The following is a 144,179-nucleotide window of genomic DNA, read 5'->3' as shown; positions in this document are numbered from 1 at the left end:
ATCTGAAGGCCAATATTCCATTGGGTGTGGCAAAATGGCTCGATAGCGCCACCTATACACTTTCAACTGAGTGCATATACAGTTTCAACGGAGTGCACCTCGAGCTATGTTTCACGTACATGTACAAAAATCGGTACACACATGTACCACACCAATATCTACAAAAAAGTCTCTTGGTACAAAATCCGAATCCCAACAGGAAGTCGGTTATTTAGAATTTTCTCTGCAAAATTGGCGTTGTTTTTGTCATTTTCAGGGGTTGCTGAAAGTGCATGTCCATGGCGGCCTGACAAATTTCGATGTTTCGCCATGAAAAAGGAAGTTGTTGTAACTTAGACATACAAAGTCCAATCTGCCCCAAACTTCACATGTTGGATAAGACTTTTGACCTGAACAGATCTAAATGCAAATATTCAGTTATAGCCATAGCGCCACCTGCTGGCAACAGGAAGTGCATGTTTTACGTTGTAACAAACTACTCCTAGAAATTTAATGACATCAACATTTTATTTTGGTCAGTCTAATCTAAAGGTCTTTGCAATGTTAAATTGTGGAGATCTTCATTATTTGTTTAAGGGCGTGTCCATGGCGCTGTGACAAAATTTGATGTCTCGCCACAGCAAGAGAAGTTGTTGTAACTCAGGCATAAAATGTTCAATCTTCCCCAAACTTCACATGATTGATAAGAGTCCTGGCCTGAACACATCTGAAGGCCAATATTCCATTATAATGATAGCGCCACCTGCTGGCAATATGAAGATTGGCACATTTTAATGACTTTGACATATTGCAATTATGTTTATGACATGAAATGCATATTTCTCACCGTCATCTTTTTACTAAATCAACACGCTGGTGGTGAGCCCGGGTGCGAGGGCCAGTTCATCGCTGCTTGCAGCTTTAATTATTATTATTATTCTTCTTCTCTAAGATGAATCGCATTTTTGAGAGCCTAAAAATGCTTGAAAAGTCATGAAACTTTGCACACACCTCAGAACTGGCGAAAATTTACATCTGATATGGGTTTCAGAAGTGGGTGTGGCAAAATGGCTCGACAGCGCCACCTATACACGTTCAACGGAGTGCACCTCGAGCTACGTTTCACGTACATGTATGAAAATTGGTATACACATGTATCTCTCCAATACCTACAAAATCCGAAACCCAACATGAAGTCGGTTATTTTTAATTTTATGAGCAAATTTTGTATCATTTTTGTCATTTCCATGCGTTGTATTTTAACGAACTCCTCCTAGAGATTAATTCAGATCAACACCAAAGTTGGTATGCCTAATCTAAAGGCCTTTGCGATGTTAAATTGCGAATATTTTGAGTTTTCGTTAAAGGGCGTGTCCGTGGCAGCCTGGCGAATTTCGATGATTCGCCATGAAAAATGAAGTTGCTATAACTAAGACATACAATGTCCAATCTGCCCAAAACTTCACATGTTTAATAAGACTCCTGACCTGAACATATTTACATGCCCATATTCAGTAATAGTCATAGCGCCACCTATAGGCAACAGGAAGTGACATATTTTACACTTCGACAGACTACTCCTAGAAATTTTTTGACATCAATGTTTTTTTTATGGTCAGTCTAATCTTAAGGCCTGTGCAATGTTAAATTGTGAAGATCTTGAGTTTTCGTTAAGGGGCGTGTTAATGGCGCCGTGACAAAATTCAAAGTCTCGCCATGGGAATAAAAGATGTTATAACTCAGGCATAAAATGTCCGATCTTTCCCAAACTTCACATGTGTGATAAAACCTGAACAGATCTGAAGGCCAATATTCCATCAGGTGTGGCAAAATTGCTCGATAGCGCCACCTATACACTTTCAACGGAGTGCGCCTCGAGCTATGTTTCATGTACATGTACAAAAATTGGTACACACATGTAACACACCAATATCTACGAAAAAGTCTCTTGGTACGAAATCCGAATCCAAACAGGAAGTCAGTTATTTAGAATGTTCTCTGCAAAATTGGTGTTGTTTTTGGCATTTTCAGGGGTTGTACTTTAACGAACTCCTCCTAGAGATTTATTCAGATCAACATCAAACTTGGTCAGTTAAATCTAATGGCCTTTGCGAAGTTAAATTGGGAAGATCTTGAGATTTCGTTAAAGGGAGTGTCCATGGCGGCCTGACAAATTTCGATGTTTCGCCATCAAAAAAGAAGTTGCTGTAACTCAGACATACAATGTCCAATCTGCCCCAAACTTCGCATGTTAGATAAGACTTCTGCCCTTAACAGATCTACATGCCCATATTCAATTATAGTCATAGCGCCACCTGTTGGCAACAGGAAGTGACATATTTTACGCTGAGACAAACTACTCCTAGAGATTTTTTGACATTAATGTATTTTTGTGGTCAGTCTAATCTAAAGGCCTGTGTAATGTTAAATTGTGGCAATCTTGAGTTTTTGTTAAAGAGCGTGTCCATGGCAAAAATGGGGAAGTCGTGGCCTGGTGGTTAGAGAATCGGACTCCCAATCGAAGGGTTGTGGGTTCGAGTCCCGGGCCGGCAGGAATTGTGGGTGGGGGGAGTGCATGTACAGTTCTCTCTCCACCTTCAATACCACGACTTAGGTGCCCTTGAGCAAGGCATTGAACCCCCAACTGCTCCCCGGGCGCCGCAGCATAAATGGCTGCCCACTGCTCCGGGTGTGTGCTCACAGTGTGTGTGTGTGTTCACTGCTCTGTGTGTGTGCACTTCGGATGGGTTAAATGCAGAGCACAAATTCTGAGTATGGGTCACCATACTTGGCCGAATGTCACTTCACCTTCACCTTCACCACCTTCACCTTCAAAATGACAAAATTTGATGTCTCGCCACAGCAAGAGAAGTTGTTGTAACTCAGGCATAAAATGTTTGATCTTCCCCAAGCTTCACATGTTCGATAAGAGTGCAGCCCTGAACACATCTGAAGGCCAATATTTCATTATAATGATACCGCCACCTGCTGGCAACAGGAAGATTGGCACATATGTGGAATAAACATTGATATATTCTACTTATATTTATGAGTTTAAACGCATATTTCTCACCATTCACCTATTTGCTAAAGCCACACGATGGCGTTGAGCCCGGGTGCGAGGGCCCGTTCATCGCTGCTTGCAGCTTTAATTATTATTATTATTATTATTATTATTATTATTATTATTATTCTCTAAGATGAATCGCATTTTTGAGAGCCTAAACATGCTCGAAAAGTCATGAAACTTTGCACACACCTCAGAACTGGCGAAAATTTACGTCTGATATGGGTTTCAGAAGTGGGTGTGGCAAAATGGCTCGACAGCGCCACCTATACACGTTCAACGATGTGCGCCTCGAGCTACGTTTCACGTACATGTATGAAAATTGGTATACCCATGTATCTCTCCAATACCTACAAAAAAGTCTCTTGGAGCAAAATCCGAAACCCAACAGGAAGTCGGTTATTTTTAATTTTATGAGCAAATTTTGTGTCATTTTTGTCATTTCCATGCGTTGTATTTTAACGAACTCCTCCTAGAGATTAATTCAGATCAACACCAAAGTTGGTATGCCTAATCTAAAGGCCTTTGCGATGTTAAATTGCGAAGATTTTGAGTTTTTGTTGAAGGGCGTGTCCGTGGCGGCCTGGCGAATTTCGATGATTCACCATAAAAAATGAAGTTGCTATAACTCAGACATACAATGTCCAATCTGCCCCAAACTTCACATGTTTGATGAGACTCCGAACCTGAACAGATTGACATGCCCATATTCAGTTATAGTCATAGCGCCACCTATTGGCAACAGGAAGTGACATATTTTACACTGCGACTAACTACTCCTAGAAATTTTATGACATCAATGTTTTTTTTGTGGTCAGTCTAATCTAAAGGCCTGTGCGATGTTAAGTTGTGAAGATCTTGAGTTTTCTTTAAGGGGCGTGTCCATGGCGCCGTGACAAAATTCAAAGTCTCGCCATGGGAATAAAAGATGTTATAACTCAGGCATAAAATGTCCGATCTTCCCCAAACTTCACATGTGTGATAAAAGTCCTGGCCTGAACAGATCTGAAGGCCAATATTCCATCGGGTGTTGCAAAATTGCTCGATAGCGCCACCTATACACTTTTAACGGAGTGCACCTCGAGCTATGTTTCACGTACATGTACAAAAATTGGTACACACATGTAACACACCAATACCTACAAAAAAGTCTCTTGGTACGAAATCCTAATCCCAACAGGAAGTCGGTTATTTTGAATTTTCCCTGCAAAATTGGTGTTGTTTTTGCCATTTTCAGGGGTTGTACTTTAACGAACTCCTCCTAGAGATTTATTCAGATGAACACCAAACTTGGTCAGTGTAATCTAAAGCCATTTGCGATGTTAAATTGCGAAGGACTTGAGGTTTCGTTAAAGGGCGTGTCCATGGTGGCCTGACAAATTTCGATGTTTCGCCATGAAAAAGGAAGTTGCTGTAACTCAGACATACAATGTCCAATCTGCCCCAAACTTCACATGTTGGATAAGACTCTTGACCTGAACAGATCTACATGCCAATATTCAGTTATAGTCATAGCGCCACCTATTGGCAACAGGAAGTGAAATATTTTACACTGCGACAAACTCCTCCTAGAAATTTTATGACATCAATGTTATTTTTGTGGTCAGTCTAATCTAAAGACCTGTGTGATGTTTAGTTGTGAAGATCTTGAGTTTTCGTTAAAAGGCGTGTCCATGGCGCAGTGACGAAATTTGATGTGTCGCCATGGGAATAAAAGATGTTATAAGTCAAGCATAAAATGTCCGATCTTGCCCAAACTTCACATGTGTGATAAGGGTCCTGGCCTAAACAGATCTGAAGAACAATATTCCATTGGGTGTGGCAAAATGGCTCGATAGCGCCACCTATACACTTTCAATGGAGTGCGCCTCAAGCTGACCAAGAAACATCCAGCTGCGAAATGTCTAATTGCCTTTGGTCTTCTATAATGGGAGACAGCATGTATTCATATATATAGTTAATGGTTATAGAGGTAAATGCATTCACATTTAAGCTGGCAGTTCTTTACATTCAAAGTGCCTTAGCCATCATGGGTTTTAATTAGCAAAACACTGATAGAAGTTACAATATTACATTTTGCATATATTACAAATGTTGTTAATGTATGGCTTAGGAAGTTGAAACGTTTCCCAGAGAGGATACAGGCAGCATTCATTACGATCTTATGGTAATTGTAAGTAAACAAGTATAATTAAAGACGTGTTGAAATGCCTGGTACAGTTAAATTGTAATTGGTTTTAATTAAAGCTTCTGAATTTTCAGTAGAAGGTGCTTGCCTTAATTCTAGTTTGGTCTCTGGAGTTTTAAATCAAGTTATTGTGGTATTTATCTAACAGTGCTACTGATACTTTCTGCTCCACTCTTACATCTTGTTTAAACACTGTTTGCCCCTTGTCTTCCAGGCCAGCCCGTACCACCCCTTCAGCCTCTTGGTTATCTGATGTTCTACGCAAACACTGTTATAAGCTTAGTGCTGCTGAAATGGTGTGGCGCAAATCCAAAAATACTACTGACCTAAATGTGTATCAGTCACTCCTCTCTTCCATCTCTGCTAATGTCTCCACTGCTAAAATGACATACTACCATAACAAAATTAATTCATTTAACTCTCGCATGCTTTTTAAAACATTTTCCTCGCTCCTTTGTCCTCCTCCTTTCCCTCCTTCTTCATCTCTTATAGCTGACGACTTTGCCACGTTTTTCATTAATAAAATGAAAAACATCAGTGCACAATTTTCCAAACCAAAATCCGTCAAGCTCATATCGCCAGCAAACTTACACTCATTCACATCTTTCTCTTCACTCTCTGAGGCAGAAGTCTCCAAACTCATCCTTTCTAATCATCCTACTACTTGTCTGCTTGATCCTATTCCATCTCATCTCCTTCAAGCCATTTCTCCTGCATTTGTACCTGCACTCACTCACGTCATCAACACATCCTCCACACTGGTGTTTTTACCTCATCATTTAGACAGGCACGTATAACTCCACTACTTAAGAAACTCAACCTCAACCCATCTCTTTTAGAGAACTACAGACCAGTTTCCCTTCTTCCTTTCATTGCAAAAACACTTAAACGAGCTGTGTTCAACCAAATCTCTGCATTTCTCACACAGAAAAACCTCCTTGACAGCAACCAATCTGGCTTCAGAAGTGAACATTCAACTGAGACTGCCTTGCTCTCAGTTGTTGAAGCCCTAAGACAGGCAAGAGCAGAATCCAAATCTTCAGTACTTCTCCTGCTTGATCTGTCCTCTGCTTTTGACACTGTTAACCACCAGATCCTCCAATCAACCCTACTGGCAAAGGGCATCTCAGGAACCGCACTTCAGTGGTTTCAGTCTTACCTATCAGATAGGTCCTTCAAAGTATCTAGGAGAAGTGAGGGGTCCAAGTCACACCATCTTACTACTGGGGTGCCTCAGGGCTCAGTTCTTGGACCTCTTCTCTGTCTGCATGGCATCAATAGGTTCTGTCATTCAGAAACATTACTTTTCATACCACTGCTATGCTGATGACACTCAACTCTACCTCTCATTCCATCCTGATGATCTGACGGTAGCTACTCGCATGTCAGCTTGTCTAACAGACATTTCTTGCTAGATGAAGGACCATCACCTTCAACTCAACCTTGCCAAGACAGAACTGCTTGTGGTTCCAGCAAACCCATCGTTTCATCACAATTTCACCATTAAGTTAGGCACATCAACCATAACTCCTTCAAAAACAGCCAGAAACCTTGGAATTATGATTGATGATCAGCTTACTTTCTCAGACCACATTGCTAAAACTGTCCAGTCCTGCAGATTTGCTTTATTCAACATCAAGAAAATCAGGCCCTTTCTTTCGGAACATGCTGCACAATTCCTTATTCAAGCTCTTGTTCTGTCCAAGCTGGACTATTGCAATGCTCTCTTGGCAGGTCTTCCAGCCAGTTCTATCAAACCTTTACAATTAATCAAGAACGCAGCAGCATGATTAATTTTTAATGAGCCAAAAAAGAATACAGGTCACACCTCTTTTTATCAATCTGGACTGGCTACCAATAGCTGCTCGCATAAAATTCAAGGCATTGATGTTTGCCTACAAAACCACCACTGGCTCTGATACATTTACCTAAATTCATTACTTCAGACGTATGTGCCCTCTAGAAGCTTGCTTTCTGCAAGTGAACATCGCTTGATTGTGCCTTCCCAAAGAGGCACAAAGTCACTTTTACGGACTTAGCCATCTTCAGCTTAAAACCCATATCTTCCATCTTAATTTGGCCCTATAACTTTAGCACTCACTATTCTAATTCTATTCTTTAAAAAAAAAAAAAAAAATAACCACCTTTCTAATCTTTTTGTATTCTATTTTCTTTTCATGTATTATACACTTATAAAAAAGACCTCTATCACTAGCTTGCTCTTTTCTTTTTCTGTTGTGTTTTTTTTTATTATATTATATTATATTACTGCTATGCTGATGACACTCAACTTTACCTCTCATTCCATCCTGATGATCCGACAGTAGCTACTCGCATCGCAGCTTGTCTAACAGACATTTCTTGCTGGATGAAGGACCATCACCTTCAACCCCACCTTGCCAAGCCCTTGCTTCGTGTACTGCGTTTAATCAAACTGAGACTTGTTATAAAGTAGCACTTATATATTATTGCTCTCTTGTTGTTTTTGATTGCTTCCATTGTTCTCATTTGTAAGTCACTTTGGATAAACTTTTTTTCTGCTAAATAACTAAATGTAAATTATTAAATTTAAAGAAAACACAGGCAGTTTTTAATATCACTATTCATTCTAGCTTGTGTAAGAAAAATCTTCATTTAGTTATCTCACAAAATCACTTAATTTTCACGGGATGTTCTGTAAAGCTTGACTAAATGAGAAACATAGAGGGTTGAGAGCTTAGCAAAGGGGCCATTGAGGTTATTATTGTGAACTGTAATTTTTCTGTTTATGCTGTTGTCATAAAATATGTTTTCAGATTTTTGACTTTACTAGACAGTCCCTTCTTGTCAAAATGGATAGTATGTTCCAAACAGAGTATGTGAGTAGAGTGAAGCAGCAACAATTTTCCCCTCTGTGCTCCAAGCATTCAATAATCACTCCACTCCAGCCCCGCTCTGGGTTCACCATTTCCCATTCCTCACTCCACTCCTCACTCCACTGATCAGAAACACCGCTCCGCCTTCTTTCCATGGCTAAATTATTTCACTATGCTTAAGAAATCTAAGTTCTGCTCAGAAATAATATTAAACGAAAAATAAATGCATAATACTAGAAGAATAGTTTTAACATGGTTTATTGGAACACTACAATTAGCCCATGTCCATATTAAATGACTTCTTAACTAGCTTAGCTTACTTGTCTGTGCAACGTCTCTCTCTACTATGGTGAAGCTGAGGGCAGTTACTTCAGAAACAGAAAGAATATGTTGTAACTTTTCAGTTTTTCTTCATTCCTGAGTGTATGTGCATGATCTGTACATTAAGTGCAAGCTTGCGTGCTCTGTCCGTGTGCAGCAATGTAGCAGCACATTAGTTTTGAGCGGAGATTAAAGGTGCAATAGGAGATCTTGGAAAATGCTAACTTTAGCCTGATAGCACTGAAACTGAACATCGCACCTTCCCTTTGATCGCCGTCCAAAGCCATGTGTAACGGATGTGAACAAACACACTCACACGTGGGTTTCCTTGTGCTTGCCTTTATCTTTTGGAAATAAAATGGCACAAATCACTTTGGCTGAAGATAAACTACTGTAGACATTCAAGACCACAGCAGCGACACTCAAATCTGCTGGAGTACGGCCAAACTTGTATGATTCATATTAAACATATACTATAACAGTATACATGAAAACTGAAACAATATCCCTGTAATTAATAATACAGTGTACTCATACAGGACAATAATTCGATAACAGGAAAACACCAATTGTTAACATTTATAACTAAAACACGGAAGCAACATACATTTTGGAAATAAAATGGCACAAATCACTTTGGCTGAAGATAAACTACTGCAGACATTCAAGACTAGAAAAATAGAAATTACACATTCACTCAACTCATAATACAAATAATTGTCAATGTTGAGACAGACAATAACCGCTTTAATTGAACTCGTTCACACTGGTGTGACACATGTGGAAATTCAGTACATATTATAACAACCTCAACAATCGTGTTAAAGCGTTAAATGGATTCAATATACGTTCAAATACATGTATGAAAGATATTGCATCGAAAAGATCCACTTTAAACATATCATTATTACAATTAATCTGTTAATGAGTTAGAGCGTGAAAAATCATACATACCCACAGCGGCGACACTCAAATCTGCTGGAGTACGGCAAGAGAAGAGCGACAAAATACACTGTCTGCAGTACCATTAATAACCACAGGAGGGGAGGCTTTGAACACCAATGAATTTAACCAAATGCTTATTTTATGAAATTCACACATCAAAACTCTTAAATTAAGAACTCTTTTTAACCTTGTTACATCCACCCCCACTGAATTACATAAAATAATTGCATGACTCTTGCATGATTCGAAGGTACCCCAAGTAATCAGGTATGTGCTTTCTGAACTATTGTTTTCTATATATGGAACACACTAACAAAACACATCTTAAATAAGTCAAGAGACATGAAACCAAATGACTTCTAAGCAGAGAAAGCCCTCAGCACAAACTTATAAACAGCCTGAACATTGCACTTTGTGTCCTGAACCACAGCCTGTGCTGACATTACATGTATTAATCTGTCAACGGGTCTAATGATGCGACCAAAACGTGACCTGACCTGAGTGACTGAGCTAGAACTTTGTGGTACATTCACAGTGTCAGCTACATGTGTGTTGGCAGGCGCCTGTGATTGCGGCTGATCAGAAAGGATTATCTCAGAATCTGAATCATGCGAATCTGAACTGCCACTTGCTTTGTCATCCAAACCAGACATTCTTGTATCTCTTGACAATGCAGGTATGTGACTTTCTGATGCAGCAGGAATGATCTTAGTCGATGGATCTGTCAGAATTCCACTTAGAGATTGATCAGACTTATCTAGAATGCCTCTTTCAGGCAGCTCCAAAACCCAAGTATTGTTCTGCTCTTATCATCAGATTCCTGAACTGACATAGAATCATTCTCACAGTCAACGCCAGCATCGTCTCATGTGGATAAAGCCTTGTCTCCCATCACCTCTGATCCATCCATCACAACACTGCTATAGCTGTCCTCCTTGTGCTCTGATGCTCTGCATCTCTTCTTAAAGACTCATCTTCCACCACACCCAATGACAGAACTGGAGACAGACTCTGACAAGAGTTAGATACATCAGAAAGGAGATCAGACAGGGGGTTCTGTACATTCACTGGTAGGAAATTCACCAACATCAACAGGTTTCGATGAACCACTTTTTCCTGATCAGTGGTCGGATTACGGATCCTGTAAGTATGAGTGTCTGGTTTACGGTCTACAACGGTGTAAACTGTCGACTCCCACCTGTCTGCGACTTTCCTCTTACCCCTTTCAGTTTTGTTTGCCAGGAGCACCTGATCACCAATTTCAATGTCCAGTCCTTTTACCCTTTGGTTGTACAACTCAGCATGCCTTTTCTGCTCTTTTGTTGCATGTTCTCGTGCTATCAGAAATGCCTCCTTCAGATCTTTGACCAGAGTGGCTACGAACTTATCACAGCAGGTCAGAGCTGAGTCATTCAAGACTGAACGAAAAAGAATATCGATTGGCAAACGGGGCACACGCCCAAACATCAAATAAAAAGGGGCATAACCCGTTGTTTCATGGGTTGTGCAATTATACAGAAATGTCAGTGTCTGCAACCGTCTTGGACAATAATAACTCAGGCAAGCAATGTCCGATCTTCCCCAAACTTCACACGTGAAGTTTTTTTTCTAGAGATTTATTCAGATCAACACCAAATTTGGTATGCCTAATCTAAAGGCCTTTGCGATGTTAATTTGCTAAGATCTTGAGGTTTTGTTAAAGGGCGTGTCCATGGGGGCCTGACAAATATCGATGCTTCGCCATGAAAAAGGAAGTTGCTGTAACTTAGACATACAATATCCAATCTGCCCCAAATGTCACATGTTAGATAAGACTTCTGCCCTGAACAGATCTATATGCCCATATTCAGTTTTAGTCATAGCGCCACCTGCTGGCAACAGGAAGTGTCATGTTTTACGCTGTAACAAACTACTCCAAGAAATTTAATGACATCAACATTTTATTTTGGTCAATCTAATCTAAAGGTCTTTGCAATGTTAAATTGTGGAGATCTTGAATTTTTGTTAAAGGGCGTGTCCATGGCGCCGTGACAAAATTTGATGTCTCGCCATAGGAAGAGAAGTTGTTGTAACTCAGGCATAAAATGTTCGATCTTCCCCAAACTTCACATGTTCGATAAGAGTCCTGGCCTGAACACATCTGAAGGCCAATATTTCATTATAATGATAGCGCCACCTGTTGGCAACAGGAAGACTGGCATATAGAAATGACTTTGACATATTCCGATTATATTTTACGACTTTAAATGCATATATCTCACCGTTCATCTTTTTTACTAAAGCCACTCGGTGGTGGTGTGCCTGGGTAAGAGGGCCCGTTCATCACTGCTTGCAGCTTTAATTAGGGCCCGAGCACTGCAGTGCAAGGACCCTATTGGAATTGCTCCGTTTATTATTAGGGCCCGAGCACTGCAGTGCAGAATTGCTCCATTTATTAGGGCTCAAGCCCGAAGGGGCGAAGAGACCTATCGTTCCCCTAAGGATTATTCTTATTATTTTTTTTTTTTAAACTTCCGGGGGTTTTGGGGGGCCTTAACATGCTCAAAAACTCTTGAAAATTGGCACACACATTGGAATCTGCGGTCATCAGACTGGGACCCGGGCGTGGCACAGGGGCTCTACAGCGCCCCCTGGAACACAGTCAGAAATCTTGAACCACAGCTCACACACACTTGCGTGTATTTATATGAAACTCAGTACACTTATAGATCTCATTGAGCTGCACAACTTTCGCACACTATGTCATAGGCTCCGCCCAACAGGAAGTCAGCTATTCAGGGCTGTTTAAAAAAAGCATGCTCTGGAATTTGATATACTTGTCATAGGTTTTTTATTTGATTGCCACCAAACTCAGTCAACATGATCTCAAGACATTGGGGATGAAAAATTGCCAGGGGATTTTTGATATCTCGAACGGTTTGCCCATGGCGTGGCGTTGAAATTAGGGCAAAAAATGAGAAACAGGAAATGCCTAATAACATCCACATACATTGCCTGAGTTTGATCAAACTTCATCGGTTTGTTCGTTGTATGATACTGATCGTATATATGTGACTATTAAGAGTCAACGTTATAGCGCCACCAACTGGCAGCAGGAATTGAGTCATTTTCAAAATGCTTTGAATTCAGAATCTTATTTTTACTCGATTTGCTTCAAACTTCATCAGAATAATGACAAAACATGGCCGATGTAAATCTGTTGTGGGGATATTGATATCTTATATATTGTTGCCATGGCAACATGTCAAACTTGAATATTCTGTTATGGTGATTTTGAGGCAGATAACAACCTCAGATTTACATGAAACTCAGAACACATATCAGTATTAGTGATAGCTAGACAATGGAAAAAGCTTTTAAAAGGGCATGGAAAAGGCACTCTATAGCGCCACCTTTTGTCAAAAGTGGGGGGGTTAGTTTTAGCTACAGACACCAAACTCGGTACGTATATTGTTCTTATCAAGACGGACAACTTTCTATTTCACAGTCATCAGCTACGACCAACAGGAAGTCAGCTATTTTGATTTGAATATGGATTTTTTTTTTAATTGAGCTGAGATTTAATGCATACTCCTCAGAGGAAAAGTTCACTATACTCACCAAACTTTGTCTACATGTTGCAAAAACATTGAGGAACTTAAATTGCAAACGGATTTTGGTTAGCTTGAATGGTTTTGTCGTGGTGATTTTTTGAAATGACAATAAAAAGGAAATAATTAATTGTCTTGTATTTTTAAATTGCAGCTTCCAAACACTTAAAAGCATTTTTTCATACAGAGATCAAATCATTCTGAGGACATATGCATAGTTTTATGGCTTTACAACACTGTATGATTAAAAGAAAATTAAAAAACTGTCAGACATCTCAACTCACTCTGTCCCTCTGTTTGAGGAATATATGTGTGCTCATTGAGTGTGTGTGTGTGTTTGAGTGGGGGATGGGCATGAGCTGAGTGGCAGAGAGACAGAGAGACAGAAAGAGAGAGAGAGAGAGACTTAAACATATCTTTAATCACCAGAAAAAAAAACTGTATTTTAAATTGTTATTTTTTTTAGTTGTTTTCATCACAGCTTAAGAAATCTCTTAGGCCTTTTTTTTACATACATACATACAGACAATAAAAGTCTTGTATGTTTAAATTGCAGCTTCCAAACACTTCAAAGCATTTTTTCATACAGAGATCAAATCATTCTGAGGAAATATGCATAGTTTCACGACTTTACAACACTGTATGGAGAACAGAAAATTTAAAAATTGTCAGACTTCTCAACTGACATGATCTCACTCTGGCCACTCTGTCTGTGTGAGGGAAGGGAGGGGGAGTGTGAGGGGGTTGGTGACTGTGAATTTTTGGTGACTGACAGTGTGTGTGGATTATAGGGAGGGGCTGTCTGGCAGCGAGAGAGAGAGAGAGAGAGAGAGAGAGAGAGAGAGAGAGAGAGAGAGAGAGAGAGAGAGAGAGAGAGAGAGAGAGAGAGAGAGAGAGAGAGAGAGAGAGAGAGAGAGAGAGAGAGAGAGAGAGAGAGAGAGAGAGAGAGAGACCTAATCATCTCTTTAATCATCAGAAAAAAAATCAGTATTTTACATTGTTATTGTTTTTGTTGTTGCTAATGGTGGTGTTTTTTTCCTTTCATTACAGGTTAAGAAATCTCTGAGGCCTTATCTTTTTCTGACAGTTTTAGGGATTTAAAAACATCCCAAGAATCCTTATTTGTGCTGCAAATAATAATTTCAAACTCATTTGATACTGACCTATGAAATCCTGTTACGTGACAAGACATTTATTAATCTCATGGATGTAACAGTAAAACTCTTCAACTGACAGATTAAGCTGCAATGCAAGCAAAACTAGTTCACAAATGCTTATAGGTCATTTAAATCTTTACAAAACACATAAATTATTAAAGGATTTGGTAACACTGTAAAATAATGTCTAATTTGTTAACATTAGTAAATGCATTGGTAACACTTTATAATAACTGCACTCCTTAGCTAAGCATTAGTAAATAGTCAGTTCATGATTATAAAGCCTTTTCCCTTAATAATAGTCATTATTAAGCAGTAATACATCTATAAATAAATTGTTACACATGTAACACACCATTACCTACAAAAAAGTCTCTTGGTACAAAATCCAAAACCCAACAGGAAGTAAGTTATTTTGAATTTCCTGTATGATTTTTGTGCAGTTTTTGCCATTTCCATGCCTCGTACTTTGACGAACTCCTCCTACAGTTTTAATCGGATTATCTTAAAATTTGGTGAGGGTCATCATAAGACCTTTGTGATGTTAAATTGCGAAGTTTTCGTCAAGGGGTGTGTCCCTGGCGGCCTGACAAAGTTTGATGTTTCGTCGTGAAACAGGAAGTTGCTGTAACTCAGGCATGCAATGTCCGCTCTTCCCCAAACTTCACACATGTGATAGGTGTTCGGTCCTGAACAAACACCCATGACCAAATTCAGTTATAGTCATAGCGCCACCTGCTGGTAACAAGAAGTGACAAGGTTAACACTGTTGTAAACTCCTAGGAACAAATTAAAAAATGTCAAAAAGTGTTAAATAGGCTGGCAACATGCTAGAAACCTAATAAAACATGCTAGCAACACTTAGCTAAGTGTTAAAGCATTCTACTAAGGCAGTGAAAAAGGAAGTTGCTGTAACTCAGGCAAGCAATATCCGATCTTCCCCAAACTTCACACGTGTGATAGGTGTTCTGTTCTGAACAAACACCCATGACCAAATTCAGTTATAGTCATAGTGCCACCTGCTGGTAACAGGAAGTGACATGGTTAACACTATTACAGACTCCTAGGAACGTATTAAAAAGTGTCAACAAGTGTTAAATAGGCTGGCAACATACTAGATACATACTAATACATGCTAGCAACACTTAGCTAAGTGCTAAAGCACGCTACTAATGTAGTGAAAAAGGAAGTTGCTGTAACTCAGGCAAGCAATGTCCGATCTTCCCCAAACTTCACACGTGTGATAGGTGTTCTGTTCTGAACAAACACCCATGACCAAATTCAGTTATAGTCATAGCGCCACCTGCTGGTAACAAGAAGTGACAAGGTTAACACTGTTGTAAACTCCTAGGAACAAATTAAAAAATGTCAAAAAGTGTTAAATAGGCTGGCAACATGCTAGAAACATAATAAAACATGCTAGCAACACTTAGCTAAGTGTTAAAGCATTCTACTAAGGCAGTGAAAAAGGAAGTTGCTGTAACTCAAGCAAGCAATATCCGATCTTCCCCAAACTTCACACGTGTGATAGGTGTTCTGTTCTGAACAAACACCCATGACCAAATTCAGTTATAGTCATAGTGCCACCTGCTGGTAACAGGAAGTGACATGGTAAACACTATTACAGACTCCTAGGAACGTATTAAAAAGTGTCAACAAGTGTTAAATAGGCTGGCAACATACTAGATACATACTTATACATGCTAGCAACACTTAGCTGAGTACTAAAGCATGCTAATAATGTAGTGAAAAAGGAAGTTGCTGTAACTCAGGCAAGCAATGTCCGATCTTCCCCAAACTTCACTTGTGTGATAGGTGTTCTTTTCCAAACAAACACCCATGACCAAATTCATTTATAGTCATAGCGCCACCTGCTGGTAACAGAATATGACAATGTTAACACTGTTATGGACTCCTAGTGACAAATTAAAATCTGACAAAAAGAGTTAAATAGGCTGGCAAAATTCTAGAAACATTATAAAACATGCTATCCACATTTAGCTAAGTGTCAAAGAATGCAACTAATGCATTGAATAAGGAAGTTGCTGTAACTCAGGCTAGCAACGTCCGATCTGCCCCAAACTTCAGACATTTGCCAAGAGTCCTGTACTGAACATATCAACATGCCCGTACTCCATTATAGTCATAGCGCCATCTACTAGCAACATGAAGTGTCATGTGTAACACTCTTAGGGACTCCTAGCATGTGTAACAATGTTATGGAGTCCTAGCAACATATTAAAAAGTGCCAGCAAGTGATAAATACACTGGTAGCATGCTAGAAACATACTTAAACATGTTAGCAACACTTGGCTAAATGCTAAAGCATCATATTACTGCAGTGAATCAGGAAGTTACTGTAATTCAGGCATACAGTGTCCAATCTGCCCCAAATTGAACAAGTTTGATGAGAGTCCTGCCCTGAACACATAAATATGCCCGTATTCAATTCTAGTCATAGCGCCACCTAATGGCAACAGGAAGTGGCATGTCTAATACTGTTATGGACTCCTTACAAAATAATAAAAAGCACCAAGTATTTAATAGGCTGGCTTCATTCTAGAAGCATACTAAAACATGCCAGCATCACTTAGCTAAGGGCTAAAGCATGCTACTAATGCAGTGAAAAAGGAAGCTTCTGTAACTCAAGCAAGCAATGTTCGATCTTCCCCAAACTTCACACGTGCGATATGTGTTTTGTTCTGAACAAACACCCATGACCAAATTCAGTAATAGTCATAGCACCACCTGCTGGTAACAGGAAGGGACAAGGTTAACACTGATATGGACTCCTAAGAACAAATTTAAAAGTGTCATAAATGGTTAAATAGTCTGGCAAAATTCTAGAAGCTTAATAAAACATGCTAGCTACACTTAGCTAAGTGTTAAAGCATGCTACTAAGGCAGTGAAAAAAGTAAGTTGCTGTAACTAAAGCAAGCAATGTTCGATCTGCCCCAGACTTCACACGTTTGACAAGAGTCCTGTCCTATACACATCAACATGCCTGTATTTGGTTATAGCCATAGCGCCATCTACTGGCAACAGTAAGTGTCATGGGTAACACTGTTATGGACTCCTAGCAACATATTAAAAAGTGCCAGCAAGTGATAAATACACTGGCAGCATGCTAGGAACATACTAAAACATGTTAGCAACACTTAGCTAAATGCTAAAGCAGCATAATACTGCAGTGAATCAGGAAGTTACTGTAATTCAGGCATACAGTGTCCAATCTTCCCCAAATTTAACAAGTTTGATAAGAGTCCTTTCCTGACACATCAGCATGCCCGTATTCAATTATAGTCATAGCGCCACCTAATGGCAACAGGAAGTGGCATATTTAAGACGGTTATGTACTCCATGCAAAAAAAAAAAAAAAGCATCAACAAGTGTTAAATAGGCTGGCAACATTCAAGAAGCATACTTAAACATGCTAGTAACAGTTAACTAAGTGCTAAAGCATGCTACTAATGCAGTGAAAGAGGAAGTAACTCAGGCAGTAACTCAGGCAAGCAATGTCCGATCTGCCCCAAACTTCACACGTTTGACAAGGGTCCTGTCCTAAATACATCAACATGCCTGTATTCGTTTATAGTCATAGCGCCACCTGCTGGCAACAGGAAGTGTCATGTTTAACACTTTTATGCACTATTTGTAACACATTAAAATATTCCATTGTGTGCTAATCATGCTAGAAATATTCTAAAACATGCTAGCAACACTTGCTATGTGCTAAAGGATGCTATTAATACTATGAAACATGAAGCTGTTGTAACTCATGCATACCAGCATTCCCAGTCTGACCCAAACTTCACGTTTTATAAGAGTCCTGGCCTGAACACAACTAAAGGCCAGTATTCAACTATAAGTATAGAGCCACCTGCTGGCAACAGGAAATTACTTATTTTATACTAACTTAAACATGAGATGTCTGATCTGCCCGAAACTTTGCATGTTTGGTAAGAGTCCTGGCCTGAAGAGATTAACATGCCGATATTCAGTAGTAATCATAGCGCCACCTGTTTGCAGCAGGAAATGTGGCACAAATATTTACTATTTTATAAGCATATGGCCCTACGTTCACTGTTCCTCCTTTGGGCAACAGCATTAATTCTTCTTCTTCTTCTTCTTCTCCGTAATGAAGCGCATTTTTGAGGGCCTAAACATGCTCCAAAACTCACAAAAACTTTGCACACGCATCATAACTGGCGAAAATTTACATCTGATATAGGTTTCAGAAGTGGGTGTGGCAAAATGGCTCGATAGCGCCACCTGTTAAATTTCAACGGAGTGCGCCTCGAGGTGTGTTTCACGTACATTCATGAAAATCGGTACACACATGTAACACACCATGACCTAAAAAAAAGTCTCTCGGTACAAAATCCAATGCCTCGTACTTTGACAAACTCCTCCTACAGTTTTAATTGGATTATCTTAAAATTTGGTGAGGGTCATCATAAGACCTTTGTGATGTTAAATGGCGAAGGTTTTGAGTTTTCGTCAAGGGGTGTGTCCCTGGCGGCCTGACAAAGTTTGATGTTTCGCCGTGAAACAGGAAGTTGCTGAAACTCAGGCAAGCAATGTCCGATCTTCCCAAAACTTCACACATGTGATAGGTGTTCTGTCTTGAACAAACACCCATAACCAAATTCAGTTATAGTCATAGCGCCACCTGCTGGTAACAGAAAGTGACAAGGTTAACACTCTTATGGACTCCTAGGAACATATTAAATAGTGTCAACAAGTGTTAAATAAGCTGGCATCATGCTAGATACATACTAATACATGCTAGCAACACTTACCTAAGTGCTAAAGCATGCTACCAATGTAGTGAAAAAGGAAGTTGCAGTAACTCAGATAAGCAATGTCCGATCTTCCCCAAACTTCACACGTGTGATAGGTGTTCTGTTCCGAACAAACACCAATGACCAAATTCAGTTATAGTCATAGCGCCACCTGCTGGTAACAGGAAGTGACAAGGTTAACACTGTTATGGACTCCTAGGGACAAATTAAAAAGTGTCAAAAAGTGTTAAATAGGCTAGCAAAATTCTAGAAGCATAATAAAACATTCTAGCAACACTTGGCTAAGTGTTAAAGCATGCAACTATTGCATTGAATAAGGAAGTTGCTGTAACTCAGGCTAGCAACGTCTTATCTGCCGAAAACTTCACACATTTGACAAGAGTCCTGTACTGAACACATCAACATACCCGTATTCGGTTATAGTCATAGCACCACCTGTTGGTAACAGGAAGTGTCATGTTTAACACTGTTATGGACTCCTAACAACATATTAAAAAGCGTCAGCAAGTGTTAAATATACTGTCAACATGCTAAAAACATACTAAAACATGTTAGCAACACTTAGCTAAATGCTAAAGCATCATATTACTGCATTGAATTAGGAAGTCACTGTAATTCAGGCATACAGTGTCCAATCTGCCCCAAATTGAACAAGTTTGATAAGAGTCCTGTCCTGAACATATCAACATGTCCGTATTCGATTATAGTCGTAGTGCCACTGTGACGAGTGGGGCGGGGCCGAGGGACATGGGAGCGAGGCCGGTGGAGTGATTGGAGATGAACTACACCTGTTCGACCCACCGGTCTCGAGGCCCATGGAGGAGATGGAAGGATATAAAACTGGAGCGACGACAGTGAAGGACGAGAGAGGACCAGGCCCCTCACGGACGACTGGTGCGCGCAAATAAAACCCAAAACACAACTAAAAGCCCAGGCCTGGTCCTCTCTCGTCCTTCACTGTTGTCGCTCCAGTTTTATATCCTTCCATCTCCTCCATGGGCCTCGAGACCGGTGGGTCGAACAGGTGTAGTTCATCTCCAATCACTCCACCGGCCTCGCTCCCATGTCCCTCGGCCCCGCCCCACTCGTCACATACCCCCATCGCCCCTCGCAGGCCGGGGGGTACTCCCGAGACTGCGCTCTACTCCCCTCCCCCTCCCTCCGGGGGGGCCGCTCACGGGGACCTGCGGGAACCTGGGGGTAGGACAGACGAGGCGAGAGAAAAGGAGATGGAAGGAGGAGCGACAGAGACGAGAGAGGGGAGAGAGGGAAAAAAAATAAAAAATTCCGGTTCCCAGACGCACCACTGCTCGGCCCTCCACCAGCTGGGCGATCTCCTCCGCAGTGCCTGGCGGTGGCACTGGACGGCCCTCGGCGGACGGCACTGGACGGCCCTCGGCGGACGGCACGACACTCCTCCGCCGCCCGGTGGACGGCGACGGCTCCTCCGGTTTTGGGCAGCCGGCAGGAGTCCCCCGTTCCCTGCTCCTCCCCGTTCCGGCGGATGGCAGCAGGCTCCGGCCACCTGGCGAACGGCGCCGACTCCTCCGCTCCCTCACGGATGGCAGCCGTCTCTCCACATCGTGGGCGGCCGGTAGCGAGCTCGCCCGTCCCCGGCAACTCACTCCAGCCCACCGCCTCGAGCGTCCATGGCGGCACACTCCTCGCCAGCTCGATGGCACCGCGGATTCACCACAGCGGCGAGGGATCTTTAGCAGCGCGTCCCTCCTTCTCCCGGGCTTCGGCACCACTGTAATGATATAAACCTTCATATTCATCCGGAAGAAGGAGGCGGGAACCGGCGGACAATCAAAAACATTTTAATAACAAAATAAACACAAAAACATCGCACCAGCCCCTCACGGACGACTGGTGCGCGCAAATAAAACCCAAAACACAACTAAAAGCCCAGGCCTGGTCCTCTCTCGTCCTTCACTGTCGTCGCTCCAGTTTTATATCCTTCCATCTCCTCCATGGGCCTCGAGACCGGTGGGTCGAACAGGTGTAGTTCATCTCCAATCACTCCACCGGCCTCGCTCCCATGTCCCTCGGCCCCACCCCACTCGTCACAGCCACCTAATGGCAACAGGAAGTGGAATGTTTAACACTGTTATGGACTCCTTGCAAAATAAAAAAGCATCAACAAGTGTTTAATAGGCTGGCAACATTCTAGAAGCATACTTAAACATGGTAGCAACACTTAGCTAAGTGCTAAAGCATGCTACTAATGCAGTGAAGCAGAACATTACTGTAACTCGTGCATCCAATGTCCAATCTACCTTAGTCATCACAAGTTTGATTAGAGTCCTGGCCTGAAGATATCTACATGCTCATATTTGGTTATAGCCATAGCACCACCTACTGACAACAGGAAGTGACATGCTTTAATACTTTTATGCACTATTTGCAACACAGAAAATATGCCATTGTGTGCTTATCATGCTAGAAATATTTTCAAACATTCTAGCAACACTTACTATGTGCTAAAACATATATTATATATGACACGAACCCTGCAGCACGACGAGGACACCAGATTCCCTGTTTATTTTGGACACCCTTCCCCTTTGGCCACCTTTTATCCCCTGTTTTATTTGATTTTCTGTCAATAAAAGCCTCTCGGAGGCCTGACGCCACGCCCTCTGTGTCTGTCTTGTGCTCCTCCCGTCACTATATCTATCTATCTATCTATCTATCTATCTATCTATCTATCTATATATATATATATATATATATATATATATATATGTGTGTGTGTGTGTGTGTGTGTGTGTGTTTGTGTGTGTGTGTGTGTGTGTGTGTGTGTGTGTGAACTGATAGCCTTAAATATTTAATCAGATTGTGAAAATACAAAATTAAAATAATGGTAAATATTTTTTAATATGTAAATTAATGTAAAGTATGTAAATTGCATAAGAAAAATAAAAAATAACGGAATCTATTATAGGTCATAGCTATAATATTACGAAAATTATTATGACCTTTATTGTTGATTATTACTTTTGATATTGTAATACTGTTTATTCGTTTTGAATATGCCTACATTTTTATGTGGTTTAAAGCTTTTTATGCATTAGAAAATCAAGGCTGTGGTTATTAGCATTAGTTATAAAACAATTACTTAAACTATAAAATAATAATAATAATAACAATAATAACAATGATAACAATAATACACTGCAATAGAGCAGAGAGTGTTCCTCATCACTGAAATGGTCCATGATTTCAGTCTACAACTGAGTTCTTTGGTGCTTTATTTGTCTAGAAAGAGTCACTGAGTTATGCAGTCTTGCAAAAACATGACAGATCTAAATGTAACGTTTAGATTATTTTGCTATTTGAATGATTGTGTATCTGTTGTGCTCAAGACTTACAAAGTCAAAAAGAAATAATAATAATAATAATAATGGCAATCTATTATGTAAAGGAGCATTCACACTGACAGCAATATGAAGTGAAGCAACCAAAAGTCATTGTTTCAAGTAGACTTACCATAACAATATTATTCAGTGAACAACCATGTAATATTACACACTAAAAAATGTTGGGTTAAAAATAACCCAACTATGGGTTGGTATAGCACCTTCCCATCTATGGGTTATTTCTACCCAACCCACTGGGTTAAAATCCTGTTGGGTTAAAAGTTACCCAACAGTTGAGTTAATTATTTATATTAATTAACATCATTATTTTTATTAAAAATGACTTAATACAACCATATTTTGAAACTACTTTGTTGTAAATTACAGATTTTATTTTAATATGCAAATAACACATTTACAAATATATTTTAAAATATTTTATTTAAATGTACAAGAATGTGTGAAAATACAACTGACATTTTCAAGACGTACAAATGTGTCAATTCACATTCATATCAAAACACACAAACGTGCAAATACAGTTCACAGCTGTGGCCTAATGGTTAGAGAGTTGGACCTGTAACCCGAAGGTCGCCGGTTGAATTTAAATGAGTTAAAAGCTATAGCGAATTTAAATTGGTTAAAGTGATAACTCACCCATAAATTAAAATTCTGTCATCATTTTTTTTTTCAAAATATCTTCTTGGAACGATTTGTATTGTACAACGTGTGTCTTATAGAAAACAAATAAAGGTGACTTGACTACACAGGGCTGAGTTAATTCTCAGCACATAGAGACTCTTTCACCTAGATATCACACTATAGAGACTGTGTCTGTTCCCCGAACTAGAAAATACAAAAAACGTCCAAACCAAGTTAAGATTAACAATTTAATTGAGGTTCAACAAATAAAAAACAGAAGCAATATGGATAAACAAATGATAAAGCTTGGCTTATTGAATATCAGATCCCTTTCTACGAAAACACTTTTTGTAAATAATATGATCACTGATCATAATATAGATGTACTCTGTTTGACAGAAACCTGGCTAAAACCTGATGATTACATTATTTTAAATGAGTCCACCCCCAAAGATTACTGTTATAAACATGAGCCATGTCTAAAAGGCAAAGGTGGAGGTGTTGCTTCAATTTATAACAACGTTTTCAGGATTTCTCAGAGGGCAGGCTACAAGTATAACTCGTTTGAAGTAATGGTACTTCATATAACATTATCCAAAGAAACAAATGTTAATGATAAATCCCCTGTTATGTTTGTACTGGCTACTGTATACAGGCCACCAGGGCACCATACAGACTTTATTAAAGAGTTTGGTGATTTTACATCCGAGTTAGTTCTGGCTGCAGATAAAGTTTTAATAGTTGGTGATTTTAATATCCATGTTGATAATGAAAACGATGCATTGGGATCAGCATTTATAGACATTCTGAACTCTATTGGTGTTAGACAACACGTTTCAGGACCTACTCATTGTCGAAATCATACTCTAGATTTAATACTGTCACATGGAATTGATGTTGATGGTGTTGAAATTATTCAGCCAAGTGATGATATCTCAGATCATTATTTAGTTCTTTGCAAAATTCATATAGCCAAAATTGTAAATTCTACTTCTTGTTACAAGTATGGAAGAACCATCACTTCTAACACAAAAGACTGCTTTTTAAGTTATCTTCCTGATGTATCCAAATTCCTTAGCATATCCAAAACCTCAGAACAACTTGATGATGTAACAGAAACTATGGACTCTCTCTTTTCTAGCACTTTAAATAAAGTTGCTCCTTTACGCTTAAGGAAGGTTAAGGAAAACAGTTTGACACCATGGTATAATGAGCATACTCGCACCCTAAAGAGAGCAGCCCGAAAAATGGAGCGCAGCTGGAGGAAAACAAAACTAGAGGTATTTCGTATTGCTTGGCGGGAAAGTAACATATCCTACAGAAAAGCATTAAAAACTGCTAGATCCGATTACTTTTCTTCTCTTTTAGAAGAAAACAAACATAACCCCAGGTATTTATTCAATACAGTGGCTAAATTAACGAAAAATAAAGCCTCAACAAGTGTTGACATTTCCCAACACCACAGCAGTAATGACTTTATGAACTACTTTACTTCTAAAATCGATACTATTAGAGATAAATTTGCAACCATTCAGCCGTCAGCTACAGTATCACATCAGACAGTGCACTATAGACCCCATGAGGAACAGTTCCACTCATTCTCTACCATAGGAGAGGAAGAATTGTATAAACTTGTTAAATCATCTAAACCAACAACATGTATGTTAGACCCTATACCATCTAAGCTCCTGAAAGAGGTGCTTCCAGAAGTCATAGATCCTCTTCTGACTATTATTAATTCCTCATTGTCATTAGGACATGTCCCCAAAACCTTCAAACTGGCTGTTATTAAGCCTCTCATCAAAAAACCACAACTTGACCCCAAAGAACTAGTTAATTATAGACCAATCTCGAATCTCCCTTTTCTGTCCAAGATACTAGAAAAGGTGGTATCCACACAATTATATTCCTTCTTAGAGAAAAATGGTATATGTGAGGATTTCCAGTCAGGATTTAGACCGTATCATAGTACTGAGACTGCTCTTCTTAGAGTTACAAATGATCTGCTCTTATCATCTGATCGTGGGTGTATCTCTCTATTAGTTTTATTGGATCTTAGTGCTGCGTTTGACACAATTGACCACAACATTCTTTTGCATAGACTTGAATACTTTGTTGGCATCAGTGGAAGTGCATTAGCATGGTTTAAATCATACTTATATGACCGCCATCAGTTCGTAGCAGTGAATGAAGATGTATCCTATCGATCACAAGTGCAGTATGGAGTACCTCAAGGCTCAGTACTAGGGCCGCTACTCTTCACGCTTTATATGTTACCCTTGGGAGATATCATCAGGAAACATGGTGTTAGCTTTCACTGTTATGCTGATGATACTCAGCTCTATATTTCTTCGCAGCCCGGTGAAACACACCAATTTGAAAAACTAATGGATTGCATAGTCGATATAAAAAACTGGATGACGAGTAATTTCTTACTGCTAAATTCTGAAAAAACAGAGGTGTTAATTATAGGACCTAAAAACTCTGCTTGTAATAACCTGGAACACTGTCTAAGACTTGATGGTTGCTCTGTCAATTCTTCATCATCAGTTAGGAACCTAGGTGTGCTACTTGATCGCAATCTTTCCTTAGAAAGCCACGTTTCTAGCATTTGTAAAACTGCATTTTTCCATCTCAAAAATATATCTAAATTACGGCCTATGCTCTCAATGTCAAATGCAGAAATGTTAATCCATGCATTTATGACCTCAAGGTTAGATTATTGTAATGCTTTATTGGGTGGTTGTTCTGCAAGCTTAGTAAACAAACTACAGCTAGTCCAAAATGCAGCAGCAAGAGTTCTTACTAGAACCAGGAAGTATGACCATATTAGCCCGGTCCTGTCAACACTGCACTGGCTCCCTATCAAGCATCGCATAGATTTTAAAATATTGCTTATTACTTATAAAGCCCTGAATGGTTTAGCACCTCAGTATTTGAATGAGCTCCTTTTACATTATAATCCTCTACGTCCGCTACGTTCTCAAAACTCAGGCAATTTGATAATACCTAGAATATCAAAATCAACTGCAGGCGGCAGATCCTTTTCCTATTTGGCGCCCAAACTCTGGAATAACCTACCTAACATTGTTCGGGAGGCAGACACACTCTTGCAGTTTAAATCTAGATTAAAGACCCATCTCTTTAACCTGGCATACACATAACATACTAATATGCTTTTATTATCCAAATCCGTTAAAGGATTTTTAGGCTGCATTAATTAGGTAAACCGGAACCGGAAACACTTCCCATAACAACCTATGTACTTGCTACATCATTAGAAGAATGGCATCTACGCTAATATTTGTCTGTTTCTCTCTTGTTCCGAGGTCACCGTGGCCACCAGATCCAGTCTGTGTCCAGATCAGAGGGTCACTGCAGTCACCCGGATCCAGTACGTATCCAGACCAGATGGTGGATCAGCACCTAGAAAGGACCTCTACATCCCTGAAAGACAGCGGAGACCAGGACAACTAGAGCCCCAGATACAGATCCCCTGTAAAGACCTTGTCTCAGAGGAGCACCAGGACAAGACCACAGGAAACAGATGATTCTTCTGCACAATCTGACTTTGCTGCAGTCTGGAATTGAACTACTGGTTTCGTCTGGTCAGAGGAGAACTGGCCCCCCAACTGAGCCTGGTTTCTCCCAAGGTTTTTTTCTCCATTCTGTCACCGATGGAGTTTCGGTTCCTTGCCGCTGTCGCCTCTGGCTTGCTTAGTTGGGGACACTTCATCTACAGCGATATCGTTGACTTGATTGCAAATAAATGCACAGACACTATTTAACTGAACAGAGATGACATAACTGAATCCAATGATGAACTGCCTTTAACTCTCATTTTTGCATTATTGACACTGTTTTCCTAATGAATGTTGTTCAGTTGCTTTGACGCAATGTATTTTGTTTAAAGCGCTATATAAATAAAGGTGACATTGACATTGACACTGTAATTTTAAATGTTTCTTTTACTTACATGTTGAATGTCAATGAAGGACCGCTTCATTTTCATTTATGATGTGAACACCATTTTTCCATTTGTGTGGTATGGTGCAGATGGCAGGAAGGGTTTTAAAGACAATTTCTGCATGAAAGCCTTTAAACGACAAAAGTACAGAGAAAGCACAAGTAAAAAAAAAAACTAAGCTTACAGTTGAAATTTTTACAGTCTTTGTGGGGATCTACTATCATTTGCATAAGAGACAGACTAAACCAGTTTTCACTCCCTCCTGAAAATTTGTGGCAATATTTGCGGCTAATGTGAGTAAATTTTACCACCCTTTACCCTTTGAATGATTTGGACTTGTAGGGAGGAACAAAAGTTCACTGTAAATGAAAGGAAGCTTTGTTTGTCACGGCAGGGTTCCAATGAGGCACGGAGATAGAACCAATTGCGAGTAAGTCTTTTATTAAGGGGTAATCCAAACAGCATAAACAGTCCAGGCAGGGGTCAATAGGAAACATCCATCCAAAACATAAACTAAACAAGAAGACAAGGCAAGGGCACGAACTGACGGACATGAATAAACAACGACTCCGTGACCCATACTAAGACAGACCGGGTATATACACAAAAGGATAATGGGGAAACAGGAGACAGGTGGGGAACAATCAATTAACTAAACAAGGAGGAAGGTGACCAAATAAGGAGACAGGAAGTGATAATATGATAAACACCGTGGGAACTGAGGACACCTAGTGGAACCCCAGGGAACACAACCCAGACACTGTGACAGTACCCGCCTTCTACGGAGCGGCTCCCAGGCGCTCCAAGACAGACACAAAACAGAGACCAGGAGGGAGGTGGACAGGTGGAGGCTCAGGGGGAGGGACGGAGGGCCAGACTGACAGAAAGGAACAGGGACAGACATTAACACAAAAACCAAAGGAAAAAACAACATGAAGCCCCCCAGGGCGGAGCAGAAGACCACCACACCCTTGTGGTCAAGGCCAGAGCCCTCCAGGGCGGAGCGGAAGACCACCACAACCGTGTAGTCAGGGCAAGCGCCCCCCAGGGCGGAGTGGAAGACCACCATGTCCGTGTGGTCAGAGCGGAAGCCCCCCAGGGCGGAGCAGAAGACCACCATGTCCGTGTGGTCAGAGCGGAAGCCCCCCAGGGCGGAACAGAAGACCACCACAACCTTGTGGTCGAGGCCAGAGTTTCCCAGGGCGGAGCAGAAGACCACCACCACCATGTGGTCAGGGCGGAAGGCCCCCAGGACGGAGCAGAAGACCACCACCCCCCTGTGGTCAAAGCGGAAGCCCTCCAAGGCGGAGCAGAAGACCACCACATCCCTGTGGTCGTTGCACAAAGCCCCCAGGGCGGATCAGAAGCCCACCACTTCCGTGCGGCCGGATCAACGGGAGGACGAGACTCTGGTAATTCCATGGTGTCTCTACTGGACTCCAGAAGATCGGTGCTGGCCTGACACTGCTCATGAAGACCATTGGTGACTTGCATTTGCTCATGAAGATCAATGGTGACTTGACTCAGTCCTTGAAGATCACCGGTGACTTGACTCAGTCCTTGAAGATCACCGGTGACTTGACTCAGCTCTGAAAGGTCAAAGGTGACTTGACTTGACTCTGAAAGGTCAACGGTGACTAGCCCTAACTCTGGAGCATCAGCGGTGACTAGCCCTGACTCTGGAGGGTTAACAGTGACTAGCCTTGACTCTGGAGGGTCATCTGAAACCCGACTCGACTCTGGAGGGTCATCAATGACTAGCCCTGACTCTGGAAGGTCATCGGTGACTAGCCCTGACTCTGGAAGGTCATCGGTGACTAGCCCTGACTCTGGAGGGTCATCGGTGACTAGCCCTGACTCTGGAAGGTCACCGGTGATAAGCCCTGACTCTGGAAGGTCACCGGTGATAAGCCCTAACTCTGGAGAGTTCCCTGGCACCTGACTCGACTCTGGAGGATCAGCAGTGACTAGCCCTGACTCTGGAGGATCAGTGGTGACTAGCCCTGACTCTGGAGGATCAGTGGTGACTAGCCCTGACTCTGGAGGATCAGCGGTGACTGGCACCTGACTCGACTCCGGAGGATCCACTGGCACCTGACTTGACTCCGGAGGGTCCACGGGCACCTGACTCGACTCCGGAGGGTCCACGGGCACCTGACTCGACTCCGGAGGGTCCACGGGCACCTGACTCGACTCCGGAGGGTCCACTGGCACCTGACTCGACTCCGGAGGGTCCACTGGAGGGTCCACTGGCACCTGACTCGACTCCGGAGGGTCCACTGGCACCAGACTTGACTCCGGAGGGTCCACGGGCACCTGACTCGACTTCGGAGGGTCCACTGACACCTGACTCGACTCCGGAGGGTCCACTGGAGGGTCCACGGGCACCTGACTCGACTCCGGAGGGTCCACGGGCACCTGACTCGACTCCGGAGGGTCCACGGGCACCTGACTCGACTCCGGAGGGTCCACGGGCACCTGACTCGACTCCGGAGGGTCCACGGGCACCTGACTCGACTCCGGAGGGTCCACGGGCACCTGACTCGACTCCGGAGGGTCCACGGGCACCTGACCCGACTCCGGAGGGTCCACGGGCACCTGACCCGACTCCGGAGGGTCCACGGGCACCTGACTCGACTCCGGAGGGTCAGCTGAGACTCTCATCCTGTGCAGCGGCGCTGGGCAAGCAGCCATCTTGGGCCATGACTCTGGACAGGCGGCCATCTTGTACTGTGGTGCTGGTCTGGCGGCCATCTGGGGTTGTGGTGCTGGACTGGCGGCCATCTTTTACTGTGGCGCCGGACCGGTGGCCAATTTGGGCATTGGCGCTGGGTTAGCGGCCATCTTGTGCTGTGGCGCTAGGCTGACGGCCATCTTGGGCTGTGGCACTGAACCGTTGGCCAAAGTGGGCATTGGCGCTGGGCTGGCGGCCATCTTGTACTGTGGCGCTGGACTGGTGGCCAATTTGGGCATTGGCGCTGGGTTGGCGGCCATCTTGGGCTGTGGCGCTGGAACGGTGGCCAATTTGGGCATTGGCGCTGGGTTAGCGGCCATCTGGTGCTGTGGCGCTTGGCTGGTAGCCATCCTGGGCAGTGATGCTGGACTGGCGGCCATCTTGGATGGTGGCGCTTGGCTGGTAGCCATCCTGGGCAGTGGTGCTGGACTGGCGGCCATCTTGGGTTGTGGCGCTGGAACGGTGGCCAATTTGGGCATTGGCGCTGGGTTAGCGGCCATCTTGTGCTGTGGCGCTTGGCTGGTAGCCATCCTGGGCAGTGGTGCTGGACTGGCGGTCATCTTGGGTTGTGGCGCTTGGCTGGTTGCAATCCTGGGCAGTGGTGCTGGGCTGACGACCACCCCGCCGGAAGAGACAGAAGTGGCTGGGGCATCCCACCGAAGCCGATGCTGCAGGTAGCGCACGAATTCCCAGAATTCCAGTGTCTCTAACTGCGCCATCTCCTCCTGAGACACTGGATCATCCAGCCCGCCATTGAAATAGTCCTTGAGGGCCGCATCATTGTAGCCCATGCCCTCAGCCAGGGACCAGAACACCTGAGCCAGGGCACCCACTTCATTTCCCTCTTGGCGGAGGGCGATCAACCGAAGATACTTGGCTCGCCGCTCCGCCATCTTGGCTGGGGAACGGAAAGACGACATACCGCTGGTTCCTAGAAGGACGGAGTCGTTCTGTCACGGCAGGGTTCCAATGAGGCACGGAGATAGAACCAATTGCGAGTAAGTCTTTTATTAAGGGGTAATCCAAACAGCATAAACAGTCCAGGCAGGGGTCAATAGGAAACATCCATCCAAAACATAAACTAAACAAGAAGACAAGGCAAGGGCACGAACTGACGGACATGAATAAACAACGACTCCGTGACACATACTAAGACAGACCGGGTATATACACAATAGGATAATGGGGAAACAGGAGACAGGTGGGGAACAATCAATTAACTAAACAAAGAGGAAGGTGACCAAATAAGGAGACAGGAAGTGATAATATGATAAACACCGTGGGAACTGAGGACACCTAGTGGAACCCCAGGGAACACAACCCAGACACTGTGACATTGTTGGACGGAATGCAACAATACACTTATTTCACCTCATTAGTCTTTTTTCATAATTTTTGGAAGTCATAGGTCTAAGTAAAATTGAAAACTTATGTATCATTAATTTAAATAGGTTACTTACCTTGAAATGTTTCAATTAACAGGCAGAAATTCTATTGTTGCAATTTTTCCTTCACGAAAAAGTCCATTGTCTAAAACATAAGTATAAACACATTTAGTACAACACATTTAAAAAACATGTCAATCAATCTAGCTTCATAAGAGAAATTTCTGTAATTATAGGGTATTCTGATAGATGCATAACAATATTCAATATGAATAAACCATAAAAACGTTATTACTGTACAATTAATTAGTGCTGGTGACATTATGGCTTCTGTTTTACGCTCCCCTCTTAAAGGTTGGTTGTAGGAGTAATGTTATGTAAATTTGGGGCACTGGTATAAATTTCTCCTGAAAGAGCGGATTGCCTCATGACTGCGCACTTTTCTTTCGTCTGGGTTTTGAACTTTTATAACAGAAAATTGCAGGTTCATTCAAAATATTCTCCCGGAGTCTGCTGTCTGTCGCATGACTGATGTGTGTGAGCTCAGCTCGCTCGAGCAGCTTCTTTCACTGGTCCGATCCGATAAATGGTCCGTGCGGCTTTTCTAGCTTAATTCTAATGATTTCGTCAAACTTTCACATTTCACCAGACATTTATATCAATTTTAAGTAATACTTGTCTAAAAAGTTTTGCAGCTAATCTTTTAATGTATTAATGCTGGCGAACAAACAGGAACAGGATTCCTCTCTGGGGGAAACAAATGGACTAAAGGGAATAAAAACTTTTTTAACGTATAAAAAAAGAATAATTAACGAATCAGACACATAACTTAATGTTATAAAAGTTATATACATCATACAATTATATTAACAGTTACTTAGCCTTCATAATCATGCAGGCTGTCACTGATGTCCGCGCTGAGTCGCTGACTGGACCGTTAAAATTTGAACCGGAGTGAGAGAATGCATAGTAGATAAAGATAAGGTAGAACCTCTCTTTAATAAAGAATGAAAAGCTAGCTCAGAGTACAATTTTATTGCTCAGAGGTTGCTTAAGACTTCATAAAATAAGAAATAACAACTAGAAAATCAGTGTTAATAGTATAGATCAGATAACTCTGACTTGGGAGGATACGATGATAAAGATGTTTGAGTTTATAATGAGATCTCTTGGGGATCTTGGCAAAACTGAGCACAATTTGAGACTTTGTTGAGATCTCCTTTGAAACTTTAGAGGAGATTTATGTAGGATTCTTGAAGTCTTTTTCTCAGGGGAAGTTGAGCAAAATATTTCTATTTAATCTCACTGGAACCCATAAGAAAGAGTTGATATATTAAAGTGATTCCTTGTCTGATCTCAATGATAGGTTAATAAAAATAAATAGGAAAATGTAAAACAATTTTTTTAGCAGAAACAGCAGAAAACTTTTAACATTTTCATCAAAATACTTTATAATCCAAGCATAAAAAAGAAAGAAAAAAAAGGAAAAAAAGACAGCACAGTCTCATATTAATTTCTCCATTTTTCCTTATGTGGTTGTGTGGCTCTTTAGTTCAGTTCCCTGTCATTTCTTTGTCGAGGCGAAAACAGCTCCAATGCTAATGCTTCCAAGATTTATTTTTAATCAGAGATTCTGTGGGGACAGACATTAGACAAATGAATCTGATGGCAACAGGTTTTGATGGTGGAACGGCTCCTTTAGTGGCAAACAGAGATCTTGAATATGTACTTATTTAATGTCAGTCTTAAAAAGAAGCAGGAGAGAGAGACAGAGATCTGAGGATTTTTTATTGTCAGTTAAATGTAGCTCTACTGACAGCAGACTGCTGACACAAGGAGAATATGAAAAACATTATTTCTCCCTCTTCCTCAGGTCTTGTTAGGATTTGTGGCTTTTGTGCATTTTGTGAGAGAAAATAAAGAGGTTGGAACCACAATGTGTTTCTAAAGGTGAAGAGCACCCCCCACCCACTTAAGAGCAAAAGATCAAAAGCAATAGATCCCACATTCTTATTGTGACAATCCTGAATATGGTTATTGTTTTATGTGGAAAATCGTTCATGCTGTTTTTTATTAAAAAAATTTCGTACAACAAATGAATTGCAACCAATAAAGTACAGATGAACCAAAATTAAATTTCTTTGCTGATACGGTTTATTTTTCAAATGTTTATAAACAACTCAGTTGCACATAAGGCACATACAACAGTCTGTCACACACATTTTAAGAGTCAAAATGACATGTATTGAATTTGTTATAAAACAAACATCATCTGAGATATGAGGTTTTTGATTTATCAGAAGTAACCAAGCACAAAGCTTCTTAGTCATTATTGGGTTAGAAATAATGTTTGGTGAAAGGGAAAACACTATTCTGGCTACTCTGGCTTCAATTACATTTTTAACTTTTTATTTTAAGCATAAAACTTGCCAGTAGTTTGAAAGTTCTCTGAATTCTCAGAACTCTTTGATCTGATTGTGTTCTGCTCCAGTTTTACTCTTTAAATCTCATACAGATTGTAGGAAGGCCAAAAAGTTGGAGTAGAAGAATGGAATGACGTGCTGTACAAAAATTGATGCAGGGTGCAACAATTGGAAAGCGTAGCATTTTTACATTGAAGGACAAATCAAAAATAAATAAAAACTGTACAAACAATGTGGCAATTTTGCTAAAACAATTTGCCCAACTTTACAACACTGCTCAGACTTAACTAGTCCATGAAGCAGAACTGAATAAACTCAGGTAGCAAGCCTATTTATAAGCTTAAAGCCCCTTACACACCAAGAATGATAACTATAAAGATAACTACAAATATAGTGATATTAGCATCCACAACAGCGAACATATCGTCTGTTTATTCTAAGCGCACGCTTATCTGCCACTTTAAATTCTTGAGCTTTGCCCTCTATTTGCCCCTATAAATTCTATATCTTTATAGTTATCATCTTTGGTTTGAATGGGCATCAAGCCCCAACTACAGGACAAACCATCATAATTGGAAAAAAATTAAAAGCTTGCAGCAGTCATATTAAACAACATAAAGACAACAAAATGTAATCTTCCCAAACAAATACTAGAAGAAACCTTAACAGAAGATACATTTAACAGCAAATTAAAAAAGAAAACAGCTGTTCCTAAATCCCCAAATTGTATTAGTTTATTAGATTATTAATAAATCTACTAGATATGATAGTAAACATTTAGGAAATGCTTTTGGATGTAATTTTAACAAATACTCCAAAATGATACCATATCAGATATTTTATTTGATTATATTACTCATTCATTGCTTTATTGCATGGATCTGAAAAAAAAAAATAGATTACGCCCTGACAGCCTAGTCCAGGGGTCCTCAAATCTGGCCCTTAAAATCCATTTTCCATCAGAGATTTGCTCCAACCTGGATTTAACACACCTACCTGCAATGTTAGGTAATCCTGAAGACCTTGAATAGCTTGTCCAGGTGTGTGATTTGGGTTGCAGCTAAACTCCGCAGGAAAGTGGATCTTGAGGTCCAGAATTGAGGACCCCTGGACTAGTCTAATTTGACAGAAATGTATTTTTAATCATTTTAATGAGCTAGCCTATTCGCATGGTTTAGTCGTTGTGGACTTGCTTAAAGTCAGTCTTGTGTCAACAGTGTTGTGCAGTTATTTTTTATTGATCTCACTAAAGCTTTTGATACAGTTGATCATTCTATTCTGATATCTAGAACATTTAGTATTTGTGCATCTAATTTAAATTGATACTGGTCCTCTACTCACCTATTGTCAGGAACATGGACTGTCTGTGTTGTGTTTTATCTCCCCATGTGCTCTTTTACTCTAGTTTTCCCATGTGTTTGTTCATTGTTTCCAGGTGTTTCTGATTAATAGTTTATTCCCCACACCTGTCTGTCCCTCCTTATCCAGTCCTTATAATCCCCAGTTTGTATTTGTCGGTTCTACTTGTTGGACTGTGTATTCCCCTGTTATTCCATAGATTAAAGAATGTGACATCTCCTGTGTCTATTCGTTCCTCGCTCTGTGCCATCACAAATAGTGACAGAAGAATCGAAAGAGTAACCTCCATGTCTACACTCCATTTTTTTTTATCTTAGTGTTTTTGTTTCTGTCGTGTTTTCCCATGGATCCCTTTCTTCACCCGGAATACCTCCTCCTCCTGCTGGAGCAGGGGGAATAATCACTTGCGCCCACACCACATTGTTCTGGGTACTGGCAAGCCTCACCAACCATCTGGACGACATGTTCTGTGCGTTCTACAATGCCAGTTTGAACATCGAGTGCAGAGTGCCGTTGTCCGAGGGCAAATTTCACCATGAGTGGACAGTGCCACTCCTGACCCAGAGCCCAGCCCACCATCTCCCCATGGTACGGAGCATAAGCCTGAGCCCACCTATGACAGAGAGCCATTTCAGAATCAGAATCAGAATGAGCTTTATTGCCAATTATGCTTGCGCATACAAGGAATTTGTTATAGTGACATAAGCATGTAAGCAAAAAAAGGCAAATAAATAAGTGTACAGTATAAACAATTGTGCTAAAAATGATAATGGCATAGGATTGAGTAAGATGCAGGGATGTACTAGGATGGAGGGGTAACAAATAAATATATGAATATTGCACATTTTTTGCATAAGCATAAGTGGGGCGCATTTAACTGTTCATGAGGTAGATTGCCTGGGGGAAGAAACTGTTCTTGTGCCTTGCTGTTCTGGTATTTGCGGCTCTGAGGCACCGGCCAGATGGCAAAAGTTCAAAGATGGGGTGACTTGGATGTGAGGGATCCAGAGTGATTTTCTGAGTCCTTTTCCTCACTCTGGATGTATACAGTTCTTGAAGGGTGGGCAGGGGAGCACCAATAATCCTTTCAGCAGTCCGAACAGTTCTCTGTAGTCTTCTGATGTCTGATTTTGTTGCTGAACCAATCCAGACAGTTATTGAAGTGCACAGGACAGACTCAATGACGGCTGAGTAAGAATGGTCTCGGCAGCTCCTGTGGCAGGTTAAACTTCCTCAGCTGGCGAAGGAAGTACAACCTCTGCTTGGCCTTTTTCACAATGGAGTCAATGTGAATGTCCCACTTCAGGTCCTGAGAGATGGTGGTGCCCAGGAATCTGAATGACTCCACTGCAGTCACAGTGCTGTTCATGATGGTGAGTGGGGGGAGTGCAGGGGGGTTTCTCCTGAAGTCCACGATCATCTCCACTGTTTTGAGTGTGTTAAGCTCCAGGTTGTTGAGACTGCACCAGACAGCCAGCTGTTCAACCTCTTGTCTGTAAGCAGACTCATCACCGTCCTGGATGAGGCCGATGACTGTAGTGTCATCTGCAAACTTCAGGAGCTTGACAGAGGGGTATTTAGAGGTGCAGTCGTTGGTATACAGGGAGAAGAGCAGAGGGGAGAGAACACATCCCTGAGGGGCACCAGTGTTGGTGGAGCAGCTGTTTGACATGAATTTCCCCAGTCTCACTAACTGTTGCCTATCTGTCAGAAAGCTGGTGATCCACTGACAGATAGAGCTAGGAACAGAGCTGGGTCAGTTTGGTGTGGAGGGTTGTTGGGATGATAGTGTTGAAAGCCGATCTAAAGACCACAAACAGGATCCTCACATAAGTCCCTGTTTTGTCCAGATGTTGCAGGATGAAGTGCAATCCCATGTTCATTGCATCATCCACGGACCTGTTTGCTCGGTAAGCAAACTGCAGGGGATCCAGTAAGTGTCCAGTAATTTCCTTCAGATAAGCCAGAACCAGTTTTTCAAACGACTTCATGACGACAGACGTTAGAGCCACAGGTCTGAAGTCGTTAAGTCCTGTGATCTTGGGTTTCTTTGGAATGGGGATTATGGTGGAGCGTTTGAAGCAGGAAGGCACTGCACACAACTACAGAGATCTGTTGAAGATCTGTTAAAAGATGGGGACCAGCTGGTCAGCACATATTTTCAGACAGGCTGGTGTAACGCCATCTGGGCCTGGTGCTTTTCTTCTTTTGTTCTTCCTGAAGACCTGGCGCACATCATCTTCACAGATTTGAAGAGCAGGAGGTATGGAGAGGGGGATTGCAGGAGGTGTTAATGGTTGTGTAGGGAGATGGTCAGAATGGGTGTTGGGGGTTTCAAATCTACAATAAAACTCATTCAGGTCGTTAGCAAGTCGTTGATTAGCCTCAGTGCAAGGGGATGGTGTCTTGTAGTTTGTGATGGCTCTCAGTCCTCTCCAAACTGAAGTTGAGTCGTTGGAAGTAAACTGGTCTTCCAACTTTTTAGCGTAGGTCTTTTTAGCCACTCTAATCTCTTTGTTCAGTGTGTTCCTGGCCTGATTGTACAAGACTCTGTCCCCATTTCTGTAGGCATCCTCTTTGGCCTGATGAAGATGTCTGAGTTTTACTGTAAACCATGGCTTATCATTGTTGAATGTTAAATAAGTCCTGGTAGGAATGCATATATCCTCACATAAACTAATATAGGATGTTACAGTCTCTGTGAGTTCGTCCAGATCGGTGGTAGCAGCTTCAAAAACACTCCAATCAGTTATGTCAAAACAAGATTGTAAATCCAGCTCTGTTTCGCTGGTCCATCTCTTCAAAGTCCTTACTACAGGTTTAGCAGATTTAAGTTTCTGATTGTAGGATGGTATAAGATGAACCAGACCAGAACCAGAACCAGAACGTCCCAAAGCTGCTCGTGGAACAGAGTGATATGCATCCTTTATTGTGGTGTAACAGTGATCCAGTATATTACTGTCTCTGGTGGGACATGTAAGATGCTGTCTATATTTTGGCAGTTCACGGGAGAGATTGGCTTTATTAAAGTCCCCAAGAATGATTAAAACAGAGTCTGGGTGGTGTTGTTCTGTCTCTGTGATCTGATCAGCGAGTTTCTGTAAAGCTGAGCTCACATGCGCTTGTGGAGGGATGTAAACACTCACCAGAATGAACGAGTGAAACTCCCACGGCGAATAGAACGGCTTGCAGTTGACAAACTGCATTTCTAGATCAGGACAGCACATCTTCTTTAACACAGTTACATCTGTACACCACTGTTCATTGTTGTAAAAGCATGTCCCGCCGCCGCGCGATTTCCCCATTGATTCTGATTCGCGATCCGCTCTAAACAGCTGAAAGCCCGGCAGATGGAGCGCGCTGTCCGGTATGGCGTCATTCAGCCAGGTTTCCGTGAAACACAGAGCAGAAGAGTGTGAGAAATCCTTATTTGTCCAAAAGAGCATAAGGAGTTCATCTGTTTTGTTAGGTAGAGAGCGGAGATTTGCCAGATGGATGCTAGGCAACGGCGTTCGAAATCCGCGCTTCCTGAGTCTGATGAGCGCTTCCACTCGCTTCCCCCGTCTGCGCATCCTGAAGCGTTTGATCAGCGCCGCTGCTCCTCCGATAACAATGTTCAGTAAAATGTCTGAATAATTTAAATCCGGTAAAAGATCTTGTGGTGTGTTCAGCCGAATGTTCAACAGTTCATCCCTGGTGAAACTGATCGTGTTTGTTAAACAGGAAAAACGAACAAAAACAGTACAAACACTGGATAGCCAAGCACTGAAGCAGCCATGTGCGGAACCATCTTGCTTTAATCTTCCCACCGCGATCTGCGAGCCAGTGCAGAGCCAAGTGACTTAGCAGAGTATCCCCCCTGGGAAAAGGATCTAATAGATTGGGACCCTGAACTGGAGATTAAACTGCTCCCTCTCCTCTCACCATTGTCTACACTGGTCCCATCCAGCCATCCTTCATCCTTGGTTCCCTTGTCCAGTCCTGAGGGGGTTTCTGATCCTCCAGTGCCCGCTCCTCGAAAGTGCCCTCCAATGCCTGCTCCTCGAAAATACCCGCCTTCCCACCAGCTCCTGCATCCTCCACCACTCTTGTCTGGCAGCCCCTCTGCTCACCCTCAGCCCACCATCATTGTGGTGTGATCCAGGCGAGACTGCTATCCTTCAGCGTTGCCGGGGTTGGAGTATCCCTCACCTCTACCTCCAGCCTCTGAGGCCCGGACTCTGGCTCAGCCCATAGATCCAGAGGCTCCACCTCGGCTCCTATATCCCTTGCCTCCACCATCATCCATTAATTCATCACCTCCACCGGGCACCCTTGTTCCTTCGGCTCCGTCTTGGTTGGACATCGACCCGCCATCGCCTCTGGACTCCTCTCCTCTGGCTGTGCCTTGTCACTACGTCCCACTTGGCTCCGTTGGGCTCCTTCCTCCCACCAGGTCTACCTTGGTCCTCAGTTGCTCCAGTTCAGCCGCAGATCTCCGCCTCAGTCACCAGAGCCCTTGGCTCCACTCTGCACCCCCGCAATTCTGGCTCACTAGCTCTACACCTCTGGCTCCTCTTCCATGGCTCCTCCCTCCATCGTCTCCTCCCTGGTCTCCACCTGTCGTCCTCCTCCCAGATATCAGTCCTCCTCCTTAGTTCCCAACCATGCCCCCCACCCCTTTTGTTATTTGTATGGTGCGAAGACGCACCTTCTGGGAGGGGGCATAATGTCAGGATCATGGACTGTCTGTGTTGTGTTTTTGCTCCCATGTGCTCTATTACTCTAGTTTTCCCATGTGTTTGTTCATAGTTTCTAGGTGTTTCAGATTAATGGTTGATTCCCCACACCCGTCTGTCCCTCCTTATCCAGTCCTTATAAGCCCCAGTCTGTTCAGTTTCTATTTTTTGGTTCTACTTGTTGGATTTTGTGTATTCCCATGTTATTCCTTGGATTAAAGACTCTGTTTACTGTGAAATCTCCTCGTTCCTCGCTTTGCACCATCATAAATCATGACACATATCTAATAGATCCCAAAGTGTAAAGATAACGCAATGATTATCTGAAACATGAGCTATTAGCAAAGGTATTACTCAAGGCTCTATGTTAACTTTGTTTTCAGTTTATATTCCTGGTATCCCCCAGGCAGTATCCATCAATATGCAGATGACACCATTGAGGGGGAATAAGGGGAATCATCAGGGCTAGATTTCAGCCAATTTAGCCCACATATTCCCCCCAAAAGTTTTTGCTGGGGTTTGGGCCCTTAAATGGGAATAAATAACTTATTTATTAATCAATCGAAGACATAATAATGATAAACTATAGTATTAGTATTGTAATTATATCTTTAAGCTAATGAAGCTAAAATAACATCTATAAAAGTGACCTTCAGATAGGTTCAGCACAGCCTTTTTGTTCATATATAATGTAGTTTGTTGAATTTAAATTAAGCAAATTCATTTTTATTACTCATTACTTTTAGAGAGGAATGGTGCAGAGACTGGACAAGGATGATCCTTTCTAGTGTGCACTTGTTGAGTGCTTGTCGAGCATGTAAAAAACTGAAGTATACTTTTATAACAGTTCTTATTAACTGTAGTGTGGTTTCAGTGATAGGCCCATCAGTAAAAGTCTGAGTGTTCCTGATAGCCAATCAATATAGGCCTACTTTTCCTACCCACCATACTCAATCACTGGCGACCTACTTCCTTGTGCCCTGGGGCTTTTTTCCTGCCCTGCCCATATGTCAAAACATCCCTGTGATACAATAATACAAATCTGTATTAACAGCGCTATTTTTATTTTAAGTGAGATTATGTTAAGAACAGCCATAAATTCTGTACAAGAATTACAAGTTTCAGTCAGACACATTTATTCCACACCCCTTTTGACTGAGAGCATATAATTGGCCCTGATCATTGTCATTTTAAGCAATCAATGAAGGCCGATAGTGCCGATAATTACTTTTATCAGTAGATACAGATCATTGGCCGATATATATATATATATATATATATATATATATATATATATATATATATATATATATATATATATATATATATATATATACAGTACAGACCAAAATTTGGACACACCTTCTCATTCAAAGAGTTTTCTTTATTTTCATGACTATGAAAATTGTAGAGTCACACTGAAGGCATCAAGGGCTATTTGACCAAGAAGGAGAGTGATGGGGTGCTGCGCCAGATGACCTGGCCTCCACAGTCACCAAAAGGGCCAACAAGTGCTAAGCATCTCTCGGGGAACTCCTTCAAGACTGGCTACTTTGAAGAACCTAGAATATGACATTTTCAGTTGTTTCACACTTTTTTGTTATGTATATAATTCCATATATAATTCCACATGTGTTAATTCATAGTTTTGATGCCTTCAGTGTGAATCTACAATTTTCATAGTCATGAAAATAAAGAAAACTCTTTGAATGAGAAGGTGTGTCCAAACCTTTGGTCTGTACTGTATATATATATATATATGTATATATATGTGTGTGTGTGTGTGTGTGTGTATAAAGTGATTTTGATGATTAATGCTTTTTTTTTCGTGCCATATGTTATCATAATAATGTTGCAGCCAGTATTAGGAAGCTTATCCTGTCTAACCTGAAAAGGTTGAATTGTTTCACTCTAAATTGATAGATTGATTGTACATTTCTGGTAGGTGTATGCAAGTTTAAATATTTGACTACCAGGCTGCTGATTGATGGATGGATTGATGGATGGATGAGGAAAATCTTTTAACATTATTTGAAATCCACAGTGAGACTGGGTAACGAGACATCTCATCCCCAAAACATCAATTTAAGAGCAAACTGACATAACAGTGTCTCTAAATCCTGTTCCTTCATCTCCCTTGCAGCTTTCATTCAACCTTTAATCATTCTGTTTTCTCATATACTTGTAAACATCCATCATCATTCCTATCTCTCTCTCTCTTCTATCTGATCAGTCTTTCTAATTCAGTGTTATATAATAGTTGGTGATTAGTGCAATAATTGAGGCCATTGGTTCAAACTGCAAATGGTTTAAATTGTAAGCATGACTAAGCAATTGGACTTGATTTAATTAACATGTATTGGCAAGTATATGATGTTGGCATCTCATTGACTTTCACTGGAACAAAACAAATCTGTCCAGGGTTTTTGCTAACTAATTTATGTTTCTCTCTCTCTTGTTTTTTCCAGGGTGAAACAAAACACGTCACAAGTCTAAATGGACTTCTGAGTCATCTTCTGTAAAGAGTCCTTAAATCGGTTGATTGTGCTTTAAAAGGCAAGTGGAGAATAGGAGAGCTTCCTGGTTGCATGATGGGTCTTGAAGGTATAGGAGAGCTTCAAAACTTGCTCTTCTTCTTACTCCTTTGCCTCACATTATTGGCTGAACTATTGGAGATTACTGCAGCTTCTGCACAGGGACTGGATGGCGAAGGTGACATAGTGTGCCCATCTGTGTGTCGCTGTGATGACGACTTTATTTACTGCAATGACCGTGGATTGAGCGCAATCCCACCTCTACCACCATCTGCAACTGTACTTTATCTTCAGAACAATCACATTGACAATGCAGGGCTTCCTAGGTCCTTGGAACATCACATGACTGTGCGTGTCATATACCTCTATGATAATGAGGTTGATGAATTTCCCATGCATTTGCCACCTTCATTAAGAGAGCTTCACCTCCAGGACAACAATATTAGAGTGTTGCCAAGGACTGCACTTGCTAGACTTCCACTACTTGAAAAGTTGCATCTGGACGACAACTCTGTTTCTACAGTGAGTATTGAGGACCAGGCCTTTGCGGACAACCCTCAGTTACGTCTCCTCTTACTTTCCAGAAATCACCTCTCTAGCATCCCATCTGGTCTTCCTGCCTCACTTGAAGAGCTCCATTTAGATGACAACCGAATCTCTACTATTCCTACTCATGCCTTCCGAGGTTTGTCATCTTTACGTCGTCTGGTCTTAGATGGTAATCTTTTAGCTAATCAACGCATAGCTGATGACACCTTCTCACACTTGTCAAACTTAACAGAACTCTCCCTGGTCTGTAATTCACTTCAAGCACCCCCACTTAACTTGCCCAGTGCCCACCTGCAGAGACTCTCCCTTCAGGACAATAACCTGATACACATGCCTCGGGGCTCACTTGATGGAATGCGCAGACTGCAGTGTCTAGATCTCTCTGGGAACAATCTGACTACTCTTCCCAGAGGATTGTTCAGGGACTTGGAGAGCCTGGGGCAGCTGCTTGTGCGAGGAAACCCATGGCATTGTGGGTGCAACTTGCATTGGCTACATGACTGGCTGGAAGCAAAGGGGAATACAATAACAGTGAGAGACTTTATCTGCCAGACACCAGAGCGAGTCCGAGACATGGCGCTTAGAGATCTCACAAATCAGATGGATGAATGTGAGTTGGCTGCTGCTGGTGGTGGAGGAGTAGGTACAGTGGTTGGCAGTGGTGGTAACATAGTGAGTGGCGGAGCAGCAGGAGTCATTTCTACCACTCTATCTCCCCCTCAAGGGTCCCTATTTACACTCAGGTCCAAGCGACCAGGCATCGGTCTCCCAGAAACAGGATTGGACTACACATTAAGCAGCACCGGTGTGGGTAAAAACCTGGCCCTGAATGAGAAACCCCTATCCCATGACAGCATCCGTGTTACTTGGAGCGTAGTGCAAACATCTCCTTCCTTTCGATTAAGCTGGCTTCGCCTAGGAACAAGCTATGCCATGGGGTCCATCACAGAAACCTTGGTTAGAGGTGATCGGCGGGAGTATCTTCTTACTTCCCTGCAGCCTGCTTCCAGCTACACCATCTGCATGGTGCCTCTAGTATCTAACAGTGGAAGCAGGAGTAGTTTGTCTGGGGAGGACACAGAATCAAATGAGGTTCCAGTTTGTGCTAGAACAGAAACTTCTGATCCTAGCCACCCTGACGATGGTGAAGATGAGAGCTCTGATCAATTGACTTCTCTTCCTCTCGCAGGAATGATTGGAGGTGCTACGGCAATAGTTTCCCTCGCTCTTATCATTGCAATTTTCTGCTGGTATGGGCACCGTGCAGGATATTTCACATCACAAGACCATTACAGCCATTGTAGCTCTCGCAAGAGCAAACACTACAATGACTACATTGAGTCAGGCACAAAGAAAGACAATACTATCTTAGAGATCAGAGGTCCAGGATTTCAGATGACACCAATGGCAACAAGGCAGCCCCTTCAAACGAAACCAGTGAGGGAGGATTACATTATACACACCATCTTCCCCTCGAATGGCACTGGTCTATACAAGCCATCTCAAAACATGACCAACTCTGGCTATGGTACCAACCGTGGCTATAGACAAAGAGGCATTCCAGATATAGATTATTCCTACACATGATAGCTTTGATTTAGAAACCATAATTAGGAGTCATGTACTGCATAGATACACAGTTTTTAATCAACATGGGCTCTGCAGAATCCCTTTGTGCCTTCTGGTCTCCATTACAATGTAGCCTGCTGTTCATGACACTATAAAACTTTTAATTGGCCCAGATGCTTATAGGAAGCATTAAAAATGTGGTGCCAGGAGGCAATGATGCCATTTCAGGTGGTGATACCAAATTATATTTTCACCTCCCAGTGTAATGATCAGTGTCCGTGACATTGCTGTTTTATCTCTGGCTGGTGCACTGAGGTGGATTCAAAGGCAGCCCACACCGCATTCTGCTCACAGACTGTTCACAGATCTCGGTGCATATGTGGGAGAGAGTCTTCTAATCGGAAATAACCAGCTGTACATTTTAAAATTTGCCTCCTATGTGATGTATGTCCCTGAAAGAAGGATTTGAACCATGATTGACAGGAATTCTGCATTAACAAGGCAACCTCTTTGTTACAGTGATCCTTCTGTAAAATGCAAGAGTTCACATGCACAGTTGTTATTTGGAGACCAAGCTGCAGAACATGACTACTATTCCTAGTTAATATAGAGTGTCTGGATCGAGCAGAAACATGGCCCTAAAAAAATACAGAAGGTTTGAAATGCTTCAAAAACTAAATTAATTTGAATTCTTATACACTTGAAAGATGCCTGATGCTACTACGATAATGTTAAACAAACGTTACGATGACTGTTCTAGTTTCAGACTCGTGTAAAGTTGAGAGGATGAATGAAATGGCTTCATGTGTTTCGAGGAACTTTTCGATCCGCGGTGTAGATGGATACAAACAATGAAAGTTAGATATTGGATGTTGTCATAACTCTGTTCCCTAGTTGTTAGATTTTTTTTTTTTTTTGAATGCTAAGAGACTAAACCAATGTTCTGTTAAGGTGGCTCATGGTTTTTATGTTGCTTAGCCAAATTTTTAACACAAAGTCACATTCTATAAATCACTTATTTACACGTCCAGATTTCACTGTAGATAAAGATATGGCCTCGCTGCTAACCACAGCAGTTGTACTGCTATAATTCTTAGGGAGAATAGGGAGAGTGTTAGAGGGGAAACCAGGAATTTTGGACCATAACACTGTGGACCATCACTGTGGAAAACAGAGAGTGCATCAGAATGTTGTATAATTTTGTAAGGTGGATGCACTTTTGATAAAAAAAGTCCCTTTTTGCCTTTGTGTAGAAATTAAGCATTTTGTCATTGTCTTCAACCGATTAATTTAAGATAACAGCAGAACAGAATGCTAATTAAGGATTTATCAGAGAATTTACGCAATGCTTCTAATGCTAATGCTTCTGTCTGCTGTTGTGCTGCCACTTTGTCTTACGCCTTTCCTTCTACGCAAAAAACTACTCCTAGTTGTCAGAGATTGAAATTAAATCAAGACTTCATGCCATTTCAATACACATTGGTTTAAAGGGATAGTTCACCCAACAATGAAAATTATGTCATTAATGACTCACCCTCATGTCGTTCCAAACCCGTAAGACCTCCATTAATCTTCGGAACACAGTTTAAGATATTTTAGATTTAGTCCTAGAGCTTTCTGTCCCTCCATTAAAAACCTATGTACGGTATACTGTCCATTTCCAGAAAGGTAATAAAAACATCATCAAAGTAATCCATATGACATCAGAGGGTCAGTTAGAATTTTTTAAAGCATCGAAAATACATTTTGGTCCAAAAATAACAAAAAACTATGACTTTATTCAGCATTGTCTTCTCTTCCGGGTCTGTTGTGAGTGCGTTCAAGTGTAGTGATATCCGGTTCGCGAACGAATCATCAATCATCACAGTCTGCTTCACACTGAATCACACATGCCCAGTATCATCAGCTCCTCAGTTCTCGATTTGGACGCGTCCGAAAGAAGTGGTTCCTGACTCGAGAACGAGTCAATCGTTCGTTCGTTATCTGGCTCGGCTCCGCGTTCATCTTCAGTTCTCTCTTCACAGCAGTTCAGTCAGTGTACTGTTTGAGTAAATGAACTACTCAGGGATATTGGTTTATTTTAACTCAGAGGGAGTGTCAGCCACATTAAAAAAGTTCACAGCTTAATTAATTTGTGGATTAATGCTTATCGGAGACGTGAACCGTTTTAAATGATTCAGTTTGATTCCGTGAACTGGTTCAAGAAGAAGAACTGATTAAATCAAATTATTTGTTCGCGAACCGTATATCACCACACTTGAACGCGTTCACAACAGACCCGAAAGAGAATGCGGAATAAAGTAATAGTTTTTGTTCTTTTTGAACCAAAATGTATTTTCGATGCTTCAACAAATTCTAACTGACCCTCTGATGTCACATGATGTCACACCAAAAACAGAATTTAGCTTTTAATTAGCCTTTTTTAGGGATAGCTCACTGACAATGGAAATTCTGTCATTTACATCCTTATGTCATGGCCTCGAGATGCTATGCTGTGAAAGAAACATCCATTTCTTTTGGCCACGAGTTTAATGCGTAAACAAACCTACATTACCATAGCAACCCCAGGATTATAAGATATTTATTCATTAATATTGTATTTTTAATTTAGAAATTATTATATTAATTATTATAGAAATTATTAAATTACTAAATTAAGAGGCCTTGGCTACCGGGCTGTACTACATGTGATTGTCAGCATTCAAATGAAGTTTATCATAACTAAATGTTACAAAAAGTGCATAATATAACATATAAAAACATTTGTATCCATTCTACCGTCTTGTTAGTCCATTAACTGATCGTCTTTTTCCCATAATATTTGTATATTAGGCTATTTTTATTATTATTATTATTATTATTATTATTATTATTATCGGTTATATTTGTTTATATTATTTTTTTCCTTTTATTTTGATCTCTTTACTTCACGTTCTGAATACTTTTGTAAATAATACCCTATTGTGAATGCTCTACATGCCAATAAAGCTTTGATTATACTGACTGAAATTTTTTCTGGAATGCAGTTTAAAATTAACTTATATTTAATTTTATTTCCTCTAATTAATAGACCATAATTATAAATACTATAGTGTTTCGTTGAGTTTTCGTTTAATTTGTGAATGAAAACACAACATGCTCATTTATCATTTATCTGACAAATATGCAAGTAAATTTTTGACTTTATTTGTATTTATGCCCATGTGTGATGATAAATGAGCGTGTTGTGTTTTCATTTTTAAAATGAAACTATGTGAATGATTAATTCCTCAACAAAACACTATAGTATTTATAATTATGGTCTATTAATTGGCTGAAATAAAATGATCATCTCGAGACCAAGGCATAAGGATGTAGTTACCTTAACAAAATTATCTCGTGGCCACAACATAATATCATGTTCCCACGAGTTAATCTGACGTTCCCTCAAATGAATATCTCATGTCCAAGACATATTATCACAAGTTAATATGACGTTCCCTCAAGTTATTATGTCGTGGCCACGACAAAACTAAGTGAACCGTGAACACCAACATGCGGCATCGCGTCAGCTGCTCTTCTTGCCAATCCACACGTTGTGGCCAAAAGATCGTGCAAATCCCGAGCTCGCCTCACTCGACAATAGATTGTCCCGCCAAGACCGGGCTCTCATATAATGCTGGATCGCACAAGCAGCAGGCATTCAACCAGCCCGGGCCGTGCCCCAGTTCTCACAAGCCTCTCTCGCTTTTCCGGCCGTGGCACAGTTCGATGCTGCCTCCACTAGTGGCGAATACCGTGCGTTGTAGTGATGTGTCGTTCGTGAAAGAATCGTTCATTTTGAACGAATCTTTTAGGCGAACAAATCGTTCTCGGTTTACTCTCATTAATGAAGAGTTTTCCCAGAGTTGTCATCCACACTGAGCGAGTTTCATTTGAGTCTGAACGAGATCAAGACATGTCGAGTTGAATGAACGGATACATGTCATTCGTAAATGCCATGAACTGGTACATGACGATGCCACGAAGCAAAGGCATTTTTCCAGAGTTGTCATCCACACTGAAATGTCTGAAGACATTACATTTGCCTTACTGTGCATGTTTAAACCTCACTGAGATGATACAGACATAAGTTTCATGCAAATATTCTGGCAGGATCAATTTAGGGACATATTTCACCATTTACTGGCATGATTACTCAGAATTTTTCTAAAACGCAACTACCCTCGTGTTTTGCTGCAGGACAGCAAGTGTGAGTAAATTTTCTGTTGTCTTTTTAGGACTGTAATATGAAAATCATGCAAACTAAATATCTTTAGAAACCACTTGAATTTGAATATCACATCACTGCAATTAACTTTACTGCTATAGACATGTCTATTGGTACATTGTTTTACAAAACTAAACATGCTACATCGTTTCAAAAGCCTCTGTTTCCACAGTCCATACTACAACGGGAAAACAGCATCCCAAATGTATCTGCTCTAGAGGCCGTTTAAAAATGCCTGAAGGCCAAAACGAGAGGAAAAGATGCTTTTCCAACAGGAACGTATTAATTCAGACAAGGTTTGAGCAATTGTCAAATCAGGTAACCAATTGCTAAGCTGGCAGCAAAGTAGGCTACCCAGACATTTTTAGCTGCCTCGTCAAATGTTACTAACCCTTCTACATTCCCGCAGCCAACAACTACAGCAGCCGAAGCAAGCACGAAGCTACTTTTAAGGCATAACGGGCCTGCACATCCCAGTATTTCCACCCTGTTACTTCTAACCCCCTTTTTCTTTTCAGTGTCCTCCAACTCAAGTAGCAGACATTAGCATTAGGCTGCCTCTGCTAGTAGTGCAGGCTACACAGGTTCTTCAAGACATCACACACCCCAGCCCCTTCCCACGACCCACAGCTACAGCAGCTGAAGCAAACGTAAGGCTGCCTCCATTAGTAAACGCGCCCTCAACTCTCCGCTCCCTCATGCTACTAACCATTTTTCTGTTCACTGGCCTCCAGCTCCAGATTTGTCAGAAGGCAGAGGCCACCAAGACCTATTAGTGGTCAGACCGATTATATATCAAAAAAGTTCACCGATTCCTCTTCAGCCAACCCCTCTAACGCCAGCCCATCCCCATTCACTCAAACTCCTTATCTACCATAGCTAACTCTCCTAACATCCCCCTATCCATCTATAATGGTCAATCCTCACTTCAGCCATCCCAGCAGTGCCCGCCCCTGCAGGAGCCTTTTTTCCATATCTCCCCACTGCCGCAACGGTGTCTGCTTCCGTAGGGGCCTTCTCTGTATCTCCCCAACGCCGCAGCAGTGTCCGCTCCCGCAGGAGCCTTTTCTGTTTTTTCCTCACTGTCGCAGCAGTGTCTGCTCCCACAGGAGCCCTTTCCATCCTTCCCTACTGCCGCAGCAGTTCTCGCTCCCGCAGGAGCCTCAAATCTAAACGTTCAATCTAAATTCGCGCTGGACCTAAATTCACTCTCTTCACCAACGACTTAGGCTAAAAAAAAACAAAAAAAAAAAAACCCTTAACCGATCCTTGCTCAATCAGGCATACCCACAGAAAATCTTCCAGTCACTCATTTTGCATCGGGGCAGCAACTTAAGTTAGGGCCGTAGCTATCGAATATTTTAATCGAGTATTCTACCAAAAATCCCATCGATTAATCGAGTAATCGGATAAAATGTGTTTTTGCTTAATTATATTGACACGATATTGATGTGCACATGCGCAGTAAATCTGACAGGTAGGATAAAATGTCAGGACACCGGACTTTTATTTTGATGGGTTGACGTACCTTTACAGTTCTGTGTATGTGATGTGACGCTAAATCAAATGGTCAAATGCTCATGAAGTGACTGTCAGAGCAGTTCTGGAGATGTTGTTCATGTGTTCAAGTCCTTATTTAGTGAGACAGCAGGTGCTGAAATTACCGCGAGTGTCACGCGCGCTTCAGTGTGTGTGATAAAGGAAGTCTCGCTTCTGCTTACTGTTTGTTGTTGGCGGCTGTACTGCATTTGAGCTCCGTCACTATATTCTTTTCATTGACTATTTTTAACTCAAAAATCAATTTTATACATCATTGTTTCCGTTTATATAACGTGTGAATATATCCTCTATTGTATTCTACAACAAAAACAATCAGAGCGCCTCGCTATCACTAGTTTTATTTTGATCTCCCGGGTCCGCTATTAGCTTTTAGCCTGTTAGCATCAGCGGCGTGGTTGCAGCTAACTGCGCTTACATTGCTAATACTCTATTCACACACATTACCACTGCTGTACTCACTGTTACTTGCTTTAATGGCGGATGAATGTCTCCACTCTGTGCAGCTCGAGCTCGAGGCCGTGGGAAAGCAGATTCGCGACCTGGTGGTGAGGCAGGCCCAGCTGAGAGAGCGGAGAGCCGCGCTGGAATCATCCCGGGCTGACGCTCACAAGTCCGGGGTAAGTATACAGCGATCTGCTAACAGTCCCACCACGTCTACTCCGTGTGTTTCTCTGCACAGGCCCGGTGCACCCAGGACGCGATCTTCCCAGATGTCCTTCACTGCGACGCCGGGACACCACTGACCCTGGGTGCATCCACAGCGGAGGACACGAGCCGGGTCCCGGGCGACGACTTCTCCCCCTCCTGCCTTCGACATCTCCATACGGAACCGCTTCGCTCCCCTCCGCGAGACAGGACGCGACGCTGTGATCATCGGAGACTCCATCGTCCGACACGTAAGTGCTACGTTAGCCGAAGGTAAAGTGCACACTCATTGTTTGCCTGGTGCTCGTGTTCTCGATGTTTCTGCGCAGATACCCGCGATCCTGAAGGTCGACGAGAGCCCCAGAGCAGTCGTGCTTCACGCCGGGGTTAACGACACCACGCTGCGGCAGACGGAGACGCTGAAGAGGGACTTCAGCAGCCTGATCGAGACGGTTCGCAGCACGACGCCCGCGGCGACGATCGTCGTGTCTGGACCACTGCCCACGTATCGACGAGGACACGAAAGGTTCAGTAGACTTTTTGCTTTAAATGAATGGTTGTTGTCATGGTGTAAAGAACAGAAACTGCTATTTGTTAATAACTGGAATCTTTTCTGGGAGCGTCCTAGGCTGTTTCGCGCTGATGGATTACACCCCAGCAGAATCGGAGCGGAGCTGCTCTCTGACAACATCTCCAGGACACTTCGCTCCATGTGACTAGTAAGACAATTCTCTAACTATTATGATGACTTTTGTTCCACCCGCTTAAATGATAAAAGTACTTGTGCTGTAAAAACTATTAAGACTGTGTCTGTTCCCCGAATAGTGAGGTCAAAATATAATGTAGGATCTAGAAAAAATCTTATCATAATTAAACCAGAAAAATGTAAAGTAAATGAACAAAAACAATTTTTAAAGTTTGGGCTCATAAATATTAGATCACTCACACCCAAAGCAGTTATTGTAAATGAAATGATCACAGAAAATAGTTTTGATGTACTCTGCTTGACTGAAACCTGGCTAAAACCAAATGATTATTTTGGTCTAAATGAGTCTACTCCACCAAACTACTGTTATAAGCATGAGCCCCGTCAGACTGGTCGTGGCGGAGGTGTTGCAACAATATATAGTGATATTCTCAATGTTACCCAGAAAACAGGATACAGGTTTAACTCTTTTGAAATACTTCTGCTAAATGTTACACTGTCAGACATGCAAAAGAAATCTAATGTATCTCTTGCTCTGGCTACTGTGTATAGACCACCAGGGCCGTATACAGAATTCCTAAAAGAATTTGCAGATTTCCTCTCAGACCTTCTAGTTACAGTTGATAAGGCGCTAATCATGGGAGATTTTAATATTCACGTTGATAATGCAAATGATACATTAGGACTTGCGTTTACTGACCTAATAAACTCCTTTGGAGTCAAGCAAAATGTCACCGGGCCCACTCATCGTTTTAATCATACACTAGATCTAATTATATCGCATGGAATCGATCTTACTGCTATAGATATTGTACCCCAAAGTGATGATATTACAGACCATTTCCTTGTATCGTGCATGCTGCGTATAACTGATATTAACTATATGTCTCAGCGTTACCGTCTGGGCAGAACTATTGTTCCAGCCACCAAAGACAGATTAGCAAATAACCTGCCTGATCTATCTCAACTGCTATTTGTACCCAAAAATACACATGAATTAGACGAAATTACTGACAACATGGGCACTATTTTCTCTAATACATTAGAAGCTGTTGCCCCCATCAAATTGAAAAAGGTTAGAGAAAAACGTACTGTGCCATGGTATAACAGTAATACTCACTCTCTCAAGAAAGTAACTCGTAGTCTTGAACGCAAATGGAGAAAAACTAACTTGGAAGTTTTTAAAATTGCATGGAAAAACAGTATGTCCAGCTATAGACAGGCTCTAAAAACTGCTAGGGCAGAGCATATCCACAAACTCATTGAAAATAACCAAAACAATCCAAGGTTTTTATTTAGCACAGTGGCTAAATTAACAAATAACCAGACGCCACCTGATTCAAATATTCCACCAACGTTAAATAGTAATGACTTTATGAATTTCTTCACTGATAAAATAGATAACATTAGAAATACAATAGCGAATGTAGATTCTACAGCGTCTAACACTTCAGTTTCATCCATCGCACCCAAAGATAAACTGCAGTGCTTTACAAATATAGGACAGGAAGAGCTAAATAAACTTATCACTGTATCTAAACCAACAACATGTTTATTAGATCCTGTACCCACTAAATTACTAAAAGAGCTGTTACCTGTAGCCGAAGAACTGCTTCTCAATATCATTAACTCGTCGTTATCTTTAGGTCACGTCCCAAAACCATTCAAGCTGGCGGTTATCCAGCCTCTTATTAAGAAACCAAAACTAGATCCTAGTGTACTGGCAAATTATAGGCCTATTTCAAATCTTCCATTTATGTCTAAAACTTTAGAAAAAGTTGTGTCTGCTCAATTGAGCACCTTCCTGCATAAAAATGATCTGTATGAAGAATTTCAGTCAGGTTTTAGGCCCCACCATAGCACAGAAACTGCACTTGTTAAAATTACAAATGACCTACTTCTTGCGTCAGATCAAGGCTGCATCTCATTTCTAGTCTTACTTGATCTTAGTGCTGCATTCGACACCATAGATCATGACATACTCATAGATCGATTACAAAACTATACATGTATTCAAGGGCAGGCTCTAAGATGGTTTAGATCCTACCTGTCCGATCGCTACCATTTTGTTTACTTAAATGGGGTGTCATCTCATTTATCATCAGTAAAATATGGAGTGCCACAAAGATCCGTCCTAGGTCCCCTTCTATTTTCAATATACATGTTGCCCCTTGGTAATATTATTAGAAAATACGGAATTAGCTTCCACTGTTATGCTGATGATACTCAGCTATATATCTCAACGAGACCAGATGAAACTTCCCAATTATCTAAGCTAACAGAGTGTGTTAAAAATGTAAAAGATTGGATGACAAATAATTTTCTCCAATTAAATTCGGATAAGACAGAGATATTAATTATTGGACCAAAAAACACCACAAAGAATCTTGTAGATTACAATCTGCAACTAGACGGATGTACTGTTACTTCCTCTACAGTCAGAAATCTGGGTGTTATATTGGACAGCAATTTGTCTTTTGAAAATCATATTTCCAATGTTACAAAAACTGCATTTTTCCATCTTAGAAACATTGCCAAGCTACGAAACATGTTATCTGTTTCTGATGCAGAAAAGCTAGTTCATGCTTTCATGACCTCTAGACTGGACTATTGTAATGCACTTCTAGGTGGTTGTCCTGCTTCGTCAATAAACAAGCTACAGGTAGTCCAAAATGCAGCAGCTAGAGTCCTTACCAGGTCAAGAAAATATGATCATATTACCCCAATTTTACAGTCTCTGCACTGGCTACCTATTAAGTTCCGTATCAGTTACAAATTATCATTACTTACCTATAAGGCCCTAAATGGTTTAGCTCCTGCGTACCTAACTAGCCTTCTACCACGCTACAACCCATCACGCACCCTAAGGTCACAAAACACTGGACTTTTGGTAGTTCCTAGGATAGCAAAGTCCACTAAAGGAGGTAGAGCTTTTTCACATTTGGCTCCCAAACTCTGGAATAGCCTTCCTGATAATGTTCGGGGTTCAGACACACTCTCTCTGTTTAAATCTAGATTAAAAACGCATCTCTTTCGCCAAGCATTCGAATAATGTATCTCTTAAATTGTGAGTGTAGTTGCATCTGCATTTTTATTCTTTAGCTTGGGTTAAACTAATTTTACTTTGTTGGATCATCAGCTATGCTAATGATGTCTCTATTTTGTTTCTATGTTTTGCCACGGGATTTACATCCCGTGGTAACTAGGATTTACACAAGCTCCAGTCTGGATCCAGAACACCTGAGAAGAGATGATGCTGACCCTCAGAGGACCCCAGATGATCCTAACCTTGAATCAACAAACAGAACTAACAATTATTGCTACATGTGTGACTACATCATATAATTACTATTAATTAATAATATTGATAGTTCATCATCTAGCTGACTACGTCTTGTATTATTATTATTTTTATTTTTCTAAAATCCTGTCAAACGTGCACAAACTACTAGCTACTACTAAATATTGTAGAAACATAATTTTCTGTAAAGTTGCTTTGTAACGATTTGTATTGTAAAAAGCGCTATACAAATAAACTTGAATTGAATTGAATTGAATTGCTTCATTCATTAACAGAGACACACAGAACATGCAGGATTTACATTTAAATAGACTGTTCCGGCTTAATATTTACAGATATTAGTCCATATCGTGATTTGATGTAAGTGCAATGACCAATTTTTTTGATTAATTCAAAAAGATTAAAAATAAATTAAAAGAGGTTTCGAGGCAGAGGAATTTGCCTCGATCATTTTTTGTTATCGAGTTACTCGAGGAATCGTTTCAGCCCTAAACTTAAGCAGTGAGAGTCCCTCCATCAGTTGCATTTTCTTGCCTACTCTGCATCGGATGGGGCTCCTCTCCCGGTGCAGCAGACCCATCGGCTCCCTTCGGTTGCAGGGTCATTCTTCAGTCTGTCGTTCTGAGTATGATGCATGCTCAGCTGTGGACGGGGGATCTCCCTCCCGGTGCAGCAGAGCCGTTGGCTCCCTTCGGTTGCAGTGGGAGCCCTCCATCAGATGCATCAAACTACGCCTCTTATTCAGTCGAAAGGGGGGCTCTCCCCTCCGGTGCAGCAGCTCCCTTCGGACGCAGCGAGAGTCCTTTCATCTGTCGCGTTTTTTCTGCTTGTTCAGGATCGGACAGGGCTCTCCCTTCAGCAGGAACGTGGCCCCCTTTGGTCGCTGTGAGAGCCCTCCATCCCACGCTTAAAATCATGCCTCATATCCAGTCGCAAGGGAGACTCTCCCTTCCGGTGCAGCAGAGCCGCAGCTTCCTTCGGATGCAGTGAGAGTCCCTCCATCAGTCGCGTCTTCTTGCCTACTCTGCATCGGACGGGGCTCCCCTACCAGTGCAGCAGACCCACGGCTCCACAGTCTGGATCCAGAATACCTGAGAAGAGATGATGCTGACCCTCAGAGGACCCCAGATGATCCTAACCTTGAATCAACAAACAGAACTAACAATTATTGCTACATGTGTGACTGCATCATATAATTACTATTAATTAATAATATTGATAGTTCATCATCTAGCTGACTACGTCTTGTGTTATTATTATTTTTATTTTTCTAAAATCCTGTCAAACGTGCACAAACTACTAGCTACTACTAAATATTGTAGAAACATAATTTTCTGTAAAGTTGCTTTGTAACGATTTGTATTGTAAAAAGCGCTATACAAATAAACTTGAATTGAATTGAATTGAATTGCTTCATTCATTAACAGAGACACACAGAACATGCAGGATTTACATTTAAATAGACTGTTCCGGCTTAATATTTACAGATATTAGTCCATATCGTGATTTGATGTAAGTGCAATGACCTATTTTTTTGATTAATTCATTCAAAAATTGGCAAATTCCGTGCCATTCCGCGTTAAACTGTAAATTCAGTTTTTATGTCTGGATTCCCTCCGAGTTTTCTGCATTGCAGAAATCATAGGGCCCTAGTTGTGGTATGCCAGCTCTATCTTGCAATGGACACACGCCATGATGTTCTCTTTACGTTTGCCCGCGCCCTCAAATCAAAACACTGCTTACTCCTTGCAGTATGCGATTTCGGAAGCAGCGCTTGTCTCCTTCCGCCAACATAAACGCGTTGTCACGTTAAAAAAGAAAAAAAAAATCATTGCGAAAGAACCTGACGTGAGATTTAAAATAAATTAAAAGAGGTTTCGAGGCAGAGGAATTTGCCTCGATCATTTTTTGTTATCGAGTTACTCGAGGAATCGTTTCAGCCCTAAACTTAAGCAGTGAGAGTCCCTCCATCAGTTGCATTTTCTTGCCTACTCTGCATCGGATGGGGCTCCTCTCCCGGTGTAGCAGACCCATCGGCTCCCTTCGGTTGCAGGGTCATTCTTCAGTCTGTCGTTCTGAGTATGATGCATGCTCAGCTGTGGACGGGGGATCTCCCTCCCGGTGCAGCAGAGCCGTTGGCTCCCTTCGGTTGCAGTGGGAGCCCTCCATCAGATGCATCAAACTACGCCTCTTATTCAGTCGAAAGGGGGGCTCTCCCCTCCGGTGCAGCAGCTCCCTTCGGACGCAGCGAGAGTCCTTTCATCTGTCGCGTTTTTTCTGCTTGTTCAGGATCGGACAGGGCTCTCCCTTCAGCAGGAACGTGGCCCCCTTTGGTCGCTGTGAGAGCCCTCCATCCCACGCTTAAAATCATGCCTCATATCCAGTCGCAAGGGAGACTCTCCCTTCCGGTGCAGCAGAGCCGCAGCTTCCTTCGGATGCAGTGAGAGTCCCTCCATCAGTCGCGTCTTCTTGCCTACTCTGCATCGGACGGGGCTCCCCTACCAGTGCAGTAGACCCACGGCTCCCTTCGGTCGCAGGGTGAACCCCCCATCTGAGTAATGTTGCATGCTCAATGGCGGACAGGGATCTCCCTCCTGGGGTAATAGAGCCGCTGGCTCCCTTCGGTCGCAGCAGGAGCCCCACGACAGTTTTTCGGCATCCCTTCCTCTACTACATCACTGGGATTTAAGCTAGATGAGAAGATCCATTTAGGGTCCCTAGAGGACAGGAGTAGTACTACACCCTACTAAAACCATAGTAACAGAACTAAACAGAACACTTATACAACCCATACCAATCTGAATTTCATATTATTGCATTGTGTATTACTTTAATCGCCATTATTCATTTTGTGAAATGCTTTGGTATGTAAACACAAACTATGATAATAAAGTGCATTAAACTGAATAGAAAATCAGACTTAAAACCCACAAATCATAACGTTAACTGTGCAATAAAAAAATTATTGCATTGATTTTTCTATTTATTTTTATAAAGAACAAATCATCCAATAAAGAGTGAGTGTATAAAGTATATACGTAACAGATAGACACTTAATCATAATAATTTATTACAGATGTGTCAAAAAGCAGTACCACAGTAATCCAAATGACAATGAATTGCAGTTGCAGGCCTCTCTGTCAGAATATAATAGTAGTGCGAGGAGCAGGGCATAATTTAAGTTGTTAAACGCTGAAAATTCTTTCCACACCCACTCCCTTAAAGCGCGCGTTTCTCATTCCAAACACACATCACCGGAAACATGGCATGTAACAATCTATGATGAGAATCGATGATAGCCAATGAGCGTTTGATATCGCTGCCGTAAAAAATTGTGGTAAAACTTTTTTAAATTGTTACTATAGCTACAGAGGAAGGAGATATAGATCGCCGATAAATGGTTTAAATATGGATCTGTTCCTCACACCAAGTATCACATGGATACAGAGGACTTAAATAAAAAATAAGATACTTTCATGATCATTTTATTTAATGCTTGTGCATGACAGCATACTAATAAAAATGATGTGCCCGCACTCTCTATTATAGATCAGTGTGTGCCCCATGGTAAACCAATGATAATGGTTAAATGATCTCTCTCTCTTCATGTAAGGATTCTAAGATTATTTGTACCAAGAATTATAATATACAAATTTATACAATTATAATTAAGTGCAGTTTAATGCACCTGACTGCTTTGCTTAATTTTGAAATTATAATGTTTCGTTCTGTTTTGACTTGCCATTTCAAAGACTACATTTTAACAATACTGCACTTAATTAAAATGTATGTGATCATTTAACCATTATCATGCAATATTGTATTTATCTTGTTTATCTTGGGTCACATAATATGCTGCCAGATCTTAGCCTGATTTGGGCCACATATCTCTGGACTGATCTGGGCCACACTTCTCCCACCAACAATCAGCCCTCATATTGTTTGCCGTGATCATGCCATGCCAACATTGCCACACATGGCCAGCTCTGGTTGAAAGAGTACATGCCATTGCCAACAGGAGGCCAGCAGTGCCAGCTTGAGGATACATTTGGGCGAAGTCCGTTTGCTATGTGGGTATCGATTGGTACACATTTAATTTACGTAGCACGAAGCGTAGCGAGACGTGTAAAATATGTGCGCAAGCACTGGAATTGGGAATCGCTGGGCTACATCATGTGTCATTAACCAGCGAGAAAACTTTAAAAGTACTACAATACCAGGAAGGAAGACTGGGTTGTCTGCCATTCTAGCTCTGTCTGAAAACCATGCCTGAATGCGCTAATGACGTATTATGTCTGCACTAACAGGTTGCGCAGAGGTATGCAGATACATACGTTGACAGGCAGGTAGGAAAGCTGTTTAAAACGCTCCACAGAATATATAAATACAGATAAATAAATTTAAACCACTTAACTTAATGATTGCTATCGGGATGTGAGGAGAATTTTAACCAGTATAACAAAAAAAATATTTCTGAAGAAAAAAAAAAAATATTTTCTGATCGCCTATTCCAACTTTAAGTGCTACTTGTCAAGTGCTGAAATTTGATGTTTCCTACATTACTTCTTTTATTATTTTTTTGTTCAGTCATTTAATTTAGATTGTGTATTTGTGTTTTTTTTTGTTTACTGCCCTTTTTAATTATATCATTTATAAATTTAAAGTTAACTATAATCACATGAATAAAGAGGTGTGTGAACTTGCATGCATGATGTCAGACACTGTAATATGCTCTGATCCCCTCCCTGCTTACCGTGGTAATGAGATGCATAGCAGATTGTCATCACTCAATGGTTGGATGTCTAAGTGGTGCCCGCAGAATGACATGACATAGACATAGACATAGACAATTGAACAAGCTTTTGGGGCAGACCTGCCCTTTTGAAAAGAGATAGTCTTCATCCCTCTTGGGGTGGCACCGCTTTTCTCTCTAGAAATATGGCAAATAGTCTTGTTTATACTAACTGGGGCCCAGGTCAGGAAGCAGACAAACTGCACAGATGATAAGAGCAGGTCATTTGTAACTCTAAGGAGAGCAGTCTCAGTACTATGATACGGTCTAAATCCTGACCGGAAATCCTCACAGATACCATTTTTCTCTAAGAAGGAATATAATTGTGAGGATACTACCTTTTCTAGTATCTTGTACAGAAAAGGGAGATTCGAGATTGGTCTATAATTAACTAGTTCTTTGGGTCAAGTTGTGATTTTTGATGAGAGGCTTAATACCAGCCAGTTTGAAGGTTGGGGGGAAATATCCTAATGACAATGAGGAAATAATAATAGTCAGAAGAGGATCTATGAATTCTGGAAGCACCTCTTTTAGGAGCTTAGATGGTATAGGGTCTAACAAACATGTTGTTGGTTTAGATGATTTAACAAGTTTATACAATTCTTCCTCTCCTATAGTAGAGAATGAGTGGAACTTTTCCTCAGGGGGTCTATAGTGCACTGTTTGATGCGATACTGTAGCTGACGGCTGAATGGTAACAATTTTATCTCTAATAGTATCGATTTTAGAAGTAAAGTAGTTCATAAAGTCATTACTGCTGTGATGTTGGGAAATGTCAACACTTGTTGAGGCTTTATTTTTCTCGATAATTTAGCCACTGTTTTGAATAAATACCTGTGGTTATGTTTGTTTTCTTCTAAAAGAGAAGAAAAGTAATCGGATCTAACAGTTTTTAATGCTTTTCTGTAGTATGGTTACTTTCCCGCAAAGCAATGCGAAATACCTCTAGTTTTGTTTTCCTCCAGCTGTGCTCCTTTTTTCGGGCTGCTCTCCTTAGGGTGCGAGTATGCTCATTTTACCATAGTGTCAGACTGGTTTCTTTAACCTTCCTTAAGCGTAAAGGAGCAACTGTATTTAAAATGCTAGAAAAGAGAGAGTTCATAGTTTCTGTTACATCATCAAGTTGTTCTGAGGTTTTGGAAATACTAAGAAATTCGGATACATCAGGAAGATAAGTCTTTTGTGGTAGAAGTGATGGTTCTACCATACTTGTGACAAGAAGATGAATTTACAATTTTGGCTATATGAAGTTTGCACAAAACTAAATAATGTTATGAGATATCATCACTTGGCTGCATAATTTCAACACTATCAACATCAATTCCATGTGACAGTATTAAATCTAGAGTATGATTTCGACAATGAGTAGGTCCTGGAATGTGTTGTCTTACCCCAGTAGAGTTCAGAATGTCTATAAATGACTATAAATCCCAGTGCATCTTTTTGTCACGCTGTCTGGTCTCTGTTTCCCTGGGTGTCCACTAGTGGGCTCACTTCCCCTTAGGCACCTTACAGTAGGCACTACAATTCCCACTAGCCTTGTCCCTTCATCACAGTAATTGCACTCCTGTTAATTGCACCAGGTGTCTTTACTTATTAGTCATTAGCCTCCCTATATTTACCAGTCTTTTCCTGTTGTCTGCATTGAGTCCTTTCCTTATGTTTCCTTCCGTTTCCTTCCATACCCAGTCTTCTCGTATTCCGAGTCCCTCGCATTCTGAGTTCCTGTTCCTTTTTCCGTTCCTGTTCCCTTCCTGTTCCTTCTTGGTTTGTCTATTTTGATTGTTTTCTGGTTTTGACCCTGGCTTGTTGGATTACGATTTGGATTGCCCTAAATAAACCATACTGCTATTGGACCTCTCTTTCCCTGTGTTTCACTGGGTCCCGAACGTCACACTTTTTCATTATCAACATGGATATTAAAATCACCAACTATTAAAACTTTATCTGTAGCCAGAAGCCAGTAGAAAAATCACAGGGGATTTATCATTAACATTTGTTTCTCTGGATAATGTTATATGAAGCAACATTACTTCGAACGAGTTATACTTGAAGCCTGCCCTCTGTGAAATCCTGAAAATGTTGTTAAAAATTGAAACAACACCTCCCCCTTTGCCCTTTTAGAGGCGGCTCATGTTTATAACAGTAATCTTGGGGGGTGGACTCATTTAAAATAATGTAATCATCAGGTTTTAGCCAGGTTTCTGTCAAATAGAGCACATCTATATTATGATCAGTGATCCTATTATTTACAAAAAGTGTTTTCATAGAAAGGGATCTGATATTCAATAAGCCAAGCTTTATCATTTGTTTATCCATATTGCATCTGTTTTTTATTTGTTGAACCTCAATTAAATTGTTAATCTTAACTTGGTTTGGACGTTTTTTGTATTTTCTAGTTCGGGGAACAGACACAGTCTCTATAGTGTGATATCTAGGTGAAAGAGTCTCTATGTGCTGAGAATTAGCTGACCTCTGTGACGTGAGGCAGCTAGCAGGTTTAGCCAGTCTGTCTGCTTCCTGACCTGGGCCCCAGTTAGTCAAGTATAAACACTAAGACTATTTGGCATATTTCTAGAGAGAAGAGTGGCGCCACCCCAGGAGGGATGAAGACCATCTCTTTTCAACAGGTCAGGTCTGCACCAAAAGATCGTCCAATTGTCCATGAAACCTATTTTATTCTGTGGGCACCACTTAGACATCCAGCCATTGAGAGATGACAATCTGCTGTGCATCTCGTCACCACGGTAAGCAGGGAGGGGACCAGAGCATATTACAGTGTCTGACATCGGACTTCGCTTCCGGCTTTGCTACCGCTCGGACGTTCTAGCTTATTGCGCTGCGCTTTGCTTCTTATTTCTGCACTTTTCCCTGATTTTTCTAAGATTTCTACATCAGCAGATCAGCACAGCACAAATGCTAAAACTAAAAACTCTTTGGGACTGGAATACTACTACAAAAAGAAAACTTTGCCTCCCACTGCCAGCAGCTTACATTCCTGAGACGGGAAAACAACTGCCTACATTCAAACAGAAGAGAGAGAAAATGCCTCCTGTTGGATCTACTTGTTGCATGAACTGCTGCAAACTTCTACAAAGGATTGTGATTCTTGAAACAAAGTTACTTGCTGGACTTCCAAAACAGACGGAACACTTAGCAGACCGTCGTCATGGACCCTCTCAGCATACAGCCGGCGAGTCCCATGAATCTTCTGAAAGTTTATACCAAGTGTAGTGGAACAAGCCGAAACTGATCGCCACACTAATCGATGGCACGAACAGGGAGCGAGACCCAAAGGAACACAAAATATCAGATTGTCACGAGTTTCTCGTATTGCTGCTGTAGCTTCCTCTACCCCAGATTTGACTATGACAAGGCTTGTGAATACTGGCATTCAACCACCCCCTATACATCTTGAGAACAGATTTGAAGCATTAATGAATGTGGGTGAGGAATCCCCAAATGTATTTAAACATGGATCTGATCGCAACTAACAGGCGCTCAAGGACGAGCAGACAGCGGCTTTCAGCTCAGAGTGCAGCCGAGCCAAGGACTCTGATAGTGGGTGACTCTGTTATCAGAAACATCCGTAGCAGGACTACGACAACATGCTGCCTTCCTCAAGCAACGGTCTCTGATGTGAACAAGGAACTTCAGAACATTCTGATGAAGCACAAGACTGCAAATCGAATCATCATCCATGTGGGGAAAAAAAATATATTCGTAAAGAGCAGTCAGAACTCCTTAAGAAGGACTTCAGTGAACTCTTTGAAACACTTTGAAGACTCAAAGTTCAGTCGTTAATCAGTGGACCACTCCCAGCACGTGGAACAAATATGTTTTCACGGTTGCTTGGGCTGAACACATGGCTACAAAGATCTTGTAATATAAAAGGAGTGAATTTCATTGACAACTTGAATCTTTTCTGGGGCCATAGACAATTGTTTAAAATGGATGGCCTCCACCCAAACAAACTTGGTGCTAGAGTGTTTAAGGACAATATCTACTTTTCCCTACATTATCCTTCAGCAGAGTGTGTCAATCCATTCAGCACACACACACCGAGTCCGAGTCATCACTAGGACACTGATAACACCATGCAGACAAAACAATCACTGCTGATAGACACTATCCCGGTTGAGCCCTGCCCACAGAGCTCCTCACAGACAGACTGTGATATATCAAAACAGCTACAAGATTCAGCACCCAAGGATGACTTTCTGGAAAACAGCCAGGGAAGCCAGTACAACATATCACAGCCACCGGAAACACCAGAGACACAGCCCATCTCACCAGACACATTATCCCTTTCTCCAGCATCTCCACTTCTGTGCTTTTCACAGAAAATGGAGGAATTGGTGTATGCTGGGACTAAACTCTCTCACTCATTTGCTGCAAGCCCGCAGATATCAACAAAAAACCGGCAGGCCCCAAAACCACCAAAGCCTGTGGTCCCTGCTCATGCGAGAGCTCTTCGACCACTGCCACAACGCCAGGGCCCAAACCCATCTGCTGAAGGTGAACCAAAAACAACTGATAGCAGCTCTCAGTGATATGTGTCGGGTCCCCGCTATAATAACAGCAACATTCACAAATGCCTACTGAACAAGCGGGAACCCAGTGTGCATGTAGCTTTCTGTATTTCAGTTTTATCACGTGATAGAAAGTCTAAGGCCATCTCAAGCCGAAGGGCAAACTCATCTAATCTGCGGCCTATTATGCATCAAACTAAAATTGATGTAAAGACACAAAGCACAGCCATCAAGTTAGCATCTTTAAACATTTGCTCACTAAAAAATAAATTATTTCTAATCAATGACTTTATAACCACAAACAATCTGGATTTTATGTTTCTAAACGAAACATGGCTTGAAGACAAATGCAATGCAAAAGTCCTTAATGAAGCAGCCCCTCCTAACTTCACTTACATGAGTGTCTGCAAGACTGTTAGGAGAGGTGGGGGTGTAGCTGCTCTATTTAAAGATGTCTATCAATGCAAGCAAGTGTCATTTGGTCAGTACTTGTCTTTTGAATATCTAGGGATTGTGCTGAAAGGTGCTCCACGCATTCTGTTTATTATTATTTACAGGCCTCCAAAATACTCTCCAGCCTTCGTTGAAGAGGTCACAGAAATGTTATCAATGATTTCCTCAGAGTTTGACTGTTTTGCTATTGCAGGGATTTTAATATTCACATAGATAATGCAGAAAACAAAACTACAAAAGAAATGATAACGGTTCTAAACACTTTTGACAGCATGTGCATGGACCTACACACAAAGGTGGACACACTCTAGACTTAATCATCAGTAGGGGTCTAAACATTTCATCCATTGTTATTAAGGACATAGCACTATCTGATCACTTCTGTATTTTCTTTGATATTTTGATGTCTGCTACAACTGAATCTAGATCGGTCTCTGTAAGAAGGAGATGCATTAACGAGAACACAAGTGTACTATTTATGGAGGCTATATCTTTAACACCAAGCATTTCTTCAGACTCTGTTGATATTCTCCTTGATTCCTTCAACTCAAAAGTTAAGAATGTTATTGATGATATTGCTCCAATAATAGTCAGTAAGAAAACAAACAGACAGAAATCAGTTTGGAGAAGATCAACAGCAGTTCAGACTATGAAAAGACAATGCAGAAAAGCAGAGCGGATGTGGCGGAAGACAAAACTTGAAATTCACTATAGCATCTATAAAGACAGCCTTCATGCTTTTAATGTGAAACTAGCCACAGCTAGACAGAATTTCTTCTCAAACCTTATAAACAGTAACTTAAATAACACTTGTACTCTTTTTGCCACTGTTGAGAGACTGACAAACCCCCCAAGTCAGATTTCCAGTGAAATGCTCTCAGACAGCAAATGCAATGAGTTTGCATCATTCTTTTCTGAGAAGATCATCAATATCAGGAAGGCGATTAGCACATCCTCAAGTAATGCAGAGGTCAGACAGATTAGGACTCAATATCAAAAAGATACTATGTCTATTTTTGAAGCAATTGATAGCAAAATTCTGGAAGACATAGTGCAGCACCTAAAATTGTCAACCTGCTATCTTGACACACTTCCCACACCTTTTTCAAAAGTGTGCTTAACTGCTTAGAAAAGGATCTTTTAGAAGTGGTGAACACCTCACTTCTTTCTGGGACATTTCCAATCTTCTTAAAAACTGCAGTTGCTAAGCCCCTCCTGAAAAAGAGCAATCTTGATAACACCATTTAGAGCAATTTTAGACCAATATCTAATCTTCCTTTTATAGGTAAAATTATAGAAAAGGTCGTTTTTAATCAGCTGAACAAATACTTAAACTCAAATGGATACCTGGACAATTTTCAATCTGGTTTTCGACCTCATCACAGCACAGTGACAGCACTCATTAAGATAATAAATGATATTCGCTTAAATTGTGACTCTGGCAAAATATCGGTGCTGGTATTGCTAGATCTCAGTGCTGCGTTTGAAACTGTCGATCATAACATACTACTAGAGAGACTGGAAAACTGGGTCAGGCTTTCTGGGATGGTACTCAAATGGTTCAGGTCATACTTAGAAGGGAGAGGCTATTATGTGAGTATAGGAGAGCATAAGTCTAAGTGGACGTCCATGACTTGCGGAGTCCCACAAGGGTCAATTCTTGCACCGCTCTTGTTTTGCCTGTATATGCTCCCACTAAGTCAAATAATGAGAAAGAACCAAATTGCCTATCACAGCTATGCTGATGATACCCAGATTTACCTAGCCTTATCTCCAAATGACTACAGCCCAATTGACTCCCTCTGCCGATGCATTGATGAAATTAATAGTTGGATGTGCCAGAACTTTCTTCAGTTAAACAAGGAAAAAAACTGAAGTCATTGCATTTGGAAACAAAGATGAAGTGTTCAAGGTGAATGCATACCTTGACTCTAGGGGTCAAACAACTAAAAATCAAGTCAGGAATCTTGGTGTGATTCTGGAGACAGACCTTAGTTTCAGTAGTCATGTCAAAGCAGTAACTAAATCAGCATACTATAATTTAAAAAAACATTGCAAGAATTAGATGTTTTGTTTCCAGCCAAGACTTGGAGAAACATGTTCATGCCTTTATCACCAGCAGGGTGGACTATTGTAATGGGCTCCTCACCGGCCTTCCCAAAAAGACCATTAGACAGCTGCAGCTCATCCAGAACGCTGCTGTCAGGATTCTGACTAGAACCAGAAAATCTGAGCATATCACACCAGTCCTCAGGTCCTTACACTGGCTTCCAGTTACATTTAGGATTGATTTTAAAGTACTTTTACTCGTATATAAGTCACTAAATGACCTAGGACCGAAATATATTTCAGATATGCTCACTGAATATAAGCCTAACAGACCACTGAGATCATTAGGATTGAGTCAGTTAGAAATACCAAGGGTTCACACAAAACAAGGGGAGTCCTCCTTTAGTTACTATGCCGCCCGCAGTTGGAATTAGCTTCCAGAAGAGATCAGATGTGCTAAAACACTAGTCACATTTAAATCTAGACTTAAATTTATTGAATGAGCACTGTGCAATGTCTGAACTGATTGCACTATATTTTCACTGTTTTTTTTATTTTATTTTATGTAAAATTTCTAACTGTTTTAAATTCATTTTAAATAAGTAATTTTTTATAATTTTAAAAGTTTTAAATGGCTTGTTTTATTCTTGCTATTATTTTTCTTCATTATTATTTTACTTTCTTTTATGTAAAGCACTTTGAATTACCATTGTGTACGAAATGTGCTATATAAATAAACTTGCCTTGCCTTGCCTTGCAAGTTCACACACCTCTTTAATGTTATTTTTAGTGATCTCCAACTGGCGAAGTCGAACATCATTTGCGCCGGCATGAATAACAATCTTACTGTATTTACGTTTAGCATTAGCCAGCACTTTTAAATTTGCCATGATGTCAGGCGCTCTGGCTCCCAGTAAACATTTGACTATGGTGGCTGGTGTCTCTATATTCACGTTCCGTACAATAGAATCACCAATAACTAGAGCACTTTCATCAGTTTCTCAGTGGGTGCATCACTGAGTGGGGAGAACCTGTTTAATGTTTTGATTGGAACAGAAGAGCGACGTTTTGACCCACGACTACGCTGCCTCACTGTCACCCAGTTGCCCTGCTGCAGGGGCTCTGTTGCCGGAACCGGACAATGTACAGGAATCCCTGAGCTAGACGCATGCAAAGTCGTATCTAGAGCCCTAACATTATTACTGTCCTCAATTAAAGTTGGTGCAAATAACAATAGCAGGTGCAAATAACAATAGAGGTGCAAATAACAATAGCAGGAGAAGCCATTACTCACCGTGCTTGATGAAATATTCTTACTGCGGTTGTTTGATGAACTTGTTAAAAACTGGAGCGAGAGAGAGGAGAGGAGAAAAGAAAACAGCGATAGGTTCGAATGTAAACGCTAATGACAAGCTAACGAGTGCTAACGCTTTGCAGGTGTACTGCACTCACGGATATAAAATAAAAGTGAACGATCAAAATTAATCTGATAAGATTGATCGATAATATCAGAAATATGGTGTGAATTAAGTTGTTTAAAAAACAGTGAGTGATAGTAAGATAAAGATTATAGAGAAAAATAAATAAATAAATAAATAAAAACAGCTACACGGAGCCACGATTAGCAACAGAAGGCCAACAGGAAGTAGAGAAAACACTTTCCAACATCTTAGTGCTGCATTTGACACAATTAACCACAACATTCTTTTGCATAGACTTGAACACTTTGTTGGCATTAAAACTCTGCATGTAATAACCTAGAACACTGTCTAAGACTTGATGGCTGCTCTGTCAGTTCTTCATCGTCAGTTAGGAACCTAGGTGAGCTTTTGATAGAAATCTTTCCTTAGAAAGCCATGTTTCTTGCATTTGTAAAACTGCATTTTTCCTTCTCAAAAAAAAAAATCTAAATTATGGCCTATGCTCTCAATGTCAAATGTAGAAATGTTAATCCATGCATTTATGACCTCAAGGTTAGATTATTGTAATGCTTTATTGGGTGGTTGTTCTGCACGCTTAGTAAACAAACTACAGTTAGTCCAAAATGCAGCAGCAAGAATTCTTACTAGAACCAGGAAGTATGACCATATTAGCCTGGTCCTGTCAACACTGCACTGGCTCCTTATCAAACACTGTATAGATTTTAAAATATTGCATATTACTTATAAAGCCCTGAATGGTTTAGCACCTCAGTATTTGAATGAGCTCCTATTACATTATAATCCTCCATGTCCGCTACGTTCTCAAAATTCAGGCAATTTGATAATACCTAGAATATCAAAATCAACTGCGGGCGGCAGATCCTTTTCCTATTTGGCGCCTAAACTCTGGAATAACCTGCCTAACATTGTTTGGGAGGCAGACTGTAACGACTGTGTAAGGAGTGGCAGGAAGCAAGTGTGAGGTTAATGATATTTAATGAGAATAATGAGACATTACAAAACTGAGACACAAATAACCCTGGGAGGAATGCACAGTCCAAGATGGTGGTGAGGAATGATGAAACTTTGTTTACTGAAGCCTAATTTGTGAAACTGTAACACAAATGAACAATAATATGAAAACATATCTCTTACCATGGTACATTCAGTTCACATAGATCAAACATAAATCACCTTTATATAACTTAGAAGATAGCTATGAGGTAAATCAAGAACAATCAAGCATCTCAATATGTACCCCTATTTACAGTTAACATGTCAGATGTAAATAGTTCTCAAACATGAGTACAACCTATCAAAATTCATGTAACAATATTTTACTGCTTAGATTAACATTTTAAACTTACAGATTGTGCTGTTTCAGGAGCAAAACAAAAAGGAAGGACGTGGATGCACCTTCACACTCTGCTGCCATGAGCTCTAACATCCTAAAATGGCTGCTGTATTTTTATAGAAGACGTGCTACTTAAAATGTCCACAAGGTGTCAGTATTGACAAAATAAACTATAATATGACTAAGGCCAGGATACTCCCCGCCTGACATCAACAGATGTCACATCAGACTTGAACAGTACCAAAGGCGTCAACATCCAAATAGTTAACTACGTTAATTAGTGTCCTTTGAAACCAGAAGAACCACTTCAGTGACTGGTCTCAGAAAGAATCTTGGTTCACCTTTCTTTATGATTTTTACTTCAATCTTTCTGACTTTGCCATCCTCACTTGGGTAAGTTTTAGTTATAATCCCAACTGGCCAGTCATTTCTTTTCTCCTGAGCATCTTTCAGAAGCACAACATCTCCATTCTGTAAGTTTGGCTTAGCTGTGTGCCACTTGCGACGTTTCTGAAGTCCACTTAAATATTCATTCTTCCATCTTCCCCAGAAGACATTGGCTAAATACTGAACTCGCCGCCACTGAGCTCTGCACAGATTGTAGCTTTCAAATTGGCCAGGTGGTACAGGTGGGGCTCCAACTTTCTGCGTAAGGAGCATTGCTACTGTTAGTATCATTGGTTGTTCTGGATCAGTAGAGACTGTAGTTAAGGGACGAGCATTCACAATTGCACTCACTTCTGCCATGAACGTTATTAAAACTTCATGTGTCAGTCTTTCAGAGCTGTGTTGAAGAAGCATAGCATCGAGAATACGTCGGGAAACTCCAATCATGCGCTCCCAGGACCCTGCCATATGCGAAGCATGAGGAGAATTGAACTGCCAGCAGCATTGGTTATCAGATAGGTAAGCTTGGATGTTTGTGTTGTGGCAACCTTTCTTGTCAATTTGTAGCTCTTTGCAGGCTCTCACAAAGTTGGTTCCACAATCAGACCTCAAGCGGGCCCTCTGATTGCAAAGAAACGCCGCAGGGAATTGATAAAACATGAGGCACTCATAGACTCAATCACTTCTAGGTGAATCGCCCGTGTAGTCATGCAAGTAAATATGACCTCCCATCTTTTAGCTTCTGTTGGGCATCCTCGTGTTTTCCTGACCACAACTGGCCATGGACCAAAGACAACCAATCCAACGAATGTGAATGGCGGGTCTACGTGTAATCTGTCAGCTGGTTACTCAGCCATTATCTGCTCCTCTTGTTTGCCTCTCAATTTGCGACAGGTGACACAGTTGTAAATGGAGCTGCTGACTGATCTCTTACCTCCAACAATCCAGTAACCACCTGCCCTTATGGCACCTTCCGTGAGGTGTCGGCCTTGGTTATATACCTTCTCATGAAAGTGTTGAATCAAAAGCTGAGTAACATGATGTTTACCAGGTATGAGAGCTGGATGAAGTTCTACAGATGGCAATTGAGCTCTCCCCAGCCGACCTCCTACTCTGAGAAACTCTTCTGAGTCAATAAATAGACAGAGTTTGCTGAGAGGACTTGACTTTTTTAGAGGCTGTCCTTGTTCTAGGCATTTAAAGTCATCTCTGTATACTTCTCTCTGAACCGTTTGAATGATAGTAGATGTAGCCTGCTTCAGCTGCTCTTCATCTTTAAACTTGTTGCAAATGTGCCATCTGCGACAGACATCTCCTGACCCAGGTTTGACACACTTGGCTATGTGTTGCAATCGTGCCATGGCCTTTAACAGGCCATGGCCACCCAACTATTAGATTTGTCTTTGGTGATTTCGTTGTCCATAATATCCAGGAAAACCTCATCTTCTCCAGATAGCTCTGACTCTCCCTCTACAGCTGTTCTTTTGAGCCCGTACACAGCTACTGATGGGGAGGGGCAATTACCAAAAACGTGGACCCTCGTGCGGTACTAGTTTTGAAAGTGTTCACCGTGGGTTTGTGAGCTCCACCGAGGCACATATCTCCTACAATCACCCATCCCAGATCGAGGAGTTGGGCATATGGAGCATTGTGAGGACCGTTGCGTTGTCTGCGGACCTTGCGGACGCACGGATAAGATCTCTCCCTATGAGAATGAGAATGTCAGCTACGGGATCCAGTGGAGGTATCTGAGAGGCAATGGCACGAAGATGAGGGTGGTAAGAAGCGGATTCAGGAGTTGGAATCTCCAGTCTGTTATCGGGGGTTGAATTACACTCTATGAGTGTTGGAAGCATCATTGATATTTTCCCATCCAAGGATTCAACCACAAAATTCTTTGCTCTCCTTCCACTAGTATCAACTGTGCCTGAGCATGTTCTCATTGTGTAAGGGAAAACTTCACCTTGAACATTGAACGTTTGAAAGAAGGCTGACCTCGCTAAAGATAGGTTACTTTGATCGTCCAACATGATGTACACACGCTTCTTTTCCTCAGAACAACCATCAGGGTAAACGTTGACTAGGCAAATTTTTGAACATGACTTTCCTTGTAAACCTGTTCCACATATTTCTGTACAGATGGACGTGGTCACTGTGGAGGTTAGTTCTTCTTGTTCCCCGCCTTGAGCGTCTGTTGGTATGGTGGGTCTCTTTCAAGCCATGGAGCTGGACCATCATGAAGAGCAGAAACATGGTCATGACTATTGCATTCTGAACAATGGATAGTCATTTTGCAGTCTTTGGCCCTGTGGTCTGAAGAAACACAGCACTTGTAGCAGATAAAGTTCTCTTTAAGAAACCTCTTCCTTTCAGCTAAAGACTTCATTCTGAAACCTCTACATTTCGCTAGTGAATGGTTCTTTTTATGGAGGGGGCTACTAATGGGGAGGGGCAATTACCAAAAACGTGCACCCTCATGCGGTACTCTAAGATCTCTCCATCAAGGTTGTGATCCTTAAACCACAAGAAGCTCAGGTAATCTCGATGGTCCTCTTTGACCAGAAAGCTGTGAAACATTTGCTCAATGTCTGCCATCACAGCATAGGAGTCAGATCTGAAGCGGACAACCACACCTATCAGGCTGTTGTTCAGGTCTGGGCCTTTAAGGAGAACTTGATTCAAAGAAACGTTGTTGTATTGAGCACTTGAATCAAACAATATCCTGATCTTTCCTGGCTTTTGTGGGTGATAAATGCCAAAACTTGGGAGGTACCAAAATTCCTTGTTGTCTTCAAGAGGGGGAGCAATCTCCGCATGTTTTTTTTTAACATTATCTCCAAAAAATCCACATAATGGTTTTTCATGTCTGTCTTCTTTTTCAGAGAACGACGAAGTGATAATAGACGACTGACAGCCTGGTCTCTATTATTGGGTAAACGCTCTCTGGGACAGCGGAACGGGAGTGGAGCCACCCAACTATTAGATTTGTCTTTGGTGATTTCGTTGTCCATAATATCCAGGAAAACCTCATCTTCTCCAGATAGTGCAAGCATGTTATCTTCTTTGGTTTGTTTGAAGATATGCTTGCCAATGTCGTGAGATCGTTTCGTGCTCAATATGAGCCTTTGCTCTTCTTTAGTGAACTTTTCTTTTGAACGAATGCTGTTTTTGCAAGGTGTGAGAAAGCTGGGTCTGCCGTTCTCAAGCACACTAGTTTTGAAAGTGTTCACCGTGGGTTTATGAGCTCCACCTAGGCACATATCTCCTACAATCACCCATCCCAGATCGAGGAGTTGGGCATATGGAGCATTGTGAGGACCGTTGCGCTTTCTGCAGACCTTGTGCGCACGGATAAGATCTCTCCCTATGAGAATGAGAATGTCAGCTACGGGATCCAGTGGAGGTATCTGAGAGGCAATGGCACGAAGATGAGGGTGGTAAGAAGCGGCTTCAGGAGTTGGAATCTCCAGTCTGTTATCGGGGATTGAATTACACTCTAAGAGTGTTGGAAGCATCATTGATATTTTCCCATCCAAGGATTCAACCACAAAATCCTTTGCTCTCCTTCCACTAGTATCAACTGTGCCTGAGCATGTTCTCATTGTGTAAGGGAAAACTTCACCTTGAACATTGAACGTTTGAAAGAAGGCTGACCTCGCTAAAGATAGGTTACTTTGATCGTCCAACATGATGTACACACGCTTCTTTTCCTCAGAGCAACCATCAGGGTAAACGTTGACTAGGCAAATTTTTGAACATGACTTTCCTTGTAAACCTATTCCACATATTTCTGTACAGATGGACGTGGTCACTGTGGAGGTTAGTTCTTCTTGTTCCCCGCCTTGAGCGTCTGTTGGTATGGTGGGTCTCTTTTCAAGCCATGGAGCTGGACCATCATGAAGAGCAGAAACATGGTCATGACTATTGCATTCTGAACAATGGATAGTCATTTTGCAGTCTTTGGCCCTGTGGTCTGAAGAAACACAGCACTTGTAGCAGATAAAGTTCTCTTTAAGAAACCTCTTCCTTTCAGCTAAAGACTTCATTCTGAAACCTCTACATTTCGCTAGTGAATGGTTCTTTTTATGGAGGGGGCATTGACTTGTCAGGTCAACTGAACTGGTGTTGTAACTTACAGATAAGTTTGATTCCACCTCTGTTTTGCTAGCAGAGATAGAAGGTCTGAATCTTGACTGCTTCATTTGGAATGTTCCAGCTTTAAGAGGCAATGCATTAGAAGATTGAAAAGAGAATCTGGGATCTGTTCTCATTTCAGCATTTTCATTGACAAACTCAACAAACTATGAGAAGGGGGATAATGAAGTAGGTATTCTTTCTTGTATTTTGTTTTCCTTTAACAATCCATGATTCCTGAAGATTCTGAGGCAGTTTTTCGACAATAGAGTTTATTCCCTTTGATGTGTCAAGGAATCCAAGACCAGGTAGATTGCCTTCTTCTTTCATCGCTTGAACCTCCAGGAGCAGATCTGCGAGTGCTTGCAACTGATTGAAGTCTTTGTGAGAAATCTTAGCGAAATTCTCTAAGCGTTTGAATAAAGATGCTTCAATTACCTCTGGGGAACCATATTTTTTGTCCAAACGTTGCCATAAATGTGTGAGACCAGCTTCAGGATCATGTGCATGGGCTGCTCTTATTCTCATAGCATGTCGGAGGGACTCCCCGCCGAGCCACTTGGTAAGCAAATCAATCTCTTCGTTGCTTTTTAGATTTAGACCATCAATGGCATTCCTAAATGCTATTTTCCAGGGTATGTTATTCTCTGGCTTGTTGTCAAATACTTTGAAACTGGAAGTGAGAAGATCACGGCGTGCAAGAAACACTGCAAGATCAGACACCTCTCTGGATTGAGGTACTGGTTCACTGGCTTGGTGAGCAGGGATTTCTCACATGAGTGGGAAAGCTATTTGACTGCCTTGTTCGCTGATACCCCGTTTGGTCATGTCTGTTTATTACATTTACAGCGTTAGGAGTAGACTGGTTGATTCCAGGAGTGTCTTCTTCTTTCTTTATACTCTGGTTCTGAGAAAAGTGTGTCTTCTGTACGTTCAGCGGCCAAAGAACTACTCCTTTCAGTTTGAAATGTCCACAAGGTGTCAGTATTGACAAAATAAACTATAATATGACTAAGGCCAGGATAAAACAACGCTCTCACAAACACAAGACGCTAGACAAGCCATATATATAGTGATGAGTAATGAGTGACAGCTGTTGCTAATGACAATTAACGGAGACGCCCACAAACTAATCAGTGCTGACGCGTAACACACAGACTTCACCCACAAAGTGCAAAACCCAGAGATCACGGTTTACCAACTGTGACAGTACCCCCCCCCCAGACCCCCCCCCTCTAAGAACGCCTCCTGGAGTTCCCAGAAGGGCTTCCCTGCTGATTGTAATCATCAATAAGGAAGTGATCCAGTATGTCCCTAGCAGGTACCCAACTCCTCTCCTCCGGACCGTAACCTTCCCAGTCCACCAAGTACTGGAATTCTCATCCCCTCCGTCTCGAGTCCAGAATACGATTAACCGAATAGGTCGGTTCCCCATCTACGAGACGCGGCTGTGGGGGAACCGGGGTAGGCAGATTCATACGGGAATAAAACACGGGTTTATTTTTGGACACAAAAAGGCGGGATGTATCCTCCAGTACGCTGGAGGTAGTTTGAGGCGGACTGTCACCGGACTAATGATCTTGGTGATAGTAAATGGGCCAATGAATTTGGGAGCTAATTTGTTAGAAACGGAACGGAGAGGAATATTGTTCGTAGAAAGCCACACTTTTTGACCCACAAATTATTCCGAGGTCACCGTAGCCACCAGATCCAGTCTGTATCCAGATCAGAGGGTCACTGCAGTCACTCAGATCCAGTACGTACCCAGACCAGATGGTGGATTGGCACCTAGAAAGGACCTCTACATCCCTGAAATACAGCTGAGACCAAGACAACTAGAGCCCCAAATACAGATCCCCTGTAAAGACCTTGTCTCAGATGACCACCAGGACAAGACCACAAGAAACAGATGATTCTTCTGCACAATCTGACTTTGCTGCAGCCTGGAATTGAACTGCTGGTTTCGTCTGGTCAGAGGAGAACTGGCCCCCCAACTGAGCCTGGTTTCTCACAAGTTTGTTTTTCTCCATTCTGTCACCAATGGAGTTTCGGTTCCTTGCCTTGGTGCCTCTGGCTTGCTTAGTTGGAGTCACTTCATCTACAGCGATATCGTTGACTTGATTGCAAATAAATGCACAGACACTTTTTAAACTGAACAAAGATGACATTACTGAATTCAATGATGAACTGCCTTTAACTGTCATTTTGCATTATTGACACACTGTTTTCCTAATGAATGTTTTTCAGTTGCTTTGACGCAATGTATTTTGTTTAAAGCGCTATATACATAAAGGTGACTTGACTAAAGCACTTGAATAAAGTTAAAGGTGTAATCTGCTGATTGTACTGCAGGTGACCGCATAAATCTATTTTCTTACGATGCAGTTATGGCTTTACGATTACTCCAGAGCACTCGTAGATCTACGATGATTTTCAGTGCTACTTAAGTTACGATGATTTTGGGAAACAAACCATAATATTAAGATCAGTCGTACGATCGCTTTTACGCACTTCTGAAGTATAAAAAGATTTTGGTAAACGCAACCCATGACATCTTAGGGGCACCGTAAATGTAACTTTTACTTTCTTCCTCGGAACACAGAAATGTAGCAAAATAGTTCAGCAGATTTTTGCTGCAAATGCTGATAAAATGAAAACGTACAGTCACCAGGAACTGTCAAGCTCTGAAAAGAATAAAAATACATTGTAAAAGCACAATAAAAGTAGTCTGCATGACGCTTTATATTCTAAATCTACATAAAATGAATGTCACCAGGCACTATAGTTCTAATGTGTCTTATAAACAACCAAAACTAATCTCCCTTCTGATATATCCACCAATCATCATAGAGACAGAAATTACATGATGTTAGTTCCGCTGCGGTGATAATGTACCAAGTAGGCTACTTATGATGAGTAGCGATATTGAATATTTGATTGCTAACAGATTGAACCAGCTGTCATTTAAACAGTATAACGTTATATACAAATTAAAAATAAAGGGAGAACCCACCTAAGCTAGATATAGGCTACAGCAATCTGCTTAATTAAATGGCACAACAAGCAGCTCTCTTTTAACACGTGACTTTTAAGTGAAGATGTTTGTATGCTTCAAGTGATAGGCCAGGTAAGTGAAATTATATGATCTTGTGTCGTTTTCTTTATGTTTCTTACTAAAAGCCACCAAAAAGCAATTTTAAAGTGGTTAAAAAACAAAAACAAAATAATAATAATAATAATAATAATAATAATAAAATTGGCATGGATTCCCAGACCAATACAATTAGTATGCCTCCTCTATTTTAAAACCCATGAGACACTTACTGAATGATTCTTAGTAAATTGCTTACTGTACCTTATTTATTTTTTATTTTTTTGTGAACTGTCTCAGGTATAATTTGCAGATACTTTCAAGAGAATATACACTGCATCCCAAGAGCACTTGCAACCTGTTGAATATTTTTTACAGATTTTACTGTACAGATGTAAATGGGGTCTGGCAATTAAGTTCCTCCTATAGATCATATTTTCTGCCTCAGCTTGCAGCTGAAATGTTCAGTCATTAATTTCCTGTCTTCACTTTCCCGTCTTACCTTGAAAAATCTCTTTGATCTGTCGCCATTGTTTCATTTGAATTTGCAGCATGTGCAAAGAAGGATTACAGAGTCTTTGTGTGTCCTTGTGTGTGTGTGTGACGATGATGATGATGATGATGATGATGATGATAATGTTTAGGGCTTCAAAAATACAGAGACATACATTAAAAGCATTTTCTGTTGCAATTTTTCCCTTCTGTTTTATTGAAACCATCTGCAAATTTGGTATATCCTGCTTACTCTGACCACCAGCTGTTTCACCTGCACCTCATTAACGCAGTTGTCTCTTTGCACACGCACATGCTCCACTATATACTCTCTCTCTCACACACACACACACATACACAAACACACACACACACACACACACAGACACACACACACACACACACACACAGAGAGAAACCCACATTGAAAGAACCTATATAAACTTTTAATATAGGTTTTGATATAGGTTTTTAATATATGTGTGTATATAAGGAAAATTTTATATATGTCACATATATTTGAATATAGGTTTTATATATGTCACAAACTGTTTTAATATAGGTTTTTAATATATGTGACATATATAAAAATGGCTGTTTTCCTATATGAAGGCGCGCAGTATGTATTTACATATTCATCCAAACGCCGCTCGCCGCTAGTATATGTATACAAAAGTCAATACGTTACAGAGAGTCATGCACTTTCACAGCTCCCAACCGCTCTAAATCATCTATTAACGGCGCAATAAACCGAGTACAGAATACTAGAATGCAAAACAAAAGCACCCCAAAAACAGAAACTCTAAGAGAAATTAAAGACTTTAACTTAACACAAGGAAAAGTTTAGATTTTCTTACTGACTGGTACTTCTTGCTCTGACTGACGCCCTTATGTGGCATATATACGCATATATGCATCATATATATTACCATATGCATATATGCTGTATATATGCAGCATATGAGCATATAAACTGCATATAGGTTTCATATATGCGCATATATATTTCCATATATGTGCATATATGCTGTATATATGCATCATATATGTGCATATAAACTGCATATAGGTTTCATATATGCGCATATATATTACCATATATGTGCATATATGCTGTATATATATGCAGCTTTTACACTCACCTAAAGTATTATTAGGAACACCTGTTCAATTTCTCATAAATGCAATAGTCTAATCAACCAATCACATGGCAGTTGCTCCAATGCATTTAGGGGTGTGGTCCTGGTCAAGACAATCTCCTGAACTCCAAACTGAATGTCAGAATGGGAAAGAAAGGTGATTTAAGCAATTTTGAATGTGCCATGGTTGTTGGTGCCAGACGGGCCGGTCTGAGTATTTCACAATCTGCTCAGTTACTGGGATTTTCACGCACAACCATTTCTAGGGTTCACAAAGAATGGTTTGAAAAGGGAAAAACATCCAGTCCTGTGGGCGAAAATGCCTTGTTGATGCTAGATGTCAGAGGAGAATGGGCCGACTGATTCAAGCTGATAAAAGAGCAACTTTGACTGAAATAACCACTCATTACAACTGAGGTACTGTACGCAGCAAAGCATTTGTGAAGCCACAACATGCAAAACCTTGAGGCAGATGGGCTACAACAGCAGAAGACCCCACCGGGTACCACTCATCTCCACTACAAATAGGTAAAAGAGGCTACAATTTGCACAAGCTCACCAAAATTGGACAGTTGAAGACTGGAAAAATGTTGCCTGGTCTGATGAGTCTCGATTTCTGTTGAGACATTCAGATGGTAGAGTCAGATTTTGGCATAAACAGAATGAGAACATGGATCCATCATGCCTTGTTACCACTGTGCAGGCTGGTGGTGGTTTCTTGGCACATTAGGCCCTTGTACCACCATGTACCCATCCTCTGATGGCTACTTCCAGCAGGATAATGCACCATGTCACAAAGCTCGAATAATTTCAAATTAGTTTCTTGAACATGACAATGAGTTCACTGTACTAAAATGGCCCCCACAGTCACTAGGTCTCAACCCAATAGAGCATCTTTGGGATGTGGTGGAACTGGATGTGCATCACACAAATCTCCCTCAACTGCAAGATGCTATCCTATCAATATGGGCCAACATTTCTAAAGAATGCTTTCAGCACCTTGTTGAATCAATGCCACGTAGAATTAAGGCAGTTCTGAAGGCGAAAGAGTGTCAAACACAGTATTAGTATGGTGTGGCTAATAATCCTTTAGGTGAGTGTATGTGCATATTAACTACATATAGGTTTCATATATGCGCATATATCCTCATATAGGTTCTTTCCATGTGGGAACACAAACACATCTTCTGTTGTCACCCCAGAGACAGGAGCTCAAACTGCATAATCATTCTGTAAAATAACAACAATACTTTTTCCCTCACACGCAACCCATTCTCACTCCCTAGGCATCAAATACTGCCGCTTGGTTTTGCATGTAACTACACAGATGCTAAAAGTGTCCCTTAGCATATAGTCCTTTAATAGCAATGTGGATGGCAACCTCTTTCCATTAGCAAGAAACCTCCAACCCACCACTCTAAAATGATAAGTCAAATTAATTTCTCACCATTTCAGGTGCTTTCATACTTGGTTTGATTGCTTGGTCCAGGTTTGATTGCTCCCCTTTCTGTTGCCCTCTTTTGGGTTGTGTTCACACACTGTATTTTCTTTTTCTTTAAAAATGATGTATTTATTTATACCAAACTGCTATATGTGCACATTAAACGGCAGCTGTTTACCCCTTGTTGCTAGGTACAGCAATGTAGGAAAGCACATGGAAAATCAAAGACTAGTGACTTTGATAAAATGTTTAACGTTGCTCCATCGCTTCTGTTTCCAGTGCATTAACAGATAACATTATTTGTGTCTATTGTTTTGAATGTGCTGGATATACTCTAAAGCAGTGGTTCCCAAAAATTATTTATTTTTATTTTTTTGCCAAAACCCCCGTAATTAGCTTTTATATTTTACATTATGCTAGTTAATATTTTATTAATTTGTGATTCTTTGATGTTGGTTAATGGTAAACAAACTGCTTAATCCTTTTTATTATTATTATTATTATTATTCTTGTTGTTGTTGTTGTTATTTACATATAGAAAAATTAAAATTATTTTGTCAAATATTGAGATTTAAGCTTATTATTATTATAAAAAAGAATGATAAAAATGCATACAGTTGTAAACTATAAAAAAACGAGCATGTGATAATATTAAATATATATATATATTCTACACTGCAAATTATAATACTCATATTTCTTAAATTCAATACGATCAAACTAAAATTGCAAGTGCAAGCACCCTTCATCTTAAGGGACATTTACACCACACTGTTTTCAAATGAAAATAATTGTGTATTGGCCATTCATTTACATGACAATAGTAATTTAGCAGCCTGAAAACACAAACTTTTCAAAACGCATTCAAAGTGAGGGTTTTGAAAAAGAAACGTTATTGTCTCCATGTAAACTATTAAAATGGTGACTTCATGCACATGTGTATCATGCATTCAGTCTATAGATCTGTGTATGTACACAGGCAAATAGTGTTTCTTAATAAAGTGACTTCGCCTGGTATGCATTATAAAGCATAATAATTTTTAGTTGTTTTGTGTGATCATTTTGACTATGTTGCCGTCTGCACACAGTTAATGAGCCCTGACTTATAGAATTCAGTTGTGTGCAACATTTAGGAAAACATTCCCCATCAAGGCTTCAATGAATTTCAAAATGGATTTCATTGCCTGATGCAGTTTGTTTTACATTATGGGAAATTGACAGCAGTACACCCCTCATAACATGATCTGTGGCAGTGCATGTTACATTGGTAATGGATAGTAACAACATTTCGACATATATTGGTAATTAATATTTAACACACTGCAAAAAATAATTAAATTTAGTCTTATTAAACATAACCCTAACTGTATTTTGTTGGATTTATGCTTAAATGCTAGGGGGTTTGTCAAGTAAATTTAGTTATGAATATATATTTTCATTAGTTTTGCATCCAAAGTAGATTTGTCTTCATTAAAGAATTTTTAGATAATTTAAAAGAAAGAATTCTGATTATGAATTCATTTATTTATTTATTTGCAGTGCATATTTATATATAAAGGTATTAACAGTAAATGCACCATTTCACCTTGTTATATGTCAAAAACATGTTTTCCCATGGAACTTGTTGATAAGTGACATTAAAAGCATGAACGGCATGGTACCTCTTTTAATTTGCTGTCCGGCTATCTAAAATCACCAACAGATCTGTTGTATTTACTTGGAACATAATGGTAAATACTCAAGTGCTGTACTGACATCATTCTTTTATCTGCTTTGTTTATTAGGGCCTGAGCACTGCAGTGCGAGGACCCTATTGCAATTGCTCCGTTTATTCTTCTTAGGGCTGCTCCGATCACGATCGGCCGATCGTTAATGCGCATCTTGTCAGTAAAGCCACCACCCGAGAAGATGTGCAAATCCACGTTCATTTTCAGCATTTATTTGTGCATCTTCTCAGTTAACAACGGCTCTGTGTAGTAACAGCTGCTCTATGTGAAATCAGCACGTGAGGGAATTTACCGCTGATTAGAGAACCGGGTTTACTGACGAGATGCGCATTAACGATCGGCCGATCGTGATCGGAGCAACCCTAATTCTTCTTCTTCTTCTTCTTCTCCGAAATGAATCGCATTTTTGAGGGCCTAAACATGCTCCAAAACTCAAGAAACTTTGCACACTCATCAGGACTGGCGAAACTTTACATCTGATATAGGTTTCAGAAGGGGGTTTGGCAAAATGGCTCGATAGCACCACCTGTTATGTTTCAAAGAAGTGCGCCTCGAGCTACGTTTCACGTACATGCATGAAAATTGGTACACACGTGTAGCAAACCATTATCTACAACACTTAGCTAACTGTTAAAGGAACACTCCACCGTTTTTTGAAATAAGCCTTATTCACATTATTTTCTACATTTAGATAGGTGGGCAAATGCATTTTTGCGTCAGTGCATGCATTGTTTTAGTTTGACTGGGTCGGCGTTAGCTTAGCTTAGCACAATGAATGGAATCCTTTGTTGCCAGCTAGCATGGCCTGAGTAAAAGTGATCAAAAAAATTTAAAAAACCCACCTAATTACTTCTTGTGGCCTGCGTATTCACAACGAGTACAAATAGCGATCCAGATTAACACTAGGCGATTTCCTAGGCAGATATTGACTTGGGACTATATTATGGGGAAGCACAGGCGAAGCACTGCTGCTTAGGCGAAGCACTGCTACTTCGGCGCAGAGATATCACGCAACACATGAAATCCCACGACTTCCGTCAACATACCAGCGTGAATAGTCAAGTATAGTAGCTGCCTGGCTATTTTCCTTACAGTACACGAATGGCGATGAACATGGCTGATTTTGAGAGAGACGAAGAGGGTGACTTCTCAGACAGTCAAGAACCAGAACCATACCTATTTGAACCAGAGTTTACAGAAGACGAGCTGCGTGCTTTGGAAATAGAACGACAGGTTGAGGAGGTTGCGATCGCTCGTGATGAGAGCCAACATGAACTGGTGGTGTGAATGTGGGGGAATATGCCAATCTATGCCGACGGAAATAGAGTGTCTATTCTGTAGAGAGTGGGACATGTTTTTGCCATTGATGACCAGGCTCAACACGTCAGATCAAGATGAGCGTGCCCGAAGTTGTGTCACATCTACAGAGGATTTCACGGCGCTGATCCATTCTTCAGTACTCAATTTTTTTTTCCGGTGTGACAAAGTGAACTGGAAAAAACGCCCCACGCCGAATGGACCAAATGGACAGCTGTCCACAGAGTAAGTGATTATTTTAATCATGACACATGTATAGATCGACCCATATTATAGCTGTATTCACATAGAGTTGATGTTTTCACAGGCAATATAGGTTATATAGGAAAATAAATAAAAGACAACTTACATGTGCACTTTGTTCTTCCTGTGTTTTCAAAGTAGTCCTCTGGTGCAAAATGTTTTTCGCAAACACGATACTGCTTTATTTTGTTGAGAGGCGTTGAACTACAGATCTCCAGAGCTGCTAGCCATTTATTTCTCAGTTCCACATTAGGTGGAATTCTGTGAAACATTACATTTGTGTATGTCCTTTGCTTGTTCTCACAACCTTTTGCTATGCAGGTAATAACCATGTTTGCTGTAACTTCTCAAAATAAATCATCCAAAACCGAAGACACTCGGTGCAGGTCACGCCGGTATGTTCTTCTTCTGTTTTTTTGACGCGTTGCACGCCGCTATGTTGACGGAATTCGTGGGATTTCATGTGTTGCGTGATATCTCTGCACCGAAGTAGCAGTGCTTCGCCTAAGCAGCAGTGCTTCGCCTGTGCTTCCCCATAATATAGTCCCAAGTCAATATCTGCCTAGGAAATCGCCTAGTGTTAATCTGGATCGCTATTTGTACTCGTTGTGAATACGCAGGCCACAAGAAGTAATTAGGTGGGTTTTTTTATTTTTTTTGATCACTTTTACTCAGGCCATGCTAGCTGGCAACAAAGGATTCCATTCATTGTGCTAAGCTAAGCTAACGCCGACCCAGTCAAACTAAAACAATGCATGCACTGAAACAAAAATGCATTTTCCCACCTATCTAAATGTAGGAAATAATGTGAATAAGCCCTATTTCAAAAAACGGTGGAGTGTTCCTTTAAAGCATGCAACTACGGCATTGAATAAGGAAGTTGCTTTAACTCAGGCTAGCAATGTCCGATCTGCCCCAAACTTCACACGTTTGACAAAAGTCCTGTACTGAACACATCAGCATGCCCGTATTCAATTATAGTCATAGCGCCACCTGTTGGAAACAGGAAGTGTCATATGTAACACTGTTAGTGACTCCTAGGAACATATTAAAAAGTGCCAACAAGTGATAAATACACTGGCAGCATGCTAGAAAAATATTAAAACATGTTAGCAACAATTAGCTAAATGCTAAAGCATCATATTCCTGCAGTGAATTAGAATGTTACTGTAATTCAGGCTTACAGTGTCCAATCTGCCCCAAATTGAACAAGTTTGATAAGAGTCCTGTCCTGAACACATCAACATGCCCTTTATTTGATTATAGTCATAGCGCCACCTAATGGCAACAGGAAGAGGCATGTTCAACATGGTTATGGACTACTTGCAAAATAATAAAAAGAATCAACAAGTGTTAAATAGGCTGGCAACATTCTAGAAGCATACTAAAACATGCTAGCAACACTTAGCTAAGTGCTAAAGCATGCTACTAATGCAGTGAAAAAGGAAGTTGCTGTAACTCAGACAAGCAATGTCCGATCTGCCCCAAACTTCACACGTTTGACAAGGGTCCTGTCCTGAATACATCAACATGCCCAGATTCAGTTATAGTCATAGCACCACCTGCTGGCAACAGGAAGTGTCATGTTTAACACTTTTATGCACTATTTGCAACACAGTAAAATTTGCCATTGTGTGCTAATCATGCTAGAAATATTTTCAAATATTCTAGCAACACTAACTATGTGCTAAAGATGCTATTAATATTATGAAACAGGAAGTTGCTGTAACTCATGCATACAATTCCCAATCTGACCCAAACTTCACATGTTTTATGAGAGTCTTGGCCTGAACACAACTAAAGGCCAATATTCAATTATAAGTATAGCGCCGCCTGCTGGCAACAGGAAATGGCTTATTTAATACTGACTTAAACATGAGATGTCAGATCTGCCTGAAACTCTGCATGTTTGGTAATAGTCCTGGCCTGAAGACATTTACATGCCGATATTCAGTTATATATACAAATATTCAAATATAGTCAAATATTTACTATTTTATAAGCATATGGCCCAACGTTCACTGTTCCTCCTATGGGCACCGGGTAGTGGTGAGCCCGGGTGCGAGGGCCCTTTCATCGCTGCTTGCAGCTTTAATTATTATTATTATTATTAGGGCCCGATCACCAATGGTGTGAGGACCCTATTGTATCTGCTCCGTTTATTATTAGGGCCCGAGCACCGATGGTGTGAGGACCCTATTTTATCTGCTCCATTTATTAGGGAACGAGCACCTATGGTGCGAGGACCCTCTTGGAATTGCTCCGTTTATTATTATTATTATTATTAGGGCCCGAGCACCGAAGGTGTGAGGACCCTATTGTATCTGCTCCGTTTATTAGGGCCCGAGCACCGATGCTACGAGGACCCTCTTGTTTCTGCTCTGTTTATTAGGGCCCGAGCACTGCAGTGCGTGGACCCTGTTGGAATTGCTCCGTTTATTCTTCTTCTTCTTCTTCTTCTTCTCCGTAATGAATCGCATTTTTGAGGGCCTAAACATGCTCCAAAACTCACGAAACTTTGCACACGCATCAGGACCGGCGAAAATTTACATCTGATATAGGTTTCAGAAGTGGGTGTGGCAAAATGTCTCGATAGCGCCACCTGGTGAATTTCAACGGAGTGTCCCTCGAGCTACGTTTCACGTACATGCATGAAAATTGGTAAGAACGTGTAACACACCAATACCTACAAAAAAGTATCTTGGTACAAAATCCAAAACCCAACAGGAAGTAAGTTATTTTGAATTTCCTGTACGATTTTTGTGCAGTTTTTGCCGTTTCCATGCCTCGTACTTTGACAAACTCCTCCTACTGTTTTAATCGGATTATCTTCAAATTTGGTGAGGGTCATCATAAGACCTTTGTGACGTTAAATTGCGAAGCTTTTGAGTTTTCGTCAAGGGGTGTGTCCCTGGCGGCCTGACAAATTTGATGTTTCGCCGTGAAAGAGGAAGTTGCTGTAACTCAGGCAAGCAATGTCCGATCTGCCCCAAACTTCACACGTGTGATGGGTGTTCTGTCCTGAACAAACACCCATGACCAAATTCAGTTATAGTCATAGCGCCACCTGCTGGTAACAGGAAGTGACATGGTTAACACAGTTATGGACTCCTAGGAACATATTAAAAAGTGCCAACAAGTGTTAAATAAGCTGGCAACATGCTAGTAACCTACTAATATATGCTAGCAACAATTAGCTAAGTGTTAATACATCATATTATTGCAGTGAAACAGGACGTTGCTGTAAATCAGGCAAGCAATGTCCAATCTGTCCCCAAACTTCAAACGTGTGATGGGTGTTCTGTCCTGAATACCCATGACCAAATTCAGTAATAGTCATAGCGCCACCTGCTGGTAACAGGAAGTTACATGTTATGGACTCCTAGGAACATATTAAAAAGTGTCAACAAGTGTTAAAAAGGCTGGCAACATGCTAGAAACATACCAATACATGCTAGCAACACTTAGCTAAATGCTAAAGCATGCTAGTGATGCAGTGAAAAAGGAAGTTGCTGTAACTAAGGCAAGCAATGTCCGATCTTCCCCAAACTCCACACGTGTGATAGGTGTTCTGTCCTGAACAAACACCCATGACCAAATTCAGTTATAGTCATAGCGCCACCTGCTGGTAACAGGAAGTGACAAGGTTAACACTGTTATGGACTCCTAGGAACATATTAATAATCATCAACAAGTGTTAAATAGGCTGGCAACATACTAGATACATACTAATACATGCTTGCAACACTTAGCTAAGTGCTAAAGCATGCTGCTAATGTAATGAAAAATGAAGTTGCTGTAACTCAGGCAAGCAATGTCCGATCTTCCCCAAACTTCACATGTGTGATAGGTGTTCTGTTCTGAACAAACACCCATGACCAAATTCAGTTATAGTCATAGCGCCATCTGCTGGTAACAGGAAGTGACAATGTTAACACGTTTATGGACTCCTAGGGACAAATTAAAACGTGTCAAAAAGAGTTAAATCGGCTAGCAAAATTCTAGAAACATAATAAAACATGCTATCAACATTTAGCTAAGTGTCAAAGAACGCAACTAATGCATTGAATAAGGAAGTTGCTGTATCTCAGGCTAGCAATGTCCGATCTGCCCCAAACTCAGGACATTTGACAAGAGTCCTGTACTGAACACATCAACATGCCCGTACTCCGTTATAGTCATAGCACCATCTACTGGCAACAGGAAGTGTCATGTGTAACACTTTTTTGGACTCCTAGCATGTGTAACAATGTTATGGAGTCCTAGCAACATATTAAAAAGTGCCAGCATGTGATAAATACACTGGCAGCATGCTAGAAACAAACTGAAACATGTTAGCAACACTTAGCTAAATGCTAAAGCATCATATTACTGCAGTGAAAAAGGAAGTTGCTGTAACTCAGGCTAGCTACGTCGCAGATGGGAGTTTTACTTATTCAAACATGTTCTGAGGGCAGAAAGGAAAGTGATTGGTTTACAGATTCAACCAATGAAGCAGAGGCGGAGTCAGGAAATTTGAACGTGTGGAAGGAATACTTCAGACAGATGCGTTACTGACGCTTCTTGGAGGCATTTATTGCAAGGTAAGTTAATTTACCATGTATTCTCATGAAAAAAATGAAAATCTCTAACATTTTAAAAGATAATTAGCGAACAAACATACACAGAACAAATAATCATGCATTTTCACTTGACTGATTCATCAGTTGATTGCAGCAAAGCTGGTTATGAGGTAACTGGAGTAAAACATGCTTTTCCAATGCTTCCACACTGTCTGTGAAACCGAAATGAGCGAAAAAGTACTCATTCATATCTCCTTGACATTACATCAGTCAGTTAGCATTAGCATTAGCATTAGCGTTAACACTGCTCTCAGGGCAGGAGTACTCGACATTACTGTTATTTTTAATGAACTGTGTGCTGCTCTCAGGGCAGGAATACTCAGTATTCATATTACTGTTATTCTAATAAACGATGCGCTGCTCTCAGGGCAGGAGTACTCAATATTCATATTACAGTTATTTTTACTGTTCCTTAAGCTGCTCTCCGTGTAGGAGTACTCTATATTCATACTAAGGTTATTTTTAGTGTATTATATGCTGCTCTGGGGCAGAAGTACTCTATATTCATATTACTGTTTTTTTTACTGATCTGTGAGCTGCTCCCAGGGCAGGAGTAATCAATATTCATATTACTGTTATTTTTAGTGTATTATGCGCTGCTCTCAGGGCAGAAGTACTCAATATTCATATTACTATTATTTTACTAAACTATGTGCTGCTTTCAGGGCAGGAGTAATCAATATTCATATTACTGTTATTTTTAGTGTATTATGTGCTGCCCTCAGGGCAGAAGTACTCAATATTCATATTACTATTAGTTTACTAAAATATGTGCTGCTCTCAGGGCACGAGTAATCAATATTCATACTACTGTTATTTTTAGTGTATTATGTGCTGCTCTCAGGGCAGAAGTACTCAACATTCATATTACTGTTATTTTACTAATCTATGCACTGCTCTCAGGGCAGAAGTACTCAATATTCATATTACTATTATTTTACTAAAATATGTGCTGCTCTCAGGGCACGAGTACTCAATATTCGTATTACTGTTATGTTTAGTGTAACGTGCTGCTCTCAGGGTAGGAGTACTCAATATTCATATTATTGTTATTTTTACTGATCTATGTGCTGCTCTCAGGGCACAAGTACTCAATATTCATATTACTGTTATGTTTGGTGTAACATGCTGCTCTCAGGGTAGGAGTACTCAATATTTATATTACTGTTATTTTTACTGATCTATGTGCTGCTCTCAGGGCACGAGTACTCAATATTCATATTACTGTTATGTTCAGTGTAACGTGCTGCTCTCAGGGCACGAGTACTCAATATTCATATTACTGTTATGTTTAGTGTAACGTACTGCACTCAGGGTAGGAGTACTCAATATTCATATTACTGTTATTTTTACTGATCTCAGGGCAGGAGTACTCAATATTCATATTACAGTTAATTTTACTGATCTCAGGGCAGGAGTACTCAATATTCATATTACAGTTATGTTTACTGTTCTATGAGATGCTCTCAGCGTAGGAGTACTCTATCTTCATACTACTGTTATTTTTAGTGTATTATATACTGCTCGGGGGCAGAAGTACTCAATATTCATATTACTGTTATTTTTACTGAACTTTGAGCTGCTCTCAGGGCAGGAGTACGTGATATTCATATTTTTACATTACATTTACATTTAGCTGACGCTTTTATCCAAAGCGACTTACAATTGCTATATATGTCAGAGGTCGCACGCCTCTGAAGCAACTAGGAGTTAAGTGTCTTGCTCAGGGACACACTGGTGTCTTACAGTGGATTTGAACCCGGTCTCTCAAACCAAAGGCATGTGTCTTATCCACTGCACCAGCACCACCCCATTTTTAAGAGTAATCAGTTTTTTTTAATCATTACATTTATAAATCAATAGTCAATTTCTGCATTATTGAATGTTCCTTTTTTTTTCCAGTTACCTGGAGGAGCTGGCAGAAACAGGACAAATCAAAGGAGATAACACTGAAGAGGCATCTGATGCTGCTGAGTGCAAAATGGTGCAAAAATGGAGATGAATGAAAAATGGTGTGTGTTTGGTTCCACTTGATAAAAGCACATAATAGCCAAGGGTATTCGAAGGGTAATTGGTTCTCATGGGGACGTTAGCGATTATAAACATTTACAGGGGTTAGTCTGTGATTTTATTAGTCTGTGATATATATATATATATATATATATATATATATATATATATATATATATATATATATACATATACATATATACATATATATATATTGCAGTACTAAAATGTTTACAATAATACTATTTCAGAAATGCTCCATCACAGTGATTGGATGCTTATTAAGAACAAAAAGACCAGAAAAGCACATAAACATTTGAAATGGGTCATTATTATGGCAGTAACAGGTATGCAACACATTTTTTTTATATTTATAAGCCTACAATTACCTACTTAAAAATGCAAACCAAGTAGCTTTTTTGCCTTGTGTAAATAAGAGGTTGCATTTACTTATTAATGCTAATCTCCACATTTTTTGAGAACCATAATTTGAAAGATAAAATTTAAAAAAACCATTTCAGCTACATTGGGTCTATTTTCCTTCTAAACCAGAGATTTAAAAAAATAATAAATATTATATTATTACATTTAAATCTATTATTCCAAGAGTATGACATTTTATTTAGAGCAGACAACCATGCAACTGGCCATGTCTGCAGTGCGTTCCTAGGTTCACACATCTATCTTCTCCACTGTGAATAAATCATCAAATCCATGAGTTATCACTGAGGTGCCATGTAAATAATTCTTTACATATGTTCATATGAATAACAATTGCCATCTGAATTGTGAGAGAAGTCCTGAGTTGACTTGGTGATACATAAATGTGATTTCAAAAGTTCCGGGTGTCAATCTATGTGCAACCACTTAATGTTCTCATAGGCTGTTGCAGAGAAACTAAGCCCTGTAATTCTAAAAATAACCAAAATGTTTTATATATATATTTTATATATATATATATACATACATATATTGTGCTGTTAATGTTGTTTGTTTGTTGATTAAAAATAATCAGTTTACAAGTCCAATATTACAATAAAATAATCAAGTATAATTATGACTTCTTTCCTTTTTTAAACAATTACAATTACAAACAAATCCAGTGAATTAAATGCATGTACAATACACAGGAAGATTTCGCTGCAAAAGGTAGGTGCATCATTAAACTGCTGTAGTTTTAACGTGCTCCCTTTAAACCAGGCCCTAGGTCGCCTCGCAAGATATCTTCTCAAAGTCAGTTTCTCAAAGTCCCCAGAAGTGTTTACAACGTCTATCTGCATTCGAAATGCATAAACAGTCTGGTTTCAATTTACACTGATGATTATGAAAAACTAAGAAAAATATAAAAATAAAAACAAAAACATTATGTCATTTAAGTCTTTAGTTTTGGACATTGAATCATGAACACCCTCATTTCCATATATTTCCTGGACCAATTTCATTTGTGGAGCAAACTTGCAAACCAGGAACATTACATATATGAACAGCTCACTGCCCAGCATCTGAAATTTAGCAATGTAAGCAAACTTAATTACTAGTAAAATCATAAAAATCACATTTCAACTCCCTCAAAATTGACAATTTCTTAATGACACATAATACATTCTTAAACCCTGCAATTTCTACAGCCTACTGTACTCTGTTTGGCCTCAGCTACAACTACAGTGATTGAGGGTAGATTAGAGTAGTAGACGTTTGAAGGACAGCCGATGACGTCCATAGGCTGGCATTATGCAAACAAACCCAACAGGTAACTCGGTAACATGAAGTGAGATTGGAGTTTCTGACACTCATTTCAGTTCAGAATCAGTTTTCTTACTTTTACGAGACAAAACTTTATTTGTCATGCAATTTGATCTGTAAACCTTTCCAGACCTTTTACATTTACAAACAGCTATATTGCAATTAATGAAAAACAATATTTGAGGGGAAAATAATATGGGCACTTATATCAGCAATAATATGGGCACAAATATCAGCAAGATTCTCAAATAAAACTAGAGGAGCTTACAAAGAAAGTCCAGAAATGTCCTTTCTCCAAGAAGGGACCAATGATGGCTTCTGCCTTTTCCAAGAATGTTATTCTGCAAAGAGAAGAAAAACTACATGAAACAGTCACAGCTGTAATGAAAACAAATGTTTGGGCCCTGAGAGCAGCTCATAGTTTAGTAAAATAATAGTTATATGAATATTAAACAATCCTGCCCTACAAGTAGCATATAATACACTAAAAATAACAGTAATATGAATATTGAGTACTCCTGCCCTGAGAGGTGCACATAGTTTAGTAAAATAAAAGTAATATGAATATTGAGTACTCCTGCCCTGAGAGCAGCGCATAGATTATTAAAATAATAGTAATATAAATATTGAGTATTCCTGCCCTGAGAGCAGGGCATAGATAATTCAAATAGCACTAATGTGAATATTGAGTACTCCTGCCCTGAGAGCAGTGCATAGATAATTAAAATAATAGTAATATGAATATGGAGTACTCCTGCCCTGAGAGCAGCACATAATACAATAATAATAACAGTAATGTGAATATTGAAAACTCCTGCCCTGAGAGCAGCTCATAGTTTAGTAAAATAATAGTAATATGAATATTGAGTACTTCTGCCCTGAGAGCAGCACATAGTTTAGTAAAATAACAGTAATGTGAATATTGAGTACTCCTACCCTGAGAGCAGCGCATGGATTATTAAAGTAATAGTAATATGAATATTGAGTACTCCTGCCCTGAGAGCAGCTCATAGAACAGTAAAAATAACAGTAATATGAATATTGAGTACTCCTGCCCTGAGAGCAGCTCATAGTTTAGTAAAATAATATTAATACGAATATTGAGTACATCTGCCCTGAGAGCAGCACATAGTTTAGTAAAATAATAGTAATATGAATATTGAGTACTTCTGCCCTGTAAGCAGCACACAGTTCGTTAAAAATAACAGTAATATCAATATTGAGTACTCCTGCCCTGAGAGCAGTGCTAATGCTAATGCTAACTGACTGATGTAATGTCAAGGAGAGTTCTTTTTTCGCTCATATCCGTTTCACAGACAGCGTGGAAGCATTGGAAAAGCATGTTTTACTCCAGTTACCTCATAACCAGCTTTGGTGTAATCAACTGATGAAGCAGTCAAGTGAAAATGCATGCTATATAATATTTAGTCCATGATTACTTATTCTGTGCATTTTGTTTGCTAATTATCTTATTAAATGTTAGAGATGTTAATTTTTTTTCATGAAAATACATGGTAAATGAACTTACCTTGCAATAAATGCCTCCCACGAAGTGTCAGTGACGTATCTGTCTGAAGTATTCCTTCCACACGTTCAAATTTCCTGACTCCGCCTCTGCTTCAATTTTATTGGTTGAATCTCTAAACCAATCATTTTCCTTTCTGCCCTCAGAACATGTTTGAGTAAGTAAAACTCCCATCTGCAGCAACGTCCGATCTGCCCCAAACTTCAGACATTTGACAAGAGTCCTGTACTGAACACATCAACATGCCTGTACTCCATTATAGTCATAGCGCCATCTACTGGCAACAGGAAGTGTCATGTGTAACACTGTTATGGACTCCTAGCATGTGTAACAATGTTATGGAGTCCTCGTAAGATATTAAAAAGTGCCAGCAAGCAATGTCCGATCTGCCCCAAACTTCACACGTTTGACAAGGGTCCTGTCCTAAATAAATCAACATTCCCATATTCGGTTATAGTCATAGCGCCACCTGCTGGCAACAGGAAGTGTCATTTTTAACACTTTTATGCACTATTTGCAACACAGTAAAATATGCCATTGTGTGCTAATCATGCTAGAAATATTTTCAAACATTCTAGCAACACTTAGTATGTGCAAAATGATGCTATTAATACTATAAAACAGGAAGCTGTTGTAACTCATGCATACAATTCCCAATCTGACCCAAAAATCACGTTTTATAACAGTACTGGCCTGAACACAACTAAAGGCCAATATTCAATTATAAGTATAGCGCCGCCTGCTGGCAACAGGAAATGACTTATTTTATACTAACTTAAACATGACTTGTCTGATCTGCCCGAAACTTTGCATGTTTGGTAAGAGTCCTGGCCTGAAGACATTTAGATGTCGATATTCACCTATAATCATAGCGCCAACTGTTGGCAGCAGGAAATGTGGCACAAATATTTACTATTTTATAAGCATATGGCCCAACGTTCACTGTTCCTCCTATGGGCACCGGGTGGTGGTGAGCCCGAGTGCGAGGGCCCTTTCATCGCTTCTTGCAGCTTTAATTTATTTTTATTTTTTTCTGAAACTTTCTCAAAAAGTCATGAAACTTGGCACAGACGTCAGAACTGGCAAAAGATTAGGTATGATATGGCTTGCTGAGGTGGGTGTGGCAAAATGGCTCAATGGCGCCACCTATAAATTTTCAACGAAGTGCCTCTTGAGCTACGTTTCATGTACTTGTACGAAAATCGGTACACACATGTAACAAACCAATATCTACAAAAAAGTCTCTTGGTAGGAAATTCCAAACCCAACAGGAAGTCGGTTATTTTGAATTTTCTCTGCAAAATTGGTGTCGTTTTTGCCATTTTCAGGGGTTGTACTTTAACGAACTCCTCCTAGAGATTTATTCAGATAAATACCAAAGTTACTCAGTGTAATCTAAACACCTTTGCAATGTTAAATTGCGAAGATCTTGAGTTTTCGTTTAAGGGCGTGTCCGTGGCGGCCTGACAAATTTTGTTGTTTTGCCATGAAAAAGTAAGTTGCTATAACTCCGACATACAATATCCAATCTGCACCAAACTTCACTTGTTTGATAAGACTCCTGACCTGAACAGATCTGCATGCCCATATTCAGTTATAGCCATAGCGCCACCTGCTGGCAACAGGAAGTGACATGTTTTACGTTGTACAAAACTACTCCTAGAAATTTGATGACACCAACATTTTATTTTGGTCGGCCTAATCTAAAGTTCTTTGCAATTTTACATTGTGGAGATCTTGAGTTTTTGTTAAAGGGCGTGTCCATGGCACTGCGACAAAATTTTATGTCTCGCCATGGGAATAGAAGTTGTTGTAACTTATGCATAAAATATCCAATCATCTCCAAACTTCAGATATTTGGAAAGAGTCATAGCCTGAAGAAATCTAAAGGGCAGTATTCAGTTATAATCATAGCGCCACCTGTTGGCAATCGGAAACATCATGCAGGAAGATTGGCAGATATAAATGACTTTGACATATTCCACTTATATTTACAACTTCAAATGCATATTTCTCGCTGTTCACTTTTTTACTAAAGCCACTCGCTGCCTGTGAGCCCGGGTGTGAGGGCCCATTCATTGCTGCTTGCAGCTTTAATATTACTTTTGAAGCTGTTAAATCAACACACAAAAATGACACTATTTTTGTTTTAAATCTCCTTTTTTCCAAATACAAAAAAGAACTAAACCCTTATTTAAATGTATTAAAGTTTAATAAAGATCATTAAACTGGGCAATAAATCAGATAAAAATTGCGCACAAATACATCCAACTGTTTCGTATAATTCTTATTTTATTATATTTAATAGTAATAATAATAATCAAAGCTGCAAGCAGCGATGAACCCAGGCTAACCGCCAGTGAGTGGCTTTAGTAAAAAAGTGAACGCGAGAAATATGCTTATGAAGTTGTAAATATAAGTGGAATATGTCAAAGTCATTTATAACTGCCAATCTTCCTGCATGATGTGTCAGATTGCCAACAGGTGGCGCTATGATTATAACTGAATACTGGCCTTTAGATGCCTTCAGGCTATGAATCTTTCCAAACATCTGAAGTTTGGAGAAGATTGGATATTTTATGCATAAGATACAATAACCTCTATTCCCATGGCGAGACATCAAATTTTGTCACAGTGCCATGGACATGCCCTTTAACAAAAACTCAAGATCTCCACAATTTAACATTGGAAAGAACTTTATGTTAGGCTGACCAAAATAAAATGTTGACGTCATCAAATTTCTAGGAGTAGTTTTGTACAACATAAAACATGTCACTTCCTGTTGCCAGCAGGTGGCGCTATGGTTATAACTGAAATTGAGCCTGTAGATCTGTTCAAGTTAGGAGTCTTATCCAACATGTGAAGTTTGGGGCAGATTGGACATTGTATGTCGGAGTTATAGCAGCTTCCTGTTTCAAGGCGAAACATCAAAGTTTGTCAGGCTGCCATGGACATGCCCTTAAAAGGAAACTCAAGATTTTCGCAATTTAACATTGCAAAGGCCTTTAGATTACACCGACCAACTTTGGTGTTTATCTGAAAAAATCTCGGGGGAGTTTGTAAGAGTAGAACCCCGAGAAATTTTTTTGCAGAGAAAATTCAAAATAACCAACCACCTGTTGGGATTCGGTTTTCCTACAAAAATACTTTTTTGTAGATATTGGTGTGTTACATGTGTGTACTGATTTACGTACATATACATGAGACGAAGCTCGAGGCGCTCTATGTTGAAAGTGTATAGGTGGCGCTATCGAGCCATTTTGCCACACCCAATGGAATATTGGCCTTCAGCTGTGTTCAGGCCAGGACTCTTATCAAACATGTGAAGTTTGGGGAAGATCAGACATTTTATGCCTGAGTTACAAATTTTATTCCCATGGCAAGACATCAAATTTTGTCACGGCGCCAAGGACACGCCCTTTATCGAAAACTCAAGATATTCACAATTCACTATCGTAAAGGCCTTTAGATTAGACTGACCAAAATAAAATGTTGATTTCATTAAATTTCTAGGAGTAGTTCATTGCAGCGTAAAGCATTCACTTCCTGTTGCCAGCAGATGGCGCTATGACTTTAACTGAATTTGGGAATGTTGATCTGTTCAGGACAGGAGTCTTATCAAACATGTGAAGTTTGGTGCAGATTGGACATTGTAGGTCTGAGTTATAGCAACTTCCTTTTTCATGGCGAAACATCAAAATTTGTCAGGCCTCCATGGACACGCCCTTTAACGAAACCTCAAGATCGTCACAATTTAGCATCGCAAATGCCTTTAGATTACATTGACCAAGTTTGGTGTTGATCTGAATAAATCTCTAGGAGGAGTTCGTTAAAGTACAACCCCTGAAAATGGCAGAAAACAACACCAATTTTGCAGAAAAAAAAAATTCAAAATAACCGACTGCCTGTTGGGATTTGGATTTCATACCAAGAGACTTTTTGGTAGGTATTGGTGTGTTACATGTGTGTACCAATTTTCGTACATATACATGAAACATTGCTCTAGGCGCACTCCTTTAAAAGTGTATAGGTGGCACGAATGAGCCATTTTGCCACAGCCGATGGAATGTTGGCCTGTTACGTCCCTGTATGTTCTGTATTTTGTTTTGTTTGCTCCCTGTTTTCTTTCCCTCTCTTTTTCTGTTCTAAATTCTTAGGTTTCGTTTATTGGCTGTTCAGTTCATCACTCGACCAATAAGAATTGACTTGCCTGCTTAAAAGGGGGCCAGTCTTTGTGTGATGTTGTCAGCCATTCTGCTTTTCAGCCAGTGGCCAACTGTCCACTTTTGCCAGCCACGTTCATTTTTCTCTTTGATTGTTTGAGTTGTGATTTGTTTGAGTTATTTTCTTAATCTTAAAAGAGAATCATTAACCTACATCAATGAGTCCTGTTAGCTTAGTTCGGGGGACGGAGGTAGGTAAATTTTTGTATTTAATATATAGTTCTATTTCTTGTTAGTTTTAGATAGGGAGTGAATGCCGTCTCTGTTTTTTTGTTATTAATTAGGGTAGTTTATGTTGGGCATCGGAAACGCTGAAGCTTGTGGTTTCATTTCTACATTTTCTGTTTGATAGTTAGATTAGTTGGGTTGGGGTTAAGTTGTTGGGGTTAAGTTATCAGGGTTGTTTCTGCTTTTTGTTGCTGAACACTTTCAAATTAAGGTTAATAGGCAGCAGCTGAAGAAGGAGATTAAGCGCTTCGTGGTAAAGGGATTAGAGGAGCTTGGTGTGTTATTGGTTGACCGAGTAGAACAAGAGTTGCTCGGTGCTGATGTCCAGTCTCTTGCGCTTGGTGAGGAAAAAGAGAGCGAATTTGCTGAGGTTAAGGAGTCTAAAACCAAAGTTGTATTGCTGCCTTTTGATCCTCCTTCTCCTGCATTGTCTGTGTCTGGAAGTAAAGCACGTCTCAAGTTACGTCTGGCAAAGGTCCAGATAGAGGAGCCAAGAGGATAGCTGAGCGTCAGGCTGAGCTGGAGTTTCAGCTTGAAATTCGCCATTTGGAAATTGACGCGGATACTCAGATCAAGTTGCGGGAGCTCGAATTGGGAGTTACCAGTGATGCACAGGGTCCTCCTGTTCCAGTAGCCCCCACTCCATTACCAACTTCTCCTCCTGTGCCATTGGTTACGGCTGCGCCATTGGGTATGCCTGTTCAGTCTGTACCTGTGGTAGGGGCTGATAATGCGACGAGAGTAGGATTATCAGGTAATACATTTGATGTGAGTAAACACATTGCTCTTGTGCCACAGTTTAGAGAGATAGAGGTGGACTCTTATTTTAATGTTTTTGAGCGAATTGCTTCGGCTTTGAATTGGCCTCGAGATGTATGGTCTTTGTTAATATAGTGTAAGCTAATGGGAAAAGCTCAAGAAGTGTGTTCTGTCTTGTCTTTGGAGGACAGTTTAAATTACGACATTGTTAAAGCGACAATTTTGAGAACTAATGAACTTGTACCTAAAGATTATAGGCAGCGATTCAGAAATGAAAAAATTTTTTTTGAGTCAGACGTTCGTTGAATTCGCTAGGGAAAAGTCCATGCTGTTTGACAAATGGTGCATAGCAAGCAAAGTTACAGATTTTCAGGCACTACGTGAATTAATTTTGCTTGCGGAATTTAAGGGTTGTATCCCTGATCGCACCGTAGTTTACTTAATTGAACAAAAAGTAAGCTCATTGTCAAACGCATATGTTCTTGCTGATGAGTTTGCACTGACTCACAAAACTAATTTTATTGGCCGTTCTGAAAAAGTTCCTTCCATTTCTCCCGTTTTGAACGACCAGTCACGTTTTATGTCTACCAGTATAACAGTTAAGGAAGAGAGAGATTGTTTTTATTGTCACAAAACTGGCCATGTGATTGCTGATTGCCTTGCTTTAAAACGTAAGCAGCAGCTTAATCCTTCTAAAAGTGTTGCATTTGTAAAGACCGTTGACATGATTGAAAATCATGAAAAAATAGATGCATGAGGCTATGATCATTTTTTGATGGAAGGATTCGTTTCTGCTGATGCTCAATCGACAAATCAGGTTAAAGTGACTATGTTGTGTGATACAGGTGCCATGCAGACGATCATGGCTAAGGATGCATTTCTTTTCTCTGAAACTTTTTGTGGTAGTTATGTTTTGGTATGAGGTATCGGAATGGAGACTGTCAGAGTCCCTTTACATCAGATTCATTTGCGATCTGAGTTGTATACAGGAATGATTAAGGTTTGGGTGCGTGACAATTTGCCTGTGCATGGGATAAAATTTATCCTTGGTAATGATGTTGCTGGTGGGAGGGTTACACCTTTCCTCGAAGTTTGTGACAAACCTGATATGTCTGATCATTTTGATGTCTGAAAGATTCCCTGAAGTCTTTCCTGTTTGCGCACTGACATGGGCACAAGCTCGTAAACTTGCTGATGCAGATGATTTGTCTACTAACTTTATGGCATCTACTTTTGAGCATGGTATTTTGATGGCTGATGAAGGTGAGGTAGGTATGCGTAGATGGTGTACGAATGTTTCGGTTGATTTTGAGTGGTCTACTGTTAATAAACTTGTTGTTCTGGTGTGTTACAGACAAGTTATACTCTCCTTGGCACATGATCATGCTTTGTCTGGACACCTGGGCATTAAGAAGACGTATAATCACATTTTGAAGCACTTCATTTGGCCCAGATTAAAGTCTGATGTCATGAACTATTGCAGGACTTGTAGTATTTGCCAATTTTCAGGTAAGCCTAACCAAGTAATTCCACCTGCACCACTTGTTCCTATACCTGTGATGGGGGAACCTTTCGAGCACGTTATTGTCGATTGTGTTGGTCCTTTGCCCAAGACCAGAGTTGGTAACCAGTACTTGCTAATGATAATGTGTGCGGCGACACGTTTTCCGGAGGCGGAATAACTGCTCCTGTAATTACACATGCACTCGTGAAATTCTTTTCAATGTTTGGGTTACCGAAAATTGTGCAAACTGATTGACTTTTCCCATAGAAAAGTCCCATCTGATTGAAATTTCCCATAGAGTCGCAATGTGCGTACCATCCAGAAAGTCAAGGGGCGTTAGAACGATTTCACCAGACGCTGAAATCTATGCTTTGTAAATACTGTATGGAGACTAGCAAGGATTGGAATGAGGGCACACCATTAGTTTTGTTTGCTGTTAGGGAAGCAACACAGGATAGTCTGGGGTTTAGTCCTGCTGACCTAGTGTTTGGACATACTGTGAGGGGTTCATTAAAGATGCTTAAAGAAGATATGTTATGAGACTGAGACGAATGCTAAAACGACTGTGCTGGAGTATGTAAACAAATTTCGTGAACGACTGCATCATGCTTGTGAAATGGCAAAAGAATCATTATGGAAAGCGTAGGTCACTATGAAAGATCATTTTGATCATAAATCTGTGTCACGCCACTTCAAAGAGGGAGACCAAGTGCTAGTTTTTTTGCCAGTTGTTGGTTCTACTTTGTCTGCACGATTTTCAGGTCCGTATGAAGTGATGAAGAAATTGAGTGATACAGACTACGTAATTCGAACACCTGATCGCAGAAAAAAGTTGTGTGTATATCATGTTAATATGTTAAATGTTAAGTGCGTATTGCACTAGAGAGTTATCACAAAAGGCTGTGGGTATAACTAGTTAAATTCTAACTCGCCTGTTGTTAGCCTTACTTATGAGGTTTGTGTTGATACTCCTGATGATGAAGATGATGGGGTGGTGGTTCGGCATGCAACTCAGCAATGTGCCAGGCTTAAGAACTCTGAGGTTTTGGCTGATCTATCATCCTCTTTATCTCATCTATCTGAGTCTCAGAGATGTGACATTGAACAGTTAGTTCGCACTTTTCCTTCATTATTTCATTATGTTCCTACTCGTACAACCGTGTTGCAGCATGATATTGATGTAGGTAACGCCGCTCCTATTAAGCAACACTCTTATAGAGTAAATGCAGTGAAACATTCTGTCATGAAGAATGAAGTCAAGTATTTGTTAGAAAATGGATTGGCGAAGCAGAGTTGCCGTCCATGGAGTTCACCGTGCTTGTTGGTTACCAAAAGTGACGGATCTGCTAGATTTTGCACAGATTATCACAAGGTAAACGCTGTGACTATAGCTGATTGTTTTCCATTGCCTCGCATGGAAGACTGCATAGATACCCTTGGTCCTGAAAAATTTGTCAGTAAATTAGACTTGCTAAAAGGTTATTGGCAAGTGCCTTTTACCGCTCGTGCTGCTGAGATTTCTGCATTCGTGACACCATATAACTGTGCACAATATTGCGTAATGGCTTTCAAAATTAGCGAAATGCTCCTACTACTTTCCAGAGACTGATTAATATTGTACTTTCCGGTGTTCCAAACTGTAATGCATATTTAGACGATCTCGTAATTTATTCTTCTGACTGGAAAGAACATGTTTCAAGTCTGCAAGATGTGTTTGCACGTCTTGCGCAGGCTTCACTTACCCTGAATCTTGCTAAATGTGAGTTTGGGCAAGCTAAGATCACATACCTGGGGAGAGAAGTTGGACAAGGACAAGTAAGGCCCGTGGAAGCGAAAGTGAGTGCTGTTGCAGACTTTCCCATTCCTGCTACCCGCAAAGAATTGTGTAGATTTTTGGGAATAGCAGGTTATTATCGAAACTTCTGTAAGAATTTCTCTACTGTTGTTAATCCGGTAACATCCCTTCTCAGTCCTTTGTGTCCGTTTAAATGGAATGAGGCCTGCCAACATGCTTTTGACAACGTGAAGGCATTGCTGTGCAATGCACCTGTCCTTATGGCTCCGGATTGTGAAAAGTAATTTACACTGGAGATTGATGCAAGTTTGGTTGGTGCGGGAGCCGTATTGATCCAGGAGGATGCCAGTGGAATTGAACATCTTGTGTGTTTCTTTTCATGTAAGTTTTCACTTCAACAATGATAAGCTATGGTTTACAGTAAAACCCAGACATCTTCGTCAGGCCAAAGAGGATGCCTACAGAAATGGGGACAGAGTCTTGTACAATCAGGCCAGGAACACACTGAACAAAGAGATTAGAGTGGCTAAAAAGACCTACGCTAAAAAGTTGGAAGACCAGTTTACTTCCAACGACTCAACTTCAGTTTGGAGAGGACTGAGAGCCATCACAAACTACAAGACACCATCCCCTTGCACTGAGGCTAATCAACGACTTGCTAACGACCTGAATGAGTTTTATTGTAGATTTGAAACCCCCAAGACCCATTCTGACCATCTCCCTACACATCCGTTAACACCTCTTGCAATCCCCCTCTCCACACCTCCTGCTCTTCAAATCTGTGAAGATGATGTGCGCCAGGTCTTCAAGAAGAACAAAAGAAGAAAAGCACCAGGCCCAGATGGCGTTACACCAGCCTGTCTGAAAATCTGATAAGCTGGCCCCCATCTTTTCACAGATCTTCAACAGATCCCTGGAGTTGTGTGAAGTGCCTTCCTGCTTCAAACGCTCCACCATGATCCCCATTCCAAAGAAACCCAAGATAACAGGACTTAACGACTACAGACCTGTGGCTCTAACGTCTAATGTCTATCGTCATGAAGTCGTTTGAAAAACTGGTTCTGGCTTATCTGAAGGACATCACTGGACCCTTACTGGACCCCTGCAGTTTGCTTACTGAGCAAACAGGTCCGTGGATGATGCAATGAACATGGGATTGCACTTCATCCTGCAACATCTGGACAAAACAGGGACTTATGTGAGGATCCTGTTTGTGGACTTTAGTTCGGCTTTCAACACCATCATCCCAACAGCCCTCCAGACCAAACTGACCCAGCTCTCTGTTCCTATCTGTCAGTGGATCACCAGCTTTCTGACAGATAGGCAACAGTTAGTGAGACTGGGGAAATGCATGTCAAACAGCTGCTCCACCAACACTGGTGCCCCTCAGGGATGTGTTCTCTCCCCTCTGCTCCTCTACCTGTACACCAACAACTGGACGTCTAAAGACCCCTCTGTCAAGCTCCTGAAGTTTGCAGACGACACTACAGTCATCGGCCTCATCCAGGACGGTGATGAGTCTGCCTACAGACAAGAGGTTGAGCAGCTGGCTGTCTGGTGAAGTCTTAACAACCTGGAGCTGAGCTTATTTTCCCCCATAGTTACTTAAATACTTCTTGCAGGACCGCTAATTTGTACCTCTTAAATAAATAGACTTTGTCTTGAACATCATTTTCTGTTGTCGGATTTTATTTCATGGTTTGCCTCAGTGCCAGATGTGTCTCACTTAAATGTTACGAAACATCCCCCTCAAAAATATCAAGCACGTAACAGGCCTTTGTATGTGTTCAGGCCAGGAATCTTATCAATCATGTGAAGTCTGAGGAAGACTAACCCTAACCTGACCACAAAAAATACATTGATGTCATAAAATTTCAAGGAGTAGTTTGTCGCAGTGTAAAATATGTCACTTCCTGTTGCCAATAGGTGGCGCTATTACTATAACCGAATATGGGCATGTCAATCTATTTAGGTCCAGAGTCTTATAAAAAATGTATAAGGTGTGCATCGTAGCTGACACCTAAATGAACACATTACAATTGTTTTATGACTGTAAGTCTTTCTCCTCAAATGCTATTGAGCTTTAAATTTGCTTTTGAGCCCATGTGAAAAAGTAGCATAATTTACATATGACTTACAGTTTGTTTTAATAAATATCAAACATTCAATTTAATTGTGCATTATAGCTGTCACCTAGATGAACAATTACAGTTGTTTTTATGACTGGAAGTCATTCTCTTCAAATGCTACTGACGTTAGAAAAGTGTATAACAATATCACATGTAACTTTAGAGACGGTCCCTAAATTTGAGACTCTCGAATGTCCAATGTCATGCCAACTTTATACCTGTTTTTGTTTTGATTTTACTTTTTTTATTTTTATTTTCTCTGTGCCGGATTGCTGATGTCCTTTACCCGGGCATAGATGTCCATCCATCAATTACGAACATTCATCCGCAAACATGAGGTGCGAGCGGTCACGAGCGCAGATGGGAGAATGGCGCATGTTTTTTTTTTTTTTTTTGAGCAACTGGGATGGTGCCCCCTCTGGGAGTTGGTGCCCTATGAAGACTGCGTACTCTGCATATAGGGAGCGGCGGGACTATCTGGAAGATATATTCCTCAAACCATCGTACAAGAGGAGGTGATGCTAGTCCTTCAATAATCTCTCAAAACCTATCTGTTCATAAAGCCTATATATAAAGTCTTAATATAGTATTCCACAATATTGAATTAGTGTTATTCTAATTAAGTCATTTTTTGGGATCTTTTTACATCTCTCAGAACCTGACACATTGTAATTCGTAGACTCCAGGAAAGTTGCAGTTCTGGAAAATGGTGGCACTGTAGACTAAGTGCTCCCTGATTGTTTCACACCTAATTCTTCACTTTAATTCTTAATTCTTTTGCAGTTTACGTGTTTTTGTTCTTCTCCACCTGTTTTTTTCTTACCCTTCTGACCCAGTAACCATTTTCATGTCCAGTGGTCATGTCTTTACTTTGCAATTAATGTAGTGATCTAATTTTTAATATTTCTCATGAGGATCTAATAATTTAGTTTTTTTCAGTCTGAGTGAAATGTCTTTTTTTTTGGCTCATTTTATCAGTAAAGGAAAAAGTGTCTCATAATTCTGCACACCTGAATATAAGGAGTTTTTTTTCTCTTCCAGTCTTTTTTCACATCCCATTCGTCAATATTTGTGTTATCACAAATCCCAGAAAATGCTTGTTGTAGTCCAAACATTTTGTTTGTTGTAGTTTTTAAAAAGTAATTTTTGTTAAATAAAATATCTCCTTTTGAATTGGACTTTCAGCTTTGTAACTTTGCAGAACTTTTTTATGCTGAAACAGCAACATTACAGAATAACTAAAGTTGAAAAAGTGAAAAAGCCTAATAGCACTCCTTTAATAGGCATTATTAAGCAGTTCATAAATACAGCTATAAATATTTTGTTATTGAGCATATCTATAAAGTTCAATCATTGTATTTTCATACTTTAAGGATCAATTTATCATTTATAAATTATTGCATTATTTACAAACCAGTTATTAAGGAGTTGTCAGTGGTTTATGAGATCATTAAGAAAGTGAAATTAAATGATTAATGAAATATTTTAGTGTAAATATATAAAACTTATTATTTAGACACATGATAATAGTCGGTCAGTTTGTTAATTACCAGAGGTGGGTAGTAACGAGTTACATTTACTTCGTTACATTTACTTGAGTAATTTTTTGGGGTAACGAATACTTTTCGGAGTATATTTAAAGATGGGTACTTTATACTCTTACTTGAGTAAATTTTTGGGGAAAAATCTGTACTTTTACTTCGTTACTGTGGGCGCTCCTCTCGTTACTTTATCTTAATGCAATAAATGTTATAATCCTTCAGTTTATTCCAAACGCGCCGTCTACTTTTCTCTGGGCAATGAGCGATGCCCATTCGTGAATGATTCATTCTTTTGAGTCAATTCTGTTCAAAGGCTTGATCAAACCAATTGGCAAACGAGTGAATTGGTTCATGAATCAGTTTGAATGAGTCGTTCAGTTCCCTGCCGCACGCGCTGAGCGTCTGAAGTGGTTCACTCGGAGTTGTAACGTTTCAGAACAGAAAGAGCGTTGAAAACGTGGCTGGAACTGCACTGAATTGAAATCTGCAAAGGTTATTATTTGCTAGCGATGGAGATCCTTATTAGATGAACACTGCGTGTGCTGTCTACTGTTTAACAGGTAATAACTTGGGCTACATTCGATTACAGTACACGATACCACTGTGACATTAGTTTGTTGTACGTGTGTGGCTTATAACAGAGGGGAGTCAAGTTGAATGCAGCTTCCAAAAGACAAAAAATAGCTGATTAAGATTTTATTAATTTTAATACAATCACACTGGTGCAAGTACGTTCAGCGAGTCATATTATCAGCTGCTAAATTCAGATCTGTGATTGCTTGCTGGCGCTGAGCCAGAGATAGATGCGTTTATACAGCGCTGCCCATTATAACAAATCATACATGATTCTTTTGAGCTTATTAAAGCATTGGCCAATCAGAGGCGTTCAGATGAGTCATCGCTAAAATGCCGGTGCTTCCTTCACTCGCTCCTGACTGAATACCTCTTTCTGGTGAATTCTCTCGTCAGAAACAACAAAGTGCAGATGTGAGTACGAATCTTTAATTAAGATATTGATTTCACAGTGTTAACAGTTTCAGTGATTTTAATGGGAGTTTCTGAGAGTGATTGAAATCTAGACTGTCAGTGAAAATTATCTTTAATAATGTAAATGTTATTTGCTCTCTTTCTGAACAATGAAAGATTAGTAGCAATATTTATATCACATTAACTTTCAATGTTAAATTTACATTTAATATAAAGTCAGTCGTATTAAAAATATGTTATGGCATGACACCTATATCTGTTACTTAAGTAAACAGACAGGGTTTTATAATAAATTACATAAATTGGAGTAAAGGCTGATGAAATATATACATTTATACACGCACACATACATTACATACATTTTATCTATATATCTAAATAAAAATAGGCTCAGTATATATGACCCAAAGTAACTAGTAACTAACTACTTGAGTAGATTTTTTATCCGATACTCTTTTACTCTTACTCAAGTACCTATTCAAGACTAGTACTTTTACTTTTACTTGAGTAAATATTTCTAGAAGTACTTTTACTTTTACTTGAGTACAGTTTTTGGGTACTCTACCCACTTCTGTTAATAACTGCTTTATTGACATATATTCCAGCTGTAATTCATGATAAAGTCATGATTTAGTAATTGCCAGCTATCTATTTTTGTGAGCTCATCTAAAGTGAGGACTATTTAGAAGGCTATATAAAGCATGAACTGACTATTTACTAATGCTTAGCTAATGAGTGCAGCTATTATGAAGTGTTACCAATGCATTTACTAATGTTAACAAATGAGTGTCACGGTTCATGAATTCACTCTCTCTCTCTCGTCTAGCGTGCTGTTGTGTGTGTGTCTGTGGGCGTGGTCACTGATCAGCGATGATCAGCAGCGCCAGCTGGTTTCAATTGTTTGTTCCCTATATAAGTTCAGTAACTTGTGTTTCATGTTGTCAGATTGTTGTTTCTCCCCGGTGTGCTCCCGTACCTGTTCCTGTGTCCTTAGTTCCTGCCTAGTCTTCCTGTTTTCGTCGTTCGTTCCTGGATCGTCACTCAGCACTGGATTACCAAGCACCGTCACGAGGATCACTTACTCACTGGGATTCAAGGGATCATCACTGGACCGAGCACCACCACCTGTTGTCCACCGAAGTCCCTGCGTCACCAGTCCATCAGCCTTGTGTCCGCCCGCCTGTGTTTCCTGTGATCTTTCTTATATATCTGACTCTTGTGCTGTTTGTCAATAAATACGCCTTGCGCTTACATCCTGTCTCTGTCATATGTAACAATGAGACATTATTTTAAAGTGTTACCAAATCCTTAAATAATTTAAAAGTATTTTGTTTTGATTTTATTGACCTATAAGCATTTGTGAAATAGTTTTGCTTGCATTACAGATTAGTCTTCATCTGTGAGCTGAACAGTTTTACTGTTACATCAATGAGATTATGTAAATTCAGATAAATGTCATGTCACAGGGTGTCTGTCATGATTCTGCCTTCATGTCCTGATTTTTCTCTAGTCTTGAGGCAGGATCATGACAGGCCTGTGTTTTGTGTACAAGCACATGGCCTTGTCTTTGGGCCATGTGCTTATGTTGTCTCGTTTCCTTGCCCCGCCCCCCTTGTTACCCTAGTTTGGTCATCATTGATTTACCTGTTCCACCTGTTGTGTTTATTATTAGCCTCCCTTTATAAACCCTGTGCGTTTCTCTGTCCTTTGTTGGTTCATTGTTAAATGTTGCCAACTGTTGTCAATGTTAATCAATGTGAGAGCTGTCCGTAAGTTAGTCTGTTGAGAGTCTTGTCAAAGTAGTTGTTTGATCCTGTTTCAGTCATAGTCTAGTTTGTAAAGTGTTAGTCTAGTTTCGTCATCTTTCGTCTGTCTAACCCTTGTTTTGCCCCCTCATGGGTTTTGTTTTTCCTGTTTTTTGTTTAATAAACTGTGTTGCTGTGACTACTGTCTGCTTTTGGGTTCATCCTCCTTCATCCACGTGACAGAATGAACCGACCAACAAGGAACCCAGCAGACAGTATGTCCTCCTATGAGCACAACTCAGACGACCTTGCACGATGGTGGCAGAGGGCTATCGACGATGCAAGGAATGGCAAGCTGCCAATTCCTCCCCAGGGAGAGCGGTCCCTGGGAGAGTACGCTCGGGTCGCGAACGAGAGGAGGCGGTTTCTACCAGATAGTCTCTTCAACCGCTACCTCATAGCGGGCCTCAACGCTCCTCCACCCCTGGCAGAACGGGAGAGGCTGGTCTGCTGCTCGTTTGGCGACATGGTGGATTGTTTGTCGCGGGGGTCCACCTTATTGTCACCATCACCCAGGCTGTCAGTGATCCCAGAAGGTCATGTCCTGGCTGTGGTTACCCAGGGGAATCAGGCGGGCTCCACTTCCACCCCTGAGGCTTCAGTCGTCCCCGAAAGTCTCCGTGGCAAACGAGGGAGACGGATTTCGTGGGATTCTTCGTCAGAGTCCTCCTCGACTGAGTCAGCGCTGCCTGTGACTGCCCTCCCAACTCAGGTCACAGATCCCGCTGAGCCTCTCCGGCTGGTCACAAGTCCGGCTATGACTACCGCACCGCGATCTAAGAGAAAGAGGAGGAGAAAGGGAGCCTCTCGCCCTTCATCTCTGCCTGTCCCAGAGCCCGCCACGGCAAGCGCTGTTCCCGACCCCGCTACTGCGAGCGCTGTTCCCGAGCCCGCTACTGCGAGCGCTGTTCCCGAGCCCGCTACTGCAAGCGCTGTTCCCGAGCCCGCTGTCGTGAGTGCTGCAGAGAGAGCAGCGGCCGATTCAGCTGCCGTGAGCGCCGAACCCCAGTCAGCTGCCGTGAGCGCTATTCCAGAGACGGCTACAGACAACGCTGTTTCCAAGGCAAAGATGTGGAGCGTGGGATCAGAGTCAGATTCGGTGAGCTCCATTCCTCTCTCGGCTCCTCGGCCGCCTGCTACACCCCCAGTCATGTGTCCTGTTGTGTCCCCTGCTGTTCCCCCTGGTCTGGCTTCCGGTTTCTTCACCCTCTGTACCCCTGAGCGCTTCCCCAGTCACCCCTGTCACCACATCACCCCAGACTGTTTCCCCCAAGTCATCTCCTCATGTGTCTCCAGCCAAGTGCCCCCGGATCCCCAGTCCTCCGTCCGCGTCTCGGAGACCCAAGACCCCCAGTCCCCCCATCCACCCTGGACTGCCCCCTAAGGACTTTGTGTTTCCCCCACCTCCTCTGCCTTGTTTATTGTTTTTGATTTTGCACCCTAACCCTGTGATTGTTTTTTCATGTTTGCCATTAGTGTTATTTGTCTTGTCTTGTTGGTTTGTGTCTCTGTCCCAGTCAGTCGTGTCCCGTGTTTGATGTTCCCTTGAGGAGCGTCTGGAAGCCACTCCTTAGGGGAGGGGTTCTGTCATGATTCTGCCTTCATGTCCTGATTTTTCTCTAGTCTTGAGGCAGGATTATGACAGGCCCGTGTTTTGTGTACAAGCACATGGCCTTGTCTTTGGGTCATGTGCTTATGTTGTCTCGTTTCCTTGCCCCGCCCCCCTTGTTACCCTAGTTTTGTCATCATTGATTTACCTGTTCCACCTGTTGTGTTTAATATTAGCCTCCCTTTATAAACCCCGTGTGTTTCTCTGTCCTTTGTCGGTTCATTGTCAAATGTTGCCAACTGTTGTCAATGTTAATCAATGTGAGAGCTGTCCGTAAGTTAGTCTGTTGAGAGTCTTGTCAAAGTAGTTGTTTGATCCTGTTTCAGTCATAGTCTAGTTTGTAAAGTGTTAGTCTAGTTTCGTCATCTTTCGTCTGTCTAACCCTTGTTTTGCCCCCTCATAGGTTTTGTTTTTCCTGTTTTTTGTTTAATAAACTGTGTTGCTGTGACTACTGTCTGCTTTTGCGTTCATCCTCCTTCATCCACGTGACAGTGTCAGAGGTCAGTATTAAATGAGTTTGAAATTATTATTTGCAGCACAAATAAGTATTTTTAGAATTTTTAATTCCTGAAACTGTCAGAAAAGGATAAGGCCTAAGAGATTTCTTAAGCTGTAATGAAAACAGCACAATTAGAAACAACAACAACAAAAAAATAACAATTTAAAATACTGTTTTTTTTCTCGTGATTAAAGAGATGTTTAAGTCTCTCTCTCTCTTTCTCTCTCTCTGTCTGTCTGCCACTCAGCTCATGCCCATCCCCCACTCACACACACTCAGTCAGCACACATACATTCCTCAAACAGAGGGACAGCGTGAGTTGAGATGTCTGACAGTTTTTTTTATTTTATTTTAATCATACAGTGTTGTAAAGTCATGAAACTGTGCATATTTCCTCAGAATGATTTGATCTCTGTATGAAAAAATGCTTTTAAGTGTTTGGAAGCTGCAATTTAAAAATACAAGACAATTAATGATTCCCTTTTTACTGTCATTTCAAAAAATCCGTTAGCAATTTAAGTTCCTCAATGTTTTTGCAACATGTAGACAAAGTTTGGTGAGTATAGTGAACTTTTCCTCTGAGGAGTATGCATTAAATAACAGCTAAATTTAAAAAAAAAAAAATCCATATTCAAATCAAAATAGCCGACTTCCTGTTGGTCGTAGCTGATGACTGTGAATCAGATAGTTGTCCGTCTTGATAAGAACATTATACGTACCGAGTTTGGTGTTTGTAGCTTAAACTAACCCCCCCACTTTTGACAAAAGGTGGCACTATGGAGTGCCTCTTCCATGCTTTTTAAAATGCTTTTTCCATTTTCTAGCTATCAATAATACTGATATGTGTTTTGAGTTTCATGTAAATCTGAGGTTGTTATCTGCCTCAAAACCACCATAACAGAATATTCAAGTTTGACACGTTGCCATGGCAACAATATATAAGATATCAATATCCCCACAACAGATTTACATCGGCCATGTTTTGTCATTATTCTGATGAAGTTTGAAGCAAATCGAGTAAAAATAAGATGCTGAATTCAAAGCATTTTGAAAATGACTCAATTCCTGCTGCCAGTTGGTGGCGCTATAACGTTGACTCTTAATAGTCACATATATATGATTGGTATCATACAACGAACAAACCGATGAAGTTTGATCAAACTCAGGCAATGTATGTGGATGTTATTAGACATTTCCTGTTTCTCATTTTTTGCCCTAAATTCAACGCCACGTCACGGGCAAACCATTCGAGATATCAAAAATCCCCTGGCAATTTTTTATCCCCAATGTCTTGAGATCATGTTGACCGAGTTTGGTGGCAATCAAGTAAAAAACCTATGACAAGTATATCAAATTCCAAAGCATGCTTTTTTTAAACAGCCCTGAATAGCTGACTTCCTGTTGGGCGGAGCCTATGACATAGAGTGTGAAAGTTGTTCAGCTCAATGAGATCTGTAAGTGTACTGAGTTTCATATAAATACATGCAAGTGTGTGTGAGCTATGGTTCAAGATTTCTGACTGTGTTCCAGGGGGCGCTGTAGAGCCCCTGTACCACGCCCGGGTACTGATGGCCGCAGATTCCAATGTGTGTGCCAATTTTCAAGAGTTTTTGAGCATGTTAAGGCCCCCAAACCCCCCCGGAAAGTTAAAAAAAAAAATAATAATAATAAATATAGCTGCAAGCAGCGATGGCGGGCTCAAGCCATCAGTGCAAACGCCACCCTGGTGGCATCGGGAAAACTGTGCCCAGCGGGCATAAGCATTTACAGTAACCCTCTGGCAATCAAGTTTTAAGGGATACGGCAGTTAAAGGGTTAATCCAACCCATCTAGACTTTGAAATCACATAGACAGAACAATATATATAACTTTAGTAACACTTTATTTTAATATATATAAAACATTTATAAGGTGTGCATTGTGGCTGACACCTAAATTAACACATTACAATTGTTTTATGACTGCAAGTCTTTCTCCTCAAATGCTATTGAGCTTCAAATTTGTGTTTGAGCCCATGTGAAAAAGTAGCATAATTTACATATGTCTTACAGTTTGTTTTAATAAACATCAAACATTCAATTTAATTTTGCATTATAGCTGTCACCTAGATGAACCATTACAGTAGTTTGTATGACTGTAAGTCATTTTCTTCAAATGCTACTGACGTTAGAAAAGTGTATAACAATATCACATGTAACTTTAGAGACGGTCCCTAAATTTGAGACTCTGAATGTCCAATGTCAAGCCAACTTTATGCCTGTTTTTTTTTTTTTTTTTTACTTTCTTTAGTTTTCTTTTCTCTGTGCCTGATTGTTGATGTCCTTTACCCGGGCATAGATGTCCATCCATCAATTACGAACATTGAGCCGCAAACATGAGGTGCGAGCGGTCGCGAGCGCGGATGGGAGAATGGAGCATGTTTTTTTTGTTTGTTTTTTTGAGCAACTGGGATGGTGCCCCCTCTGGGAGTTGGTGCCCTACGAAGACTGCGTACTCTGCATATAGGGAGTGGTGGTACTATCTGGAAGATATATTCCTCAAACCATCGTACAAGAGGAGGTGATGCTAGTCCTTCAAGAACCACTCAAAACCTATCTGTTCATAAAGCCTATATATAAGGTCTTAATAAATAATATTCCACAATACGTCATGCTATTCTAATTAAGTCATTTTATGGGATCTTTTACGTCTCTCAGAACCTGACACATTGTAATTCTGAGACTCCAGGAAAGTTGCAGTTCTGGAAAATGGTGGCACTGTAGACTAAATGCTCCCTGACAGTGTCACACCTAATTCTTCACTTTAATTCTTAATTCTATTGCAGTTTCTGTTCTTCTCCACCTGTTTTTTTTCCTGACCCTTCTGACCCAGAAAGCATTTTGCTGTCCAGTGGTCATGTCTATACTTTGCAATTACTGTAGTGATCTAATTTTGAATATTTCTCATGAAGATCTAATAATTTTGTTTTTTTCAGTCTGAGTGAAATGTCTTTTTTGGCTCATTTTATCAGTAAAGGAAAAAGTGCCTAATAATTCTGCACACCTGAATATAAGGAGTTATTTTTTTCTCTTCCAGTCTTCATGGTCAACTACGTATATATCACACTCGTTGCCTTCTCTAGTGCAGCTCAACCAATTCACATCCCATCCCATCCCATCACAAATCCTGGAAAATGCTTGTTGTAGTCCAAACAATTTGTTTTTGTAGTTTTTAAAAAGGGATTTTTGTATAATTGCGCATGTTTATATTTCATATATATATATATATATATATATATATAGCTTTCCAATGCCGTTGCTGTTGATAATAGGATTAAGCAAGTGTAGAACACGTACAAACAGAGTCCATGTAGACAGATGTAGATGCATAACAAATGTCTTTCTTTATTACTTGAGCTCCATTAAACATGATCTCAAACTTCTTGTGGCCTGTTGTTCACATGTACACACAAAGCCATATCCTATGGACCACATACAACTAGAATCCACTTTACGGGCTAATCTGCCATGGGCTCAAAAACTGTGCTTCCCAGTTACCAACACTGCAACACACACAGTTCTTGCTTAGGTGCTCTAATTAAACATAACCACAGCAACACCAAGTGGACAAAACCTTTACCATCCCCAAAATGTCTCCTACTTATATATATATATATATATATATATATATGTATATATATATATATATATATATATATATATATATATATATATATATATATGTATAATTCAAGTGTACAGTTTACTTTTATTGCATATTGAAATAAATATTTCTGAGTTCTGTATCAATCTGTGTTGTTGTTTGTTTATTTTAATTTTTCTTAGGAAGATAACTGACCCTTTACTTTCCTTTGTAATAAATGTGCTTATAAACCAAGAAGAAGCTATTTATAGCTGTATTTATAAAGTGCTTAGTATTGACTATTAATGTTAAGACAAGACTTTATAAAGCATAAACTGACTATTTACTAATGAGTGCAAGTTATTATAAAGTGTTACAAATGCATTTACTAATGTTAACAAATTAGACATTATTTTACATTGTTATCAAATCCTTAAATGATTTATATGTGTTTTGTAATGATTTTATTGACCTACAAGCATTTGTGAAAGTTCTGCTTGCATTACAGCTTAGTCTTCATCTGTGAGCTGAACAGATTTACTGTTACATCCATGAGATTATGTAAATTCAAATAAATATCATGTCACAGGATGTCATAGGTCAGTATCAAATTAGTTTGAAATTATTATTTGCAGCACAAATAAGTTTTTTTAGGATTTTTAAAAATCCCTAAAACTGTCAGAAAAGGATAAGGCCTAAGATATTTCTATGTGAGCTAAATTTATTTTTGTTTTTATAATTGTAATACATAAACTATGAAATTATACAAAATGTTTAAATAAATAAATAAATAAATACGTACACACATAAAAAAAGCAGCCAAGACGAATGAGTTTCCTTTTTTTAATATATATATTAAAATTGAAGACAGAAGCAGCTGGTCACTGGTAATGCTGTCACTTAATATTCAAATCCAGTAGATCCACTTCCGATTTATTTCTCATCAGTTCATGTTCACGTGGCTGTTTTCGTTTATATTCGCCAAGCTATTATGTATTTTGAAATAATATTGTCCATGATGTGTTCGTTCGTATGAGCGGTGATTTCAGATAGGCAGCCGCAAATATTTCATTTTCACACAAACAGTTCAAAAACATCTGAATTTAGCTCTTGTGTTTGAATTTAGCGTGTGTTCTAATTGGTGAATTGTGTGATATCGCTTCAATAATTTATTTTTAAAAGCTATAAAACAAGAATAAACTCGTTTTTTCTGAGCTCGTCATTCCACATGCTCTTGCTCAGAGCGGTGATTCATCTCTCGTATTTCTCACGTATCACTGACCACACATCAATTATTAATGAGCCCTGACCCGGTAATAATCATATATGTTGGTTTAGCTTGTCAGTGTGAATTAAATCTAAGTATTTATTTGTATTTTAACCGATTTAAAAGTGAAACTAAAAGAGAGTCTCCTCCCTTTTTTAGTCCGGGAATTGCACCTGTAGGGGCGCTATTTCTCTCAGACATTGGAAGTCTAAGCACATATACTCAAACAGATGGACAAAGTGAGATGTACAGTGGCCCAGTAGTGCACAGCACAACGACATTAAAAAAGCAAACATAAGCTCACAACACAACGACATTAAGCCACAACACAAATACATTAAGCCACAACACAACGAAATTCTCACAACACAACGAAATTAAGCCACAACACAACGAAATTAAGCCACAACACAAATACATTAAGCCACAACACAACGAAATTCTCACAACACAACGATATTAAGCCACAACACAAATACATTAAGCCACAACACAAATACATTAAGCCACAACACAACCAAATTCTCACAACACAACGAAATTAAGCCACAATACAACGAAATTAAGCCACAACACAACGAAATTAAGCCACAACACAAATACATTAAGCCACAACACAACGAAATTCACACAACACAACGAAATTAAGCCACAACACAACGAAATTAAGCCACAACACAACGGAAGTGCTCCCGACCACTAGGGGGCAGTGTTGAAAGTTAAACACCGATATTTCATCGAGACGTATGTGTAACTTAATATGTGTAATCGATTTTTAAATGAAAAACGTGTTTTTATTAAATGTTTTGATATCCTGATAATCTTAATGTATCGATTCATGAATCGAGCAAAAAATAAATTGATAATATTTTCAATTTGGACCGTTTAGCTCTGCTCTTGTACACAATGTTTTTCCTCAGGGGGGCTTATTTAAATCCGGTGCTGTGCGGGGAAACCATTGCTCTTTCCGTAGAGCTTTCAAATTGACAAGAGGAGAAGATTTTTCATCTTACAAGAACTTCTCCTGATGACTGTAAATGAATTTCATCGCGCGGAGAAGGGCATTAAATGTTACATCAACAACTTTAGGGTGAGTATTGTTCTATCGTCTTCTAGCAAATCTAGCTAATAAGACTAGATAACGCTGCTGCACTGACTTGATCAACTCAAAAATAGCAGGGCTAAGTTAGAGTTTAGCTTTAAACTCCGTCTACCTCATCTTTTTATAACTCGTAAGAGATAGTAGAACTCCCGGTAAGACTCCCGGTAATCCACGTTGATTTGCATCGGTGGTTCTGATAGGTGTTTGCTGTGATATAAACTTCTTCACTTGATATAAAGTATTTTAAATACTGTTGCCATTTTTAGATTGCCATGTATCGTAATAAATCTTAAAGGACCGTTCACACCAAACTATAAAGAAAACGATAAAGATATTTAGTTTTAAATATCGTTCTCACTATTTAAAAAAAGAGTCCACACCACAGCTATAATTATAAAGAAGAGAAACAATATCATTGAAATCACTTTGAGAACTATTTTTTTCCAGCTGATGAACGATTAAAAACATTGACAGCCAATCAGAATCCTGCTATAACAAGCTCGGGAATGTAAAGCAGCTGACAAGCGTGTGCACGCTTAGAATAAACAGATTATATCGTTCGCTGCTGTGGACTCTATCGTTATCTTAATAGTTATCATTCATTGTGTGAACGGGGCTTTAGTCTGACAGTTATTGTTATATTTTCAAATTATATTATCTGTAACCTGAAGCTTGAATTAATTGTTCACATTTATATAGCAGTTTTCCAGGGATCCCCAACACAAGCATGATAAAGCTATTCAGTAAAAAGCAAAAAAGATCAGAAATGGTTAAGAGAGATAGGGACATCCTTTGAAATATTACTGATCTCTTTACAGTCTATTGGCATGTTTGTAACATTATATAAAATATTAATTATTTGTCATAATTTATTTTGAATATAGAGTAATTTACAATGTAATAATTTAAAATGCAACTGAAAGTAATTCCAAATGTATCTGAAATCAATTAAATATGTAAACCAATGTTATTATCTTCACAGATTGTTTTAACGGACTCCCATTCATACTGTTGCAGCACTGTAGCAGACAGCACACTATTCAGAACTGAGAATCAGTGCAGTTCCTCCTGTACAGAGCTGCACTGAAGGGAGCAGAGCTGGCACAAACCTAGAACAATGGTAAGTAAGAGAATTATCAAATTCTTTAATGTATGACATAATTAATAAACTTTGATTAATAATATTAACACGCCCCATTGGTATGCCTAGAGAGTCAAGCCAGGTCCTGTCAGTGGGATGGTGGTCCTGTTTTCAAGAGAGGAAACTCGCTGAGTGGTTAAGGTAGGAGAAAAGTGTCTAATATTGATACATCATCTTTTCATATCTTGCTTTTATTCATAATGTATAACATGCCTATTTGATTAGCCCTAACAGAAAAAAAGTCAAAAACACAATCATAATGATTATGGCTCTATTCATTATGCATGCAACTTGTAATGATGGTGGAAATTTTTTATTTTTCTTAATGGTCAATTTACACTATACATTTGTTTTTCATCTCAGGAGAATGTTTACAGTGATGTCACCAGTGATCTGCCTCACCTATCAGTCCTCCAAGTGGCAGAAGTGTTATAAATATAGTAGTGTTATAAAAATATAGCAACACACCATTACACTGTCATAGTTATTAGTATTTGTATTTTACATAACTATTAAAACTGTATCAAAGTTAAAAAAAAATTAATTGTGGATATTTACATGTTTACACTACACTGGTGAGCAAGAAAACATATTAAAGTTACATATATTTGCACTTACATAATATTTAATTTACATTTTATCTTGTAGTCTGTACAAATAAAACCAAATGAATCCATCCCAAGTTTTTTGTGTTAGGCCAGATCTCTCTGTGGAAGATCGACTGAAAGGTGGACCATGAAGAGGGGGAACTCATCGAAGGGCTGCAGAGACTGACACTGTCAAAATAAATGTTACATAATTATGATACATGAATGTAATGTGTGCATCAAAAAGTGAAAATAAATATAACATTTTCTTTCTCTGTCACAAACAATACAATATCAATATTTACCATTGAATTGCTTGTTATTCCAACTTCTCTCCTCGCTGTAGCTGTCCTTGCTCTGATCACACGAACCATGTGGAATGCAGGTTCAATAACTCTCCAAATGGCCATTAAATGGATCTAGATTGGATGAGACATGTTTTCAGAAAATACACACCAAACAATGTAAAAAGTTTGTTTGCCTACACTGAACCTGAAGGATACTTAAAAATGTATAATGTATTGACATACAAGTGGAAAAAAGGTAGGTCTGTAAAAAGATTTTAGCTGGGGTTTTAGCTTATTCTCCCTCGTGTCATTCTAAACTGTTCTGAATTTATTCTGTGGGGTCTATCTAGATAGCTGACTGACGGTAACATTATTTACAACATTTCTGTATGCCAATGAACAAAGCAAGCCATATGGGTTTACAGTGACATAATGTTGAGTATATGATGACAGCTTTATTTTTCTATTTTTGGGTTAATCATCTATTAACACGTATTGTCTTGATCCACGGAAGAGGTTTTTAAACAAACAGGCAACCACAGCGACAAAAAATAAATAATGACAATAAAAAAATTCACAATAGGCCTACATTGTGCTCGTTAATATAGTAATAAAGGTTTAGATCTTACCTACTGTAGATTCGCATGCTGTTGTCATTCTTGAAGAGGCGCCTGCAGACTGAAGTATCAGAAGTGATGTTGAAATCCTTACATCTAACATTACTAATTTGAATCCACTTATTTCGAGTTTCTACATCCAGTGGAGAAGTGTGAAAAACCTTTGAGGAGCCTCACAAATCGGGTCACAGCAATAGCTGTGTAAACCACCCACACAGATGTTTATGGAACTCTTCATTAAATAATTATATTGCTGTGGTACACTTAATTTATCGTATTATAGCAAAATATATAAATATTATTTAATATTCATCGTTTATGGATAAAAGTTTGCAGCTGGTAATGCACTATTTTATTCGCCCTGAGATTTCACAGGAAATATGTAGTCTATTGCCCGTTTCTGCAGACCAACTGCCCCCTAGTGGTCGGGAGCATTTCCGTTGTGTTGTGGCTTTATGTATTTGTGTTGTGAGAATTTCGTTGTGTTGTGAGAATTTCGTTGTGTTGTGGCTTAATTTCGTTGTGTTGTGAGAATTTCGTTGTGTTGTGGGTTAATGTCTTTGTGTTGTGGCTTAATGTCGTTGTGTTGTGAGCTTATGTTTGCTTTTTTAATGTCGTTGTGTTGTGCATTACTGGGCCGCCGTAGAGATGAGATGTCTGACAGTTTTTTGATTTTCTGTTATCCATACAGAGTTGTAAAGTCGTGAAACTATGCATATTGCCTCAGAATGACTTTTTCATCTGTATGAAAAAAATTATTTGACGTGTTTGGAAGCTGCAATTTAAAAATACAATACAATTAATCATTCCCTTTTTACAGTCATTTCAAAAAATCACCACGGCAAAACCATTCAAGCTATCCAAAACCCATTCACAATTTAAGTTCCTCAATATTTTTTCAACATGTAGACAAAGTTTGGTGTGTCAAGTGTACTTCTCCTCTGAGCACTATGCAAAAATCCATATTCAATTCAAAATAGCCAACATCCTGTTGATCGTAGCTGATGACTGTAAATTATAAAGTTGTCCGTCTTGATAAGACCAATATATGTACTGAGTTTGGTGTCTGTAGCTAAAACTAACCCCCCCACTTTTGACAAAAGGAGGCGCTATAGAGTGCCTCCTTCACGCCCTTTTAAAAGCTTTTGCCATTGTCTAGCTGTCACTAATACTGATATGTGTTCTGAATTTCGTGAAATTCTAAGTATGTTATTGTAATGATTTAAAACTTCCTAATCATCGGGAAGAAGGAGGCGGGAACCGGCGGATAATCAAAAACATTTTAATTACAAAAATAAACACAAAACAGCGCACCAGCCCCTCACGGACGACTGGTGCGCGCAAATAAAAACCAAAACACAACTAAAAGCCCAGGCCTGGTCCTCTCTCCTCCTTCACTGTTGTCGCTCTAGTTTTATATCCTTCCATCTCCCACGTGGGACTCGAGACCGGCGGTGGGCCGCAGGTGCCACTGATTTGCCCAATCACTGCCGGCCTCACTCGTGTTCCCACGTACCTCGGCCCCGCCCCACTCGCCACATACCCCCATCGCCCCTCGCAGGCCGGGGGGTACCCACGAGACTGCGCTCTACTCCCCCCCCCTCCCTCCGGGGGGGGCGCTCACGGGAACCTGCGGGAACCTGGGGGTAGGACAGATGAGGCGAGAGAAAAGGAGATGGAAGGAGAAGCGACAGAGACGAGAGAGGGGAGAGAAAAAAAATAATAATAAAATTCCGGTTCCCAGACGCACTGCTGCTCGGCCCTCCACCGGCTGTGCAATCTCCTCCTCGCCAGCTCGATGGCACCGCGGATTCACCACAGCGGCAGAGGATCTTCAGCAGCGCGTCCCTCCTTCTCCCGGGCTTCGGCACCACTGTAATGATATTAAACCTTAATATTCATCCGGAAGAAGGAGGCGGGAACCGGCGGACAATCAAAATGAAGCTTTAATAACAAAATAAACACAAAACAGCACACCAGCTCCTCACGGACGACTGGTGCGCACAATTAAAAACCAAAACACAACTAAAAGCCCAGGCCTGGTCCTCTCTCCTCCTTCACTGTCGTCGCTCCAGTTTTATATCCTTCCATCTCCTACGTGGGACTCGAGACCGGCGGTGGGCCGCAGGTGCCACTGATTTGCCCAATCACTGCCGGCCTCACTCGAGTTCCCACGTCCCTCGGTCCCGCCCCACTCGCCACAGTTATATGCCTCAAAATCACCTGAAAAGTATTCCACTTTGACATGTTGCCACGGCAACAATATTTTTAGATATCGATATCCCCCCAGCAGATTTATATCGGCTGTGTCTTAACATTATTCTGATGAAGTTTGAAGCAAATCGAGTAAAAATAAGATGCTGAATTCAAAGCATTTTGAAAATAACACACTTCCTGCTGCCAGTTGGTGGCGCTATAACTTTACCTCCTTATAGTCACATATATGCGATTGACATCATACATCGAATAATCTGATGAAGTTTGATTAAAATCAGGAAATGTATGTGGATGGTATTAGACACTTCCTGTTTCTCATTTCTCGTCATAATTTCAACGCCTCGCCATGAGCAAACCGTTCGAGATATCAAAAATCCCCTGGCAATTTTTCAACCCCAATGTCTTGAAATCATATTGACCAAGTTTGGTGGCAATCGGCTAAAAAACCTACGACAAGTATTTCAAATTCCAGAGCATGCGCTTTTTACATAACTCTAAATAGCTTGACTTCCTGTTGGGCGGAGCCTATGACATACAATACGAAAGTTGTTCGGCACAATGAGATCTATATGTGTACTGAGTTTCATATGAATACGTGCAAGTATGTGTGAGCTATACATCAACATTTCTGACTGTGTTCCAGGGGGCGCCGTAGAGCAGCTGTGCCACGCCCGGGTCCCAGCCTCTGCAGGCTCCTAAAGGCCACAGATTCCAAAGTGTGCGCAAATTCTCAAGAGTTTTTGAGTATGTTAAGGACCCCAAAAGCCCCCACAACTTTGACGAAAAATATGAATACTAAACCCTAAATAGCCAACTTCCTGTTGGGCGGAGCCTATGACATGCAGTACGAAAGTTGTTTGGTTTTATGAGATCTATATGTGTACCGAGTTTCATATGTCTACAAGCAAGTATGTATGATATATGGCCCTCAGTATTCCAGGGGGCGCTGTAGAGCCCCTGTGCCAAGCCCGTGTATCAGTCTCTGCCCGGCCCTAATGGCCGCAGGTTCCAAGGTGTGTGCCAATTTTCAAGAGTTTTCGAGCATGTTAAGGACCCCAAAAGCCCCCGTAACGTTAGAAAATAATAATAATAATAATAATAATAATAATAATAATAATAATAATAATAAATAATAATAAATAAATAATCCTAAGGAAAACAATAGGGCTCTCGCCCTCCAGGCTTGAGCCCTAATAAGAAGAATGTTCCTTAGGGGAACAATAGGGCTCTTCGCCCCTTCGGGCTTGAGTCATAATTAAAGCTGCAAGCAGCGATGAACGGGCACTCGCACCCGGGCTCACCGCCAGCGAGCTGCTTTAATAAAAAAAGGCGAACAGTGAGAAATATGCATTTAAAGTCGTGAATATAAGTGAAATATGTCAAAGTCATTTTTGTGCCAATCTTCCTGTTGCCAACAGGTGGCGCTTTCATTATAATGGATACACATTATAATACATATTGTCCTTCTGTCGTGTTCAGGCCAGGAGTCTTATCGAACATGTAAAGTTTGGGGAATATCGAACATTTTATGCCTGAGTTACAACAACTTCTCTTCCTATGGTGAGACATCTAATTTTGTCACGGCGCCATGGATGCCCTGAAAAAAAAATCTCAAGATCTCCACAATTTAACATTGCAAAGACCTTTAGATTAGACTGACCAAAATAAAATGTTGATGTCATTACATTTCTTGGAGTAGTTCTTTACTGCGTAAAACATGACACTTCCTGTTGCCAGCAAGTGGCGCTATGACTATAACTGAATATGGGCATGTAGATCTGTTAAGAGCAGAAGTCTTATCTAACATGTGAAGTTTGGGGCAGATTGGAAATTGTATGTCTGATTTACAGCAACTTCCTTTTTCATGGCGAAACATCGAAGTTTGTCAGGCTGCCATGGACACGCCCTTTAACGAAATCTCAAGATCTTCCCAACAAGTTTGATGTTGATCTGAATAAATCTCTAGGAGGAGTTCGTTAAAGTACAACCCCTGAAAATGCCAAAAACAACACCAATTTTGCAGAGAACATTCTAAATAACTGACTTCCTGTTTGGATTCGGATTTCGTACCAAGAGACTTTTTCGTAGATATTGGTGTGTTACATGTGTGTACCGATTTTTGTACATGTACGTGAAACATAGCTTGAGGCGCACTCCGTTGAAAGCGTATATGCACTCAGTTGAAAGTGTATAGGTGGCGCTATCGAGCCATTTTGCCACACCCAATGGAATATTGGCCTTCAGATCTGTTCAGGCCAGGACCCTTATCACATATGTGAAGTTTGGGCAAGATCGGACATTTTATGTCTGAGTTATAACATCTTTTATTCCCATGGTGACACATCGAACTTCGTCACGGTGCCATGGACACGCATTTTAACGAAAACTCAAGATCTTCACAACTAAACATCACACAGGTCTTTAGATTAGACTGACCACAAAAATAACATTGATGTCATAAAATTTCTAGGAGTAGTTTGTCGCAGTGTAAAATATTTCACTTCCTGTTGCCAATAGGTGGCGCTATGACTATAACGGAATATTGTCATGTAGATCTGTTCAGGTCAAGAGTCTTATCCAAAATGTGAAGTTTGGGGCAGATTGCACATTGTATGTCTGAGTTACAGCAACTTCCTTTTTCATGGCGAATCATCGAAATTCGCCAGGCCGCCACGGACACACCCTTTAACGAAAACTCAAAATCTTCGCAATTTAACATCGCAAAGGCCTTTAGATTAGGCATACCAACTTTGGTGTTGATCTGAATGAATCTCTAGGAAGAGTTCGTTAAAATACAACTCATGGAAATGGCAAAAATGACACAAAATTTGCTCATAATATTAAAAATAACCGACTTCCTGTTGGGTTTAGAATTTTGCTCCAAGAGACTTTTTTGTAGGTATTGGAAAGTTACATGTGTGTACCGATTTTCATACATGTACGTGAAACATAGCTCGAGGCGCACACCGTTGAACGTGTATAGGTGGCGCTGTCGGGCCATTTTGCCACACCCACTTCTAAAACCCATATCAGATGTCAATTTTCGCCGGTTCTGAGGTGTGTGCAAAATTTCATGACTTTTTGAGTATGTTTAGGCTCTCAAAAATGCGATTCAGCTTGGAGAAGAAGAAAAATAATAATTAAAGCTGCAAGCAGCGATGAACGGGCCCTCGCACCCGGGCTTACCGCCAGCGAGAGGCTTTAGTAAATTGGCGAACGGCGAGATATATGCAATTAAAGTCGTAAATATAAGTAGAATATGTCAAAATCATTTATATGTGCCAGTCTTCCTGTTGCCAGCAGGTAGCGCTATCATTATAATGGAATATTGGCCTTCAGATGTGTTCAGGCCAGGACTCTTATCACAAATGTGAAGTTTGGGGAAGATCGGACATTTTATGCCTGAGTTACAACAACATATTTTCCTGTGGCGAGACATCAAATTTTGTCATGGTGCCATGGACACACCCTTTAACAAAAACTCAAGATTTCCATAATTTAACATTGCACAGGCCTTAAGATTAGACTGACCACAAAAAATACATTAATGTCAAAAGATTTTTAGGAGTACTTTGTCACAGCGTAAAATATGCCACTTCCTGTTGCCAGCAGGTGGCGCTATGACTATAATTGAATATGGGTATGTAGATCTGTTAAGGGCAGAAGTCTTATCTAACATTCAAAGTTTGGGGCAGATTGGACATTGTATGTCTGAGTTACAGCAACTTCCTTTTTCATGGCGAAACATCGAAATTTGTCAGGCCGCCATGGACACTCCCTTTAACGAAACCTCAAGATCTTCCCAATTTACCTTCGCAAAGGCCTTTAGATTTAACTGACCAAGTTTGATGTTGATCTGAATAAATCTCTAGGAGGAGTTCGTTAAAGTACAACCCCTGAAAATGCCAAAAACAACAACAATTTTGCAGAGAAAATTCTAAATAACTGACTTCCTGTTTGGATTCGGATTTGGTACCAAGAGACTTTTTCGTAGATATTGGTGTGTTACATGTGTGTACCGATTTTTGTACATGTACGTGAAACATAGCTTGAGGCGCACTCCGTTAAAAGTGTATATGCACTCTGTTGAAAATGTATAGGTGGCGCTATCGAGCCATTTTGCCACACCCAATAGAATATTGGCCTTCAGATCTGTTCAGGCCAGGACCCTTATCACACATGTGAAGTTTGGGCAAGATCGGACATTTTATGCCTGAGTTATAACATCTTTTATTCCCATGGCGACACATCAAACTTCGTCACGGCGCCATGGACACGCCTTTTAACGAAAACTCAAGATCTTCACAATTTAACATCGCACAGGCCTTTAGATTAGACTGACCACAAAAAAGACATTGATGTCATAAAATTTCTAGGAGTAGTTTGTCGCAGTGTAAAATATTTCACTTCCTGTTGCCAATAGGTGGCGCTATGACTATAACTGAATATTGGCATGTAGATCTGTTCAGGTCAGGAGTCTTATTAAACATGTGAAGTTTTGGATACATTGGACATTGTATGTCTGAGTTATAGCAACTTCATTTTTCATGGCGAATCATCGAAATTCGCCAGGCCGCCACGGACACGCCCTTTAACGAAAACTCAAAATCTTCACAATTTAACATCGCAAAGGCCTTTAGATTAGGCATACCAACTTTGGTGTTGATCTGAATTAATCTCTAGGAGGAGTTCGTTAAAATACGACGCATGGAAATGACAAAAATTACACAAAATTTGCTCATAAAATTAAAAATAACTGACTTCCTGTTGGGTTTCGGATTTTGCTCCAAGAGACTTTTTTGTAGGTATTGGAGAGATACATGTGTATACCAATTTTCATACATGTACGTGAAACGTAGCTCGAGGCGCACACCGTTGAACGTGTATAGGTGGCGCTGTCGAGCCATTTTGCCACACCCACTTCTGAAACCCATATCAGATTTAAATTTTCGCCAGTTCTGAGGTGTGTGCAAAGTTTCATGACTTTTCGAGCATGTTTAGGCTCTCAAAAATGCGATTCATCTTAGAGAAGAATAATAATAATAATAATAATTAAAGCTGCAAGCAGCGATGAACGGGCCCTCGCACCCGGGCTCACCGGCAGCGAGTGGCTTTAGTAAATAGGCGAACAGTGAGAAATATGCATTTAAACTCATAAATATAAGTGGAATATATCAATGTTTATTCCATATATGTGCCAATCTTTCTGTTGCCAGCAGGTGGCGCTATCATTATAATGGAATATTGGCCTTCAGATGTGTTCAGGCCAGGACTCTTATCGAACATGCGGAGTCTGGGGAAGATTGAACATTTTATGCCTGAGTTACAACAACTTCTCTTGCTGTGGCGAGACATCAAATTTTGTCATGGCGCCATGGACACGCCTTTTAACGAAAACTCAATATCTTCACAACTAAACATCACACAGGTCTTTAGATTAGACGGACCACAAAAATAACATTGATGTCATAAAATTTCTATGAGTAGTTTGTCGCAGTGTAAAATATTTCACTTCCTGTTGCCAATAGGTGGTGCTATGACTATAACTGAATATTGGCATGTAGATCTTTTCATGTCAAAAATCTTATCCAACATGTGAAGTTTGGGACAGATTGGACATTGTATGTCTGAGTTACAGCAACTTCCTTTTTCATGGCGGAACATCGAAATTTGTCAGGCCACCATGGACACGCCCTTTAACGAAACCTCAAGTCCTTCGCAATTTAACATCGCAAATGGCTTTAGATTACACTGACCAAGTTTGGTGTTCATCTGAATAAATCTCTAGGAGGAGTTCGTTAAAGTACAACCCCTGAAAATGGCAAAAACAACGCCAATTTTGCAGGGAAAATTCAAAATAACCGACTTCCTGTTGGGATTAGGATTTCGTACCAAGAGACTTTTTTGTAGGTATTGGTGTGTTACATGTGTGTACCGATTTTTGTACATGTATGTGAAACATAGCTTGAGGCGCACTCCATTGAAAGTGTATAGGTGGCGCTATCGAGCCATTTTGCCACACCCAATGGAATATTGGCCTTCAGATCTGTTCAGGCCAGGACCCTTATCACACATGTGAAGTTTGGGCAAGATCGGACATTTTATGCCTGAGTTATAACATCTTTTATTCCCATGGCGACACATCGAACTTTGTCACGGCGCCATGGACACGCCTTTTAACGAAAACTCAAGATCTTCACAACTAAACATCACACAGGTCTTTAGATTAGATTGACCACAAAAATGACATTAATGTCATAAAATTTCAAGGAGTAGTTTGTCGCAGCGTAAAACATGTCACTTCCTGTTGCCAGCAGGTGGCGCTATGACTATAACTGAATATGGGCATGTAGATCTGTTAAGGGCAGAAGTCTTATCTAACATGTGAAGTTTGGGGCAGATTGGACATTGTATGTCTGAGTTACAGCAACTTCCTTTTTCATGGCGAAACATCGAAATTTGCCAGACCGCCATGGACACGCCCTTTAACGAAACCTCAAGATCTTCGCAATTTAACATCGCAAAGGCCTTTAGATTTAACTGACCAAGTTTGGTGTTGATCTGAATAAATCTCTAGGAGGAGTTTCATAAAGTACAACCCCTGAAAATGGAAAAAACAAAGCCAATTTTGCAGAGAAAATTCTAAATAACCGACTTCCTGTTTGGATTCGGATTTCATACCAAGAGACTTTTTTGTAGGTATTGGTGTGTTACATGTGTGTATCGATTTTTGTACATGTACGTGAAACATAGCTTGAGGCGCACTCCGTTGAAAGTGTATATGCACTCAGTTGAAAGTGTATAGGTGGCGCTATCGAGCCATTTTGCCACACCCAATGGAATATTGGCCTTCAGATCTGTTCAGGCCAGGACCCTTATCACACATGTGAAGTTTGGGCAAGATCGGACATTTTATGCCTGAGTTATAACATCTTTTATTCCCATGGCGACACATCGAACTTCGTCACGGCGCCATGGACACGCCTTTTAACGAAAACTCAAGATCTTCTCAACTAAACATCACACAGGTCTTTAGATTAGACTGACCACAAAATCAACATTGATGTCATAAAATTTCAAGGAGTAGTTTGTCGCAGCGTAAAACATGTCACTTCCTGTTGCCAGCAGGTGGCGCTATGACTATAACTGAATATGGGCATGTAGATCTGTTAAGGGCAGAAGTCTTATCTAACATGTGAAGTTTGGGGCAGATTGGACATTGTATGTCTGAGTTACAGCAACTTCCTTTTTCATGGCGAAACATCGAAATTTGTCAGGCCGCCATGGACACGCCCTTTAATGAAAACTCAAAATCTTCGCAATTTAACATCGCAAAGGCCTTAAGATTAGGCATACCAACTTTGGTGTTGATCTGAATAAATCTCTAGGAGGAGTTCGTTAAAATACAACGCATGTAAATGACAAAAATGACACAAAATTTGCTAATAAAATTAAAAATAACCGACTTCCTGTTGGGTTTCGGATTTTGCTCCAAGAGACTTTTTTGTAGGTATTGGAGAGATACATGTGTATACTGATTTTCATACATGTACATGAAACGTAGCTCGAGGCGCACACCGTTGAAAGTGTATAGGTGGCGCTATCGAGCCATTTTGCCACACCCGATGGAATATTGGCCTACAGATGTGTTCAGGCCAGGACTCTTATCACACATGTGAAGTTTGGGGAAGATCGGACATTTCATGCCTGAGTTATAACATCTTTTATTCCCATGGCGAGACTTTGAAATTTGTCACGGCGCCATGGACACGCCCCTTAACGAAAACTCAAGATCTTCACAATTTAACATTGCACAGGCCTTTAGATTAGACTGACCATAAAAAATACATTGATGTCAAAAAATTTCTAGGAGTAGTGTGTCGAAGTGTAAAATATTTCACTTCCTGTTGCCTATAGGTGGCGCTATGACTATAACTGAATATAGGCATGTAAATATGTTCAGGTCAGGAGTCTTATTAAACGTGTGAAGTTTGGGGCACATTGGACATTGTATGTCTGAGTTATAGCAACTTCATTTTTCATGGCGAATCATCGAAATTCGCCAGGCCGCCACGGACACGCCCTTAAACGAAAACTCAAAATCTTCGCAATTTAACATCGCAAAGGCCTTTAGATTAGGCATACCAACTTTGGTGTTGATCTGAATTAATCTCTAGGAGGAGTTCGTTAAAATACGACGCATGGAAATGACAAAAATGACACAAAATTTGCTCATAAAATTTAAAATAATCGACTTCCTGTTGGGTTTCGGATTTTGCTCCAAGAGACTTTTTTTAGGTTTTGGAGAGATACATGTGTATATTAATTTTCATACATGTACGTGAAACGTAGCTCGAGGCGCACACCGTTGAACGTGTATAGGTGGCGCTGTCGAGCCATTTTGCCACACCCACTTCTGAAACCCATATCAGACGTAAATTTTCGCCAGTTCTGAGGTGTGTGCAAAGTTTCATGACTTTTCGAGCATGTTTAGGCTCTCAAAAATGCGATTCATCTTAGAGAAGAAGAAGAAGAATAATAATTAAAGCTGCAAGCAGCGATGAACGGGCCCTCGCACCCGGGCTCACCGGCAGCGAGTGGCTCTAGTAAATAGGTGAACGGTGAGAAATATGAGTTTAAACTCATAAATATAAGTAGAATATATCAATGTTTATTCCATATATGTGCAAATCTTCCTGTTGCCAGCAGGTGGCGCTATCACTATAATGGAATATTGGCCTTCAGATGTGTTTAGGGCTGCACTCTTATCGAACATGTGAAGTTTGGGGAAGATCTAACATTTTATGCCCGAGTTACAACAACTTCTCTTGCTGTGGCGAGACATCAAATTTTGTCATTTTTGCCATGGACACGCTCTTTAACAAAAACTCAAGATTGCCACAATTTAACAGTACACAGGCCTTTAGATTAGACTGACCACAAAAATAAATTAATGTCAAAAAATCTCTAGGAGTAGTTTGTCTCAGCGTAAAATATGACACTTCCTGTTGTCAGCAGGTGGCGCTATGACTATAATTGAATATGGGCATGAAGATCTGTTAAGGGCAGAAGTCTCATCTAACATTCAAAGTTTGGAGCAGATTGGACATTGTATGTCTGAGTTACAGCAACTTCCTTTTTCATGGCGAAACATCGAAATTTGTCAGACCGCCATGGACACTCCCTTTAACGAAACCTCAAGATCTTCCCAATTTAACTTCGCAAAGGACTTTAGATTTAACTGACCAAGTTTGATGTTGATCTGAATAAATCTCTAGGAGGAGTTTGTTAAAGTACAACCCCTGAAAATGCCAAAAACAACACCAATTTTGCAGAGAAAATTCTAAATAACTGACTTCCTGTTTGTATTCGGATTTTGTACCAAGAGACTTTTTCGTAGATATTGGTGTGTTACATGTGTGTACCGATTTTTGTACATGTACGTGAAACATAGCTTGAGGCGCACTCCGTTAAAAGCGTATATGCACTCAGTTGAAAATGTATAGGTGGCGCTATCGAGCCATTTTGCCACACCCAATGGAATATTGGCCTTCAGATCTGTTCAGGCCAGGACCCTTATCACACATGTGAAGTTTGGGCAAGTTCGGACATTTTATGCCTGAGTTATAACATCTTTTATTCCCATGGCGACACATCAAACTTCGTCACGGCGCCATGGACACGCCTTTTAACGAAAACTCAAGATCTTCACAACTAAACATCACACAGGTCTTTAGATTAGACTGACCACAAAAATAACATTGATGTCATAAAATTTCTAGGAGTAGTTTGTCGCAGTGTAAAATATTTCACTTCCTGTTGCCAATAGGTGGCGCTATGACTATAACTGAATATTGGCATGTAGATCTGTTCAGGTCAAGAGTCTTATCCAACATGTGAAGTTTGGGGCAGATTGGACATTGTATGTCTGAGTTACAGCAACTTCTTTTATCATGGCGAAACATCGAAATTTGTCAGGCCGCCATGGACACGCCCCTTAACGAAACCTCAAGTCCTTCGCAATTTAACATCGCAAATGGCTTTAAATTACACTGACCAAGTTTGGTGTTCATCCGAATAAATCTCTAGGAGGAGTTCGTTTAAGTAAAACCCCTGAAAATGGCAAAAACAACGCCAATTTTGCAGGGAAATTTCAAAATAACCGACTTCCTGTTGGGATTGGGATTTCGTACAAAGAGACTTTTTTGTAGGTACTGGTGTGTTACATGTGTGTACCGATTTTTGTACATGTACTTGAAACGGAGCTCGAGGCGCGCTATGTTGAAAGTGTATAGGTGGCGCTATCGAGCCATTTTGCCACACCCGATGGAATATTGGCCTACAGATGTGTTCAGGCCAGGACTCTTATCACACATGTGAAGTTTGGGGAAGATCGGACATTTTATGCCTGAGTTATAACATATTTTATTCCCTTGGCGAGACATCGAAATTCGTCATGGCGCCATGGACACGCCTTTTAACGAAAACTCAAGATCTTCACAATTTAACATCGCACAGGCCTGTAGATTAGACTGACCACAAAAAAGACATTGATGTCATAAAATTTCTAGGAGTAGTTAGTTGCAGTGTAAAATATGTCACTTCCTGTTGCCTATAGGTGGCGCTATGACTATAACTGAATATGGGCATGTCAATCTGTTCAGGTCAGGAGTCTTATTAAACATGTGAAGTTTTGGACACATTGGACATTGTATGTCTGAGTTATAGCAACTTCATTTTTCATGGCGAATCATCGAAATTCGCCAGGCCGCCACGGACACGCCCTTTAACGAAAACTCAAAATCTTCGCAATTTAACATCGCAAAGGCCTTTAGATTAGGCATACCAACTTTGGTGTTGATCTGAATTAATCTCTAGGAGGAGTTCGTTAAAATACAACGCATGGAAATGACAAAAATGACACAAAATTTGCTCATAAAATTAAAAATAACCGACTTCCTGTTGGGTTTCGGATTTTGCTCCAAGAGACTTTTTTGTAGGTATTGGAGAGATACATGTGTATACCAATTTTCATACATGTACGTGAAACGTAGCTCGAGGCGCACACCGTTGAACGTGTATAGGTGGCGCTGTCGAGCCATTTTGCCACACCCACTTCTGAAACCCATATCAGATGTAAATTTTCGCCGGTTCTGAGGTGTGTGCAAAGTTTCATGACTTTTTGAGTATGTTTAGGCCCTCAAAAATGCGATTCATCCTGGAGAATAATAATAATAATAATAATAATAATAATAATAATAATAATAATAATAATAATAATAATAATAATAATAATAAACGGAGCAATTCCAAGAGGGTCCTCACACCATCGGTGCTCGGGCCCTAATAATAATAATAATAATAATAATAATAATAATAATAATAATAATAATAATAATAATAATAATAATAAACGGAGCAATTCCAAGAGGGTCCTCACACCATCGGTGCTCGGGCCCTAATAATAATAATAATAATAATAATAATAATAATAATAATAATAATAATAATAATAATAATAAACGGAGCAATTCCAAGAGGGTCCTCACACCATCGGTGCTCGGGCCCTAATAATAATAATAATAATAATAATAAACGGAGCAATTCCAAGAGGGTCCTCACACCATCGGTGCTCGGGCCCTAATAATAATAATAATAATAATAATAAACGGAGCAATTCCAAGAGGGTCCTCACACCATCGGTGCTCGGGCCCTAATAATAATAATAATAATAATAATTAAAGCTGCCAGCAGCGATGAACGGGCCCTCGCACCCGGGCTCACCGGCAGCGAGTGGCTTTAGTAAATAGGTGAACTGTGAGAAATATGCATTTAAACTCATAAATATAAGTGGAATATATCAAAGTTTATTCCATATATGTGCCAATCTCTCTGTTGACAGCAGGTGGCGCTATCATTATAATGGAATATTGGCCTTCAGATGTGTTCAGGGCTGCACTCTTATCGAACATGTGAAGTTTGGGGAAGATCAAACATTTTATGCCTGAGTTACAACAACTTCTCTTGCTGTGGCGAGACATCAAATTTTGTCATTTTTGCCATGAACACGCTCTTTAACAAAAACTCAAGATTGCCACAATTTAACATTACACAGGCCTTTACATTAGACTGACCACAAAAATACATTAATGTCAAAAAATCTCTAGGAGTAGTTTGTCTCATCGTAAAATATGTCACTTCCTGTTGCCAGCAGGTGGCACTATGACTATAAGTGAATATGGGCATGTAGATCTGTTAAGGGCAGAAGTCTTATCTAACATGCGAAGTTTGGGGCAGATTGGACATTGTATGTCTGAGTTACAGCAACTTCCTTTTTCATTGCGAAACATCAAAATTTGTCAGGCCGCCATGGACACTCCCTTTAACGAAATCTCAAGATCTTCCCAATTTAACTTCGCAAAGGCCTTTAGATTTAACTGACCAAGATCTGAATAAATCTCTAGGAGGAGTTCGTTAAAGTACAACCCCTGAAAATGGCAAAAACAACACCAATTTTGCAGGGAAAATTCAAAATAATCGACTTCCTGTTGGGATTAGGATTTCGTACCAAGAGACTTTTTTGTAGGTATTGGTGTGTTACATGTGTGTACCAATTTTTGTACATGTACGTGAAACATAGATCGAGGCGCACTCCGTTGAAAGTGTATAGGTGGCGTTATCGAGCCATTTTGCCACACCTGATGGAATATTGGCCTTCAGATCTGTTCAGGCCAGGACTTTTATCAAACATGTGAAGTTTGGGGAAGATCGGACATTTTATGCCTGAGTTATAACATCTTTTATTCCCATGGCGAGACTTTGAATTTTGTTACGGCGCCATGGACACGCCACTTAACGAAAACTCAAGATCTTCACAATTTTATTATTGCACAGGCCTTTAGATTATACTGACCATAAAAAAGACATTGATGTCAAAAAATTTCTAGGAGTAGTCTGTCGAAGTGTAAAATATGTCACTTCCTGTTGCCTATAGGTGGCGCTATGACTATAACTGAATATGGGCATGTAAATATGTTCAGGTCAGGAGTCTTATTAAACATGTGAAGTTTTGGGCACATTGGACATTGTATGTCTGAGTTATAGCAACTTCATTTTTCATGGCGAATCATCGAAATTCGCCAGGCCGCCACGGACATGCCCTTTAACGAAAACTCAAAATCTTCGCAATTTAACATCGCAAAGGCCTTTAGATTAGGCATACCAAATTTGGTGTTGATCTGAATAAGTCTCTAGGAGGAGTTCGTTAAAATACAACTCATGGAAATGGCAAAAATGACACAAAATTTGCTCATAATATTAAAAATAACTGACTTCCTGTTGGGTTTAGAATTTTGCTCTAAGAGACTTTTTTGTAGGTATTGGAGAGTTACATGTGTGTACCGATTTTCATACATGTACGTGAAACATAGCTCGAGGCGCACACCGTTGAACATGTATAGGTGGCGCTGTTGAGCCATTTTGCCACACCCACTTCTGAAACCCATATCAGATGTACATTTTCGCCGGTTCTGAGGTGTGTGCAAAGTTTCATGACTTTTTGAGTATGTTTAGGCCCTCAAAAATGCGATTCATTCTGGAGAAGAATAATAATAATAATAATAATAATAAATGGAGCAATTCCAAGAGGCTCCTCACACCATCGGTGCTCGGGCCCTAATTAAAGCTGCAAGCAGCGATGAACGGGCCCTCGCACCTGGGCTCACCGCCAGCGAGAGGCTTTAGTAAATTGGCGAACGGCGAAATGTATGTATTTAAAGTCGTAAATATAAGTGGAATATGAAAAAATCATTTATATGTGCCAGTCTTCCTGTTGCCAGCAGGTGGCGCTATCATTATAACGGAATATTGGCCTTCAGATGTGTTCAGGCCAGGACTCTTATCACAAATGTGAAGTTTGGGAAGATTGGAAATTTTATGCCTGAGTTACAACAACTTCTCTTCCTGTGGCAAGACATCAAATTTTGTCATGGTGCCATGGACACTCCCTTTAACGAAATCTCAAGATCTTCCCAATTTAACATCGCAAAGGCCTTTAGATTTAACTGACCAAGTTTGATGCTGATCTGAATAAATCTATAGGAGGAGTTCGTTAAAGTACAACCCCTGAAAATGCCAAAAACAACACCAATTTTGCAGAGAACATTCTAAATAACTGACTTCCTGTTTGGATTCGGATTTGGTACCAAGAGACTTTTTCGTAGATATTGGTGTGTTACATGTGTGTACCAATTTTTGTACATGTACGTGAAACATAGCTTGAGGCGCACTCCATTGAAAGTGTATATGCACTCAGTTGAAAGTGTATAGGTGGCGCTATCGAGCCATTTTGCCACAACCAATGGAATATTGGCCTTCAGATATGTTCAGGCCAGGACCCTTATCACACATGTGAAGTTTGGGCAAGATCGGACATTTTATGCCTGAGTTATAACATCTTCTATTCCCATGGCGACACATCAAACTTCGTAACGGCGCCATGGACACGTCTTTTAACGAAAACTCAAGATCTTCACAACTAAACATCACACAGGTCTTTAGATTAGACTGACACCAAAAATAACATTGATGTCATAAAATTTCTAGTAGTAGTTTGTCGCAGTGTAAAATATTTCACTTCCTGTTGCCAATAGGTGGCGCTATGACTATAACTGAATATTGGCATGTAGATCTGTTCAGGTCAAGAGTCTTATCCATCATGTGAAGTTTGGGGCAGATTGGACATTGTATGTCTGAGTTACAGCAACTTCCTTTTTCATGGCGAAACATCAAAATTTGTCAGGCCACCATGGACACGCCCTTTAACGAAACCTCAAGTCCTTCGCAATTTAACATCGCAAATGGCTTTAGATTACACTGACCAAGTTTGGTGTTCATCTGAATAAATCTCTAGGAGGAGTTTGTTAAAGTACAACCCCTGAAAATGGCAAAAACAACACCAATTTTGCAGGGAAAATTCAAAATAACCGACTTCCTGTTGGGATTAGGATTTCGTACCAAGAGACTTTTTTGTAGGTATTGGTGTGTTACATGTGTGTACCAATTTTTGTAAATGTACGTGAAACATAGCTTGAGGTGCACTCCGTTAAAAGTGTATAGGTGGCGCTATCGAGCAATTTTGCCACACCCGATGGAATATTGGCCGTCAGATCTGTTCAGGCCAGGACTTTTATCACACATGTGAAGTTTGGGGAAGATCGGACATTTTATGCCTGAGTTATAACATCTTTTATTCCCATGGCGAGACTTTGAATTTTGTCACGGCGCCATGGACACGCCCCTTAACGAAAACTCAAGATCTTCACAATTTAACATTGCACAGGCCTTTAGATTAGACTGACCATAAAAAAGACATTGATGTCAAAAGATTTCTAGGAGTACTTTGTCACAGCGTAAAATATGACACTTCCAGTTGCCAGCAGGTGGCGCTATGACTATAAGTGAATATGGGCATGTAGATCTGTTAAGTGCAGAAGTCTTATCTAACATGCGAAGTTTGGGGCTGATTGGACATTGTATGTCTGAGTTACAGCAACTTCCTTTTCATGGCGAAACATCGAAATTTGTCAGGCCGCCATGGACACGCCCTTTAATGAAACCTCAAGATCTTCGCAATTTAAGATCGTAAAGGGCTTAAGATTACACTGACCAAGTTTGGTGTTGATCTGAATAAATCTCTAGGAGGAGTTCGTTAAAGTACAACCCCTGAAAATGGCAAAAACAACACCAATTTTGCAGGGAAAATTCAAAATAACCGACTTCCTGTTGGGATTCGGATTTCGTACCAGGAGACTTTTTTGTAGGTATTCGTGTGTTACATGTGTGTACCGATTTTTGTACATGTACGTGAAACGGAGCTCGTGGCGCGCTATGTTGAAAGTGTATAGGTGGCGCTATCGAGCCATTTTGCCACACCCGATGGAATATTGGCCTACAGATGTGTTCAGGCCAGGACTCTTATCACACATGTGAAGTTTGGGGAAGATCGGACATTTTATGCCTGAGTTATAACATCTTTTATTCCCATGGCGAGACATCGAACTTCGTCACGGCGCCATGGACACGCCTTTTAACGAAAACTCAAGATCTTCACAACTTAACATCACACAGGCCTTTAGATTAGACTGACCACAAAAAAGACATTGATGTCATAAAATTTCTAGGAGTAGTTAGTCGCAGTGTAAAATATGTCACTTCCTGTTGCCAATTGGTGGCGCTATGACTATAACTGAATATGGGTATGTCAATCTTTTCAGGTTTGGAGTCTCATCAAACATGTGAAGTTTGGGGCAGATTGGACATTGAATGTCTGAGTTATAGCAACTTCATTTTTCATGGCGAATCATCGAAATTCGCCAGGCCGCCACTGACACGCCCTTTGATGAAAACTCAAATTCTTTGCAATTTAGCATCGCAAAGGCCTGTAGATTAGGCATACCAAATTTGGTGTTAATCTGAATAAGTCTCTAGGAGGAGTTCGTTAAAATACAACTCATGGAAATGGCAAAAATGACACAAAATTTGCTCATAATATTAAAAATAACCGACTTCCTGTTGGGTTTAGAATTTTGCTCCAGGAGACTTTTTTGTAGGTATTGGAGAGTTACATGTGTGTACCGATTTTCATACATGTACGTGAAACATAACTCGAGGCGCACACCGTTGAACGTGTATATGCACTGAGTTGAAAGTGTATAGGTGGCGCTATCGAGCCATTTTGCCACACCCAATGGAATATTGGCCTTCAGATCTGTTCAAGCCAGGACCCTTATCACACATGTGAAGTTTGGGCAAGATCGGACATTTTATGCCTGAGTTATAACATCTTTTATTACAATGGCAACACATCAAACTTCGTCACAGCGCCATGGACACGCCTTTTAACGAAATCTCAAGATCTTCACAACTAAACATCACACAGGTCTTTAGATTAGACTGACCACAAAAATAACATTGATGTCATAAAATTTCTAGGAGTAGTTTGTCGCAGTGTAAAATATTTCATTTCCTGTCGCCAATAGGTGGCGCTATGACTATAACTAAATATTGGCATGTAAATCTGTTCAGGTCAAGAGTCTTATTCAACATGTGAAGTTTGGGGCAGATTGGACATTGTATGTCTGAGTTACAGCAACTTCCTTTTTCATGGCGAAACATCGAAATTTGTCAGGCCGCCATGGACACGCCCTTTAACGAAACCTCAATTCCTTCGCAATTTAATATCGCAAATGGCTTTAGATTACACTGACCAAGTTTGGTGTTCATCTGAATAAATCTCTAGGAGGAGTTCGTTAAAGTACAACCCCTGAAAATGGCAAAAACAACACCAATTTTGCAGGAAAAATTCAAAATAACCGACTTCCTGTTGGGATTAGGATATCGTACCAAGAGACTTTTTGGTAGGTATTGGTGTGTTACATGTGTGTACCAATTTTTGTACATGTACGTGAAACATAGCTCGAGGTGCACTCCGTTGAAAGTGTATAGGTGGCGCTATCGAGCCATTTTGCCACACCCGATGGAATATTGGCCTTCAGATCTGTTCAGGCCAGGACTTTTATCACACATGTGAAGCTTTGGGAAGATCAGACATTTTATGCCTGAGTTATAACATCTTTTATTCCCATGGCGAGACTTTGATGTTTGTCACGGCGCCATGGACACGCCCCTTAACGAAAACTCAAGATCTTCACAATTTAACATTGCACAGGCCTTTAGATTATACTGACCATAAAAAAACATTGATGTCAAAAAATTTCTAGGAGTAGTCTGTCGAAGTGTAAAATATGTCACTTCCTGTTGCCTATAGGTGGCGCTATGACTATAACTGAATATGGGCATGTAAATATGTTCAGGTCAGGAGTCTTATTAAACATGTGAAGTTTTGGGCACATTGGACATTGTATGTCTGAGTTATAGCAACTTCATTTTTCATGGCGAATCATCGAAATTCGCCAGGCCGCCACGGACACGCCCTTTAACGAAAACTCAAAATCTTCGCAATTTAACATCGCAAAGGCCTTTAGATTAGGCATACCAAATTTGGTGTTGATCTGAATAAGTTTCTAGGAGGAGTTCGTTAAAATACAACTCATGGAAATGGCAAAAATGACACAAAATTTGCTCATAATATTAAAAATAACCGACTTCCTGTTGGGTTTAGAATTTTGCTCTAAGAGACTTTTTTGTAGGTATTGGAGAGTTACATGTGTGTACCGATTTTCATACATGTACGTGAAACATAGCTCAAGGCGCACACCTTTGAACATGTATAGGTGGCGCTGTTGAGCCATTCAGGCCAGGACCCTTATCACGCGCCAGGACTCTTAACACAAATGTGAAGTTTGGGGAAGATTGGACATTTTATGCCTGAGTTACAACAACTTCTTTTCCTGTGGCGAGACATCAAATTTTGTCATGGTGCCATGGACACACCCTTTAACAAAACTTCAAGATCTCCATAATTTAACATTGCACAGGCCTTAAGATTAGACTGACCACAAAAAATACATTAATGTCAAAAGATTTCTAGGAGTACTTTATCACAGCGTAAAATATGCCACTTCCTGTTGCCAGCAGGTGGCGCTATGACTATAAGTGAATATGGACATTTGGATCTGTTAAGGGCAGAAGTCTTATCTAACATGCGAAGTTTGGGGCAGACTGGACATTGTATGTCTGAGTTACAGCAACTACCTTTTTCATGAGACTTTTTTGTAGGTATTGGAAAGTTACATGTGTGTACCGATTTTCATACATGTACGTGAAACATAGCTCGAGGCGCACACCGTTGAACGTGTATAGGTGGCGCTGTCGGGCCATTTTGCCACACCCACTTCTAAAACCCATATCAGATGTCAATTTTCGCCGGTTCTGAGGTGTGTGCAAAATTTCATGACTTTTTGAGTATGTTTAGGCTCTCAAAAATGCGATTCAGCTTGGAGAAGAAGAAAAATAATAATTAAAGCTGCAAGCAGCGATGAACGGGCCCTCGCACCCGGGCTTACCGCCAGCGAGAGGCTTTAGTAAATTGGCGAACGGCGAGATATATGCAATTAAAGTCGTAAATATAAGTAGAATATGTCAAAATCATTTATATGTGCCAGTCTTCCTGTTGCCAGCAGGTAGCGCTATCATTATAATGGAATATTGGCCTTCAGATGTGTTCAGGCCAGGACTCTTATCACAAATGTGAAGTTTGGGGAAGATCGGACATTTTATGCCTGAGTTATAACATCTTTTATTCCCATAGCGAGACTTTGAATTTTGTCACGGCGCCATGGACACGCCCCTTAACGAAAACTCAAGATCTTCACAACTTAACATCGCAAAGGCCTTTAGATTAGACTGACCACAAAAAAGACATTGATGTCATAAAATTTCTAGGAGTAGTTATTCGCAGTGTAAAATATGTCACTTCCTGTTGCCAATAGGTGGCGCTATGACTATAACTAAATATGGGCATGTCAATCTGTTCAGGTTCGGAGTCTCATCAAACATGTGAAGTTTGGGGCAGATTGGACATTGTATGTCTGAGTTATAGCAACTTCATTTTTCATGGCGAATCATCGAAATTCGCCAGGCCGCCACGGACACGCCCTTTAACGAAAACTCAAAATCTTCGCAATTTGACATCGCAAAGGCCTTTAGATTAGGCATACCAACTTTGGTGTTGATCTGAATTAATCTCTAGGAGGAGTTCGTTAAAATACAACGCATGGAAATGACAAAAATGACACAAAATTTGCTCATAAAATTAAAAATAACCGACTTCCTGTTGGGTTTCGGATTTTTCTCCAAGAGACTTTTTTGTAGGTATTGGAGAGATACATGTGTATACCAATTTTCATACATGTACGTGAAACGTAGCTCGAGGCGCACACCGTTGAACGTGTATAGGTGGCGCTGTGGAGCCATTTTACCACACCCACTTCTGAAACCCATATCAGACGTAAATTTTCGCCAGTTCTGAGGTGTGTGCAAAGTTTCATGACTTTTCGAGCATGTTTAGGCTCTCAAAAATGCGATTCATCTTAGAGAAGAATAATAATAAGAATAATTAAAGCTGCAAGCAGCGATGAACGGGCCCTCGCACCCGGGCTCACCGCCAGCGAGAGGCTTTAGTAAATTGGCGAACGGCGAGATATATGCATTTAAAGTCGTAAATATAAGTGGAATATGTAAAAATAATTTATATGTGCCAGTCTTCCTGTTGCCAGCAGGTGGCGCTATCATTATAATGGAATATTGGCCTTCAGATGTATTCAGGCCAGGACTCTTAACACAAATGTGAAGTTTGGGGAAGATTGGACATTTTATGCCTGAGTTACAACAACTTCTTTTCCTGTGGCGAGACATCAAATTTTGTCATGGTGCCATGGACACACCCTTTAACAAAACTTCAAGATCTCCATAATTTAACATTGCACAGGCCTTAAGATTAGACTGACCACAAAAAATACATTAATGTCAAAAGATTTCTAGGAGTACTTTATCACAGCGTAAAATATGCCACTTCCTGTTGCCAGCAGGTGGCGCTATGACTATAAGTGAATATGGACATTTGGATCTGTTAAGGGCAGAAGTCTTATCTAACATGCGAAGTTTGGGGCAGACTGGACATTGTATGTCTGAGTTACAGCAACTACCTTTTTCATGACGAAACATCGAAATTGGTCAGGCAGCCATGGACACGCCCTTTAACGAAATCTCAAGATCTTCCCAATTTAACTTCGCAAAGGCCTTTAGATTTAACTGACCAAGTTTGATGTTGATCTGAATAAATCTTTAGGAGGAGTTTGTTAAAGTACAACCCCTGAAAATGCCAAAAACAACACCAATTTTGCAGAGAACATTCTAAATAACTGACTTCCTGTTTGGATTCGGATTTCATACCAAGAGACTTTTTCGTAGATATTGGTGTGTTACATGTGTGTACCGATTTTTGTACATGTACGTGAAACATAGCTTGAGGCGCACTCCATTGAAAGTGTATATGCACTCAGTTGAAAGTGTATAGGTGGGGCTATCGAGCCATTTTGCCACACCCAATGGAATATTGGCCTTCAGATCTGTTCAGGCCAGGACCCTTATCACACATATGAAGTTTGGGCAAGATCGGACATTTTATGCCTGAGTTATAACATCTTTTATTCCCATGGCGACACATCGAACTTCGTCACGGCGCCATGGACACGCCTTTTAACGAAAACTCAAGATCTTCACAAATAAACATCACACAGGTCTTTAGATTAGACTGACCACAAAAATAACATTGATGTCATAAAATTTCTAGGAGTAGTTTGTCGCAGGACATGCCCCTTAACGTGACAAAAATGACACAAAATTTGCTCATAAAATTAAAAATAACCGACTTCCTGTTGGGTTTCGGATTTTTGTCCAAGAGACTTTTTTGTAGGTATTGGAGAGATACATGTGTATACCAATTTTCATACATGTACGTGAAACGTAGCTCGAGGCGCACACCGTTGAACGTGTATAGGTGGCGCTGTCGAGCCATTTTACCACACCCACTTCTGAAACCCATATCAGACGTAAATTTTCGCCAGTTCTGAGGTGTGTGCAAAGTTTCATGACTTTTCGAGCATGTTTAGGCTCTCAAAAATGCGATTCATCTTAGAGAAGAATAATAATAAGAATAATTAAAGCTGCAAGCAGCGATGAACGGGCCCTCGCACCCGGGCTCACCGCCAGCGAGAGGCTTTTGTAAATTGGCGAACGGCGAGATATCTGCATTTAAACTCATAAATATAAGTGGAATATATCAAAGTTAATTCCATATATGTGCCAATCTTTCTGTTGCCAGCAGGTTGCGCTATCATTATAATGGAATATTGGACTTCAGATGTGTTCAGGCCAGGACTCTTATCGAACATGCAGAGACTGGGGAAGATTGAACATTTTATGCCTGAGTTACAACAACTTCTCTTGCTGTGGCGAGACATCAAATTTTGTCATGGCACCATGGACACGCCCTTTAACAAAAACTGAAGATCTCCACAATTTAACATTGCACAGGCCATATAATTTAGATTATCTAATTTAATTTAGATTAATTTAGATTAGACTGACCACAAAAAAATACATTAATGTCAAAAGATTTCTAGGAGTAGTTTGTCGCAGCGTAAAACATGTCACTTCCTGTTGCCAGCAGGTGGCGCTATGACTATAACTGAATATGGGCATGTAGATCTGTTAAAGGCAGAAGTCTTATCTAACATGTGAAGTTTGGGGCAGATTGGAAATTGTATGTCTGAGTTACAGCAACTTCCTTTTTCATGGCGAAACATCGAAATTTGTTAGTCCGCCATGGACACGCCCTTTAACGAAACCTCAAGATCTTCGCAATTTACCATCGCAAAGGCCTTTAGATTTAACTGACCAAGTTTGGTGTTGATCTGAATAAATCTTTAGGAGGAGTTCGTTAAAGTACAACCCCTGAAAATTGCAAAAAAACCTCAAATTTTGCAGAGAAAATTCTAAATAACCGACTTCCTGTTGGGATTCGGATTTCGTACCAAGAGACTTTTTTGTAGGTATTGGTGTGCTACATATGTGTACCGATTTTTGTACATGTACGTGAAACATAGCTTGAGGCGCACTCCGTTGAAAGTGTATATGCACTCAGTTGAAAGTGTATAGGTGGCGCTATCGAGCCATTTTGCCGCACCCGATGGAATATTGGCCTACAGATGTGTTCAGGCCAGGACTCTTATCACACATGTGAAGTTTGGGGAAGATCGGACATTTTATGCCTGAGTTATAACATCTTTTATTCCCATGGCGAGACATCGAACTTCGTCACGGCGCCATAGACACACCTTTTAATGAAAACTCAAGATCTTCACAACTAAACATCACACAGGTCTTTAGATTAGACTGACCACAAAAATAACATTGATGTCATAAAATTTCTAGGAGTAGTTTGTCGCAGCGTAAAACATGTCACTTCCTGTTGCCAGCAGGTGGCGCTATGACTATAACTGAATATGGGCATGTAGATCTGTTAGGGGCAGAAGTCTTATCTAACATGTCAAGTTTGGGGCAGATTGGACATTGTATGTCTGAGTTACAGCAACTTCCTTTTTCATGGCGAAATATCGAAGTTTGTCAGGCCGCCATGGACACGCCCTTTAACGA

The 144,179-nt window shown here is 40.4% G+C and overlaps 1 protein-coding gene and 2 long non-coding RNA genes across 3 annotated transcripts; 2 read left to right on the top strand and 1 right to left on the bottom strand.

The window, feature by feature from the left end:
* Positions 1–8,733: 8,733 nt before the first annotated feature.
* LOC132140282 (uncharacterized) lies at positions 8,734–9,582 on the bottom strand. The gene is made up of 2 exons (XR_009433756.1): positions 9,018–9,582; positions 8,734–8,838 (listed from the first exon to the last, which is right to left on the bottom strand). It is a non-coding gene; the product is annotated as an uncharacterized LOC132140282 (long non-coding RNA).
* Positions 9,583–42,086: 32,504 nt separating this feature from the next.
* LOC132140281 (leucine-rich repeat transmembrane protein FLRT1-like) lies at positions 42,087–44,168 on the top strand. Its single transcript, XM_059549080.1, has one exon. It carries the CDS (start codon positions 42,087–42,089, stop codon positions 44,166–44,168), a length of 2,082 nt encoding a protein of 693 aa, XP_059405063.1.
* Positions 44,169–50,460: 6,292 nt separating this feature from the next.
* Positions 50,461–112,955, top strand: LOC132140280 (uncharacterized). Its single transcript, XR_009433755.1, has 3 exons — positions 50,461–50,576; positions 50,639–51,323; positions 112,452–112,955. It is a non-coding gene; the product is annotated as an uncharacterized LOC132140280 (long non-coding RNA).
* Positions 112,956–144,179: the final 31,224 nt, after the last annotated feature.

This window comes from Carassius carassius, chromosome 5 (assembly GCF_963082965.1).
Source record: "Carassius carassius chromosome 5, fCarCar2.1, whole genome shotgun sequence".
Classification (NCBI taxonomy): domain Eukaryota; kingdom Metazoa; phylum Chordata; class Actinopteri; order Cypriniformes; family Cyprinidae; genus Carassius; species Carassius carassius.
This window is presented reverse-complemented; position numbering and strand designations above follow the sequence as displayed.

Coding starts and splice junctions, on each gene's coding strand:
- LOC132140281 (XM_059549080.1), top strand. CDS start 42,087: ATGATGGGTCTTGAAGGTATAGGAGAGCTTCAAAACTTGCTCTTCTTC.